The sequence below is a fragment of the Pinus tabuliformis genome, chromosome 2_1 (genome assembly GCF_031772625.1).
Source record: "Pinus tabuliformis cultivar Carrire ecotype Pingquan chromosome 2_1, CPIR1, whole genome shotgun sequence".
Taxonomy (NCBI): domain Eukaryota; kingdom Viridiplantae; phylum Streptophyta; class Pinopsida; order Pinales; family Pinaceae; genus Pinus; species Pinus tabuliformis.
Window position 1 is genome coordinate 478,835,413 of NC_142299.1, and position 144,179 is coordinate 478,979,591.

The 144,179-nt window shown below is 38.0% G+C and overlaps 2 protein-coding genes across 2 annotated transcripts; one reads left to right on the forward strand and one right to left on the reverse strand.

Moving 5' to 3' along the window:
• Positions 1-43,149: 43,149 nt before the first annotated feature.
• On the reverse strand, positions 43,150-49,376 carry LOC149200993 (uncharacterized). The gene is made up of 3 exons (XM_089399656.1): positions 49,120-49,376; positions 48,816-49,023; positions 43,150-46,603 (listed from the first exon to the last, which is right to left on the reverse strand). Exons 1-3 carry the CDS (start codon positions 49,267-49,269, stop codon positions 43,233-43,235), a joined length of 3,729 nt encoding a protein of 1,242 aa, XP_089255782.1. The 5' UTR covers positions 49,270-49,376; the 3' UTR covers positions 43,150-43,232.
• An 883-nt stretch (positions 49,377-50,259) lies between these two features.
• On the forward strand, positions 50,260-101,304 carry LOC149200994 (uncharacterized). Its single transcript, XM_089401156.1, is given in 4 exon segments — positions 50,260-50,532; positions 50,625-50,832; positions 98,239-100,830; positions 100,919-101,304. Coding segments are annotated over 4 exon segments (3,336 nt in total). The 5' UTR covers positions 50,260-50,382.
• The last annotated feature ends 42,875 nt before the right edge of the window (positions 101,305-144,179 follow it).

Sequence of the window (144,179 nt, forward strand, 5' to 3'; positions counted from 1 at the left end):
ACTAACAATATATAAATCCCCATAGCAAAGGTAACTTCATTTCCATTCATTCCAGATTCATTTTAACACAGCTCACCTGCAAAGTATTACTAGTAAATTTCCGCAACTGATTTACATATTGCTAATTCTAACTAAATATACATTTTGCAGGTCCATTACTGCTTCTTCAGGTCTTCGCTACCTCCACCATTTTTTCATACAACTTCAAATATGGAATGACAAGCACAGTGTTCTTTAGACTATTATATTCCTTCTCGAACCTCTTTTGTTACAATTCACTATTTGTATTTTCCATTTCAAACTTGAAAAAGGATGTTTCGAACCTCTTTTGTTACAATTCACTGTTTGTATTTTCCATTTCAAACTTGAAAAAGGATGTTTCAAGATCAAATACCGTTTTCATGGTTTGTTTCCTCACAACTATTTGTGTTTTCCATTTCAAACTTTAAAAAGGATGTTACAATACACTATTTGTATTTTCCATTTCAAACTTTAAAAAGGATGTTACAATACACTATTTGTATTTTCCATTTCACACTTAAAAAATGATGTTTCAACATCAAATACCATTTTCATAGTTTATGTCTTCACAACTATTTCTGTTTTCCATTTCAAACTTAAGAAGGGATGTTTCAAGATCAATACCATTTTGATAGTTTATGTCCTCACAACCAATTCATTGTCAATGGGTTTTAACATATTTTGTTGACAAAGTCAATTGATTTTAACGAATATAATACATGTTTTCAATATATCTTCATATTAATTTAATTTCCCATTTGAATAATGATTTCTTAACTAGCCCTTTCCAAATCAATATGGCTTCCCGGTTGTTGTTCGCATATTAATTTAATTTCCCATTTGAATATTGATTTCTTAAATAGCCCTTTCCAAATCAATATGGTTGCCCGGTTGTTGTTCGCATGGATTCATTCATTTATCTTCACCTTTAACTCCACAATTTTTACCAACTACAAACAAAGGTCTCTAAACAAGTTCAATGCATATTTATGGCTACTTGCATTCCATTTCAATGGTTTTTGGCATGGCTTCCTCAAATTAAAACTCGAAATCATCGACCCTTGCTTTCAAAAAAGCCCGCAAAAGCCTATTCACATTTCAATATTCTTCCACACGCTATGCCTTACGGCGTCTTCTTTGCAACATTGGGTGCAAATGCTAGTTTTATTTTATTTTTAATGAAATTCAATCTAGTGACGAATCATAAGTTTTTTTAAAGTCTTAGTGCAGTCCCATTTTAATGAGATTCAATGTGCGGATTGACACGTAAGTGTTTTTAAAAAGTCGTACCAAGTTCCACCGGCAAATGGTATTAGCCATTCCATCAATTTTAACTTAATTTATTTAGTAAGCTCTATAAGATTTGTTTGTATTAGCTTTTTTATCAATTTTAACTTAATTTACTTAGTAAGCCATGTAAGATTTGTTTGTATTAGCTTTTTTATCAATTTTAACTTAATTTATTTAGTAAGCTCTATAAAATTTGTTTGATGAGCATCTCTTATAATAGTTTTTAGTTATTTTGATTAAATTTTATTAGGACGTAGTTTTTATTTATTTTGATTAAATTTTATCAGGACGTTACGGAAAATATATAAAGTAAAAAATATATATGAGTTGTTTTTAGTGAGATTTTTTGGAAGTTTTTCTCGAGGGTTTTTTCTTCTATTTTTTTTTAAATTCGACAGGAATTTATTGAAATCACAAGTTTGATGGTGTAACATCAAAACTTTACAAAAACCGAAATATACATAGTAAAAAAATAAATTATTTATGCTTCGCACTATCCCTAATCTGTTCATTAATAATTCTGCGTACATACAATATTTCATATGTTTAATGGCTTGTAATCTCGAGGGATATGCCATTTTCCTGTTGTACTTATCATTGAATGTAATTAAAGGTTACCACCACGGCAGGTCTATGTGCACATGGATTTACACGTGGTCATGTTGTGTTGGTCATGGTCTGTGCCTCCACGTGGTTCTTGTACATGTCGAGGGCCAGGACCAAGTTGTACGCTCGCCATCTGTTGTGATCTCCACCCTCGATCTACGGTCCTTGATCCAATGGTCGAGATGGGTTTGCAAATTACCCTAACCACTTGCCCGCATCGACACTGGCTCTCCTCATTGTTTCAGGCTTACTCCGGCTTCGTGCTTGTCTGCAAGGTTTTCGGTTGTGGCTTTTGGCGAAGCTCTGCCAATGGCACTCCACCAGGATTAAGGGCAAGAGGGTTTGTCCGTCATACCCAACAAGGTAAGTCTTTCTCTACTGTCTCAAAAGTCTTGTTTGCTCAAGGTTCACTGCTTGGGAATAACTGATTATAAATAGGAAAGAAATGAGGGTTTGGTTTTTGCCGATGTACAGAGATGACTGGAACGATTCCAAGGATGGACGAAGTCGACAAACCCCCCATCTCATTTGCCTTTGGTAAGTTGTTAACATCCGGTGAATGTTTGATTGGTTGCCCTCATTTCATACCCATTCTAAGGTTTATGCTCCTACTAGATTGGCCTTCCGGTTGCTAACACAAAGCTCTCATTTCCTTTGCAGGTGGGCGACTTTACCGAAAGCGTGCTTCTATCTTAGGTAAACCTATTTCTATATCTTTTGTTATCTAGGTTATTAGAGATGATCCGTCGGTTTTAACCCTACAGACCGGCCTAATCTTACCTTCTGTTGGCTTGCAGGTATGCAATACTCCGATGGTTATTGAATTCAATCCTTCGGCTTTTAAGTACCCAGACTCTTACATTGTGACCTCGGCATTGGAGCTAGATTCTATCATAAGATTTAAAAAGGTTTGTTTTCTTTCTATTCGTGAATGAAGGAGTTGCATGTCTAGTCATGGTCTCTCGTGACAATCTGCATTTTGGGTTGAATGTACTGGTCTGGTTCCGATGGACTGTAACTGTAAATAACATTTAACAGACTTTTGTGTGGTTAATCATGTTAGGGTTTTGTATGTAAAACTGAATTTTAAACCCTAAGGGCAGTACTATTGCTCAGCGGTTTGAGGTTTATCTTAGTACTCGTTATTGTATTTCCATTCACCGAACCGAATTAATTATATTTATATGAAGTTTGTAAGCAGTTTGGTCACCTGATCTTGCACGTAATTTCTTCTAAATGTGAATAATTGGGTTATACTGTAGCAGTACTATAATGGGGTTTCGTATCTTACTGTTGGTTTTCGATCTTTTGATATGTTTAGAACATTCTTGAGGCTATGAATTTCGATTGGCTTGCGATAGCTATGCTTTGGCTTTCTGTGGGTTCAATGGCTAAAATAAAGAATCTATATATATATATATATATATATATATATATATATATATATATATATATATATATATATATATATATATATATATATAGATATATATATATATATATATATATATATATATATATATATATATATATATATATATATATATATAGATATATATATATATATATATTGCATCACGATTTTACCTTCAGGATTCTTCCGAAATTACAGTTATGATTGTTTAGCATATTCAGAGATTTTGACAAAATCCGAACTTTTCCTAACTCTGTTCCAGATGATAGTTTATGTTCCATGTTAATTTAATCTTGTGACCGCTAATAGAGGGTCTGTATTCTGGGGACTTTCCCGAAACATGCAAACTGTTTAATAAGATAGTTTATGATTGTAATCACTTTCCTGTGCATTCCATGTTAATAGCTACAGTCTAGTATAAGTAATTGATTGCATATACATTAGTAGTTACTGTGAAAGTTATAATTACAGTTTGACAGTGATACTTTTGATAGCTTCTTGTTCTGTTTTCTAATTAACCTAGTAAACAGATATTAATGACTACTGCATATAATACTATTTATGATTCGACATTAAGTCTATTATGAAACTTGCTACCTCAGTTTGACCGTTAACCTATAAAAACAATGTTTTCTGAAAGGTCTCTCCTCCCAGCCGCGAGTCTGGCAATCACGTCCAGACTCTCCCCCGAGCACCTTCAATCTTTTCAATGCTGGATCTAGTCCAGTTATAGTCTGTACTAAGGCCTCAGGACTACGGTCCAGCCTCCAATTGTACTCTTTGCTTACTGTATTGAGCAAGTTTCTCCCACTGGTTTATTCCACCCAGCTCTAGGAGCCTTTTCTGCTCCTTGCCCCTCTCTATATTACCTCTCTCAGGTAGAGGGTAACTACTTCTTGGCAACTGTTCTTTTAAATGAACAAACAATTTTATTTAAAATATTACCACCTATAATTTAGGTAATTACCACATGTGTTTCTTGGCTTTTTCCAATAATAATTCCTATTCTTTATCAAATTTAATAACATTTAAAATATATTTTTAGTAAAAACAAACATAATAATCTTCATGGAACTTTATGCAACTTGGGGGTGTTACATCTTCCCCCCATCGTGCGGAACATCGTCCCTGGTGTTCTCTTCCTCTTCAGGAAATAATGCGGGATAGGCCTTTCGCATGAATTCCTCCTCTTCCCAAGTAGCCTCTTCTGCACTAAAGTGCTTCCATTGCACTTTAACTTGGGTGATGGCTTGCTTCCGCAAGTTGGTTTCCCGCCAATCGAGTATATGAAGAGGTTCGGCCAGGAACTCTCCTTCCGATTTCACCTGCGCCAAAAAAAATTAAAAAAAATTCTTAGTTATATTAAAAAAGAATGTATACATATATATGTCCAGTCTTTATCCCTTAATTGCTTTACCTAAAAATTACCCTAATCAATAATGTTCTGAGGGTTATACACATATTTCTTTAGTAAGGATACATGAAATAAATTTTGGACCCGAATGTGACTTGGTAGCGCAAGCTTATAGGCCACCGGTCCAATTCTTTCTAAGACTTGAAAGGGTCCACAGTATTGGGGCGCTAATTTGGCACAACCCTGCCACTGCAAAGAACTTTTCTGAGGCTTCACCCTCAGGTAGACATGATCCCCTGGTTGAAATTCCCTGTAAGTTCTTTTTTTATCCGCATACATCTTCTGTCTATCTTGAGTTGCCCCTAGATTTTGTCGGACTTTCTTAACAACCTCCTCCATTTCTGCTAGCATGTCAGGACCTAGTGCTAGCTTATTTACTGGGTTATTCCAGTCTATGGGTACTCGACACTTCCTTCCATACAACACCTCGAAAGGGCTCATGCTTAGTGATTCGTGATGTCCGTTGTTATATGAAAATTCCACTAGATGGAGGTAATCCTCCCACTTGTGTGGTTGTTGCATCATGAACATCCGTAACATGTCTTCTAACAACTGATTTACTCATTCAGTCTGTCCATCCGTTTGAGGATGGTAGGCAGTACTAAACTGGACTTGAGTACCTAGTCCTGCAAAAAGAGTCTTATAGAAGGTGGATGTGAATTTTACATCTCTATCTGAAATCACTACCTTGGGTATCCCATGCAAGCGAAATATCTCCTTCATAAATATTTCTGCAATTTCTACTGTTTTAAAAGTGGATTTCACGGGTATGAAGTGGGCTGTTTTACTCAACTTGTCTACCACGACCATAATAGAATCATGTTGCTTCCTTTTGCGGGGCAAACCAGTAATGAAATCTAAGGATATAGTCTCTCATTTCCATTCCGGAATGGGTAATGGCTGTAACAATCCAGTGGGATGTTGGTGTTCTGTTTTAACTAGTTGACACTCCAAACATTTGGATAAGTATTCTGCAATATCCTTCCTCAATCTGGGCCAAAAATATCCTTCCAAGTTCCGATTTTTCCTCTTTCCATAATGCTTATTTTGTTTGTTGCCAAAGGAAAGTATATTCTGGATCCCTATTAGCTGCCTCCTTTATGATTTCAGGAGTATTTGAGATTTCTTGGCATATTCGGATCTCATATATACAATGCAATTTTCTACTTACTGCGTCAGCCACACGATTTTCTTTCCCCTTTAAATGTTTCATTTCAAAGTCGAATTCGCTTAAGAAATCCGTCCATCTAGTCTGTCTGGCATTTAGGCTAGATTGATTGAAGAAATTGGTAAGGCTACTATGATCGGTTAGCAGCAAAAATTTCTTCCCCAAAAGGTAATGCCTCCACATTTTGAGTGCATGTACAACTACTGTCAATTCAAGGTCATAAGCTGAATATCGTTGCTCGTACTCCTTCAACTTTTGAGATTCATAAGCAATCACTTTTCCCTCCTATGTCAACACCCCACCAACACCTTCCTTGCTTGCATCCGTGCAAACTACGAAGGACTTTTCCAGATCTACTACTTTTAATACTGGTGCGGTAGTAAGCAAATGTTTTAACTTTTCAAAGCTTTGCTGACAAGCTGCTGTCCATTGGAAATCACGTCCCTTTTTCTGCAAAGATGTCATTGGAAAAGCGATCTTTGAAAACCCCTCGATGAATCTATGATAATATCCGGCTAATCCCAAGAATGATCTGATATCAGCGACATTCTTAGGGGCTGTCCATTCCATGATTGTTTTGATCTTTTATGGGTCTACTGCAATGCCTTCCACAGATATGGCATGACCCAAACACTGAATTTGATCCTTGAAGAAGTCACACTTGCTAAACTTGGCGTACAACTGGTTTTCCCTTAATGTCTGTAGCACTATTCTCAAGTGTTCTTTGTGTTCCTCCTGATTCTTCGAATATATTAAGATATCATCTATGAAAATCAACACAAACTTATCCAAGTAAGGCTGGAAAATACCATGCATTAGACTCATAAAGGTAGCTGGAGTGTTTGTGAGGCCAAATGGAAATACCACAAACTCGTAATGACCATAACGAGTACGAAAAGTTGTTTTGTAAATGTATTCATCTTTTATTCTTATCTGGTGGTACTCGGATCTCAAATCGATTTTCGAGAATACCTTAGCTCCTTGTACCAAATGAAATAAATCATCAATGCATGGTAAAGGATACTTATTTTTGATAGTTAGCTTGTTCAATTGTTGATAATCGATGCACAATTTGAGGGTTCCATCCTTTTTTTGTATACAAATAATATGGGAGCTCCCCAAGGGGACATGCTGGGGCGAATATATTTTTTTATCTAGAAGCTCTTGTAACTGCATTTTGAGCTCTGTCAATTCAGGTATGCTCATGCGATAAGGAGGTCTGGATATGGGGGCTGCACCTGGAATTAACTCAATGGTGAACTCAATATATCGCTTGGGTGGTAAGCCAAGAATATTTTCCGGAAATACATCTATAAAATCCTGAATTACAGGAATATTCTCTAGCGAGGTCATTTTATTTTTATAGTTTGTAAACCCCACTTGCATGGCGTAAATTTGACACCCTTTTTTAAACATTTTCCCAATTGGTTGGTAGTAATAGGACGGAGCTTGGTGCTGGTTTTTATTCCTTGTAATCCCCTCTTTGACCTGATTCTGAAACAAAACTTACAATTTCTGTTTACAGTCTACCAGAGACCAACATTTTTCCAACCAGTCCATCTCGATTAGTATGTCATAAGAGCCCAAGGGTAATATATTAAGATCAACATAAATAGGCTGCCCAGAAATGGTTATGGGACAACGTTCTGTCTTGGCATTAACTTTCCTCTTTGTGCCAGTGGCTAGTTGTACTAGCCAAGGTTTTGAAATTTTTCTGCTTACTAACATTTTTCAACCACTTTAGGACTGACATAGCTTAAGCTACCACCTGGGTCAAATAAAAAAGAAACAGGTTGCTTAGCAATCATACCTTCACATTCGATCATTGTGGGCTGGAATTTGGCCTGATGATTGTCAAGGCAGCATTAATTCTTGGTATGCTCCTTGCCACTTCATCAACTATGGATGCTTCTTGCATGTTTGATAACTGCTCTGTTCTAGCTCTTTGTGGAAAATTTTTGTAATAATGGGGTTCTCCGCAACCCCAACATTTTAGTGGTGGTTTTGATTGCTGATCGTTGGCAGATTTTGTGACCCCTTCAGCTGGCCTATTCTCAGAATATGCAGTTCTAGGTGGATTTCTGGCTGAAAACCTGTTGAACGCCTTTTGCTGTGTATTCTTATGATTAACAAATTTTAGGTGTCTGCTTGGGATCGGATTTCTACCCTTCTTACTTGATCCCCCTTTTGGCCCTTCATTCCTTTGTTTCATTTGCTGATAGAAAATGCGAGCCTTCCTCACAGCATCATCCATTGTCTTAGGGTAGTCAAATTCTAGTTTCTCCTTCATAAAATTTGGTAAGCTACTAATAAAACGCTGAATTTTGGCCTTCTCCTCTTGCATATAAGGAACATAGCGGAGCAAGGATGTGAATCTGGTCACGTATTCATCCATAGTTAAGGTTCCCAATCTTAGCTCATGGAATTCATTCGCTTTCTCATCATAATAGTGTTAAGTTAGATATTTATCTTTGAAATATTTTTGAAATTCATTCCATGTGACCTGTTCTTCATCAATTTTCCTTACTGCCTTAATTTCTTCCCACCAGAGAGTCGCTTTCCCCCTCAGCTGGTAAACTGCCAATCGTGCCTTCAATTTTTCAGTATATTCATAAATCTGGAAGTATTTGCCCATATCGATTAACCAGGCTTCCACAGCTTCTTCAGATTCTCCCTCAAAAAGGGAAGGCTTAATTTTCTTAAACTCTCCTTGTAATTATGTCTGTGGTTCTGGCTTTTGTTTCTTATTTTATGTTGGTCAGATACATTATCTGAGTGCCCCTCATCCTCTTCTCTATTTCTTTCAGCAGATACAATGTTTTCTTCCCTATGCTGAGTGGTTGGGGTCTTTTCCCAATCCTCTACACTAGGGTCTGGATGGTGCTGATTTTGTTGGTTGGAAAAAGTCCTTAAGATTCTTTCCTGTTCTACACGCAGACATTCATTATCTATTCTCAAACTAGTCATTTCCGCATGCAACTGCTGCATTGTTTCGAGTAATACTGCATTGGCTTGTCGGGATTCCTCACCCAGCTGAATCCAAATATCTAGGTTAGCATTTACATAAGCTGCCCCGGGCGATTCAGGTGGTCCTGAGTTCCTCTGCATGTTGCACTTGTTGTACTTTTTGCTGGAGTGATTTTTTTTCCTGTTATTTGTATTCACACATAAGTAGTTTTAATTAAAAGTTTTTAATAAAAAATTCAAGCACACAGTTCCTATACATAGCTTCTCCCAAAGGGCCTCGGTGTACGAACTTGGCTCTGATACCATTTCTAACATCAAAACTTTACAAAAACTGAAATATACATAGTAAAAAAAAAATTTCTTTATGCTTCGCACTATCCCTAATATGTTCATTAATAATTATGCATACATACAATATTTCATATGTTTAATGGCTTGTAATCCTGAGGGATATGCCATCTGCCTGTTGTACTTATCATTGAATGTAATTAAAGGTTACCACCATGGCAGGTCTGCGTGCACATGGCTTTACACGCGTTCATGGTGTGTTGGCCATGGTCTGTGCCTCCATGCGGTTCTTGTACATGCCAAGGGCCAAGACCGAGTTGTGCACCTGCCATATGTTGTGATCTCCACCCTCGATCTACGGTCCTCGATCCAACAGTCGGGATGGGTTTGCAAATTACCCTAACCACTTGCCCGCACCGACGTTGGCTCTCCTCATTGTTTCAGGCTTACTCGGCCTTCGCGCTGCTCTGCAAGGTTTTCGGTTGTGGCTTTTGGTGAAGCTCTGCCAATGGCGCTCCGCCAGGATTAAGGGCAGGAGGGATTGTCCGTCATACCCAGCAAGGTAACTCTTTCTCTATTGTCTCGAAAGTCTTGTTTTCTCAAGGTTCACTGCTTGGGAATAATTGATTATAAATAGGAAAGAAATGAGGGTTCGTTTTTTGCCATTGTAGAGAGATGACTGGAACGATTCCAAGGATGGAAGAAGTCGACAGACCCCCCATCTCATCTACCTTTGGTAAGTTGTTAACATCCGGTGAATGTTTGATTGGTTGCTCTCATTTCATACCCATTCTAAGGTTTACGCTCCTCCTGGATTGGCCTTCCGGTTGCTAACACAGAGCTCTCATTTCCTTTGCAGGTGGGCGACTTTACCGGAAGCATGCTTCTATATCAGGTAAACCTATTTCTATATCTTTTGTTATTTGGTTATTAGAGATGATCTGCCGGTTTTAACCCTACAGGACGGCCTAATCTTACCTTTTGTTGGCTTGCAGGTATGCAATACTCCGACGGTTATTGAATTCGATCCTTCGACTTTTAAGTACCCAGACTCTTACATTGTGACCTTGGTGTTTCAGGTTGGAGCTAGTCTCTGTCATAAGATTTAAAAAGGTCAGTTTTCTTTTTATTCGTGAATGAAGGAGTTACATGTCTGGTCACGGTCTCTCGTGACAGTCTGCTTTTTGGTTGAATGTACTGGTCCGGTTCTGATGGACTGTAATTGTAAAGAACGCTTAACAAACTTTTGTGTGGTTAATCATGTTAGGGTTCTGTATGTAAAACTGAATTTTAAACCATAAGGGCGGTACTATTGCTCGACGGTTTGAGGTTTATCTCAGTACTCGTTATTGTATTTCCATTCACCGAACCGAATTAATTATATTTATATGCAGTTTGATCGCCTGATCTTGCACATAATTTCTTCTAAATGTGAATAACTGGGTTATACTATAGCAGTACTATAATGGGGTTTCGTATCTTACTGTTGATTTTCAATCTTTTGATATACATATGTTTAGAACATTCTTGAGGCTATGAATTTCGATTGGCTTGCAATAGCTATGCTTCGGCTTTCTGTGGGTTCAATGGCTAAAATAAAGAATATATATATATATATATATATATATATATATATATATATATATATATATATATATATATTGCATCACGATTTTACCTTCAGGCTTCTTTCGAAATTACAGTTATGATTGTTTAGCATATTCAGATATTTTGATAGAATCCGAACTTTTCCTAACTCTATTCCAAATGATAGTTTATGTTCCATGTTAATTTAATCTTGTGACCATTAATAGAGGGCTTGTGTTCCAGGGACTTTCCCGAAACATGCAAACTTTTTAATAAGATAGTTTATGATTGTAATCACTTTCCTGTGCATTTGATGTTAATAGCTACAGTCTAGTATAATTAATTGATTGCATATACATTAGTAGTTACTATGAAAGTTATAATTACAGTTTGACAGTGATACTTTTGATAGCTTCTTGTTCTGTTTTCTAATTAACCTGGTAAACAGATATTAATGACTACTGCATATAATACTATTTATGACTCGACATTAAGTCTATTATGAAACTTGCTATCTCAGTTTGAATGTTAACCTGTAAAAACAATGTTTTCCGAAAGGTCTCTCCTCCCAACCACGAATCTGGAAATCACGTCCAGACTCTCCCCCGAGCACCTTCAATATTTTCAATGTTGGATCTATTCCAGTTACCTTCAATCTTTTCAATGCTGGATCTATTCTAGTTATAGTTTGTACTAAGGCTTCAGGACTACGGTCCACCCTCCAATTGTACTCTTTTTTTATTGTATTGAGCAAGTTTCTCCCACTGGTTTATTCCACCCAGCTCTAGGAGCCTTTTCTGCTCCTTGCCCCTCTCTATATTACCTCTCGCACGCAGAGGGTAACTACTTCTTGGCAACTTTTCTTTTAAATGAACAAACATTTTTATTTAAAATATTACCACTTATAATTTAGGTTATTACCACATGTGTTTCTTGGCTTTTTCCAATAATAGTTCCTATTCTTTATCAAATTTAATAACATTTAAAATATCTTTTTAGTAAAAACAAACATAATGATCTTCATGGAACTTTATGCAACTTGGGGGTGTTACAGATGGGTAACCCTGCACAATCCAAGTGCCCTAGGGATTTTTCATGGTGCTGAATCTATATCTACAATTAAAAAACTAATTTGAAAAACACAAATCAAGATTTCACCTCAAAATTTTCGGCTCATTCCAGCACGGGAAAGTCAAAAAAGTCGCACTAAAGACAACATACATACATATATATAACTTTAATATGAGTAGAATTTCATAATGTTATTTATATAGTAGGCCACTTCAATTTTCATGGGAAAAATTTTAATGTACTTATTTTGACATAAACTACTAAGGGATAAAAATAATTTAATTAATGGAGTGCTATAACTTATGATGCTTGATATAAACAACAAAGGAACTGAAAACCTTATATGTAATTATATATTTGCAATATTTTATGTATTCTATTTAATTTTAACCATAAAGTAATTTAGCTAAAGTTAACTAATAATAACACACTACTCTTAATTAAAAACATGACAGAAAAAACAAAAACAACACACTTACAACAGTAAAAGAAAATGTTAAAATTTAACTTAAACAAAGAGAACTTAGCTAACATAATGTAATAAAACAAGTGCAACTATATCACATATCAAAAACACTAGAAATTAAAAAATATAATTAAATTCCCAATGAATAGAATATTAAATATAGCAAATATCTAAAAACTCAAATTGAATAACTAAATTACATCATTAAATTTTAGAATATACATCGAATATATCAAATATATAACTATACAAAATATTAAACAATTTTAATTGCTATATTATTATATCATATAATTTTAGGTAAAAACAATATGCAACATTTTGATATATATATATATATATAAAAGTTATAACTTTTATTTTTGTTATTATAAACTTTTATAATAATATTTTATTTTTATTCTTATAAATTTTCCTAAAATATTAAGCATTCATAAATTATATTTTTATAGACATGTCTGTCTACTCTTTAAAATATATCTATTTATACTTTACATGAAAATGTAAAAACTTCTAAATGATCTTTTCAACAAAAACATTATCACTATAATATAAGACATTATTATTTGGTTGGGTAAAATTGGATTAACAAAATACCTCAATTTACCAATCAGTGAAAGCCTAAATTGACTAAGTTCCAAACCTTAAAACTAACTTGAATTATTAATTTTTACTTTAATTTAACTATGTTTATACTAAATAGTAGGTACTAGCTACTATGTAGCACTTGTTTTTCTATTTAAAACATAATTTATTTATTATTATTATTATAACCAACATTATTTTTCTCTTTAGAGTATAATTTATTTATTTTTATTTTAAAAGTGACAAATAAACAAACTTACACATCCCCTCTTAACTCAAAAAGATAATTTTAAGATTAAAATAAAATTAAACATATTTAAATATTAAAATAATTTACCAAAATAAAATATTATAACAATATTTAATATTTAAAATATATATATATAATTTCATATAAAATTAATCTCTCTCTCTCTCTCTCTCTCTCTCTCTCTATATATATATATATATATATATATATATAATTAATTTCAAAACTGCAAAAACAATTTTTTTATTTTTATTTTGAAAATATTACTTTTATTAACATTTATAAAAAATATATATATATATATATAATTAATTGTAAACTAATACTACAAACCATTTATGACATAATGTTTATTCCTAACTATAATAAAAATGAAAATAATAATAATTAAAATTCATTTTATTGATATTTAAATAAAAATTAAAAATTCATTAATCAGAAAACTTAAGTATGATCAAAATAATTTTAATCGAAAAACTTTGATTTAAAGAAAATGATTTTTGCTTTAAATTATTATTATTATTATTAAATACAAACTCCGAACTTTTACTGGAAGTAATTAATACATTAAAAATAAATAGAAAAAGAAGATGAAGACGACTTCCCTCTTTCACGGTTATCTACAAGCAATTGCACTATATGTTGCAAAGAAAACGATGTAAGGCATAAATTCGAGGGTTGTGAAACGTGGAAATAGAAGCATTGAACAAGGTATGGCAAAATTTTGGCCTGAAATTGAAATGTTGTCTAAGCTTTGCCACTGTCCTCTAGTTTCTCTTATTGGATATTGCGAGGAGAATTATGAGATGATTTTGGTTTATGAATGCATGGTCAATGGACCTCTTAGGATCCATTTGTATGGATCAGATCTTCCTCCTACGTCATGGATGCAGAGACTTGATATATGCATAGGGGCTACCATGGGCCTGTACTACCTTCACACAGGCACAGAGCAAGGAATCATTCACCGTGATGTAAAGACAATGAACATTTTGTTGGATGAGAATTTTGTGGCAAAGGTGGCAGACTTTGAGCTTTCAAAGACTAGACCTGCTCTAGATGAAACCCATGTGAGTACTGCAGTCAAAGGTTGCTTTGGATATATTGACCCCGAGTACTTCAAAAGGCAGCAGTTGACAGAAAAATCTAATGTCTACTCCTTTGGAGTAGTGCTAATGAAGGTGCTATGTGGAAGGTCAACCATCAATCCTTCTCTTCCCAAAGAGAAAGTCAATATAGCAGAGTGGGAAATGCATTGGCAAAGGAGAGGCATGCTTGGCCAAATTATTGATCATCATCTTGTAAATACAATCAATCCTAACTCCCTGGGAAATCTTGGGGAGACAACTGAAAAGTGTTTGGTTGACTAGGGTATTGACATGCCCACTATGGGTGATGTGTTGTGGAACTTAGAATATGCCCTTCAACTTCATAAAACTTCCATGCTAGATGATCAAATGAAAGCAGTGCTAATCACCTTTCAGAGATTCCCTTAAAATTTTCCGAGGAAGAGAATTTTGGTGATAGTACTATTGAGACGGGTAATGATGTTGTAATTGAAGAAGGTTCACAATATGCGACTGCAAGTACAATATTTTCACAATTAGTTAATCCTCATGGAAGGTGATCACATAAATTTTCTTTGTGGTAATTCATCCACAAACTTATGTGAGCTGGCCATTGTGATACAAATTAATAATCACCTTTAGAAAATCTTAATGTTTCATTGGTCTTCACTCCTAAGACTAAATCTTCAGTTTCTTTTTAAAAGCACTTGCTTCCTAGCTCACTGTCATCCAAGGTAAGTCCCATATGGATTAATTTTGCTAGATTTCCATCCTTATTTTAAGGTTTGAAATTCTACCTTACAAATATGTACTATTCAATGGCATTTCTTGTGTACTAGAATACTTTGGCGTTTTCAATTATTAGAAGCTTCCATTGGCTTAAGATTAAGATTCTTTTATTAGATTATGCATTGTGCAAGGGGAGATATCACTAGGAACCATCTTGAACTTTTCCCGAAGATATCAACGCCTTTATTGTACTTATCTAGTCAAATGGGTATGAAGTCCTCCTCCCATAAGGGAAAAGCACAGGCTGAAATAAATTTGAAGCATAACCAAGCCAAAATCCATACACAAAGAAATAATGCATTAGAGAAGATAATTTGTCCATTTAAAGAAAAGAATGCCTCGATCCAAAGAAAAGAATGTGTCACCTTAAATCGGTTATCTATGAAGTTAACCTTCTAATTCTGTGTAACTTGGGTTTATTCTGGGTGATTAGGAGGAATGATTGGGACCCTCCCCACACAGTTTCAATTCACTGATTTTATGGTTGTCCTATTATAAATTGATTTTGTTGTTGTCACATTAAAATTATACCTCTGAACAACATAGAAGAAACTTGTTGATTATTTGTTACTGCCTTATACACTACAGTTCCATAGTGGCTCTAATGTTGATTTCTCATTGTGATGTATTATTTAACAGATTCCTGCAATGATGTTTGCATAGAAGATTGTTGCATCAACACCAGTAATGATTCAATTGCAATAAAGAGTGGCTGGGATGAGTATGGTATTGCTTTTGGCCATCCTAGTTTCAACATTATTATCTGCCACATAGTCAGTCAAAGTCATACAAGTGCAGGACTTGCATTGGGTGGTGAAATGTTTGGAGGGATCACAAATACTCATGTAGAAGATATTCTTGTAATCAACACAGAAACAACTATCAGTGTAAAGACGTCTGCATGCAGAGGAGGTTATGTGAAGGGCATCTTTATATCTAACGTGACCATGAACAATGTGAAGTGTGTCATTGGTTTTACTGGGTTTTATGCTGATCATTATAATCTTGATGCCTTCTTTGTTGTAGATAAGATCATCTTTAAGGACATTGTGGGTGAGAATATCACTATTGCGGGTGACTTTAATGGGATCCAGAAAGCTCCCTTCAGTAATATTTGTATGTTAAACATTTTCTTCAATGTCACCTCAGAAGCTGCATGGATTTGTTCAAATGTGAAAGGCTTTTCAGACTTAGTTTATCCTCAGGCTTGTGCAGATCTTCAACATCGTATCTCCAATGAGTCCTCAGTTTGTTCATTTTCACTTGTGAGAAATTCATTCAAAGACCTCTAGGATGAAGCCAATTGTTCAAATTACTTGTTATTGAGTTCAACCTTGGTTATTGCTACGTTAATGCAAGTTCCCATTTTTCAAGCATTTTTTGGAGATTACAATATCACTATCCTCGAGATAGTGGTTCATGTGCAATTCTTGGTAATGTCAAATGACTACCTTACTATTCATCGCTTTCCACATTTATTTGTATCCCTGCAGTATTCACCCCCTAAGGCCTGATCCAAATTTTGCGAGATGGTTGGTCCAAACTTTCCCCATTTCTTTTTATCACTGCAGTATTTCTCCCTCTATGGCATGATCCAAATTTTGCGATATGGCTGGTCCAAACTTTCTACATTTATTTTTATCCCTACAATATTCACCTTCGATGGCCTGATCCAAATTTTGCGAGATGGCTCGTCCAATGGAAAGTTGAACCATAATTACCCCTTACATGCAGTAGAAGGACTATTACTGATTGATTTCTAAACCTCAGGGTCTTTCGCTCATTCATTTGTTTATTGCCTATAAGAGAGAGTGACAGTCTACAATCCAGTTCTGGACATTATTGTTTAGGCATCCCATTTTCCAACCAAATGTACTCTTCCTTCTATCTATAGGACCAAAACATGTACAACTCTCTTCTCTATTTCAATAATTGTCATATAATTTTAGAAAAATATGACGTCTACTCCATTGGAGTAGTGCTAATGAAGTTGATATGTGGAAGGCCAACCATCAATCCTTCTCTTCCTAGAGAGAAAGTCAACATAGAAGTGGGAAATGAATTGACAAAGGAGAGGCATGCTTGGCCAAATTATTGATCATAATATTGTAAATACAATCAATCCTAACTGCCTGATAAAGTTTAGGGAGACAGCTGAAAAGTGTTTGGCTAACCAGGGTATTGACATGCCCACTATGGGTGATGTGTTGTGGTACTTAGAATATTCCCTTCAACTTCAGGAAACTACCATGCTAGATGATAAAATGAAATCAATGCTAATTGCCTTTCAAAGATTCCCTTATGATTTTTCAAGGAAGAGAATTTTGGTGATAGTACTATTGAGAGGGGTAGTGATGCTGTAAGTGAAGAAGGTTCAGAAGGTGCAACTGCAAGTACAATATTTTCACAATTAGTTAATCCTCATGGAAGGTGATCACATAAATTTTGTGTGGTGATTCATCCACCAACTTATGTGAGCTAGCCATTGTGATACAAATTAATGATCACCTTCAAAAAAATCTTAATTCTTCATTGGTCTTCACTCCTAAGACTAAATCTTTAGTTTCTTTTTACAAGCACTTGCTTCCTAGCTCACTATCATCCAAGGTAAGTCCCATATGGATTAATCTTCCTAGATTTCCATCCTTATTTTTAAGGTTTGAAATTCTACCTTACAAATATGTACTATTTAGTGGCATTTCTTGTGTACTCGAATAATTTGGCTTTTTCAATTATTAGAAGCTTCCATTGGCTTAAGATTAAGATTCTTTTATCAGATTATACATTGTGCAAGGGGAGATATCACTAGGAACCATCTTGAACTTTTCCCGGAGATATCAACGCCTTTATTGTACTTATCTAGCCAAATGGGTATGAAGTCCTCCTCCCACAAGGGCAAAGCACAGGCTGAAATAAATTTGAAGCATAACCAAGCCAAAATCCATACACAATGAAATAATGCATTAGAGAAGATAATTTGTCCATTTAAAGAAAAGAACGCCTCTATCCAAAGAAAAGAATGCATCACCTTAAATCAATTATATATGAAGTTAACCTTCTAATTTTGTGTAACTTGGGTTTATTCTGGGTGATTAGGAGGAATGATTGGGATCCTCCCCACCCAGTTTCAATTCACTGATTTTATGGTTGTCCCATTATAAACTGATTTTATGGTTGTCCCATTATAAACTGATTTTATGGTTGTCACATTAAAATTATACCTCTGAACAACATAGAAGAAACTTGTTGATTATTTGTTACTGCCTTATACACTACAGTACCATAGTGGCTCTAATGTTGATTTCTCATTGTGATGTATAATTTGATAGATCCCTGCAATGATGTCTGCATAGAAGATTGTTACATCAGCACTGGTGATGATTCAATTGCGATAAAGAGTTCCTTGGATGAGTATGGTATTGCTTTTGGTCGTCCTAGTTTCAAGATTATTATCTACCACATAGTATGTGAAAGCCATATAAGTGCAAGACTTGCATTGGGTAGTGAAATGTATGGAGGGATCACAAATATTCATGTAGAAGATATTCTTGTAATCAACACAGAAACAACTATTAGTGTAAAGACATTTGCGGGCAGAGGAGGTTAGGTGAAGGGCATCTTTATATCCAACGTGACCATGTACAATGTGAAGCATGCCATTGGTTTTACTGACTTCTATGGTGATCATCTTAATGATCGCTATAATCCTGATGCCCTCCCTTTTGTAGATAGGATCATCTTTAAGGACATTATGGGTGAGAATATCACTATTGCGGGTGATGTTAATGGGATCCAGAAAGCTCCCTTCAGTAATATTTGTATGTCAAACATTTTCTTCAATGTCACCTCAGAAGCTACATGGAGTTGTTCAAATGGTGAAAGGCTTTTCAGAGTCAGTTTATCCTCAGCCTTGTGCAGATCTTCAGCATCATATCTCCAATGAGCCCTCAGTTTTATCATTTTCATCTGTGAGAAATTCATTCAAATACCTCTAGGATGAAGCCAATTGTTGAAATTACCTGTTATTAAGTTCAACCTTAGCTATTGCCAGGTTAATGTAAGCTCCCATTTTTCATGCATTTTTTTTTAGATTACAGTATCACAATCCTCAAGATGGTTCATGTGCAATTCTTGGTAATGTCAAATGGCTACCTTACTATTCATCACTTTCCACATTTCTTTTTATCCCTGCAGTATTCGCCCTCTATGGCCTGATCCAAATTTTGTGAGATGGTTGGTCCAAACTTTCCCCATTTATTTTTGTCCCTACAATATTCCCCCTCTATGGCCTGATCCAAATTTTGCGAGATGGTTGGTCCAAACTTTCAGCATTTCTTTTTATCCCTACAATATTCACCCTCTATGGTTTGATCCAAATTATGCGAGATGGTTGGTCCAATGGAATTTGCACCATAAATACCCCTTAAAAAAATACAAGGATTATTGTTGATTGATTTCTAAACCTCGAGGTCATTTGCTCATTCATTTTTTTATTGCCTTTAAGAGAGAGTGACAGTCTACAATCCAGTTCTAGACATTATTGTTTAGGCAACCCCTTTGCCAACCAAATGGTGCTTTCCTTCTGGCTATAGGGCCAAAGCATGTACAACTCTCTTCTCTATTCCAATAATAGTCAAATATTTTTTATAATGATTTCATTTACGAGATTTTTAGAGTTCAAGTTTTGGATGGACTTACTCAATTTGAACTATGTATGCCTTCATCACCATAGGATCCTATCATTTTTCACTATTATACATTGTTACATATGTTTTTATGAGACAATATCATCTTTTCTATGGAATTTAGTCCAGATATTTTAGATGATAAGATTTTCCACTATCCTTTGGTTTCTCTTATTGGTCCACCGTCCTCTAGTTTCTCTTATTAGCTATTGCGAGGAGAATTATGAGATGATTTTGGTTTATGAATACATGGCCAATGGACCTCTTAGGAGCCATTTGTATGGATCATATCTTCCTCCTATCTCATGCAAGCAGAGGCTTGATATATGCATAGGGGATGCCAGGGGTCTGCACTACCTTCACATAGGAGCAAAGTAGGGAATCATTCACCGTGATGTAAAGACAACAAACATTTTGTTGGATGAAAATTTTGTGGCCAAGGTGGAAGACTTCGAGCTTTCAAAGCCTGGACCTGCTCTTGATGAAACCCATGTGAGTACTGCAGTCAAATGTTGCTTTGGATATATTGACCCCGGGTACTTTAAAAGGCAACAGTTGACAAAAAAATATGATGTCTACTCCTTTGCAGTAGTGCGAATAAAGGTGCTATGTGGAAGGCCAATCATCAATCCTTATCTTCGGAGAGAGAAAGTCAATATAGCTGAGTGGGAAATGCATTGGGAAAGGAGAGGCATGCTTGGCCAAATTATTGATCATCATCTTGTAAATACAACCAATCTTAATTCCCTGAGAAAGTTTAGGGAGAGAGCTGAAAAGTGTGTGGCTGACTAGGGTATTGACCCACTATGGGTGATGTGTTGTGGAACTTAGAATATGCCCTTCAACTTTAGGAAACTTCTATGCTAGATGATCCAAATGAAAGTAGTGCTAATCGCTTTTCAGAGATTCCCTTACAATTTTCTGAGGAAGAGAATTTTGGTGATAGTACTATTGAGAGGGGTAGTGATGTTGTAAGTAAAGAAGGTTTAGAAGGTGCAACTGCAAGTACAATATTTTCACAATTAGTTAATCCTCATGGAAGGTGATCACATAAATTTTGTGTGTGGTGATTCATCCACCAACTTATGTGAGTTGGCCATTGTGATACAAATTAATGATCACCTTCAGAAAATATTAATGCTTCATTGGTATTCACTCCTAAGACTAAATCTTCAGTTTCTTTTTAAAAGCACTTGCTTCATAACTCACTACCATCCAAGGTAAGTCCCATATGGATTAATTTTCCTAGATTTCCATCCTTATTTTTAAGGTTTGAAATTCTACCTTACAAAGATGTACTATTTAGTGGCATTTCTTGTCTACTAAAACACTTTGGCTTTTCAATCATTAGAAGCTTCCCTTGGCTTAAGATTAAAATTCTTTTATCAAATTATACATTGTGGTTGGGATGCTTCTTTCTTCACACAGTGTATGGTTGCTATTTTAAAGATCATCTATCTTTATTGGACAGTTAAAAAAAAAAGTTTATTACAATTCCATATTTCTTATTGCCTTCAAGATATGAAACAATGATCATGACATGATGAGATGAAATTAACAATGCTTGAAACATGTATATATGAAAACACAAGCTACAACCAATGTAACAAACTAAAATTTCAATATTTCTTGGTGCTTTACTGTGGATCCAGACTACAAATACTTCATTCGATTAAATCCCATATGGATTAATTTTCCTAGATTTTTGTCCTTATTTTTAAGGTTTGAAATTCTATCTCACAAATATGTATTATTCAGTGGCATTTCTTATGTACTGGAACACTTTGGCTTTTTCAATTATTAGAAGTTTTCCTTGGCTTAAGACTAAGATTATTTTATCGGATTATACGTTGTGGTTGGGGTGGTTCTTTCTTCACAAAGTGTATGGTTGTTATTTTAAAGATAATCTATCTTTATTGGACTATTTAAAAAAAAAGTGGTTTCGTACAATTCCATATTTCTTAATGCCTTCAAGATATGAAACAATGATCTGACATGGTGAGATGAAATTAAAAATGCTTGAAACATGTATATATGAAAACACGGGCTACAACAAATGTAACAAACCAAAATTTCAATATTTCCTGGTGCTTTACTGTGGATCCAGACTACAAATACTTCATTCGGATGCATTTATGTGATGTTGTGCGTACCACACTGAATTAGCTATACTTCAATGTATATGCCATCTTTCACTTCATTTTCTTCCCTCAATCTCAAGCAAAGGTCTTCAACAAGGACGGGAAAGGAAGCAATTTGACTTATTTAAGTCTCTAACTCTCCTCTTTCTTTCAATCTTGGCTTGAATTGGAATTTGAATCTATTTATTCCACCGAGTTCAGATTTAGTTGAGGATTTCCTTATGAGTCCACTCTTTTAGAGCACCACCAGAATACATCCTCGTGAAATCATAACTCTTTAATGTGGAAACTTGCTGAAGACGCTCCGCCTTAATTCCAATGAATTCCAACAGCTCGCTTATGCCTTTGCATGAATTCCCAATGTTTCAAATAAACATCAGTGTGTTGCAAAACAGTATCCTGTTAAGCGCATGAGCATCCATAGTACAGTGATGTTCAAGTCCAGCCATAGTACATTGGTGCAGTTGCATAGCTCTGTGGGGATTTTGTCTTTGAGACCATTGTTCACGAGTTCCAGAATGGACAGACTACTCAACCTGCCAAATTTCCTGGGAATCCTTCTAGTGATCTTGTTGCTCATCAAAGAAATCCCTTCTAAATTGTTGTAATATGCAAGTTTTTCTGGTATGTCCCCTATTAGACAATTGTTGTTGAGGATCAGATTCTTGAGTTGGCTAGACCCACCGAGCTCATGAGGGATCTTTCCCTCCAACCCATTGAACCACAACATCAAATATTTCAGATTCTTCAGACGACTGAGCTTAGGAAGAATCTGGCCTTTGAAAAAATTGAGACTTAGGTTTATGGTTTTCAACGTGGCGCATTGCGCTAATGTAACAGGGATTTTCCCTATTATGAGGTAATTTGAGAGCCTAAGCTCTTTGAGAGTAGATGCACCTGGGAAAATTATAAGCGGCAATGTCCCAGACATTCTATTTGAACTCAATTCTGCAACTCTCAAATTCTTGCAGCTTGAGATTGATGGCGCGAAGGGTCATGTATTCTAGTTAATACTGAGAAGCAATCTTTCAAGGGCCTGGAGATTTCCCAGAATCAGATTTCTCTTGAAAATAAAACTTGTGTAATTTTTAAGGATAAAAGCCCAAATCAAATTGCAGTTGTAAACAAATCTAATTGAGTAGAGTTTCACCAAGGTCGCAATCTGGTATCCATTGGAAGAAGAAACTGTATAAGAACCTGTGGATTCAAAGTCGAGCTTTCTTTTAAATAAATAAAAAAGTATTGATATAAAGTCCTTTCTCTTTATAACTGAGTGCATGAATCTCTCATACCTGCAAGGGAATGGGATAACAAGGTTAGTCGAAAGTGGTTCAGGGGTTATTGTCAATAACGAGTGGTTCAGAGGTTACTGTCAATAACGAGAAAATACAAGAGACCAAGAACTTATCAGGAAGGATTATCTCTATATACCTATAATAGTTTTTGTGGTGCGGCCATTGTTCCCACCTGTAAGTAGGCACACCAAGAGTATTGTGAGAAAGCGCCCCCTCGTAAGATGACCAGTCGTGCCATGCAATCCAGCAATCACATCATGGAGTCTGGACTATGACATGTAAAAACCTATTCCAAGTCCATTTGACCATTTGAGCGTGCTTCTCTTCTATCCAACCAAAACTCATCTGACGACGGATTGATTAACTAGGAAATGCGCAACTAACATACCCTAACCAACTCATCCTAACATACCCTAACCAACTCATCCAACGGTGCATAACATTTCAATCGTCTAACACAATATCGACGACACTAAATGGTACACAATGGTAACTAAGGGAGTTCTTCCCAGAGGGAAATGCCTTACAGATAATTAGATTTTAGGAGCCTAATGCTCTGTTAAAAGTAAAAAAAATCCTCAATATTTTATTGTTTAAAAAAGTAATATTAATTTTAGTAATTAAAAATCATTTCTTAAAATTAAAATCAAAATTTATTTTGTTTGATTTTTAAAAGAGGACTGAGGATTTCTTGTTTGGACAATGTTTACGTGACGATATTGGCTGCTCATTCACATATATAAAAAAGAGTCATTTGGTGGATGTTTTTGTTTTTGTTTTTTGTTTTTTGTTTTTTTTCATATTGTTTCTATGTTTATTTTGCAAAAATGACATGGTCTTATGTATGAAAATAAACTATGAGTTATAGTTTCTTTTTTGTAAGCTTTTGCAAATGATTTTCATTAATAAAAAGATGGATTACAGTGAGTACATATAGTTTTCCAAATTCAAAAAAGACAATCCTTGGAGATCATATCTTCAACCACCTGTAGAAACGCCATTACTAATTATTCAAACTAGGAAACTATGCATTACTGAGACAAAGGACAAAAGGAAGACCAAACCATATCAACCAGATATATCCATGGACATTGTTAGTAAACGTTTCCAAAGTAAAAGGGGATGACAAGAGCAGAAACATGATCTTCCAGACTTGCAAACCATTAAGTACATTAGAAAGTGACATCAGGTGAGGAGTCATCATAAGCCATCATTGTGTGAGAAAAAACATGATTCATGCGACGGGAAAATTTTAAAGAGTTGACCACCGAGATGCCAAAGAGAATACCGACAACCTCCAAGAGTTTCATGCGTGCACCTACCTTGGAGTGTTGAGGTGTAGAAGTGCCACTAATTCAAAGGTTGGACCCATATTTGTGTTATAAAGAAACAATATGAAAAACATTAACCCTGGCCGATACTCCCCAAACTGGTGGAAAAGGACTAAATGATTGTCGTATTGACAGTAGAACAAGAGCTAATGATAAATTGAACAAGGGGAGGAAACAAAGATCCCCCACATCCACATAATACCATAAATGAGAACTAAGAGCAACTTGATGAGGAGAGTCCCTCTTCACCACCCCAGGTAACGTTGCAATGTTTCCACCTTGGTAAAAAACCCATGCATTTATAATGGGAGGACAAAGTCTCATGACCCAATGCTTGAAGGCATTTACCATAGTATGTCAGATCCGAGAATGGACATGTGCAAGGTATGGCACGCACTTTAAAACCCACATTCCTCCATAGATCATGCACTCATCAATGAGATAACAAAATTGTTTGTTAAGGTCTCCCGAGACTAGGGCAAATCTGTCGTACGAAACCTGATACAAATCAACTGCGGAATGATAAACAAGGATGTGAAACATAGCATCACACCTCTTCACAAATTCAACTCCCGTCAATAATTTAACATGAAGGGACTAGAGTTGGTGACCCCAACCCTAGGAACGACGTTTATGCCACGTGACAAAGAGGAATAGACAGGTGTAGGGTGTGGTACGCGTTTCAAATATTGTCAACCCATGCTCCACTCGCGCCCTCAGCATGTTAATCAATTATAATATGTCATTACAGGAGTCTTTAATGTCACCCCCATCATGGATACTGTCATCCCAAGAATATTTTTCATACTCCACCTAATGTTGTATACCTAGAACTTCATCCCTCATATAATAAATTGACCATTCTTCATCCAAAGTGAGATTTTGATACTGGCACCCCAAATTAGCCAGTGCGTCTGCCACCCTATTACCTTCATGACGAGTATGTTGGACTACAATATAATCAAACTTGGGTAATAGGCCATTAATATTGGAAACCATGTCCTCTAGATGCCAATTGTGAACCGTTTTATGAACAGGTTGGCCATTGAACAACTTGTGGATGCATTGAATGATAAGTTGTGAATCGTCGTGAGCTTGTATTAACTGAAAACCTTCTCTAACTGCAATATGTAATCTGCTTTTGATTACTAGAAACTCGACTAAATTATTTCTTGTAATCCCACACGAACACACGTAGATTCGTAATGGTGAGGACATCTCATCCCGAAAAATTCCTCCACATCCAGTGACTCTGGGATTTCCTTTGGAGACCCCATAAAAACTCAATTTAAGAAAGGAGCTCGGGAGCGGAGAATATGATTTTTCTATATACTGACAAGAATCTTGCACCATAGATGAAGAAGAAGTGGACATAGAGGAATCCAAATAAGGTTCTAAAAAATAGACCTGTCGGACTCCTCCACCTACCAATTGTCGGGAATCCACGGAGATGTAAGGATAGTTTCCCAAATATTCAAAAGGATCACCTCTTTTAGGACTGATATCGATTTGATCTTTGTACCAAAAACTCTGAGATTTTGTTCTTTCCATATATTCCAAAGGAAAAAAACTAATGCCAACTGCCAAACATGTGAAATGGTAGGGTTTTTGAATTTCTAACAATACCATTAATCCAATACAACCTTTAGATCTCCTGAAAATAGTTAACTAAATCTAAAGACCTAAGGAAGAAGTTCCCAAATGCCACCTGCAAAGGGACATGAGACGAAAATATCCTATGTTGACTCTTCCGCCTGAAAACAAAGGTGACATAAAGACGATCCCTCTTATCCCTTTCTATAATATCATCCCAACTGGGAAGTCTCCTCCAAGCAATTAACCACAAAAACAATGAAAGTTTATGCCACCATGAGCCTGCCCAAATCTGGGTCCACAAAACTACCTTCTCCATGGACAAAAAAACCAAAAATTAAAGAGTAGGCTTCTTTAATAGAGAAAAAGCTAGACAATTGTTAACCCCGTGTATAGTTTTATATGTGTATATATAGTAAACATTAAATACCATGCGGTGTTTTAATGATTGACTTATTGTTTTTCTAATTAAATACAAATAATATAACACCGAAACCAATCATTCGCCATATAATCATTAATATATATTATTTTGATTTTTCAAATAAATACTTGAAAATTATGAATTTCACAAATAAATGAAAGAAATACATAAGAAGTTTCTTAATAATATATTCATAATCAATTTAAAATATTGAGACTTTATTTATTTAATACATACACACACACACACACACACACACACATATATATAGATATTACTTTATGAGAGATGAGTTTATTTTTCTTTTTTCTATAAATAAATAAATTTTATATACTAATTTGATTTTTAAAAATATTTAAATAAGATAGTTAATTTCCTAATATTATTTTAATTATAATCAGACAAAATTTATTAAATTGTTTTATTTTATTAAAATTAATTTATTAAATCCCTCGATTGGGGTGTGAGCCGGAGGGCGACCCCATCAAGTCAGATTTAATGCCAATTAAGTTGAGGTACACAACCACTGCCCCCCACACGCTCGAGGAAATGGGTGCAGTGGCTCCCTGCATGCATAAGCATATCAACGTAGTGGAAGGTGGTAGAGTTATTTTGTTAAGGTTTGAGTTTGGTGGCAAGTGTTTTGAGAGGTCTGTAGGTTGTTTCCACGCCCAAATGATTATAGTGCAATGATTCTAGAGGAGGGACTCCGTGAACAATGAAGTGAAGCGATTCTAGAAGAGACGGTGGACTCTTCAGCTCCAGGTGAGGGTAATCTAGTATGTAAAATGTTTTTACTCCCCCTCCTTCATGCATTTGAGTGTCTGGTTTTGGGATTGGGTTCTTCATGGGGACAATTTGTCTACGGGTGGGGGTAAATTGGGATGTTGGAAGTATATGGCGTTGGTAGTCTGGTAGCAGTGTGTTATCCTCACCAGAATAACCTTGGTGTCGGGTTGCTATGAAATTCTCCTCACCTGAATGGGGTTATTTTGGATCTGGGATAGGGGTGTCAACCTTGGGGAATGTTGTTTTCTAGCTTGGTTCAAAGATCAAGGGGTCTGGGATTGGGTTGTTGTCAATTTTACATTTAGGGTCTGCTTTATTGCTTTTTATGGGATTGAATAGAAGCCTGCTTCCCTGCATAACTAGTGGTATCGTCATGGTAATGACTTGGCTAGATGTCTTTTTGTGATTTGCACCTATGGCCTGTGTCGAAGCATTTGCGGGGTTGTTATTGAGGTGTTGCGTCACCCTGGGTTTGGGAATTTTTATAATGTTGCTGGAGTTGGCTATGATGGGCTCGTAATTTTTGTTTCTGGTTGTTATGCAAATGGGCCTGGGGGTCAAGAGATTGAATGCTTGGGTGGGTTGGAGGACTTTGATTGGCTGCAAGGTCTGCGAGTGGTAGAGAGACAAAGTTTAATTTTAAGTCAATTACGATTTCTTTCTCCCATCGCAGGTGTGCGAGAGGTAAGGTCTCCTGGGAGTGAAGGGCTTCTGGGCTCGCACCCTCACCTGCACAAGGATTTTCCAACACCCATTTCATTACCAAGCATCGAGATTGTGTTTTGATGGCAATGGCAGTGAAGGCTAGGGGCTGAGGTAGGAGGCCTCAGGTGGCTGAGCAAGAGGAAGAGCCCAGTTCCTTGGGCAGGAGACGTGGTAGGAAACCAGTCACCAACCTCATTAATGAAGCATCCATTGCATACCGTGAGGGGACCAGTGAAAATATTAGAAGTTTGATTGAGGAATGGGAAGCCGACCTGAACCACCAGGCGAGCGCGACAAAGATAGAGATGGAGGATTAGTGCATGATGGTGCCGGACCCTGGGCATACTCGAGGGTGGGTGACCTAGTTCAAACAGACCTTATACCTGTATTGGATTATGAAAAGCCTCCTGGGCAAGGCCCTGGAGCAAATTTCAGTGAGCATGGCGACAACAGTGCAAGACTTCCCTAATTACAAACAAGATTTCCAAAAGCTACAATTCCAAATGCAAAAATAGGATGGATGCCTTGGCCGCATCGAGAAACACTTCCCATGTCTTTTCTCACAGACAGTGTTGCCTGGTTCCAATGCCAAGGATCTGGCTCCGATCGAATCTGCCTCTGCTGAGCAAGATGATTAGTATGTTAGCTAGTTTTTAATTTTTGATTAACACATATGCAGATAGCTTTTACTTTTTAGTTTGAAATCATATATGTTTTTAGGCAAATAGAGTATGGGCAAGGACATGATATACAAACTTTTATAGCTTGGGTAGAAAGACTTATCCCTTTTTGCTACTGAATGACTTATCATGAGGTTAGGTGGCCAACAAACTTGGTTTCCTGCTGGGAAAGTTGAGGCCACCTAACCAGTTTTATATGGTTGTAACTTGCTTATATATTAATGAAAATGGAAGGATCTACCAAGCTTACAAAAAAAAAAAAAAAACAATTTAATAAAGAGAAACAATAATCTTAGTCATCAAAATTTGTATCTTGATAAATAATTTTATAACAAACTTAAAAAAAAAAAAAAAACAAACAAACAAACAAACATTTAATACATCACGTAAAAATAAATAAAAAACAAAAACAACAACAACATATTCCTAAATATTTTTTAAGTTCCTAACGCGTGTCAAGGAAAATGTCATTTTAGTATTCAGTTTTGGTCCAAATGTAATCTCCTCCATATCCTATCTTAATCTTATTCATTGTTTAATTTATTTTGGTTGCATGTTGTGTCAATGATGTCTACTAATGAACAACCCATTGTATATTCAAATCACATTTTTAGGATTATCAATACAATTTCGAACAAGTTACATAGTAGCAAGTACTTGCCGCCTAGATTAAATATAGCTAAATTAAAGTAAAATACTTTGAAAATTTGTCAACATGGTAGCCTATATAAGTGCACGCGGAAACTAGAAACCAAAACTAGAAGAAAAAGAAATGGCTATGCCTATTTAGTTGTTCATAAATATTCATCAACTAGTTATTAAATGGTTCATGAGTTATTAACCATAAAATCTAATAAATAATGGTAACACAAATTGAATAAATAGTTATGAAACTTGTAATATGAATATATATGACATAGATATTTTTCTTAATTTTATAATTTAAAGCCCAAAACAAGACTCACTTCAATTTTAGCAAAATTCTTAATTATATTAAATTTAGTATTTTGTTGTTATATGAAAATTAAGTAATATTTAAATGGTTATTAACTGTGTAAATTTAAAACCTAACATATTTTTCAAAGTTTATATTCCAAGTTGTCTATTTGGGGTACCTCAATTGGCAATGGTTGTGGAAATGAAGTCTCACTGAACCAGAAGCCTTGGGTTCAAAACTTGTGCTATCTAGACAACTCATATTTTTATAATTAATATGAGTCTGTTATTGTTTAAAAACAATTATTGATTAAGAAAATACTCTAGATATCTGAGTCATCAAAATTATTTGTATCACATTTACTGAATTTTTAGGATAATTATAGTAATTGAATTAGATCTAAAAAAATAAAAACAAAATTAAAAAAATCATGGTTTTCTACCATTAATTCCAACTCATTTAAACTATAAAAATCATTGCTATAAAAATTAGATAGTATCATAATGTTTTTCCAAAAATTATACCATACTTGTCTAAACCAATTATGATCATTCTATTGCATATTTAAAGCTCATGTCCAGATTTTCCACATTAATTCTTTAATACACAATTTTTGTTAAACTAACTATTTAAATTCTGTTTTCTGAAAATGTACTTTGTATTTGATAAAATATTTTGTGATATATTCCGAAAATATAGTGTCTATTTGATAAAGCTTCTTTGATATATTCCAATATTCTGTAGGAACTCTTCCTTTCAAAAACGTGATTAACAAATTGATTGATGAGTAGTGAATTAAATTAATCCATTTTGTTGAAATTTTTAAGTATGACACGTTAGAAATCCCTACTGCATTATTTGGTTTATTTCACCTACTTGTTTATTCCATTAACAAGTTATTTATACATATAAATACTGAAAATAAACACAAGTGCAACCTTAACTCATATACAGATCATCAATTGAAATATTGGACAAACACACAAGGGACACCGTTATTTTTGGACAACACGTCCCCGGAAAAACCCAGTGCGGGAAAATCGGTGCAGCAGTTCTGAGGGTTTTATTATTATGCATATTTCTTGGTACAACTAGGGTGCCGAACTAGCTCACCCAACAGATATTTTTACACTACAGTAATACATCTTCTCGGAGATAGATATTCAACTTCTCAGCACTAGTCTATCCCACGAAAATCCTTTCGGCGCTTCTCCAAGGCTCTGCGTCAGCCCTGCTAGCCTCTGTGTAGCTTCTGAACCCTATGTGTCAACCTTCTGCGTATTTTCATTAGCTATTTGGCCTTCTGTGTCACCCACGCATGCCTCTCAGCCTCTGTGCAGTCTCTAGTTGCCTTTGTGTGGCTCTTGTTGCCTCTGTGTATCTCTGGCTGCCTCTGTGTCAACCTTTTCAGTCACTGCGCTGACCCTCGGGCACTATCTCTGCCTCTCTATTATGTACTCACTGCTCCTTCCTGCAAAAGATCACTTGTTCGAATTTTCTCAACAAACCCCGCTCCAGAAAATTGAACTGACTGATCAATATTGGTGTATCTCCAACTGACTCTCAAGCCTCCTCTTATACTTTTCCTGTTGAGTCTTCAACAACCGAAATTAAGTCTCTAATCAACGGCTAATATTAGATTTGACTTGGTCCATGTCATTTAGAAGATTCTCACCCAGTTTTATATTAATATCCATTAATATTTTAATTTTCCTAAGTTTAGACTTAGGAACCCCATTAAAAATATTAATTATTTTAATATCTCTCCAACCAGATGGAATTTCCTCAAACCAGTTATGGGTCTTGGAGATCTCATGTGCTTTAGCCTCTCCGCCAATTTTCATGGCTAGAGAACATCCGATGCTACCACAAATCAACACTCTCTCTTAGCGAGGAATGTGCTCTAGTAATGTTCCACCACTGAACATCACATTGATTCTTTCGCACCGATACCTATGGTGATGCTTGGCCTGCTGCCCAAAATCCACTGCACTACTGCTTCCTATATTGCTGCCCATGACCCTGCCACTGCCATTGCTACCTCTGTACGACAACTCCCTCTCAACATGCTACCCATGCTGCCCATAACACTGCCACTGCTAAATGTTGCACTGCAACTCAGTTACCGAGAAGTAAGTCACTGATCTACCCAAATTCTGACATCCTTATCAGTCTGAAAGCCTCCTGATGTTGAAGCTACCTCTGCTGCTATCATGTGCTCCCTTTGATGCCTTTGCGCTACTGCAAACACCTCTGTGCCTCTCACATTGTTGAAACTTCCTTTGTGCCTTTCTCACTGCTGCAAACACCTCTGTGCCTCTCGCACTGCTGCAACCCCCACTGCGTTGCTACAGAACCCTGCACTCTAGCACTACCTTGTCGCTTCATCGCATCTTGCTTCTACCGACATCCGTCATCCTGCTACTGTCACTCGGGGCTCCCGTAGCCAGATATGATCCAAGAGTTTGGGTACCTCAAGGATCCTGCCCCTCATCTTCTGTAGTCCTCCTGACTACAGCTTGATGTCACCCCACCTCTTATCTAGAGGTGCATGAGCACTCATAGCATAGCCATTATCAGTCTTGAATTTTTTCTACGCCTTAGGCGGTGCTGCCTTGGAGTTAGAAGCCTATCCCTTGTTCTTCTTCCTATTACACTGGGTTGCATACTGACCCAGCTCCCCACAATGGAAGCACTTCACCTTGGAGATGTCCTTCTTCTTCCTCTTCCCCTATTGTCTCGTAGATGCTAGATCCGCATCCTCCTCCTCTTTCTAAATTCGACCTCATTTATTGGTACTCCCCGCCTTCATTAACCGTCTGATCTCTTCTTGGCAAAGAGCTGCCCACATCTCTTCCCCTCCTAGAAGAGTAGCTCTGCCCAAAATGCCTTGGACAAATGTCTCCCACTCCTCGGAAACTGCATTTAGGGCGGTCCTCACCATGAACTCTTGATCCAGCGTGGCCCCCATGGAAGTAAGTTGGTCCCGAATCTCCTGCAATCTGAGGAGGTATAGATCTATCTACTCCCCCTTCTGCATCTGATACGATCGCAACTGATTATCTAATAGCATCTTATGCTGCACGGAAGTGCCTTGATACAATGTCGTCAAAGTATCCCACATCTCCTTTGTCGTGTTATTTTCGGAAATATGTGGTACGACATGATCCTTGACTCCGTCATGGAGTATGCACTTTTCCCTCGCCATTGCATCCTCATACTTCTCATTATTAGTTGGGTCAACTAGGATAACCACAGTTCTGAAGGTGAAGCCCTTGATGCGATGTCTATCCAGCTCTGATAGGATCCAAGCCTTCCAGATGATAAAGTTGGAAGCCCCATCCAACCTGTCATGATCCCTCAGTCCATTCACTGCCATCTCCGCTCTTCTTCTGGACTCCCTTTGAGTTTCGACTTCCCTCCTGGAAATCTCCCTCTAAGTCTTGATTTCCCTACCGGAAATCTTCTCGCCAACTGTCAATCCGCTCCTCTCCAATCCTCTTTGCAACTACAACTCAGATCTGAATACTTGGCTAGATATTCGTCAAGGTAGCGACTCCCTCTACCTCGGTTCTGTCCCATTAAGTACTACTCTGCTCCGACAGAAACAACACCCCACCAGCTTCCCAATCACAATCTGCCCACAACTCTCTAGGCCCCGACAACTGAAGAAACTGAGCCTTCCAGATCTGCGCAATCCTGGCAAAGACTAAATCGCTCCTCTGGCCAACTGCGTCAAGCCTACCTAGCTAAGTAGGATTATGTGGCTCTTCGTGAGCCTCTTCTGCCTCTCTCTACCTCTGCGTTGGCCCTCTCTCTGGCTCGAAATGATGACACAGGCCCTCTGCATCACTCCTTCTCTATTACCTTCTACTTAGGAGCATCTCTGTCTCTCGAGACAGCGGCTACTGCTGCAAATTTCTGATATTTGTTAGTACCTTCAGTTATCCTGTGGTCTACGATCCTCTGATACCATGTTGAAATTTCTAAATCTGACACGTTAAAAATCCCTACTACATTATCTGGTTTATTTCACCTACTTGTTTGTTCCATTAACAAGTTATTTATACATATAAATACTAAAAATAAACACAAGTGTAGCCTTAACTCATATACATATCATCAACTGAAATACTGGACAAACACACAAGGAACACCGTTATTTTTGGACAACACGTCCCCGGAAAAACCCAATGTGGGAAAACCGGTGCAGCAGTTCTGAGGGTTTTATTATTATGTAGATTTCTTGAGTACAACTAGGGTGTCGAACTGGCTCACCCAATAGATATTGTTACACCACAGTAATACTTATTCTCGGAGACAGATATTCGACTTCTCAGCACTAGTCTACCCCACGAAAATCCTTCTGGCACTTCTCCAAGGCTCTGCGTCAGCCCTGCTAGCCTCTGCGTAGCTCCTGAACCCTCTGTGTCAAACTTTTGCCTCTCTGTGTTAGCCTCTTCAGTCACTGCGCTGACCCTCAGGCATTATTTTTGCCTCTATGCTATGTAATCACTACCCCTCGCTGCAACAGATCACTTGTTCGAATTTTCTCAACAAACCCCACTCTAGAAAGTCGAACTGACTAATCAATCTTGGTGTATCTCCAACTAACCCTCAACCCTCCTCTTATACTTTTCCAGTTGAGTCTTCAATGGCCAAGATTAAGTCTCTAATCAACGACTAAGATTAGGTTTGGCTAGATCCATGTCATTTAGAACATTCTCATCCAGTTTTATATTAATACCCATTAATATTTTAATTTTCGTAAGTTTAGACTTAGGAACTCCATTAAAAATATTAATTATTTTAATATCTCTCCAACTGAGTGGAATTTCACCAAACCATTTCTGGGTCTTGGATATCTCATGTGCTTTCGCCTTTCCACTAATTTTCATGGCTAGAGCACATCCAAAGCTACCACAAATCAACACTCCCTCTTAGCGAGGAATGTGCTTTAGTAATGCTCCACCATTGAACATCACACTAATCCTTCCGCACTCGTACATGCGCTGATGCTTGGCCTACTGCCCAACATCCACTACACTACTAATTCTTGTATTGCTGCCCATGACCCTGCCACTGCCACTGCTACATCTGTACTGCAGCTCCCTCTCAACATGCTGCCCATGCTACCCATAGCATTGCCACTGTTAACTGTTGCACTGAAACTCAGTTACCGAGAAGTAAGTAACTGATCTACCCAAATTCTGACATCCTTGTCAGTCTGGAAGCCTCCTGATGCTGAAGCTACCTCTGTTGCTATCATGTGCTCCCTCTGCTGCCTCTGTGCTATTGCAAACACCTTTGTGCCTCTCCCATTGTTGTAACCTCCTTTGTGCCTTTCGCACTGTTGCAAACATCTTTATGCCTCTCGCACTGCTCCAACCCCCATTGCGCTGCTACAGACCCCTACACTCTAGCACTTCCTTGTCGCTTCATCACATCTTTCTTCTACCGACATCTGTCATCCTGCGACTGTCACTCGAGGCTCCTATAGCTGGATATGATCCAAGAGTTTGGGTACCTCAAAGATCCTACCCCTCATCTTCTGTAGTCCTCCTGACTACAACTCAATGTCACCCCACCTCTTCTCTAGAGGTGCATGAGCACTCATGGCACAATTGTCATCAGTCTCAACTTCTTTCTCCACCTTAGCTGGAGTTGCCTTGGAATCAGAATCTTCTCCCTTATTCTTCTTCCTATTACACCGGGTTGCATAATGACCCAAATCCCCATAATGGAAGCACTTCACCTTGGAGATGTCATTCTTCTTCATCTTCCCCTGTTGTCCCACAGATGCCAAAGTCGCATCCTCCTCCTCCTCCTCCTCTTTCTTGATTCGAACTCCTTTGTTGTTACTCCATGCCTTGGTCAACCGTCTGATCTCTTCTTGGCGAAGAGTTGCCCACATCTCTTCCCATCTTGGAAGAGTAGCTCTGCCCAAGATGCCTTGGACAAATGTCTCCCACTCCTCGAAGACTACATTCAAGGCGCTCCTCACCATGAACTCTTGATCCGGCGTGGCCCCTATGGAAGTAAGTTGGTCTTGAATCTCCTGCAATCTGAGGAGGTATAGATCTATCTACTCCCCATTATGCATCTGATACGACCGCAATTGATTCTCTAATAGCATCTTCCACTACACAAAAGTTCCCTAATACAATGTCGTCAAAGTATCCCACATCTCCTTTGCATGTTTTTTTCGACAATATGTGGTACGACATGATCCTTGACCCTGTCAAGGATTATGCACTTTGTGCTTGCCATTTCATCCTCATACTTCTCATTATCAACTGGGTTGACTGGGATAACCATGGTTCTCAAGGCAGAGCCCTTGATGCGATGTCTATCCAGCACTTACAAGATCCTGGTCTTTCAGATGACAAAGTTGGAAACCCTATCCAACCTGTCCTGATCCCTCAATCTGGTCACTGCCAACTCAGCTCTTCTTCTAGACTCCCTTTGAGTTTCAACTTCCCTCTTGGAAATCTCCCTCTAAGTCCTGATTTCCCTACTGGAAATATCCCTGCCAACTGTCAATCCACTCCTTTCAGATATTCTTTGCAACTGCAACTCGGATCTAGATTTCTTGGCTAGAAATTCGTCAAGACAATGAATCCCTCTACCTTGGTTCTGTCCCGTTAGGTACTACTCTGCTCCGACAGAAACATCACCCCACTAGCCTCCCAATCACAATCTGCCCACAACTCTCTAGGCCCCGACAACTGAAGAAACTAAGCCTTCCAGCTCTGCGCAATCCTGACAAAGGTTGAATCACTCATTTGGCCAACTGCGTCAAGCCTACCTAGCTGAGTAGGATGACGTGGCTCTTCGTGAGTCTCTTCTGCCTCTCTATGCCTCTGCATTAGCCCTCTCTCAGGCTTGAAATGATGACGCAGGCCCTCTGCATCACTCCTTCTCTGCTGCCTTCTGCTTAGAAGCAGCTCCGTCTCTCGAGACAGTTGCTACTACTACAAATTTATGATATCTGTTGGTGCCTTCAGTTTTCCTATGACCTGCAATCCTCTGATACCATGTTGAAATTTCTAAATTTGACACGTGAGAAATCCCTACTACATTATCTGGTTTATTTCACCTACTTGTTTATTCCATTAACAAGTTATCTATACATATAAATACTGAAAATAAACACAAATGCAGCCTTAACTCATATACATATCATCAACTGAAACACTGGACAAACACACAAGGGACACCATTAATTTTGGACAACACGTCCCCAAAAAAACCCAATGCGGGAAAACCGGTGTAGCAGTTCTGAGGGTTTTATTATTACGCAGATTTCTTAAGTACAACTAGGGTGTTGAACTGGTTCACCCAACAGAGATTTTTACATGGCAGTGATACCTCTTCTCGAAGACAGATATTCAACTTCTCAGCACTATTCCGCCCCATGAAAATCCTTCTGGCGTTTCTCTAAGGCCCTTGGTCAGGCCTGCTAGCATCTGCGTAGCTCTTAAAACCTTTGTGTCAGCCTTTTGCCTCTCTGCGTCAGCTCTCTGGCCTTTTGCATCACCCACGCAGGCCCCTCAGCCTCTGCGCAGTCTCTAATTGCCTCTGCGTGGCTCCTGCTGCCTCTGCGTAGCTCTGGCTGCCTTTGCGTCAGCCTCTTCAGTCACTGCGTTGACCCTCAGACACTATCTCTGCCTTTGCTGTAGAATATTAAACACAATTAACACACATAAAAAATACTAGATACATAGAAATGGCAGAAAAGGCTTCAGCCTTACTGTGTTCCTCTCATGATGCAATCTAATGTACAAAGAATGATAATAGTACAAATAAATACATGAGGAAGTTTGTCTCAAGATAGTACGTCTATCTTGGGCACTATGGTTGAGAAAATATCTCAACAAAACACTAATCTAGGAGCCTAACTAGTTGGAGAGAATCTCTCAACCAATTAAGCCTAAATTGGCTCCTAACCATGAGGAACAAACTCAATTTAGAAAGGTAGGATTAAATCCAACTTTCTTGATTTTAATTAATTTAATTGTTTTGGACTTATAATTGTTTTCATCACATGAGAGTGAGGCTAACATTCCCCCCCTCAATGATAAGTGTAAAATAAGAACTAGGAACCATCTTCCAAGTTCTCACGCTGAAACTGTTGATCCTCAAAAAACACTGCCTGAAAAACCACCAAAGATGGATGCTGAAAAAAACTCTAATCTGAAGAGAACATGAATCAGCTGCAAGTCTAATTCATCTCTGAATTTTGCTTGACAACTCCATCACGTGACAAGCTACAAAACGATCCATCTATCCTTTGCTTGCAATCAACATCGTTTGTCCACTGACAAAATGTTGATGACGCCCACTGGCGAATTTGCTTGATGTTGAAACTGCCCACTGGCTAATTTGTTGTTGATGAACGCCCACTCGCTATTTTGACGATGCCCACTCGCTGATTTGTTGATGTTGTCGAGACTTTTAGTCTGATAACCATTGTGAATTTCATTGACATTTCCCCCCCTTTGTCAGCTGAAAGGAGAGACAATCTTTTTCAAATTATTTCTGAACTCCCCCCCTTCAGGGGTTGGAGTGTTTCACTGGTGTACTCCCCCATTCAACTGCATGAGTGTACCATCTTCATTTTTACTGTTGGCTGCAATATGTGTGAGTGAATTCGATTGTAAAACTTATACAATCTTCTGACCATGGATAACCATTCCCAGGGATCAATCCATGAATAATTTATCTTCAATCTAGTTGATTATTGTTGTTTGCTGCATTGTGCTGATGAATGATTTGACTTGCCACAATGGTGACAAGGATGGAGATAAAAACATTGATCTTCCAAATGACCGGGTCTTTGACAATGAAAGTATTTTGGTTTGACTGCAACTTCAGTTTGTGCGTATGTCTGTTTGTCTACAACTTCAGTTTGTGTGTATTTATGTTTGTCTTTAACTTTCTTAGAACTAGCCGATGTGATTTGTGCAAGAAACCCTGCACTGACAAACTTAATGGGCCTTGAATAATCTGGGATATGCAAGTTGGCATCATCGTTGACATATTCTAAGCCTCGTTGATTTCTATTACTTTGAATTTCTTCCCATGGCTTGATGATTGGTTTGGAAGAAAGTTGAACTGAATCAGGTACCACTTCGACACTTGAATTTGGGGTTACACAAGATGTAGCGTAGCCTGGTTAGTGCATTTTGGAGAGCGTCATTCAAATCTTAGGCAAGGCTTCGAGCAAAAAAAACGACGACATAAGTCTTTCAGATTCCTATTCCCACTTTGATTCACAAGGCTACACTATGCAGTCAACACTACAGAAACAGGATCCACGCAAGCTTAGTAAAGCAACGTTCACATGATTGCACAAAAATCTTGTTGAGGCAGCTTGATTTGGAAGGAGCAATAGTACGAGTGGTATCATTGTAGAACAATTGACTTATGGATTTGGAGTGATTTCTTCCAAACATGAGTCTTTATGGGCCAAGAGAATAACATTGTATGCTTGCCACATAATTTTGATTTGGAATTTGACTCGAAAGAACAGGAAATGTGAGCAGCAATTTGGAAAAAATTCTTGTGAATGCTATTTCTTATAGTGCATTGCTACCATCATCGAAGAAACCAATGCTTCTCTTGTTGAAATATGTTGCAGTGTTTAGTCCAAATACTATCCAATCAAGCTTAGAGTAGAATAGAACCGCATAATCATTTGCAACCATGATAATCCAACTCGATCTACAGAGCTTTACCTTCATGGCTTCGCCCATAGAACCATCTCGCGCACAGGATATGAAACATGCATGCACTTCTTCGTCAATTTACTCTTCTTCATGGATGATGGACAAACTCGTACTCCAAACAGACAACAACTGATGCATAACAACTCACCCAGGTAGGAATCGTCATGCTTAGAAAAAGCAGCCACACCACGATCAAATGCCACATTAATGCTTGGCTCTCTCAATCGGCTCTGTGGCTCCACACATAGGCAACCGCACTAGTTAAGACTTACTCAGCGACTCAAGCTCATGACGCTCACATCTCTAATAAAGATATATCTGTCACTTCTCTACAAACCGCAGCCCATACCGCTCTGATACCACATGTAGAATATTAAACACAATTAACACACATAAAAAATACTAGAGACATAGAAATGGCGGAAAAGGCTTCAGCCTTACTGTATTCCTCTCATGATGCAATCCAATATACAAAAAATGATAATAGTACAAATAAATACATGAGGAAATTTGTCTCAAAATAGTACGTTTATCTTGGACACTATGGTTGAGAAAATCTCTCAACAACACACTAATCTAGGAGCCTAACTAGTTGGAGAGAATCTCTCAACCAATTAATGCCTAAACTGACTCCTAACCATGAGGAACAAACTCAATCTAGAAAGGTAGGATTAAATCCAACTTTCTTGATTTTAATTAATTTAATTGTTTTGGACTTGTAATTGTTTTCATCACATGAGAGTGAGGCTAACATATGCGTAGCTCTGGCTGTCTTTGTGTTAGCCTCTTCAGTCACTGCGCTGACCCTCAAGCATTATCTTTGCCTTTCCGCTATGTACTCACTGCCCCTCATTCTTGATCTCCAACTAGTTCCCCAACTCGCTCTGTTAGTTTCCCATGTTTCCATTACCTTAGGCCAGCTTCTCAGCACTAGTCTACCCCACGAAAATCCTTTTGGCGTTTCTCCAAGGCCCTGGGTCAGCCCTGCTAGTGTCTGCGTAGCTCCTAAACCCTCCGTGTCAGCCTTTTGCCTCTCTGCGTAAACTCTCTGGCCTTCTACGTCACCCACGCATGCCCCTCAGCGTCTGCACAGTCTCTAGCTGCCTTTGCTTGGCTCCTGCTGCCTCTGCATAGCTCTCGCTGCCTTTGCGTTAGCCTCTTCAGTCACTACGTTGACCCTCAGTTACTATCTCTGCCATTGCGTAGCTCTCGCTGCCTTTGTGTCAGCTTCTTCAGTCACTGCTCTGACCTTCAAACATTATCTCTGCCTCTCTGCTATGTACTCACTGCCCCTTGTTGCAACAAATCACTTGTTCGAATTTTCTCAGCAAACCCCGCTCCAGAAAATCGAACTCACTGATCAATCTTGGTGTATCTCCAAATGACCCTCAACCCTCCTCTTATATTTTCTCTGTTGAGTCTTCAACGGCTGAGATTAAATATATAATCAACAACTAAAATTAGATTTGACTTAAGCCATGTCATTTAGTTTCATATTAATACTCATTAATATTTTATTTTTTCTAAGTTTAGACTTAAGAACCCCATTAAAAATATTAATTATTGGAATTTCCCCAAATCATTTTTGGATTTTGGAAATCTCATGTGTTTTAGCATCTCCACCAATTTTCATAACTAGAGCACATTCGATGCTACCACAAATCAACACATTTTAGTGTCAATTTTTCCTTCAATAGATGTTATCATTAATATTAAGTTTAATTATATGATAAAGAATGTTTAAAATATTAATAATAATATTAAAAAAATAAAATAAAATATTTATTATAACATCACTGGTAAGAATTAAGATGGAGAGGATAAAAAACATTCCTCTCCATCACAAATTATATTAAAAAAATAAAATAAAATATTTATTATAACATATCACTGGTAAGAATTAAGATGGAGAGGATAAAAAACATTCCTCTCCATCACAAATTAAATCCTATTAATAAAATAGGATATTATTATCTTAATTAAAGATTTTAGATTTATTTTTATATGTTAACATATTTATAATGATTTTCATGAAATTTATAACATGAACATGTGCGAGGATAAAAAAACATTTTTCTCAATCACAAGTTAAATGCAAGTGGTAAAATTCAAAAATTTAATTTCTTATTAAAAGATTTTAATTTTGATTTTATATATTAATATATTTATAATTACTAAATTCACAATTTAGTAATTAATAAATTCTAGGGAACAATATTATGTTGTTTTGTATATAGAAATTGTTCCATATTACTTGGTTATTTAAATTTTTAAATAAAATTGTTTTATAAAAATCTTTAATAAGTTGTTTTAAAAATTGTTTATAAGTAGCAAAATAATTTTATAGTTACAATATTTAGTATAACTTAAAAATAATTTTAAATTTGTAAATGAATTTATTCATTTAAATTTAAAGTATTATAAAATATGCTTGGAATATTTCAAAACATCTTTTTGAATTTATTTATTTTGCAAATTAATAAGAGAAAATAGAAGAAAACAATTTTATGAATAATGAACAAAATATCTAAATTGTTTGAAATTACAATTATTATTAAATTTAGGTTTTTGTCAAATCCTCAATAATTTGAGTCAATTTTCTATAGAAAAATGAAAAACAACAAAAATAAAATTGATGATATACTCTGTTACAATCAATATGTTTGTGTAAACGAAGAATAACACTTTAATTACTAGATTTTCCAAAAGAAAGAATTGATGATAATTCTTTAATTAATGCAGTCAACATGAATCTCCATCTCCATGTGTAAACAAATTTTAAGCCAAAAAAAAACTCATTCAAATTTAATGTATGATACAAATATGCATTGAATATCTCAAAACACCCTTTTGAATTTTTTCCTTGTACAATTTCACAAGACAAAATAGAAGTAATGGATTTTATGAATAGTAAATAAAATACTTAAATGGTTTGAGATTACCATTATTGTTAAACCTAAGCTTTTGTCACATCCTTAATAACTTGAATCAATTTTTTATAATAAAAAAATGGGAAACAACAAAGACAGAATTGATGGCATGGTTTGCTGCAATCAATATGGATGTGTAAATGAAGAATAGCACTTTAATCAACAGATTTTCAGAAAGGAAGAATTGATGATAATTCATAAAGTGCAGTCAATATGAATCTCAGCTTCCTCATTGCCAATAAGAAGTTAAACCGCTTCCTCATTGCCAATAAGAAGTTAAACCGCTTCCCCATTGTATATAAAAACACTTTCCCATTGTATATAAAAAATTCAACATTTAAAAACCGCTTCCCCATTGTATATAAAAACACTTTCCCATTGTATATAAAAAATTCAACATTTAAAAACGTGTATCTTGTTTCCAGTTAGTATAGAATGTATTAAGAATTGAGATACTAAAAAGAAATTTGATACTTAATGGATCCAAAATTAAATTATTTATACAAACACAAATTTCTCCATTTTAAATTTTGAAGTTATTGTTAATTATTTTAATTAAAATTTTAAAAATTATAATAATTTTTTAAATATTCTATACTATATTTTATATTAAAAAAATTATTTAGCTAAACTTAATTTTAAAAATAACTTACTATTAAATTACAACATATCTATTAACCAGAACTTAAAAACTTGCACCAAAAAGAACAACAAAAAAGCTAATTCCATCCCCTTATAACATGTGTGAGAAATAGAATTAAAGTAAAACTCAACATATTAACCCTTTAATTTAAAAAAGTTTAATCACTCTGTAAGAGCATATATATTGAAATACAAATATTTAAGTTCATTTAAGATCTACAAGTCTACCTTCTACCTAATCGAAGAGAAACCTAATTTGAAAGCATATCTATAGTAACCCTTCACAAATTTTAACGATATCTATAATACCAAGTAAATACAACATGAGCCTACACTCCTTCAGGAACCTGTCTTATTTTACATGTTTTAGGTAGAATAGGAAGACAGAAAGCCCTCATCCTCTACGAACAACTGAAGATTTTTGCTCTGAAGCATGAAATCCACTGCTTCTGAGTTAAAGTCAAAAGCACATCCCAATTTAATTAACTCACATAGTCCTCCAACCAAATCTGGAAATTCTGCTAACAGACCTTGTGAGATTACCTCAGCAAAATTAGTGACAAACATCATCTTTGCCTTTTGGTTGTTTCTATCAGGAATCTGCATCAAAAGCCTCTTGGGGCTTTTCTCCCATCTTACCATAGCTGTTGTGTTTACTTTAATATTCTGTCCTGATAATAGAGAATATTCTACACTGAGTGGTTCTACCACTCCATACACAGGACACTCCATGAGAGGCTTGACAAGTTGATGTCTCTTTTGAGAGTGCAAATTGAAAGAAGGCTTCGCTAGATATGCAACACATACTCTGCATAACCCCATCCCCAATATCCCCTCCCCAAACTTAAGCTTCTGCCAAGAGATCCTCTGTTGCATAGAAATCTCAGTTTTGGTTACAGCTTGAGATATATTACGAACGCCCAGATGGTTATAAATGGAGAACAAAGAGTCCAAAGGTATTTGAGGATCAGAAGGGTTCGGGTGCCAAGTAAAATTTACCATTGGTGAACGTCCTTTGAATAATTCTTTAAGCTGCAAGTCGTCTGGGATATATGCTTGGGTTGCACTACTAACACGGATATCTCCATTATTTGTGCAGACAGGGACTTTACAGCCGCTTCCAAGATATTGTTTTGTGAGAGAGGAGGAACTCGACCACTTATGCACAATACGTTTCCATACCAGACAACACACTGATTCAGTTATTCCATGGTTACCATTTTCTCCCCAATCCCGCCACAGCAAGCAGTAGTCTTCAATTTGTGGATAGTTGGGTACGCGAAGAGACTTTGAAAAGAAATTGAGCAATTCTTCATCGTACCAGTTTTCCAGGATCTTCAACCTCGATTTGAAAAGCCCATTTACGTCATGAATCACACAGGATTCTGTCGGCGTCCATTTTTGCTCATTTGGAATCCAAATTGGTAAAACGCTAAATACAGAAGGCTCCCACTCTGAAACCTGGAGATAACTATATAGCCTTTTTATGGTTTTGAAATCTGTATGCATCTGAATATGATGATCAACAATAACATCGCATCCTCCTCCTTCCTCAGTGACCACTCCTATCTTTTCAAGAGCATCTTTGAAATTATGAATAGCATACCCATAGAATGCCTCGTCAATACAAGGAAGATCATCCTCTTCCAAATGCTGAGCAAGCCTCATTTTCGAATCAAACAAAAAGGACTTAGCAGGAGATTCGAAACCCCTGCCCGTTTTCAGCCATTTGCAATCTGATACACTCTGTTTAAAAGAGGGACGTAGCTTCTGGGAACTTATCCAATCCAGCAGAACAAATGCACTCTCCTTATCCAAATGATTGAAGGGAAAATGGGCATTTGGAGGGATTAGCTGTGGAATATCTAATGCACCAAGCTGTTGCTTAACGAATGAAACTAAATCTTTACCTGCTTCTGTAAAACCCCGTGCGCAACGAGGTAATGTAAGATAATATTCTGAGAGTTCAACAAAGTTTTGCCCAGTCCATTGTTGACTTCTCATTAACTTGGCCCACTTACTTATTGATGCAGGAAGGAGGATATTTACAGAACCATGTTGTCTGACAGTACCCCACCCATCCACGATAGGAATAGTCGAGCAAAGATCGAACAAATCTCGATCTTCGATGTACCTATTTACAGATGAAAAATGGAAAAAATGTGCAACATTGATAACAAGCTTACTATCTGTTGAAGATTTTACAACGTCCTGGAGCTGCTTGGCGAAACTTGAGATTGAAAGCTCTGTAATTTTAGGATACTCTTCAAGCCACTTACGCAGTTTCTCACCTTTGTTACCAGGCAACTCTACTATGGCCTTCTGAATAGGTTCAGGCATAAAATAGTGTCGGGCAGCACTTTGAAGCTCTCCAGACCATTGTGCCAGCCACGCTATGTGCGACCGCTGTGAAGAAAAATATATTCTTGTGCCCGGTTGATTATTTGATACCTTTGCCAAAGCTGTGTTGTTGGCAGACTTTACATACTTCAGGAAGGGAGTATTTTGTAGGTGACTTGAAAATACAGACTTCCAATGTTCAGCAATGAAACAAAGAAGTTCCACATATAAGTTTTCCGACAGACCATTCACCCAACCAGATGACTTAATGCAACCAGCATACCAATGATATGAAACATTCTCCACATTCAAGAACTTCAAGATATTAGAAAACTCAGGCTTATCAAGGCAGGAATGGACTATTTTGTCTTCTCCAGCCACGAAAGCGTCCAGGCTGCTCTGCCGACCTTGTTTTCTTGCTTTCTCCAGAATGCTTCTAAATGCTGACAGTACTGTCCGAGTTTCTGTTGGCCTACCGAAATCTTTGTCAACAAAGCTGGAATCGCATAAAATTATTTCGTCCATCCTTAACTGGGCCTGAATGCCAGTTCTTACTTGTTCCAGCTGCGGGTAATGAGGGGCTTCAACAGGGATGTATTTATAAAATTGAGATTTTGATGAAGGGGGCGAATCAGAGTGGACGAGAATATGAAATGCTGAACGAAAAGCTACCGGAATACAGTCTAGTATTCCCTGGTTCCATTTGTTGTCAAAAATAATACTCTCTCTGGAAGAAACCAGTAAGAAATCTGCTTGTATTAGAAACGGAAAACAGGTGACCATTTCTGTTGGAAGAAAAGCATAAATGCTGGGAGCTGTCATGTTTTCTCTTGTAAGGCGTTTATCAAAGGGGAAAGCCAGAGTAATCGCCAATGTTTCCAGGTCTTTCCTCTGCTCAACCTTGTACTTTTCTTTTACAGGGAAACGTTGCCTCCACATGTAATAGCTGGATTCCCCCATGGAATGTTTATTCTCTTCACCTGACAAATGCAGAGTGAAAGATTCACTGTCATCACTCTTAGAACTCTGAAATTCCGTCTCCCGTGAAACGGAGATTGAATTAATTTTGTTCAGGCTGGGATCCACATGAAATTCACGAACTGAAAGCTTTTTTATCTTAGACATGAACAAAATAACTTCAGGATGAATATTGGAGAGCTCTTGCTTCACAGCTTCAACCTTCTCAGGACGCAAAGGTAGAACTATAACAGTATTAGGAAGCCGGCACCCATAAATTTCTTCAATCTCAGCAAGGCTGGGTTTTCTTTCAATCCATTCTGGGACGATATATCCAATGTTGGCATCACGAGGAGGGACATCGTTGAATCTTATCTTATAGCCATTGCTGAAAATACAGGGCTGGTTTGTGATTAAAAATACGCTCTTAAATCCAATACCTTCAACCAAAAAAATATAATTAGATAAGTTAAAAATAACATAATTCAATCAGATATTTAGTCCAGTGCCAAGAGCACTTTAATCGGCAAAGTAATGTGTAATGTTATTAAGTATTATATAGAAATTCAAATTCAGATTCAAAGTTTCCAAGTTTAAATGATGGACGAATTGAAAAGGAAAAAAATTAGTATCAAATTGATAAAAAAAATTAAATATATTTAAAAGTTATACCCATGTTATTCCATATTACTTCATATTACTCTATTATCAGCAATTTTTTCAAAAGATGGGTACTTTCTTTAGAGATGGTTATTATCAGCATTTTCCAAAAAATGGATACTTTTTTTAGAGATGGGTGTGGTGATAAAAGATGGGTACTTTTTTTAAAGATGGGTGTGGTGATATATGGTGACCAAAAGTATACAAATCAGTGCAGAAAGCAATGTGTAAGTATATTTGTCTCTCTTAAAATAAAATAAAATATTCTCTAAATAAAATAAAATATTCTCTAAATAGAAAAGTAATGCAACTGTAATAAAAAAGAAAAAAATATATTGTATGCATATTTAATTTAATTAGTTGTCCATATGAACTATTGTTTGTAATTTCATGTAAAGTCATTAGTAATTAAAAAAAATATGAGTAAAATGTTTAGACCTTATGTTTTTCAAAAATATTCTATAAAATGGCTCAATACACATGTTATGTAATCTCTATATAACATTCAAAAATACAATTTAAAGGATAAAAAATTAGGCATTTTTTTTGCATTCTAAAATATGTTTGCCCGTAAAGAAATTTGATATCTCGGCTCATGTTAGATCCATGCTTAAAGAAATTTGATATCTCGGCTCATGTTAGATCCATGCTTAACTCATGTTAGATCCATGCTTAAGATGGATCTATGCTGGTGGTTAAGAATATGTATTTCCTCCTAAGAAGTCAAAGGTTAAAATCCAAAGGGAACTAGAGTATGTACACTTTTACAGACTCTAGAGACAGAACACTAACCTATACATGTTTCTCCAATGCAACCTCCTTCCCTTACCTTCTTTAGAAATGGTTGTGGTGAAATACAGTTCAAAAGTGTATGTGGTAAGGTATATAGTTTGTGTAAGCCTAACAATTAAGAATATATATTTCTTCCTAAGAAGTTGCAGGTTAAAATCCATAGGAAACTAGAATATATACACTTTTATAGACTCTAAAAAGAGGCAGAACAGTAACCCATACTTTTTTCTCCTATGTAACCTCATTCCCTTACATTTTTTAGAGATGGGTGTGTACAGTTTTACACCCATACTTTTTTCTCCGATGTAACCTCATTCCCTTACATTTTTTAGAGATGGGTGTGTACAGTTTTACAGACTCTAGAGACAGAACACTAACCTATACATTTTTGTCCAATGCAACCTCCTTCCCTTACCTTCTTTAGAAATGGTTGTGGTGAAATACAGTTCAAAAGTGTAGAAATGGTTGTGGTGAAATACAGTTCAAAAGTGTATGTGGTAAGGTATATAGTTTGTGTAAGCGTAACAATTAAGAATATGTATTTCTTCCTAAGAAGTTGCAGGTTAAAATCCATAGGAAACTAGAATATATACACTTTTATAGACTCTAAAAAGAGGCAGAACAGTAACCCATACTTTTTTCTCCAATGTAACCTCATTCCCTTACATTTTTTAGAGATGGGTGTGGTGAAATACAGTTACTAGAAGTGTATGTAGTGAGGTATATAGTTTATGTAAGCCTAGTAGTTAAGAATATGTATTTCCTCCTAAAAAATTACAGGTTAAAATCCATAGGAGACTGGAGTATATACATGTCTAGACTCAGACATGAGGCAGAAAACTAACCCATAAGAGTATATACACTTCTATAGACTCATAGATGAGGCAGAAAACTAACCCATAACTTTTTCTCGAAAGTAACCTCCTTTCCTTGCCTTCTTTAGAGATGGGTGTGGTGAAATTTAGTTACCAGAGTGTAGAGTGTATATGGTGAAATATATGATTTTCCTTCCTTAGAGATGGGTGTAATGAAATTTAGTTACCAGAGTGTAGAGTGTATATGGTGAATTATATGATTTGTGTAAAACTAATAATTAATAATATGTTTTTCCTCCCTAAAAAATCATAGGTTAACCAAAAAAAAAACTAGAATATAGAGACTTTTATAAACTCTAACCAAAAACAGAGCACCGACCCCTACCTTTTTCTCCAATGTAACCTCCTTCCCTTTTCTTCTTGGTAGATCTTCCAACGCTACATATAGAATCAATGTTATGTTTTTGAAATCCAATCTCATTGTTAAACACCAAGAGTGTATCAGTAGCACCCACTTCACATATATCCTTACTGGTAATTACAAATTCCAAAGAAGGTTCGACCTCAGATGCATACTTGTTATCCTCTGCATTCTGCAGTAAAACACCGTTTTTAAGGTACTGAAAACAAAAATGTAAAAGTACAGTTAAACCTATTAGATAATTTGAAGTAGGTTGCCTAGGAATTACCTGGATGAGTTCCATAAGAAAATGCACATCCTTGCTGTATAATTCAGCAGAGAGATGTTTCACCGCTTGGTGCAAATCTTCTGCAAGGGGATTATCAGGAGAAAACTTGGTCTTCCGAATGTGTTGAACGTGCATTCTCTGTGTCGCCATAACTGCACATGCAGGGAACTCCAACAACACCACTGTGGTAATGCAAACCAAATCCAGTAGCAATGTGCCTATCTCACTCAAATCTCTGGGGCAAACTTAAGCCCTTCACTGCATTATATTGATCTGTGCCATCGACGGATGCAAGGGTGGTAGTCTCTGTCGCAGGCAAATCTGCTTTACGAGGTATACTCTTTACTTTAACTTTATGCGCTTGAGATGGCTCTTTCTTCGAAATTTACAAATATGGATCACTGTCGCTTCACCTTGTCTGAAACTTTTTAGAAAATCTCTTAAATACATTTATTAAAAGTGCAGAAGTCTAACTCCATTAAACTCGTGGCCACGCCGGTTTACATCCATCGTTCCCAAGGTCTGACAACGAACCTAAGCAGCCGTCACTGACTTAATTAAACCAATCCATCGTTCCCAAGGTCTGACAACGAACCTAACCAGCCGTCGCTGACTTAAAATAAATAAATAAAGTATTGTTAAATAGGAAACGTTGAGTCGATCAAGAGTTTCGGTATCTGTCAATGGTTGGTTACGTTCGTTGTCAGACCTTGGGAACGATGGATTGATGTAAACCGGCCTGGCCACGAGACCTTTCCCGGCCGGAGCGCTGTCACGTTATTACCTGGCATGTATGTATGGTGAAGCCGATATCGGGTGCATTAAATGTCCGATAGCACGCTGGTTAGCCTGGTCGCCTAAACTTAATTTTCCATTGAAAAGTATGTGATGCTTTGTATAGTAATTAAACACGTCCAAAACCCATTAAGAAATATTTATGCTTACTTTTATTATTATTAATATGCTTCATTTAATTTATCACTTTTCAGTACAGATCTGACTCGATGTTTTTTTCTTTTTATTATTGTTATAAATCTTCCGCTCGACGCTTCCGAATAAAATATGCTTTCAAATAAATACAGGGTTGGTAAGCATATATCCACTTTCAGAAGCATACTAACGCCAATTCGCCTGTGAGATTATATGGTTTCAGAAGCATAGTAACGCGAATCCGCCACTGAGATTATCCACTCTATTCATTCACCCACAGTTCAATAGCTGCCAGTTGTTAGTGGGTTGCTTTGCATCACTGCACAAGCGGGTATGGCGACGCCTAGGGATCACATTGAACACATTCGGAAGACCAAGCTTTCTGCCGATAACCCGCTCGCAGAAGATTTGCACCAAGCGGTTAGACATCTCTCTGCTGAGTTATATAGCAAGGATGTTCATTTTCTTATGGAGCTCATCCAGGTATTTCCCAGTCAATTAACCTGCTTCAAATTATCAAATAGGTTTTATCTTTTTTGGTGTGCAATACTTAAAAAATGGTGGTTTGACTGCAGAATGCAGAGGATAACAACTATGCATCTGGTGTTAAACCTTCGTTGGAATTTGTAATTACGAGCAAAGATATCTGTGAAGTGGGTGCAACTTTTACACTGTTGTTGTTCAACAATGAGATTGGATTTCAGAAACATAATATCGATTCTATATGCAGCGTTGGACGCTCCACAAAGAAGAGAAGGGAAGGAGGTTATATCGGAGAAAAAGGTATGAATTTTTACTGATACTCTAATATGACTGTAACCCTATGCATCTCTGTAACCCTAGGCATGAATTCTAGATTTTGGTTTACGTACTAATTTTATGTGTATTTACCTTGTATTTTAGAACTTAGAACTCAAGCCTGTGACTGAAACGTATATTTTTAATAATTTAATTCACTCAAAATTCAAGCTTATTATTTGGATTTTATAATGCAAGCCCGTGACGGAAAAGCGTATTTTTCATAATTAATGTCACTCAAAATTCAAACTGAATTAAATTGACTTGGCTTAAATATAAAACATAGCGGATGAAATATTCCATTACCTCTGAATTAAATTGACTTGGCTTAAATATAAAACATAGCGGATGAAATATTCCATTACCGAGCAGGCATCCGTTGTATTTCTGGTCGCAGATGGCTAGCGTATTCAGAGACTGTAGAAACTCCACTCCCCCGTCCCAGTTCCATGGAAAACCCTGTCCATCGAAGATATAGTGCTCGTCGGGTTGCTGGATTCGAACCCTCGCTGACCGCTTGTTTCGAATTTTTGTTCTGCCATGGACCGAAATCCTTTCCATATCTGTAATAATATTTCTAATGATTAAAATTAATATATGCCAAAGTTGCGTATGGAAAATAGTTTGGAGGTGCACTGAAGGAGCTTTGACGGTAACTTGGAAGGAGAGGGTAGGCGAGTGGTATGGACAGCTAAGCCCTAACATTTAATTTACTAAATTTAAATAGCCTCTTATCAATTAGAAATATCATCAAATTGCTGGGAGAGGCTCGTACAGTCACGTTATGTAAATAAAAATAATAAAAGAATACAAGTGGTTATGTTTTAAAATAGAAATAATTTATGGATTTATGTGGAAAATAATTTATTTAAAAGAGAAATATTAGTATAAATTTATTATAACAAGTTTAATTAAAATTGAGAGGAATCAAATTGTTTTTCATTTTTAACCAACAAAAAAAATCATCTACAAAATTAATTTAAAAAATTTTCACTTAAAATATTAATAGAGAGTGAACTTAAAATAAATTAAACTAACATAAAAATATTTATTAAATATAACTAAATATAAAAATATTTATTAACTATAACTAAACATAAAATATTTTATTTATCATATTATTTTTATTTTTTAATTAAAAAAATCTGTATAATCTTTATATAAGATTTAGCTGGTTGTACTTGATTTCTGATAATAAAGTGATCTTAGTCCTTGCACATCATATCTCTATATCTAGAATTGAAATTGGCTATAAACTCTCTTATACTTATAGATGTTATAAAGTTAAAAGATAAAAGATGGAATTTTTTCATTAAGAATAAATATTTTAAAATAGAAAGTAGAAATTAAATATATTTTGGTCATTAATAATAAATTTTTGTATTATTGGAATATTTTATTTAATTACAATTATATTTCATAAAAATAGCAAATTATTTTTTTAATCTATTATATAATCTAATATTTTAATTTTAAATTCTTTTATTATTATTTATATTATAATTAAATTAATTAATTAATAGTATTGAATAATTTTAAAATAATGAAATTTGTTTGATAAAAATTGCTAATCCAAGAAGAGCAACTTAATCAAACATAAATTTGATATAATAACACAAATAATTTTCTTTCCTTCTAACAAAAATTAATTACATAGAATAGATATAAACCCTATTTGCATTTTGAAGAATCAAAATATTTGTGGCAAAATCAAACTTAAGTTCTTGTCCAAGCACAATGCAAGCATGTTTATACTCATCAAAATGATATATATATATATATATATATATATATATATATATATATATATATATATATTAAAAAATACAAAATTTATTATCATATATTGTTAATTAAAATTATAAAAAAAATTTAAAAACTATATTAAAATATTCACATTAACATGAACACATATATATATATTTGTATTGTTTCAAAAAAATAATTATATAACAATAAATGATATCATTATTCATGTTATGTTCTATTACGTTTTTCTTCAAGAGGATTTAGATATAGTGATTATGGATAAGCTTATAGATAATGCAAAATGATAACAACTATAATTATGACAATCAACAAAGATAGAGATACAAAAAGTAAAAGGCAAATTCCAAGTGACTAAATATAATATCAAGAGTCACATGAAGTAATTTAGAGCAGATTTCGAGTGTTGGTTCCACCTCGGGTAGGAGGTTTCATATCACATTCTATGTTATATACCTAGGGGGATAATATGGGGTACCAAGGGAGGTACCCAAGGTAATAATGTAATAATGGGATGGGCCACAGTAATAAATAAGGTGGTTAACCCATATCATGTAAGGGACCACAAGTAGTTAATAATAATGTAATGGGCCCATGGTATTAGTTGATGGTATGAGGGAACCATGGTAATGACCCATGATATTGTATGTATGAGGCCTATATAGAGGCTAGAGACTCCATGTCAAGGAAGAGAGTGAAGGATTATTGTATGAACATGCATATGGCTTGTGGAGTGTTCTCCTTCCTTAAGGAGTGAATGTATGGTGTTGCCCTACCTTAAGGGTTTGATATCAATAAAGAATCATTTCATATTATTTCTGGGTTATTTGCATTATCTTATATTTCCGAGTTAGATCTATAACAAGTGGTATCAGAGTTATAACATTCTAGATGGCTTTCCAGGTGAGAAAATCGAGCATCCAAACTAACAAGACATGAGTGTTTGTAATGTTGCACATGCTTTATTTTATTCAAGGAAGAGATTATATCATTGTGATCTTTAAGCTTCTCCTTCAAGACATTGTGCAAGAGTGTTTTCATTTGCTAATGGAGGGTGATGGAGCTCGAGTATTAGCTATGAAGTTGGACACCTCACTCGCCAAGGGTTAAGGTGTGGGAGATGAACGGTCAAAGGAGTCCAAGAGACGTTGGAAGATGAATCCAACTGTCACAAGAATGTATTATAAATATACATCTATGTTTATAGTAAAGGAAATTAATTGGTCTATCATTCATGTCTCTTCAGATTCCATGTGCGTCTAACATTTGTCTTCCCTTGGTGTGTCTAGGATTTGGAACCCAATTGGCTACCTCAGCTTGAATTTCTAAGTCAAAGTAGTCTTGGCTATCACTAATGGTCAAGGCTTCAAGTTTATGGATTTCCTCTGGAATTTATGGAGCAGTCATGTGGAAAATGAAATTGGCATCTTGGGTTGGGCTTGGGTTGGTGGTCGACCTTGAGGACCCTTGTCCCAAGATCCATGGAGGTAGTGCATTTGTTTTAGGGGCATATTTTACCAAATAATTAAGGGCTAGGATAGAGTTCTTCCCCAAAACACCCAAAAAACTAAAGGAATTTAAGATGAGAAGACCAAATAAAAGTAAAATCTAGGGTGGCATGGATTGCTAGGGAAGTCTCTGATGACTTATAAAGAAATTTGGCTTTTGAAGGGGGGATAGATAAAGTATTCCAGACAAGGTCCAATAACCACTGAGAGGCAACAACAACAAAACCACTGCTCACCCTTGCTAAGCTCAGAGAATTACATGCTAGAACCCACAAAATAGAAACAAAACTAGTGAAGATGTTGTCAAAACCCAAGGAATTGGACAAATAGATAATTACCCAATGTTGACCGACCCATCATACCTAAACCTATGTAGTTGTGAAAGTTGGATGAGGGTTGATGTCTCCTGATCTTGAAATGTCTGTCCTCTTGGTCTTCATTTGCACCCCAGGTGATACCTCCACTACTAGTCTTAGGCTTATCCCTTTGTTGTTTATTAGCATCCAATACATGAGTTGGGAACCACGAACCCATAATCTAAGTCTCTCAGAGTATCGGTGCATGTTGAGCCATGACCATAGGAAAAAGTCATCTCCTGTACCAGAGAGGAAACCCACAAATTTTGCCACAACCTTGTGTCTTTACTAGCAAATGTGAGCCCCTCATTGCATGTCACTCAAAGGAATTGTCCCACTTGCACAAAGGTATAACCTAGGGATACTAGAAAAAAATGGAGAGCAAGGTCTCTCATCCCATAGCACTAGAGTAGAGAGAATCTTTCATGAGATTGAAATTTGGTGATAATTATTTGCATGTGTTGCATGGGGTGGGTTGGCCATGCCATCACCTTTTAAATGCAATAGGAGGCGATGGGGTGGTGGGCTCCCCCTCCTCCAACATCTAGAATTCCAAAACCTTGATCGAAGATGCATGCTTTAAAAATTATATATGTGTGTGTGTGTGGAAGTTTTTTTACTATTTAATATTTTTTAATTAATTTATTAAATATATTAAAAATATTGTTACTTCCAAAATTTAAAGAGAAGTTGTGGGGCCATAAAGAAACTAAGATATTATAAAGAGGCTCAATTTCAAAAATCAAAATTACTTGTCTATATTCACGAGTGTTAAGAATTAATTCTCATGAGCTTCATAGTAAAACTGCCTTTGGTTTCTTACTAAAATGCCATGGGAAGAAAGAGTTTCACTAATGCTATACTAAGAGGGTTGAAGATGAATAACACTCTCTTATATTGCTAAACTCATATTCAAATCCATTCATTTTTTTAAATCTTTCTCACACTACCAAGCTTCTTGACATGTTAAGGCAACAAAACTATGATGGTATGAAAAGGCTTATCTCATATCTCTCTTCTAACATAGAAATAACATGTTGAAGAATTTCTATTAATCTCTTACCTTTTTAAGGTCATATAGACCATATTTGTCACGCCCCTACACCTGCGGTGATCTTCCAACCGCTTGTAGCGAGGTGCGGCACCACCGAACGCTTTCTTTTTAACAATACTACGTTTATGGACTACGCCTTATCTCAACATGAACATAGTTAGTTCATGTTTTTGCAACCGAGTAACAACATTATCCTTTATACTTTAGTGAAGATCATTCTCAATCATTAACCATGTACAATAAACCGAGAACATCAACAATAATCAAGTACAAAGGGAGGGGTAACTCCCAGAAAGTCTGCCCAACAATATATTATAACAGCTTCTTCAATATTACAATACAAGTAATGCTTGACAGTCTTCAAGCCAAAACTTAGAATAATTTACAACAAGGCATAGAACAGCCTTTTACACACATGTGCATTCTTGCACAAAGTAGAATGCTCACCCGAGCCACCTCTCTTACTTTGCCAAGTCCTGCACATGTTATCGAACCTTCACCTTTCAACCTGGATCAAAACTGCATGCCTGCACAAAGGGAGAGCTACGCATATCCCATGTGTGCTCCAATTTACCCCTGCGTAACTTGTGTTTTACCCCTGCGCAGATTTCAAGTGCGAAGTTGTATGATCGAATGAGGAGCAACCTCCCCATATATATACGCTTCCCATCATGGCACATAACCTTGGGCCGACATGTTAAATAATACCATGAAGCCCCCACATTATATCTTTAGGATGTCGGCTTGGTATATTTTGTTGCCCATCGTTCCATGCGTATAAACTCCTTGCATGCTCTCATAATATATGCGTTCACGTGTGATAACACTTAGCCAATTTTCGTGAGTTTTACTAACGTCGCAGGTTTCGTCGCAAGTCCTACCGCAGCTCGTCGCAATCGTGTCGCGCTCCATCGCAGCTCGTCGCAATCTTGGCTGTCGCGCGCGCCCATCGTGCGCCCGTGCCCGACGCCCGTCGCACCATCACCCGAAGCCCTGACATTCTCCTCCACCTGAAATCGTTGTCGTCCTCGACAACATACCGTCATCCATGATGTTGACTTCCCCACATAAGGCAAACATCACCGCAACATATGTAGAACGACTGTTATCTGCAGTATGTTTCCCATGTGTGTGTTTCCTCCAAAGTGAAGAGATCATCTCATCAACCAACTCTTGATGTGCCCCATTCAGGTCCATGAAGTCCTCTTCATCATCTGCAATGTGCCACCATCAATCATACCTGCTCCATGTGCTTGAGGGCTCACTGCCATGAGCAGCTAACAATGAGCCCATCTTCTTATTCATCTAAGAAGATGTAGAGGGAGCAGAGCCTGAGAACTCCTCCTCGCTAATCAATTCAATCCATCTATCAGGATTCTCAATCTCCATCCTTTGTAGATAAGCAACCCGGTCTTCCTTCTGGACATCCGGCCTTACATATAACTCATCATCATCATCCTCCACCAACTCTAACCTTCTTGTTAAGTCCAAGATGTTATCTGAGAGTGATCTAATGACCAATGACTGTTCCACAAGCTTTGCCTCAACAGTGGACAACCGCTTGTTCACCTTTTCCTTATCCTCCATTTGCATTGCTCCTACTTTACAATCAGGTCTTGTTGCACCAATGGTAGGCACACCAATGGGTACATCTTCCTTTCCATCATAGATGTAGAGCTTCTTCAAATGTGGCACAATCAAGGCATTGAATTGCTTCATAAACTCCATCCCCAATACAGCTTCATAGTCATCAATCCGCACTATAGTGAAGTCCACCTTCCCGGTCCATTCACCAAGTGTAGTATCCACCTTCTCAGGTATACCAAGAATGTCCATCGGAGGAGAATTCATTGTCTTCATTTGTGCCCTTGCCGGTACAAACTTTAGCCCAATTCTCCTTGCAATATACTCGTTCACGAAGTTGTGAGAGGCTCCAATATCCACCATACTGAGCACATTAGTACCTCCAACCTTCATTTGAACATACTCTAGCTTGTTTCATTCCGGGTCTCTCACTTCTGTAGTAGCAGAAGCACCAAGTATCTGCATCATCCCCACAGAAGTGTCGTTACCCTCATCATCAGATTATGCAACCGTAGCCACCTTTAGTTTAGATGGACAATTCTTCACCGTGTGTGGTCCTTCACATAACCAACACTTCAAAGGTTTCTTCATATTTGAACCATCATCTGATTTTGGAGTATCATCATTCTTCTTCTCTTTTGGCTTTTCGGACTTCTTCTTCTTGTCATCAGAAGTCTCCTCAAAGTGATCCACCATCCTATCAACTACAACAAAATCTTCTTCAAGTGTGTTAATTTTCTGCCTCCTTACTTCATTGTGTGCCCAAGGCTTCAATCCCATGATGAAGTTGAACACCTTGTCCTTCTCTACCATGTCATGAAGTTCTAGAGCTGCACTTGAATACTCTTGCTGGTATGCTTGTAGGCTTCCTGTTTGCTTCATGTACTTGAGTTTGGTCCTTGCTTCCCATGTGTCATCTTGAGGACTGAAGTGGGTCTGCAAAGCCTTCTTCAAGTCTTTCCACGAAGTGATGTCATTAGCATTGCCATTGGCAATCTGATCCACCCTCCTTCGCCACCACATCTTAGCATCTTTTGTCAAGAACTGAGTAGCTACCTTGACTTGTGTCTCACCATCAACCAGGTTCAACCGCTCCAAGTACTGCTCTATGTCCCACAAGAAGTTGGCAAGAATTGTTGCCTTCCTTGTTCCATCATAAGACTCCGGTTCCTTGACCTTTACATGAGGCACTCCTCCACCTGAGTTATGCCCCACGGCCTTCTTCACAACCGCAAGCTCATTCTTTATATCTTCAAGAGTCTTCTTCAAGTTCTCAATTTCTGCAAGACTTTGATCCCTTGATTCCTCAACCTCTTTGACCCTTTGTTCAAATTGTGCACACCTAAATTCAGTGTACTCATTTTGTGTCTGGAGCTCTTTATTTTGTATTCGAAGTTCATCGAGTTTCTCTTCAAAAGAAATCTCCATATTTTCTACCTTTACCAACACCCTTTCAATGAACTCCATAGGAGTTTCTTTGCCATCATGACTAGACCCGGCTTGAGACCCAGCTTCCATCTCGATCCGCTTCTTCTTCCTTTGTGATCTAGTCTCGACCATTCAACAATTCCACCAAGTATCCTACAACCTGAACCAACCCTTGTTCCACTTTGTGTGAAACGGTTTCCTTCACCTGCAAGTACCCTTACCACTGCCACGAGCAACCTTTGCTCACCAGCTCTGACTGAGCTCTGATACCAACTGTCACGCCCCTACACCTGCGGTGATCTTCCAACCGCTTGTAGCGAGGTGCAGCACCACCGAACGCTTTCTTTTTAACAATACTAACGTTTATGGACTACACCTTATCTCAACATGAACATAGTTAGTTCATGTTTTTGCAACCGAGTAACAACATTATCCTTTATACTTTAGTGAAGACCATTCTCAATCATTAACCATGTACAATAAACCGAGAACATCAACAATAAGCAAGTACAAAGGGAGGGGCAACTCCCAGAAAGTCTGCCCAACAATATATTATAACAGCTTCTTCAATATTACAATACAAGTAATGCTTGACAGTCTTCAAGCCAATACTTAGAATAATTTACAACAAGGCATAGAACAGCCTTTTACACACATGTGCACTCTTGCACAAAGTAGAACGCTCACCCGAGCCACCTATCTTACTTTGCCAAGTCCTGCACACGTTATCGAACCTTCACCTTTCAACCTGGATCAAAACTGCATACCTGCACAAAGGGAGAGCTACGCATATCCCATGCGTGCTCCAATTTACCCCTGCGCAGATTGTGTTTTACCCCTGTGCAGATTTCAAGTGCGAAGTTGTATGATCGAATGAGGAGCAGGCTCCCCATATATATACGCTTCCCATCATGGCACATAACCTTGGGCCGACATGTTAAATAATGCCATGAAGCCCCCACGTTATATTTTTAGGATGTCGGCTTGGTATATTTTGTTGCCCATCATTCCATGTGTATAAACTCCTTGCACGCTCTCATAATATATGTGTTCACGTGTGATAACACTTAGCCAATTTTCGTGAGTTTTACTAACGTCGCAGGTTTCGTTGCAAGTCCTACCGCAGCTCGTCGCAATCGTGTTGCGCTCCATCACAGCTCGTCGCAATCTTGGTTGTCGCGCGCGCCCATCGTGCGCCCGTGCCCGGCGCCCGTCGCACCACCACCCGAAGCCCTGACAATATTGGTCTTAGTGGACATTAATGATAATGATCATCATCATATATAAGATATTAGAAATAAGAAATACAAAATCAATTTTATGAAGTTTTTTTATTAATATTTTTTTAATTATTATACCAAGAGGTGATTTACAATTTAGTCTGAAAAAAATATTGTAATCAAACATTAAACAGAAAGTCGATAAAAAAGTGATGAAGATAAAGCATAATATAAATTATTTAAACCAATAAAATAATAAATTATTTTTATTCTATTAATCATATTTAATAAAATTTCAAACAAAAATTTAGAAAAAAATTATATATATATAACATCAAAATAAATTTAAATAATAATAATTCATATTTTTAATTATGATATTTCTATCCAATTTCAAATTCAAAAAATAAATAATTTTTCATCCAACATTAAAATTAAAATATTAAATTCACCCATATAAATAAATCTGAAAAAAAAACACTTGTTTTCTATTAAATTAAAGGAAAAACTATATTAATCCAGTTACGTAGTTTTTATTATTAATAATTTACGCTTCGGTTCGTTGAAGTAAAAATTGTTTATCATATTGGTTTAATTTTCTATGTGATAATAATATCATTGTAAATGAACAAAACTTAAATATTTAACATAATTTATATGTGATCTAAAAAATTAAAAATAAGCTATCATTTATATAAATCACTCTTAAATTTTTAACAATCACTTATTTTTATAAATTTACAATATATAAATCTTTAAAAATATTATTTAAAAATAAATTTAAACTATATTTAATATTTTTAAAGATACATCATTTTTTTTCAAGTCTAGATTTATTTTACAATAATGGAAATTTAAAATATTTATTAAAAGTTGTCAATTGGTTGTCTAATCAAAAAAACTTTTATTTTCTATTGTATTATGGAAATTTAAAATATTTATTTTTGAACTTTTATTTTCTATTATATTATGGATTATTTTATATTATATTATGGATTGTTTTCTATTATATTATGGAAATTTAAAATATTTATTAAAAGTTGTTAATTGGTTAGCTAATCAATTTTTTTTTCTTCGTTCTCTATATCTTTGGTTTGTTTTGTTGTTTTTTAAGTTTTTATTTTTATTTATTTTATTTTTTTCTTTCTATTATGGAAATTTAAAAGATTTATTATAAGTTGTCAATTGGTTGGATAATTAAAAAAAATTTAATTAATGGTAAAAAGATTAGTTGATAATACAAGTAATGTTAGTTAAATTTTTGCCAATCCAAGTTGTGTGATCTAAGTTTTAGATATACATCTTAACAATATCTAATAAACATTTGTTCTTATGTTGATTTATCTTTGTAAAGCTTATAGACTTTAATGAATAAAAAAAAAGCAAAAAAATATTTATTGGTCCTAGAATAGTTTGAAACCTAAAAAGAAAATATCTATTGGTCTTAGATTAGTTTGAAACCTAAAAGGCCATGATTTTCTTGTGTATATCAACCATTTGCAATTAAGGGTACTGGATCTTAAGGAGAGTGAGAATGCAGTCTACTTAATTTGCTTAGCATGAATCATAATCTCGTCCAATTGTAAAAGGACTTCTTCATGGGCTTCATTCTTGTCCTAAAGAATATACCAATACAACTTTTCTTAACATGAAGCATAACCTTGTCCAATTGTAGAAGGACTTATTCATGGGCTTCATTCTTGTCCTAAATAATTTACCAATAAAGTTGAACTATGTTCTAGTGCTTAGTGTCAGCAACCTTGGGATGGCCTATATTCCATACCCATATATCTATCTCAAAATTGACCTCCCAATCATGCATGGAAGTGCGGGGAGTCCTATTTCCCCTTTGGCAATGGAAAATTTTTCTCTGATCTAAGGGGGACTTGCTTCGAATAACTATTGGTTGCCTCACTAAAATGTAGATAAGGGCTTTTTCTCCCTTTGTGCCCTCCCTCTTTGGCTTCATTGACCTATTGGCATGTTTAGTTAAAGCCTTATAGAGATAGACTTTCCTCTAGAAAGCACTAGATATAGACTTCAAAGAGTAGTGTTGACTAAACTAGTAACACTTAGCAAGAATGGAATTAAAAGGCTAGTTTAGAGGAACTAACTTACAAGAGATACCAAAGAGTCTTAAGGTGGAGAGGGCTAGGAAGAGTCACCCTGAGAGATGAGATCGAAGCTAGTAGGGACAAAATGGACTAGAATTGAAGAAAGAGGAAAGGAGGAGGAATGGACAAGGCCGAGTATAACATTGGGGTTGGAACAACAAAAAAATAAAAAAATCTAACAAGGTTACTACAATCACAAATCACTACAAAGGAGAAGCTTAAACCAAGATGAAAGGACTAAGATCCATGATATTCAACAAACCAATAGGTCATAATATACCCTCCTATCTAACCTAGAGATTGGGTTCATCAATCGTCCATGCACATTTTGAAGTGATGCTCCATCATAACAAAATTGTGCATAATCCTTGTTAGCAATGGTCTAATGAGCCATAATAGTGATCAAGTCTGCAACCACCTTGAAGGTAAGAGGTCCTAGAGGTCGGTTTTGCTCCCAGGTTGAGCATTATGGAACATAATTGACCATCTTCCACCACCTTTCCTAAGCCTTGTAGATTCAATTCCCTTGTTTGGCCACTAAATGTCTTTAAATTATGGGATGTTAGAAAAATTGAGAGAGAAAAAAGAGACTCCACACACACAAATCACTTCGTTATCTTTATTGATCACAATAGTTACACATATATAGGACATAAATCTCTGATTTCCACACTTCTAGATCATGACTACAACTCATACATAGGAAACAAAAACTTCTAGATTGACGCTTGGGAACTCTCAATGACAACTCATGACAACACATGGAAGCATTATTTCCAATACCCTCCCTTAATTCTTACATGGAAAAAATTGAAAACACATATTACAACAAGGATGATCTATGTCTGACTAGTCTTCATCAACACTCACATCCACTCTGGAATCTTGCAAACACCACCCTTTCACCACTACATCTTCGAGTTGTCGCTTGACCTCCATTTAAAATGTTATTTCCTTTGACCATCATTGATGAGCATTGCAAGATCAACAATATAGACACCTCGGCTCATCGGGGCTTCCGTGATAAGAGTCGTCAAGTAATGAACCATCTTATAGACTAACCACCATCTGTCAGATGTTTCTCTTTTGGCTATCTGTGAGTTACTAGGATGGAGGTTTGGATAGTGAATGTGTTCAAAAGTTGATCAAACAACAAGACCTTACTAACACACAAGAATTGATGTTTCGGTCATTGGGGCTTCCATTTTAAGAATCACCAACCCTTTTTATAACCAATAAAAAAACACAATCACCAACACAATCTCTCACACCTTTTTTTTTTTTTTTACACACAACTCTCTTTTAACATTAAAATTTCTAATCACAATTTTTTTTCCTCCTTTTTTAATTTATAGAACTCCTCCCACACACAAACCAATATTAAAATAACAGTATAAGGTTCAAAACTAAATAACGTTTTCAGATTTCAAACTAAGAAATATGGCCAATTCATGTGGCTATGGCTATTCAAACATGTCATATTCCAGCCGCGACTATCTAATGTTCAACGATATGATGCTCCATAGCCCTGCATTAAATGACGACGATACCCATGTTTCTAAAAATCCATGATCACAACTCCTCTCTTGAGAGAGTCGGGGATGAACCTGCTCCGATAACATGATAGAAATTTGAAGAGAGCCAAAGACAATGGTTGCACACAATAGAAATCACACACCAAAAATCTCACATATTAAACTACATTGATCTAATCAATTATTCTCACAACTCTCGCATCTTCTTGGCCTTTCCATAAGGGAATCAAGACAAAACAGGCTCTGATACCATGTTAGAAAAATTGAGAGAGTAGATAGAGATTGCACACACACAAATCACACTTCGTTATCTTTATTGATCGCAATAGTTATACATATATAGGACATAAATCTATGATTTCCACGCTTCTAGATAATGACTACAACTCATACATAGGAGACAACAACTTCTAGATTGGCACTTGGGAACTCTCAATGACAACTCATAACAACACATGGAAGCATTACTTCTAATATAAGAGTGATGGGTGAGAAGTTTACCATGACTACATTATTTTCCAATTGTTCATAAAATATTTTCTCTTCTACTTTTTAATTTTGTTGTAGAAATTTAATAATACAATTTTAAATAAAAATATAATTGTAATTTTTTGTTATTTAAAGTTGAATACATAAATAAATTTTGTGCTATAAATTACGCTACTTATGACTTTTAACAAATTTATGTAGAATTCCCAATAAAATTCACTTGGCAAAAAACCACAGCCAAAACATAGAGGAAGAAGATTACGACAATAATTCTACATGGTTAAATTACTTCCCATCATCGTTTAATAAAAATGATTTAATGCACAAATAACTCCGTCAAGCCAATGACGTCATGCGTGAGCAATCAGATACCGTTATCTAAATGCGGTATAGCAGAGTATCTAGTGTAATTAGCTTATTAATATTGACTCCGGAATAGTCGTATAGTCATGAGACGGCGGTTATGGAATAGTTTTTAGATTTTATATTTTTAACATTAATTTTATATGTTTTGAATTAAATAAAATTAATTAATATTAAGGAAATTGATTAAATTAATTAATATTATTCAATTTTAATTTTTTTTGAATTTATTTCTCAAAAAATCAGATTTCTTTTTTAAATTAATGATCCTAGTGAAGTTAATACAATAATATTTATAAGTAAAAAACCATTACAATAATAATCATTTTCTAGCGGTGAATTTAAATGAGAAAGATAATAGCTATTCCCAACCACCAGAAATAATCTTTAAATAATTACAAATTACAATATAATACTTAATAATATAATTACAAATTACAATATAATACTAAAATTATTAAGTAGTTAATTTAATATATATTTAAAACTTATATACTTTAAAATTATTAATTTAAAGTATTTAATTGAAATTCAGACTAAAGTATTTAATTGAATATTTTTGCATCTCACTATAACCACCAAGATCAACAGGGTAGTGTCGATTGAAGAGTGCTCATGGAAAGTGCTGGGAATGGCGTTTACGCATTGACTGTTTAAAATCTTCAAGTGGTGAGATTGTTGACTGCAGTCATTTGCTCAATCTGGAGTTGCGAGGAGGAAGTCCTCGTATAGTGGGTGGTAGCCTTGGTAGCCCGCGTGAGGGCAAAACAAGAGTTCTCTGTAGAGTGATGTGTGTGATTTCCATCTCCAACTATTCATCTACACATCAGATGATTAAGCTGACTTTCAAATCTGTCATTCATAGCGGTAGTGTAAACATGATAAGTATTGGTTTTGGGTCTTTACTGAACTTCCTTTAGAGGATTAGTAACATTAGTAACAGAGGAATTACAATATGGATTTATTTTTTAATATAGATTATATGTTGGCTGTGGGGATTATCATTGTTGTATTCTCAATTCTATTAAATCTCATTATGGAAATCTCCAAAGCACACAAAATGCAAGCTCGTAGGATAACTAGATAGTATTATTTACACATCAAAGTGAATGCAATGTCAAAATGTTTTGCACATGGGGGAGGAGTTGCCCAACAACCAGAAAGAAAGTTTAAAAGAAAGTATTGGTTGGCACTGTTGTCTGTGTTGACTATGTATTGGTTGGGACACGCCTTCAAAATTCAAATTATCATGCATTAATTGGATTGTTGGAGGTGAGTAGATTTGGAGAAGAATTTCAACTACCTACCTGTACTTAGGGTATAATGCAGCAGAAACCTAAAAGGATTGAATAACAACCAACGAATAATCTTGGGATTTGTTTGATATTGCCAAACATTTTCTTCTCTCACATTGTTGCCTCAACATTTATGAACCAACATCAATTATCCCAGATTCAGTTCAAAAGTGGAGTGTCTTGGGATTGGTTCCAACAGATGTGTTCAAACATTTTCCTCCACAGACTCCTCTGAAGAATGTTTTTGGATCATAGTGTTTGACAACCTGATAGATTAAATCTGGAAAATCTTCCTATCAACGCTCTGCCGACATTATATTCCCCAATCGGATCTTCTTATGGATCTTGTCATTAAGATTTGAAAACAACTATATGTCAGTCTTTCCTCCAGGGTTTCTTGACTGGATTGCCAGATTAGTTTTGATCTGTGGCCCCAACTATAGTGGCCAATGGGTCCACACCTGGCACTGAGGTGTTACACAACAGACCCCTACTCTTGAATGATATGTATTAACCCAATTCCTAGTGACAACGGGGATCTCTACAGGTCAGGTAGGTCCACCTAAGAATCCGAGCAAAGCTTAATTGGATGGAATGTCTTTGCCAACAAAGTTGTCATTCGACTTGACTCTTGCATGAACCACACTTTAAATAGAGTCAAAGTCACAACGGGGACAATTTACCACTTTTGATTGATCCAACAATTCACAAGCAAAACCTTGATTGGTTAGTTTGACAATGACCTCAGGGCCGAGGGATGACTTTCTAACTTCGCCTCCTTCCCTAGAGGTTGAGCAGATGATCGAAGTAACTATACATGAAGAGGACCAATACACCCGAGAAGAAACAAAGGATGTTGTTTTGGTGCGCAAGAAGATTTTCTTGCTTGATCCTCTCGACAATGTGGCTCACCTTGCTCAAAAGCATTGTAGGGAAAAGGAAATGGAATTGGCTCAACAGATGCATGGTTTGGTAATCAAAGTTGAGGGATCCTAGGACGAATCCATAAAACTAAAAAAACAAGCTCTAGTTGGGCGTTGGGTTTTCTGCAGATTAGATGCAGCTCAAATGAAAAAATGGACGGAAACGGGTGGCTTCCACTTCTCAAATATCAACCTTGCATCAGTGCTTCTCAAAATGGTTGGTATGCCTTCCATTTCCTTTCAATCGAGGATGCATAACTCATTGCAGTTAGTCCTTGGGTCAAAGGGCATGGATTCTTATCCCTGCAACGTCAGTTTTGGCCTTGATCCAACCATTGACTTACCACAGAGAAACATCCTTTGGGTCAAACTCCAAAGGATGGCCAAACACATCGCCTGAGTTCTGGTTGAAAGAATGCTTTCAGGGGGTCTCCTAGCAATTATTGATCTTTGTTGGGGACCTTACTTGCATAAACAAATAGTAGACTATTGGGTAGTTCCTTTTAGATGTCTCTGTTGCCATGAGGCGAGACACCTTATGAGCGGTTGTCTTGAGAGACACAACAGATCCACTCGACGCTCATATACCTCCTATGCAGCTTGAAAAATATCGTCTTTGCAGGCCCACTTAACTAAACTCCACGCCAGGCTAGGTATTCTATCCTCCCTTTCTCCATCTCATAATAAAACCTTTGTCTCACAATCCACCTCGACCCCTAACCATTCCAATTCCCCTCAGCAAAATTTCCCCCCTCTCAGGGCCTGGCCACAATCTATTTGGCACCTTGCCCACCCATATCAACTTGACGACTTAATTCGATAATTAAATCATCCACCCTTAAAATTACCAAAGCATTGTCGACCATACTAAATCAAAATACAAAGTCCCCTATTCCTCCCAAGCCTCTATAGTCTCACACAGAACAAGACTCTATGTCTTTTGCCCCCCTTGCGACCCAACCTCTTGTTGATCCATATTTCACCTTCCCTATTAAATATGGGGTTCCATCTGATCTAGCCTTTTCCCCATTTTCAGAAGATGTGGAGATGGAGGTACTCGCCAGGGAAACTCAAAACACTATGGAGCCACTGACAATCAAAAAATCATTTTCTGATGATAATGATATTTTCCCTGGACCCCAGTCATGTCTCTCGCAAGAATTTCACCACCAAAAAGAAGAAAGGGACCAAATATAAAAAAATCTCAAATTGCTCCCTGGTTGCATCAAATCTACAGGAACATTCTAAGAAACTCCAGACATCTCGATTATTGTACCTACCACCCATGGGGTTGGCCTCCTGGAGAGTAGAGCCTACCAAATTTGACCTTCCCTAATGACCATAATTCCCTTAATGTCTGGGGTCTAGGATCGACCCTCAAAAGACTATCCTTGAAAAGCATCATCGGGATCTATAATCAAGGGATAGTACTACTACAATAAACAATGACAAGCAGGGAAAAGGAGTGGGGATATATGCTTCAGATTTGTTTGAAATGGCATGTATGTGCAATCAGTGCAAATGGATTATCTAGGGGTCTGGCTATGATGTGGAACCCATAAATATACAAATTCAAAGCATATAATACATTGGTTGGAGTAATAATCTATGGTGGTCCGACAATGCAAATGGATTATCTAGGGGGCTGGCTATGATGTGGAACCCATAAATATACAAATTCAAAGCATATAATACATTGGTTGGAGTAATAATCTCTGGTGGTCCGGGGGGGGGATACCAAATCGTGCCTCTTTATCATCAATGTTTATGACCGCTACATAAATAAGAGGAATTTCTGGGAAAAAGTTGATCATAGTGGTTTTCTAGACCTTCATAACCTGATATTGGGTGGAGATTTCAACTTCTCTATTGACTCCTCAGACAATTGGGGCTCCCTCTGTTGCCTAGATCAGTTGGGTAATTTCTTTAAGGATCTTTCCAAGCAAAAAAGCTTCCAAGATATTAACCTTGATCCCATGGGTCCTACATGGAGAAATGGTCGACTGGGCTTGCAAGGCATAGAAAAACGACTAGATCGTTCGTATGTAAAAGAATCCACAACAAATAATGTAAAGGACTTGCACTCGTGGATCCTCCCAAATAAAATCTCAGATCACTTTCCTATCTTGATGAAATTGACTGGGGTACAACTTCATAAGGCTTCACCCATCAAATTCAACCACTTCTGGCTAAAGGAGCCAGATTTCATTGAGCTTGTTCACTCATTTTGGAAGATACCTTTTGGTGACTTTGCTACTCGGATGATGGATAAAATTAACTGTAAATTGAGAGCACTCAAGAAAAAGGTAAGAAGCTGGCTATGGAAAAGTAGGATTTGATTAAAGAATTAATCATGATTGAAAAAAGGGTCCAAAAATTGGAGGATCCTAGTGACCCATAATATTTCTTTGAATCATCCAAGTCTGATATCCTTAACTTGGAACTTCGCGGATTCAAAATCTTACTTCGACAGGTTGAAGAAATGCAACAAAAGAGTTGAAATATGTGGGTTGTAGTAGGGGATAAATGTTGGAAAATGTAACTAGGTTCAGTCTTCATAATTGTACTTGAAGTCAAAATGTAATATATTTGTCAAAATAATTTTATTATTATTGAAATTGACTTATTAAAGCATGGATTTCATGCTTGGGTCAAATACCTTAGGTCAAGCCTCCATTGAAGGCCTTAGGTAAATTGTCAAAGTCAAATTTTTGTTTAAAGACTCCTCCTCCATCAAGGTCTACTTGTTGTCAGCTTCAAAAGAATCCTCATCAAGTCTGTTACCCTTGAAGAAATTAATGTCGGCTCAAAACAATGACATTTCTCCTCAAATATCATGTCGGCTCATTTATGGACAAACATATATAAATAGGAGGGTGCACCACTCCTCAATTTGGTTAACAATCTCGCACTTTATATTTGAAAAAGATTCAGTTATCACAAAAGAAGAACTCACATTTCAGAGAAGTTTTGGTAATGATGTTCGGATGCCATAGGATACTCTTGGTACAAACAAAGAAGTTGGATAGATCTCGTTGTTATTACAGTGAGAAACTAGGATAGGGTTCAAGAAAATTCTTGGGGTTGTTACAGTAAGATAATGAAAATGATGTTATCACAATAAGGTGCTTGGTGCTGCTACATAACATAGTGTCAAGTGCAAACTCTGTCTCAGTGTAACCTCTGTGATAAGAATTCAATATCTCAATAGTGAGAAGGTTTGCAGTTAGAAGGTCCCACCATAGAAATGAAGTTTCAGTGTCATATTACAGTGTGACATAAATCTTGATATGCAAACTCTGGAAAAAGGAGGATGACTTGATGGAGGATGGAGGTAGTTTTGAGTCAAAATTGTAATGGTATTGGTCGTCTCATGTTGAATCTACTGAAGGAAGAATTTGTGACTGGGTTTTCCTCTCGAGGGGGGTTTTTCTCTGGCATCGTGCTTATATCTTGTGTTCTCTTCTTTTGTTGTTTGGCATTAATCTTGATGATAAGAAAATATAATTAAGAAATCTAATACTAGTAATGAAAACATCACAAGTTAATGTCATAATATGGGAAATCGTTTTAATTGCCAACTCCTTGGATTTCCCAACATGGTAACAGAGCTATGGCTATGGTCAAAGGAAGTTTGAAGATTACAGTGAGCATATTAAAGACACCTAGAATGAAGGAGAAAGAAGTTGGATCATTCCAAAGAATGAGCTTGTAAACATTTTGGTGATATAACAAGTTTGGATCTTTTTGACATTTTCGGTAATGGCATAGTCTTGATATTTTTGGTGAAGATACAACTTTGCTTTATATAACAAAAAGACATACTCTCACAGCTAGGGAATGTGGATTGGGGTTAGTCTACCACATTTTCAATGTTACCATACCACAATCACGGTGCAACCACTATCTTGGTGTAATTACAGTGATGAGGATTCAATGCCAACTCCAAAAGGAAGTTTTGATGTTATTGTTGTAACGAGGTTCGGCAAAAAAAAAAAAATCATAAAAAGATATTACAAGAGCTCAGACAGGGTATAAGAAGGTCTCGGTACCTATCACAGGTCTAGATGCAATCTCTGTTTTGGATAAACTCCAGTGATAAATTTGTGTAACCAATATAACAAAAGTTTGGATATTACAAGATGCGAAGGATTCGTTGTCACAACAGTTGTTAGAAAATTATAGATTACAGAGCAATGAAACACATAAAATATATCGCAGAAATATAAACACAGAAAACACATAAAACAAGAGAGACACAGATATACATGGTTCACCCAATTTGGGCTATGTCCACAAAGAAACAACCAGTGTTTGCTTTTATATTATCTAGCAAATTGAAGAGATACAACCTACAGCAGACCCGCTGTAATTCCCTCTTCGCTCTCACACAATATGCTCTCTCTCGCTTAGAATACAGTTCTACATAGACGCAATACAATTCCCTCATATATAGCGAGAGGTTGCTTTCTAGGGAAAAAACCCTAAATTAAACATAACTTCTATCGTCAGATTTCGCCTAATGAACGACCCAAATTGACTACGAAATTACAACATTTTACAAGGCAATTTTACATCTATTTTTAGCTTTAGGGGCGCTGCCCCTGATCCCTTGCCAGGGGGGCTCCTAAAGATTGTTTTCGCCCCCCCTGGACCCCCCTTGCAACGCAAATATTATCGGCGGCGTTGCCACCACATTACGAACTGGGGTCCAATGCGGTGATACCTTTGGATAAAGAAGATAATTAGGCTCCACACCCAAGAACAGTGAAGGCTTGTTTCTTTGGACAATTTCAATGGCACCATAATGAGGAGTTCGGTATATAGAGAAAAGGTCTCATTGTCTGTACAGGAGCTTAGAAATGATGTTTCAATGTCACTATAGTGAAATTCAAACTCGGAATTATAGTGAGGACTTTTATGAAGTATTCAATGCTACCATAGTGTGAAGGATTCACCATAGTTAAGAGATCGGTGTTATCACAGTGAAGAAAACACGAGACTAAATATGGATAGTCATTGCTTGGGTTATATCTACAACAAGGATTGGGTTACCATCTCTATGATGACGAAGATAGGGATGACACTACAATCTTGAAGATTTGATTGGATAAGTTTGAAGCGCAATGTACCAACTCAAGAAAAAATCAAGTACGTACTAAGATACACTTAAAGTCAGAGGTATGTAATTCTCAAGGTGCATATGTGGTTAAATTTCTATTATCTTAAACGGTTGAATAAGGGTAGTACTCCCTAGATATCATATGAAAAACCTCATATTAGAACCTTAATACTTGTTCTCTAGAGTTTACAAATAAACTAGGATGTCAAGTAAAAGATCCTACTAATGATTGAAAATATGAACAACTTATCATAGGATTCCATCCTCCATGATTATGTAGAAGATCTAACTTGAGAATTTGGATCATGTCCTTGGTATCACATGTTATTCTTGTAAGTATGTACTATAGGTATAAGAGATAATGGCTTAATACAAAGAGAACACTTCAAGAAATCCTTATCGGGTTTGGCAAGAATCTCTAGGTATGTCTCAAACTATACACCTCACTAGATTCTCTTAAAAGTATGATAATCTTATTTTTGAAGTTTGCATTACATTACTAACATTGTTATTTCTAGCTATCTTGAATCATAGAGATTCTTGTTTAGGGTGATTCATCTCTCGATAAATCTACCCCCGCTCATATTATTAATTGACTTTAAAGAACCCTGGATTGGTTCTTTGGAAAACCCTAACCTAAGGGTATGCTGACAATGTGTGAAACCCTAGCCTTCTTAGGGTTATTGTGAAATTCTATTTGAAGTTTTTGTTGATGGTGTCATGTTTGGGATTTCGGTATGATCATAAAATCTTAACTTGTTAGGGTTGAATGATGTTTGTTTGAGATCCCAAAATTTTGGAATAGTAGGGTTTGCTTTGTTATGAAACCCGTTATCGTTATGGTTTGCTTAGGTCTATACGAAAAACCTTTGTTATGTATTTAGAGTCCTAAGAATGAATCCATTGTTAAAACCCTAGCTTGGTCTAGGACGATATATGTCTAACATTTCCTGACATATGATGTGCTGATGAATTCCTAGATATGTGTTGACTTAAGTGCTAATGGTCATGAGTCCTATGGCTTGGAAACAAGCCCTAGTCAAGGTTTGATGTTTTAGGATGATCATATTTGGTAAATCTAGGATTTTGCAGCTAAACCCTATTAGTAGTTAAATTATCTGGTATGTATGACAATCTAGAATCTATAAATTTATATAGTGATTGCTGAGAATTTGTAAATAGAAATCTAGGGTTTACATCAGACTCCAGTCATTATGTCGATTAAGCTGTGATTAGTTTTGATTGTTGAAGCTCATGTATGAAATCTAAGATATGTATGAAGTCTTAGTGAAGAGTCTAACATATGAATTCTGAAAGTTGTTATATTCATTGATTTGATTTGCTTCTAGGGTTTTATATATGAAGGAACTTGTCATTGAAAGAGTATTGAAACCCTAGATATAATGAGCATTAATATCTTGATGAGCTATGGATGTGAGTTAGGGTTTGGGCAAGAAATTGAAGTATTGAAGTATAGTCTCTTGCTGATTATGTTTGTAAATGCTTTCGCTGTTATAAGTTTTTGATATGGCTAACTTCATCCTTCTATTTTGGTTGTACTTGCTATCTAAGTTCTGTAGGTACATCATCTTCAAGTTGGAGAAGATGATTGTAAAGTAAAGATGATAAGTATGATATATGAATGACTCTGATAAAAAGGATGTAAGCCATGAAAGATTCTCCAATGTCGTAAAGAAGTAGAACTCCCTAGGTTAAGAGGGAGCCTGGATGAAATCTCTCTAGGATAAGAGGATTATTGAGAATATTCATTGAATAGGAATTATTAGATCTTCTTTGTTTAAGAGGGAGTGACATATGATTTTCTACTTCATGTGTGATGCATTAGACCAGGACCAACAGTCGTTAAGTTTTAGTGAAGGCCATGAGTGAGAGAAGGAAATTGGAAAATGTATTTTGAGGTGCTACTGAAACAAGGAAAGGAATTAAGTGAAGAATATGTTGCTTCATATGAGGTTGGAAAGAAAAATGTATGATTGAGGAATATTCTATCAAAGATTTAGTTGATAGTCCTACCATGGAAAGTTGAGAAGGAACATCAAGTTATTTGGAAGACCTTAGAGGTTTGTACTTAATTATGTATATGAAAGTATTATTGATTGGGGTTTTGTTTGTACAAGTGGTTCTCTCGAATTTTTTTATAACATGGTGGTTACCAATCACTGTGATTGAGAGAGATTGGTTATCCTTGATTTGTTGGATCAAAGGGTGTTGAGGCTTTGTGAGTGAAGCATTGTTTGGGAGGACATATGGATGACACTTTGTGTTGATGTCTAGGTCTCGAAGTTGGAAGGGTGGCATTAGTCATTGAGATCTGACACACACATGGATTTCCGGGTTGATACTTAGCAAGTAAGCCTGATGATACCTAGAGAGGTTGGAAGCTTGAGTCCATCTTATTCCTACCAGATAGATTTCCTTGGTCAAGAATCTAGTCCGTGGCATTGCAGTGCCTAAATTGTTGAGAGACCATAAATTGCCTGGTTAGGAATCTATTCCATGGCATTGTGGTGCCTTAACTTATTCATAGATGATGTGGTTTGAGATCTTCCTTGCACCTCTTTGGTTATATGTGAATATGAATACCTACCTAGTTAAGAGGGAGTGTTGGAAAATGTAACTAGGTTCGGTCTTCATAATTGTACTTGAAGTCAAAATGTAATATATTTGTCAAAAGAATTTTTGACATTTGGCAGGCACTTTGTGTTGATGTCTAGGTCCCGAAGTTGGAAGGGCTGAAGTTGGAAGGGTGGCGTTGGTCATTGATCTCTGACATGCACCTGGTTTTCTGGGTTGATGGTTAGAAAGTAAGCTTGATGATAAATAGAGAGGCTGAAAGCTTGATTCCATGTTATTCCCACCCAGATAGATTGCCTTGGTCAGGAATCTAGCCTGTGGCATTGTGGTGCCTAAATTGTTGAGAGACCAATGGATAGATTTCCCTGGTCAAGAATCTAGTCCATGACATTGCGGTGCCTAAAATTATTCATAGATGATGTGGTTTGAGATCTTCCTTGTACCTCTTTGTTTATATGTAAATATGAATACCTCCCTAGTTAAGAGGGAGTGTTGGAAAATGTAACTAGGTCCAGTTTTCATAATTTTACTTGAAGTAAAAATGTAATATATTTTTAAAAGAATTTTATTATTATTGAAATTGACTTATTAAAGCATGGGTTTCATGCTTGTGTCAAATGTCTTAGGTCAAGCCTCCATTGAAGGCCTTAGGTAAATTGTCAAAGTCAAATTTTTGTTTAAAGACTCCTCCATCAAGGTGTCCTTGCTGTCGGCTTCAAAAGAATCGTCATCAAGTTTGCTACCCTCAAAGGAACTCATGTCGGCTCAAAACAATGACACTGCTCCTCAAATATCATGTCGGCTCATTTATGGACAAACAAGTATAAATTGGAGGATGCACCACTCCTTAGTTCAGATAACAAGCTCGCACTTTATATTTGTAAAAGGTTTGGTTATCACAGAAGAAGAACTCACATTTCAGAGAATTTTCAGTAATGATGTTTGGATGCCACAGGATACTCTTGGTACACGCATAGAATTAGGATAGATCTTGTTGTTAAAACAGTGAGAAACTCGGACAGGGTTTAGGGAAATTCTCTGGGCTATTATAGTAAGATAATGAAAAAGATGCTATCATAGTAAGGTGCTCGGTATTGCTACATAGCACAGTCTCAAGTGAAAACTCTATCTTGGTGTAACCTCTGTGATAAGAATTTGCTATCTCAACTGGTAGAAGGTTTGCAGTTTTAAGGTGCCACCATAGAAATGAAGTTTCAGTGTCGTATTACAGTTTGACGTAAATCTTGATATGCAAACTCAGTAAAAGGAGGATGACTTGATGGAGGGTGGAGGTAGTCTCGAGTCAAAATTGTAATGGTATTGGTCGTCTCATCTTGAATCAACTGAAGAAAGAATTTGTGATTGGGTTTTCCCCTCGAGGGGGGGTTTTCCCTGGCAGTGTGCCTATATCTTGTGTTCTTTTATTTTGTTGTTTGGTATTAATCTTGATGGTAAGAAAAGATAATTAAGAAATCTAATACTGATAATGAAAACATCATAAGTTAATGTCATAATAAGGGAAATTGTTTTAACTGCCAACTCCTTGGATTTCCCAACAATAAAAATAGAAGATTTTTCCACAACCAAGTTAATACGTGGCAGTAAAAAACTCTATTTGGAGTATTAAATCTGAATTTTTAGGGAAAATCTATTTTCACAAAAGGACATCGTAGGGGAGGCAATGCAATACTTCAGCAATTTTTATCGTTCCAGGGAACAGATCCTTTTCAGCAAACAAATGGACATGTGATCTCTTTCCCGCTTTATTTGGAGTGGAGGACAACCTCCAAATGGAACGCCTTGTCACCAAGGACGAAGTTCTCCTCGTATTAAAAGTATTGGCCAAAGGAAAAAGTCTTGGCCCAGATGGATGGACCATGGAAATTTTTGTTCATTTCCAGGACATAATGATTGATGAGCTCATCTAGATGGTTGAAGAGTCCACATGCCTTGGATGGGTCTCTGATGCAACAAATGCTACTTTTATCTCCCTCATTCTAAAGTTTTCTAAACCTACTTCTTTTCTAGATTTCCAACCAATATATTTGTATAATACCATTTACAAATTGATATCGAAAACCATAGAAAATCACCTCAAACCCTTCTTATCTAAACATATATTTGTTGAGAAATTTCAATTCTTAAAACATCGACAGATTCATGATGCAGTAGCTTTCGCTTAGGAATGTTTGCACTCCATCAATACTGGCCATTTGGATGCCTGTCTCATGAATATTGATCTAACTAAAGCTCTTGATTGCGTAGATTTATTATGGATGATTATGCAGAAAATTGGTCTTGGAAACCTAATGATTAAATGGATCAAATCTTGTATAAGTCTGCCTCTTTTTCCATCCTGGTCAACAACATCCCCACATATTTCTTTTCGGTCTCCTAAGGACTTCAACAGGGTTGCATCATGTCACCGCTTCTGTTTCTTATCATCATCGACGATATCAACAGAGAATTCTTAGATGCTCGATCTCATGGGATCTTATCAGGTTGTTGGATTGTAGATCAGGTTCCCCCATTAGGGGATTTTTGAGGTCTAAAATGGGCCTCCTAAGGAAATTATAAAATAATAGTGGAAATAATAAAATAAGATTAGATGACATCATCAAATTTTAGAGGGAAAAAAGAGAACTATTTTTTCAACTCGTAATTTCAACTTATCTCCCTATGGATTTACTCAAATTTTGAGCGTAAACACTCGTTGGATGCATAATTTTATTCCTCATCCAAGGAGTACCCATGTTATATACTTTCGATGGACCCTGTTACACGAAAAATGAGAAATACATGAAAAATGTGATTGCAATCACGTTTTTTCATGTTTTTCTCATTTTCCGTGTAGCACGGTCCATCGAAAGTATGAAACATGAGTACTCTTTGGATGAGGAATTAAATTTTGCATCCAACGAGTACTCCCGCCCGAAATTAGAGTAAAACCTTAGGAAGATAAGTTGAAGATACAAGTTGAAAAAGTAGTTTTATTATTTTATTATTTTTTAATATTTTACTTTTTTATTTCAAAAATGGTGAACCATCCCCCATGGTTGACATCATCATTTTGAATCCTATTGGTTCTTATAATGTTTATTTTGGTTGTACATTTTTCTTAGGAGGCCCATTTTAGACTTCAAAATTCCCCTAATGTATCCCACCTAATTTTTGTCGATGATCTGTTGGTAATCGGAACATCCAAACCCTCAGAATGGCAAGCAATATTTGATATCTTACATGACTTCGGACTTCCTTTGGGCCTCTTCATAAACGAGAATAAGACCATATTGATCTCAAAATGAGCTTGAGGTGCCACTGATTCTAGAGATAGTGAACATCTTTGATGTAGAGATCAAACATTTGGATGGGGGATTTAACTATCTAGGGTTTTTTTAAAAGTCAAATGGCTACAATAATAAGGATTGGGCATGAATACTTAATAAAATTGACAAGTGACTTAATCAATGGACTCACAAATGGATAATGATGGATGGTCTCTTAATCCTCATAAAATCAGTTCTCCACAACATTCCAATTTTTTGGATGCATATTTACAAAATTCCAATGGGTGTTTGCAAAATCAATTCCATGGTTTCCCATTTTTTGTGGGAAGGTACATAAAAGGAACACAAAATCCATCTTGCTAGTCTAGAGATGCTCAATCTGCTGGTCACTGTTGCGGTTGGGGCCTAAAATATTTGGCTTCCTTCAATATGGAATTTCTCCTAAAAAAATTTGGAGGGTTGTTTGCAGTAATGGTACCTTATTAGTTGGTTGTTGGTTGCATGATGGTGCTCTGGATCCTCCAAACATCTCACAATCTTGATGTAGTCTTCTCAAGACCAAGCATTGGTTTTTTGGGAACCTTAGAGGGGATGTTGGCTCTGGCTCTATTCCTCGTATTGGCTTGTAATCGCTCTCAGGTATGAATGGCCCTCATTTACTATCTCCTGCTCTCATTGACTTTCTACATAATCAGGGCGTTTTTGTGATCAAAGATATTGTAAATGTTTCTCTCTCTTCTCCTTTCTATAGTCATTGGAAAGACACAAATGAGCTTGAGATGCCTGATCTATTGATTTCAGAATGGAAATTTTATATATCTATCCTAAAACACTCTGGGATAATCCTCTCTCCTAAAGAAGACAAAATGACATGGTTTGGAGGCACTCAGCAAGGAAAGGTTATTGTCAAGGAGGCATATCAGCTAATCTTGCATCCCTCTAGACAGGTTCAAGTTTTCTCTTGGCTGGCTCGCACATGGAAATAGAATTTCCCTATTAAACTTAAATGCTTTTCCTGGTTGGTGGTACATAATCAGATTCTCACTTGGGAAATCCCGTGCAAAAGGGAGTCCCCAGGCTTGGGTATATGTGGTCATTATTTGTGCTTTAGAGAGGACGTCAACCATCTTTTCATCCATTGCCCTTTTGCCACATTGGTTTGGTTGTGCTTCACAGAGGACACCAACCATCTTTTTATCCATTGTCCTTTTGCCACATTGGTTTGGACTTCGGTGCTTCATCAGCTTGTCTCTTCAACAAATTTAGATGGTTCTGACATTGTCTCTTGCATTGGTAGATGTACAACGGATCATACACCCCACTGGTTTTTGGTATTCCTCATCATTTGGGGAATTTGGAGGTCAAGGAATGCCCTTATTTTTGAAAAAGTGAGACTGAACATTTGGCAGACGAGCTACAAAATAATTTCGTATTATCTGGAATTTTTCTCATCCTCATCTTCTAATCCGAAATGCCCCCTCCTTTTCATGACATTTGGTTAGTTTTCTCGTCGGTTTTTTTGATGGTGCCTTGTCTTTTGGTATCTATGGATGTGGTGTGGCCATTCACTTAGGGCCAAAGCACTCCTACAAATATCATTGGCACTGTGGCTTTGGCTCTACACCCGTGCTGAGTTACTGGCTCTCTGGGTGATCCTTCATTGTGCTACCTGGCTTGGACTCCGGGAGCTCAATGTTTTTGGAGACTCCATCATTGATTGGGAAAATGTGAGAGGCTCTCTAAAATACCTTGCTCTCGAGCCCTGGAATCTAAAAATTAGGGCCCTGATCTTTGAATTCCACAATTTTTCTATCTCCCACATGTATCGAATTCAAAACAACAAAGCATATCGTTTATCAAACATTGGCTGCTCTTTGGCGACTGACTGGATCTCCTTCCAGTGTTTTTGACAATGGCATCGAAGGACATATCCCGATTTAAGATCTGACATATATTGGTCCGAGCTCTCTCTGGTATGGATCTTGTCATTAAGATTTGAAAACAACTATTTGTCAGCGTTTCATCCAAGGGTTCTTGAATAGATTGCCACATCAATTTTGATCTGTAGCCCCAACTATAGTGGTTAATGGGTCCACACCTTGCACTGAGGTGTTACACAGCGAACCCCTACTCTTGAATGATATGTATCAACTCAATTCCTAGCGACAACGAGGATCTCTACAGGTCCGTTAGGTCCACTTAACCATTTGAGCAAAACTTGATTGGATGGAATGTCTTTGCCAACAAAGTTGTCGTTTGACTTGACTTTCGCATGAACCACACTTTGAACAGAGTTAAAATCACAACAGGGACAATTTACCACTTTTGATTGATCAAACAATTCACAAGCAAAACCCTGATTGGTTGGTTCGACAATGAACTCAGGCCCGAGGGACGAATTTCTAACTCTGCCTCCCTCCCTGGAGGTTGAGCAGATGATCGAAGTAACTGTATACACCTGAGCAAAAACAATGGATGTTGTTTTGGCACGTGAGAATATTTTCTTGCCCAATCCTCTCGACAATGTGGGTCCCTCTGCTCAAAAGCATTGTAAGCAAAAGGTAATAAAAGTGGCTCAACAGTTACATGGGTTGGTAATCGAAGTTGAGCGATACTTAAACGAATAGAAGTTTGGATCCTAGTGACCCGGAACATTTCTCACAATCATACAAATATGAAATACTTAACCTCGAACTTCGAAGATCCCAAATATTACTTCAACGGGCTGAAGAACTGCAACAAAAGAAACAAAATATGTGGGTTGTAGCGGGGGATATAAATAACAAATTTTTATCGAAGTTGAGCGATACTTAAACGAATAGAAGTTTGGATCATAGTGACCCGGAACATTTCTCACAATCATAAAAATATGAAATACTTAACCTAGAACTTCGAAGATCCCAGGTATTACTTCAACGGGCTGAAGAACTGCAACGAAAGAAACGAAATATGTGGGTTGTAGCGGGGGATAAAAATAACAAATTTTTCCACAACCACGTTAATATGTGGCGGCAAAAAAAACTCTATTTGGAGTATTGAATCCAATTCTGGGGAAAATATATCTTCACAAAAGGACATTGCAGGGGAGGCAATGCAATACTTTAGCAATTTATATCATTCCAGGGAACAGGTCCCTTTCAGCAAACAAATGGACATACGTGATCTCTTTCTTGCTTTATCTGGAGTGGGGGAAAACCTCCAAATGGAACACCCTGCCACCAAGGATGATGTTCTCCTCGTACTAAAAGAATTGCCGAGAGGAACCATGGAACGTTTTATTCATTTCCAGGACATAATGATTGATGAGCTCACCGAGATGGTTGAAGAGTCCAGATGCCTTGGATGGGTCTCTGGTGCAACAAATGCTACTTTTATTTCCCTCATTCCGAAGGTTTCTAAACCAACTTCTTTTCTAGATTTTCGACCAATATCTTTGTGTAATACCATTTACAAATTGATATCGAAAACCATAGAAAATCACCTCAAACCCTTCTTATTCAAAAATATATCTGCTGAGAAATTTTACTTCTTAGAACATCGACAAATTCATTACGCGGTAGCTATGGCTCAAAATGTATGCACTCCATCAAGACTGAACATTTCGATGCCTATCTCATGAAGATCGATCTAACTAAAGCTTTTGATTTTGTAGATTGGGAATTATTATGGATGATTCTACAAAAAAATTGGTCTTGGAAACCTAATGATTAAATGGATCAAATATTGTATTAAGTTCGCCTCTTTTTCTATCCTGGTCAACGACATCCCAACAGATTTCTTTTCGGCCTCTCAAGGACTTAGACAGGGTTGTGCCATGTCATCGCTTCTGTTTCTTATCATCATCGACGTCCTCAACAGAAAATTCTTAGATGTTAGACGCCGTGGGATCCCCTATCAGGTTGCTGGATTGCAGATCGAGTTCCCATATCCCACCTAAACTTTGCCGATGATCTGGTGGAGACTGGAAAATTCAAACCCTCAGAATGGCAGGGGATATTTGATATCTTACATGACTCGGACTTGGTTCGGGCCTCTACATAGACCACAATAAGACCATACTGATTTCAAAATGAGCCTGAGGCACCACAGATTCTGGAGATAGCTAACATCTTTGATGTAGAGATCAAACATTTGGATGGGGGCTTTAAGTATCTGGGGTTTTTTCTGAAGCCAAATGGCTACAATAATAAGGGTTGGGCTTGGATACTTATTAAAATTGACAAGTGGCTTAATCATTGGACTCACAAATGGACAACGATGGGTGGTTTCCTAATCCTCATAAAATCAGTTCTCCTCAAAATTCCAATTTTCTGGATGCATATTTACAAAATTCGAATGGGTCTAGTTTGCAAAATCAATTCCATGGTTTCCCATTTTCTCTAGGTAGGTACACAAAAAGACTGCAAAATCCATCTTGCTAGTCTAGAGATGCTCAATCTACCGGTCACTCTTGGCGGTTGGGGCCTAAAAGATTAGGCTTCCTTCAATATGGCACTTCTAAAAAAAATTGGAGGGTTGTTTGTGGTAATGGTCTTTGGCTTCATATCGTCGGGGCTAAATACTTGCAAAACATGGAACTTATTAGTTGGTTGCATGATGGTGCTCCAGATCATCCAAACATCTCACAATCTTGGTGTAGTTTTCTCAAGAGAAAGCCTTGGTTTTTTGGGAACCTCAGATGGGATGTTGGCTCGAGCTCTATTCCTCAAATTGCCTTGGATTCGCTCCTAGGTATGATTGGCCCTCATTTACTATCTCCTACTCTCATTAGCTCTCTTCATAATCAGGGCATTTTTGTGATCAAAGATATTGTAAATGTTTCTCTTTCCTCTCCTTTATATACTCATTGGAAAGACGCAAATGAGCTTGAGATGTTAGATCTAATGATTGCAGAATAGAAATCTTATATATCCATCCTAAAACTCTCTGGGATAATCCTCTCTCCTAAAGAAGACAATTTGACATGGTTTGGAGGCACTCAGCAAGGAAAGGTTATTTTCAATGAGGCATGTCAGCCAATCTTCCAGCGCTCTAGACAAGTTAAGGTTTTCTCTTGGCTGGCCCATGCATGGACACAAAATTTCCATCTTAAACTTAAATGCTTTGCCTGGTTGGTGGTACATAACCAGATCTCACTTGGGAAATCTAGTGCAAAAGGGGCGTCCAGGGCCCGGGTAGATGTGGTCATTGTCTATCATTTGGAGAGGACATCAACCATCTTTTCATCCATTGCCCATTTGCCACATCGGTTTGGAATTCAGTGCTTCATCATCTTGGTTCTCTAATAGATTGGGACCGTTCTGACATTGTGTCTTGCCTTGGTAGATGGACATCGGATCATACACCCGACCGGTCTTCGGTATTCTTCATCATTTGGGGAATTTGGAGGTCAAGGAATGCCCTTATTTTTTGAACAAGTGAGACCGGACATTTGGTGGACCAGTTGGAAAATAATTTCATATTATCTGGAATTTTCGTCATCCTCGCCTTCTAATCTGAAATGCCCCCCTCCTCATGACATTTGGTCAGTTTTCCTTGTCGTTTTTTTATGATGCTTCATCTTTTTGGTCTCTGTGGATATGACATGGCCGTTCACTTAGGGCCAATGCACTCCTACAAATTGGCACTGTGGCTTTGCCTCCAACACCCATGCTGAGTTCCTGGCTCTCTGGGGGATCCTTCATTGTGCTACCTGGCTTGGACTACGGGAGCTCATTGTTTTTGGAGACTCCAAGTACATCATTGATTGGGAAAATGTGAGAGGCTCTCTAAACTCTCTGCTCTTGAGCCCTGGAAACTAAGATTTAGGGCCCCGATCTCTGAATTCCACAAATTTTCTATCTCCCACATCTATTGAATTCAAAACAATGAATCGGATCATTTATCAAAGGTTGGCGGCTCTTCGGCGACTGACTGGATCTCCTTCCAGTCTTTTGACAATGGCATCGAAGGACATATCCTGACTGAAGATCTGACATGAAAGTATTCAGAGTAAACAATGAAAACACAACAAGAAGAGAAGAACACAGCTATCGCTGCTAAATAACACATAAGGCCAAACATTAATTTATAGAAGGTAAAGCAGCGACAACTGCATACAATTCGGACTCCATGCATCTGGACTATGCCTCGTCTACATTTATACAAAAACTATGTTGGTTATTTGCCCTTTCAACGTTGAATAGGTTGAGGCAGTGATGACTCTTCGAAAGTTGAAGAGATCATGGTAGTGGCACTTCTTCGACGTTGGACAAGTCATGGCGGTGAGGCGGTGTTTTGAGGTAGTTTTCGCTGATGAAATAATTACTCTATTAGTAGGGCGTAATTATCACCAACACTCCCCTTTAATTACGACCGACAACTTAACTATGACTTAACTAAAACATGCCTGCTGGTCTAAAGTCTCAGCCTGCTGGTCTAAAGTCTTAGCGAGGCGCACAATGACTCAAAACTTTGACATCAACTCTTTTGCTCGATTTTCTTTCCATTTCTTCCAGATCGTGTATCCTCTGAATAGTTTCATGTTTGCCTTTTTGCTAAAGGGTCCATGCTTGTTCATTTGCTGGTGCAGTTTCATCTTCACCTTTCTTGCTATAAGATAGTGATGGATCTTCTCCTTTCTTGCCATAAGATAGTGATGGATCTTCTCATTCTTTGATTGCATATTAACATTCTTTGTATTCAATATTGCTGTAGGTTTTGGGAGTATTGCTTCTTCTTGGCTGTCAATATCTGCAGCCTTAAAAGCAATGTTGGATTTATATTAAAGATCATAAAAAAAAACCATATTGATTCTTTCCATCTTGCTCTGCCAAAAGAGCTTTCTTTCTTTCATCTTTCTTTGCCAAAAGAGATTTTTTTCTTTCATCTTTCTCTGCCAAATCTTTATACTTAGTTGGCTCACCAATTTGATATTCAACCTGGACTACTGCTCCATTGAGTAGTTTATCTATGAATTTCTTTTCCTGCAACATTTGGAACCAATCTTCACTTGAAAGGTTTTCATCGTCATATATCACTTTTAGTTCTTCAATTCCTTGATCCATGAGTTCTCCACGGAACACGAAGTCCAACGCTTGGCTTTGAGTTACGGCTTCAAACTCAACGTCACTTTTTTTGCAAATTCGTACCCACTAAACTCAACTTAGCTTCAATGCTTAACACACACCAAGTCTTCCTCACCTCAGATCAATGCCCAACACAGGCACAAGAGGTCTCCATTAGGAAATTTCAACACACGCTTTTTCCCAACAATTGCAAACAACAATGAACACAGTGCTTTGACAACAGTGCAATACCAAGTTATGGCCTTTCTTCAACAACCACTTTTTCTTCACAATTCCAATCGGCAGTTTCCAACACGCCGGTCAATCTGCACAACCTCTCTGTCACACAACACTCAACACATTCTTCAATGCACCTTCTCATGCCAGTTGGATCCAGCACTGGTCCAAGCAACTCCATGTTGTTCACAATGCCTACCAGTTCTCTAGGTTGCTTCTTCTCACACGGGTCGCTTGCACCTCAGGCTTGCAACTCTACCACACCACCGATCTCTAGTTGGCAAAACTTTGATGCTGGCTACTTCACAAATGAGTTGAACACTACAAGTTCAACACTCTTTACCCAATTTTTACTTCCATTTCCAAACGGACTCGAAATTTCTTGTCCTGTTGCGTTCTTCTTCACAACGCAGTCTCTCGAAATCAATCTTGCTCTTCTCTTTTGGACTCACTTCATGCGGCCAGTGCTACATAGCACAGTTCACTAGTTGACACCTTGGGAAATGCACTCCAACTCTTAAGTCGGTAAAACTCTAACGCTGGCTTCTTCTCACACTTTTTTCGCTGCTCCAGCTCCACTGGCAAGTCACGATGCTTGGATTACACTACAACACACTCTTTCAGAAAACAAAGAAACAAAGAACAACACGCACTTTCAAATAGCAAGGACTTCTACTTGGTTGTGAAGGTGAGACTATAATACAAATTGCTACAAAGTTCACCTTGTACACTAACTTTTTAACTTTTTTCAGCTGTGAGCACACTATTATAACTTCAGTTGTCAACTTTGTCATTTGCATGATTCAACTATAATCTAGTATGCAGTGTGCTACAACATCAATAAATCATTGAACTGAAGAACTCAAAGACGTATAGTCGGTGATCTAACTGGGAAAGTTGATAATCTACATGGGAAAGTTGATAGCAAGCAAGTGACCGTCGAAGGAAAGCTAAGGTAAAATCAATCCTTTCTGATTAGACAAATGAATGTAGAGCAATTTCTTGAGCTTTCTGGCTCGGATTTGCTTTGCTCACCCTTGGCTCAATCCACCACCATGACTTTACTACAGTTACTCGCTGCAATATTGGGTTTCAGGCTACAGGGCTCTCTCCATGCACAGAGGTGTTGGAGGTACTACACACCTAGGACCTTCATCACTGGCACACGCAGACACTTAGATCATTCACTGACATGCAAGGCTTCAACATTGGAATTTTCACCAGATTGGCACCTTTGACTGTCCATGCATGCATGGGACTACATGCAAGATTCTTTTTGCATGATTTACTCCCTGATTTGTTCCTCCTTTCACTCCGCAACTGGCTAGTTCTTCTGCATGATCTACACCCTGATTTTCTTCTCTTTTTACTTCGCAACTGGCTAGTTCTCTCCGGAACTTGTTGTAGGTGTCGAGTCCTCTCATTGATCACCACTATGGCGCATTACCTTGGGATCTTCACCTAGTGATGCTATATCATGAGCATTGTAACCTATTTTTAGAAATCAATAGTTCTTTTTGTTCTTTCGACTTTCTTTTAGTGTTTTTGCTTTGCAACACTGTGTGTTCAAACTTTACTAGCTAGCTTCATCTGTGCAGGTTTTCTAACACATTTACATAGTATTAGAGCCCACAGGTTGCTAGATAAAAATAGATTTTCCCAAAGCTTCAATCCTAACACCGTATAATTATCACGAATGGAAGGACCAAATGGCTCGATACCTTCATCATAAAGGGTTGTATAGGATTACCATGGCTGCAGAAGTGGAACCCAGTTAGCCATAGAGAAAACCAAGTACCTCAATCGCATGGATGGGACCCACGGATCCATATGCATGTGTATCTCCCCAGAGTTGCAGTTTCATCTATCTGCCTATAGTTACTCCCAATGAAATTTGGAAAAAGGTTGAAGAACTCTACGGGAAACAGGATGAGATGAAAGGACATCTACTCGAAGTGGAGCTGTTTTCATTGGATCTACGTAACTATGATAGAATTCAAGACTTCTTAATCAAATATAATGATCTATTGTTGTAACTCAAGGGTTGTGGAATTGACAAATCCAAGGAGGAGAGTCACCAAGTTCTCTCTATTATGGCAAAGCTCAGACCAGAATACTCCGTCTTTGTGTTTACATTTCATTCAGCAAGGCTTGCAACAGATAAATCTTACACTATGATTTCTCTCAAAGAGTACATGGAGTCCCTCACTTTTGAGCAAGATAAACTCATTGGCATGGGGAAAATCAAACCTCCAAAAGCGCATGCACTTGCTGTGCATGATGGCAGCCACAATAAAAATCACAGATCTGATTCAAATCAGAAAAATCAGCAGCAAAAAGACAAGGGAAAAACGCATTCCCATCCAAAGAAGGAAGGGTACACCAAGCCCTTCAATGACTCCTCTGGCTCCAGAAATGAGAAAGGGAAGAAAGGAGACAAATGCACCTATTGTCACCGAGGATTCCATCCGGAATCCTCTTGCATGAAGAAACAAATTGACCAAATGGCAAAAATCTTTCAGAAGCACAACCTTGGGGACCACATCCCTTAGGGAATCAACAAGAAAATTGAGGATCTGCCACACGGGAAAAGTAACAATTTTCATGCTTTAGTTGCAATTAACTCTTCCCCTGATGCATGGATTATAGATTTTGGTGCATCACCTCATATGGTTGCCGTAAAGAAAAGTCTATTCCTCTTTGGATGCATGCAAAGAACCTCCCATCCTCATGGGATATGACTCACCTATTGAGGTCATCGGAAAAGTTAGAGTGGAACTTTTACACGAAAGCTTCGAAGATGTGCTTCATGTTCCAAAACTTCGGTAAACCTGCTTTCAGTTTATCAAATCACTCATTTCGGCACCGGAAAGAGAGTGGAATTTACTCCAGATTCAGTGAACATATGACCTACACAGTAGCTCCAAAATTGCAACCGGTGAGATAAACAATGGAGGTAGACTGTATACATTTTTTGAATTTATTGAATATGAATCCTCCTTATTGCTTACACATGTTGATGATAGTAGTAGGCTTTGGCACGAGAGGTTTGGTCACTTAAATTACAGGTATATGCAGCAGCTAAGCAAGCATGAGATGGTGGAAGGCTTGCCAAATACCAGTTTCTCCAAAGGAGTTTGTGAAGGGTGTGTCCTTGGCAAACATCCTAGAGAAAAGTTTGACACCGACAAGACTCATAGAGCATCCTTTCCTCTAGATCTAATCCATAGTGATCTCATGGAGCCTTTTCCTCATCCTTCCATCAACAAAGCAAGGTATGTGCTTTACATTTATTGATGATTTCTCACGGTATACTTGGGTGTATCTTCTCAGGGTCAAAGCTGAAGTTTTTGCGCATTTTGAAGATTTCAAAGCACTCGTTGAGACACTTTCAGAGAGAGATTTGTTATCACCCCAAGAAACTCTCCTAGGTTGTATATCAGAGATGCTCGAGAACATTACAAACTCAACAAAAAATGTTGGAAAATGGTGGATGAATGAAAGAAATGCTGCATATTCAAGCTAGATAACCACTTCTACTGTGCTTAACCCTAGACATGGGTGAACACCCCCAGACTACAAGGCTTTTAACCACCAATTACTCACAGTTTTAAGGAAAATGTGATGATGGAGAAGACTGACCACACTAGAAGATGCACAGGACCCTGTGATGGTCAGTTGAAATCAGTTAAAAGATCTGTAAATCTATTTTCTAATGCACAGATAGGATGACAGCTCCCTGGCATTAAACAACAAAAACCTGCATACATATTCAATTATACATGCTAAATCCTAACACAGAGGTGGGATGACAGCCCCCTCTAATGCTAAACATTAACAGCAAATGAAAAGATGCATAACAGGCACAGCCTGGACAAGAAGAAGTGGAAAGTGAGCAATTAGCAGCGAAAGAAGCTTGTATTAGCTAAAAATGAAGACCAGAAGCTGCAGGTTTCATAATAGCTATAGTCTCCAGAAGTTGAAGTTTTCAACAAAATAACATTCATCAATCTATTACATTCCGTCTCCTGAGTATATATGGAGGTTGATTACAAAATATCTCTCCTATGCTATGCGTGGAGGTGTCTTAATGGACCACCAACCGCATTTACAATTAGATATGGGTCTCTGATACAATCTGTGCATTTTAATGAACAAAATCGCCTTTCTGGTACTTTGATGTCCTTCTCGAACAGGTGGAAAATTGTTTATCTGCTCAAGGTTGTCCTTCTCATCCTCGGTTGTACACTGCGTTGAAAGCGGTTGTTGCAAATTAATGTGCCGGGTACAGGTAATTGATCGTTGCTGTCCATCGGGAGTTCCAGACAGCCAAAGGAGTCAAAAATCAAGGCGGAAGCATGAGCAGAAGGCGAATAAACATTAGCCGTTAGATTAAACAATCGGACGGCGGAAATCGTTGGCGGGAGGAATCGGGAGGCGGACAGGCGAAGACAATTTTCAGCCGTCGGATCGTAGTCGAGCAGATCCGACGGCGATCGGGCGTGAAAGGTGCACTAGGCTTAAACGGCGGGGCACGACGGTTTTGCATGGTGGGCGGTTTCCCCGCACCGCTTTCGGGGGCTCCGCTGTTTTTGTACCGCGGGCAGCGATCAAATAAAAAAGTGCCGCGTGGCAGATTAAAACCGCTGCCCCTGCGGGTTAACGGGCGGGCAGGTCGCGGCGGGGGGAGGTGTGACTGCCGTCGGATTTAATGACGGACGGCCGGATGACAAGGAAGCTGCACGCGATTTAATGTGCGGGAAAAGGGATGAGGACCGTTGGATCGCGGCGATCAACGGTGGGGATTTAGCAAATAACGAAAGGTTATATGGGTGCGATTATATGAGTTAGGCTCCCGGGAGTTAAAGCAAATAGGTTTATGCGGGGGTTTTAGAATAAATAAAGATAGCGTGGGGGGTAGGGAAATATGAGCGGGGTGAAAGGGAATATGGGGTTTACGCTGAATTTCGAGGTAAAACAGGGATCGCTGGGTTTAAGGGATCAAGTAGGAGCTAAGAGGGTATGAGGAAACCCGAAAGAGAAGGAGGAGAACAACTGCTGCAAGCACCCTTTAAGCATATTGCAACATGGCAAGGCTGTCTTTGACCCTCGACTGTTTACATTTGTAGCAGAGCTAACATTGGCTCCTTCTGGGGATGAGATCCTCCCTGTGAGGTCTCAAGAACTGCAGATCAATGCCTTCATACAAAATCAACTTAAAAAACATTGCCTAGCATCTATTGGGCATGGAGTCTAATTAAGTCTACAATAGAAACATGTAAAAGAACATAATTACAATCACTAAGGCTGAAAACTTAAACTTTCAAAAACTGCCCATTTGCTGGGCCATCAAAATTGTTTCTCCTGCTCTCAACCCCTTCATCATAGAGCTACAAAACAGGATTTATTTGATCATCCACCTCAAAGAGTTTAGGACATTTGAGATTTAAAGGTAGATATTGATCAAATTTCATTTCCCCTCTGTTCATTTTCCTCCTTGGATGTTCTTCATGGGAGCCTTTGTACACCTGTTGAACAACCATGTTTGCTATGTACTTGTCTTTGTCATCTGTGGCCTGCACAACTAATATGAATGGAGCATCATTGTATTCTTGTGCATGGGACGCAGAGACTTCATCTGCCCCTGAATCTTTGTTTGAACAATCCTCATCCAAGGAGGAATCCCAAAACTGTGCACCCTATTCTTCTGTTATCTGATAAGTTGCCCTTTTATTCTGTGTGGAGGCTAATTGAGCAGGGTTTAGAATATCAAGACTGAGATGATCAGTTTCAGCCTTAAGAATTGAATTTTGTTCTGCCTCAGTGTTCAAGTGGCAACTTTGAGGGATTGTCATTTGAGCAGATAGAGAAACAAAAGATGATGGGGAACTTTCTTCTCCCTTATTGATCACTAGGCGGGGAACAAAAGCAGGCTGGTGCGTTCGCAGATCTGCATAATCAATGGAAGTTGGGCTGGCTTTGGGCTCAGATTCTTCAAGGATGAAGGGACCAGCTGCTGATTGCTGCTGCTGATCAGCTTGTTGTTCTGCAGCTACAACAAGTTGTTGAGCAGTGCCTCTCGATAATTCTTTTTCATAAGCAGCTCTGGTTAGGAAAGGAGCACCTTCCAAACCATGGACTGCCTCTTCTTCTTCAAACAACGCTTCTTTCATGACTATATTTTGACAAAGGGTCCTCACCCTTTGATCTTCATTTGCATCACTGCATCTTTGCAAAACCTGCAACTGCTCCTGTGCTCTTCTATATGGATTTGATGTTGAAAGAGAAAAGTCACAAGGAGCTTCTGCTTCTTTAGAGTACTGCTCATCTTCTACTCTAGAAACTTCAGAGGCCAAAAACTCAATCATCCTGGACATTTTATTGATCTCAGAATCAGAGGATGATGAGAACTCACCCCCTTGAATTCTCCTCTTAGCATCACCTTCAAGACTCTCTACAGCCAGAATGTTCAATTCTACTTCAAACGCTGCATCTTGCATAACAGCCAGAGAAGAATATCTCCTTTCTCTTAACAGCAGGCAGAACTGAGAATCAAAGGCATTAGTATAGGTAAACATAGTAGAAGTACAGGTAGGTTGTATTTCAGGTGGCATTCTGTTGTACATCTGATTGAATCTTTTGTTGAAATCGGACAACAGCTTACCATCTTCTCTCTGCAAGTTCCCAAATTCATCATGATAAAAGAGCAAATCTTTATTATTTCCCTAGTACTTTAAAAATGCATCATCTAAGGCCTCAATGTCTGCAATATACCTAGGGGGTAAATTTTTGAACCATTTTCTAGCTTCCCCATCTAAGCTCTGGACAAAAACCCTCATCCATACATCCTCTTCATAAATATCTAGGTTATCAACATAATTATAAAGAGACTCGAGGTGCTCTTCTGCTGATGCTCCTTCTGTACCAGTAAACTTGGGTATGTATTCTTGCTAATCTCCTGCAGGCATGGCATTCAAAGGGACGGTCAAGACCAGGGGTCCATACCTAGCAGCAATAATTCGTTCTATCTTTGTGGGAGCTTGCTGGCTTGTCATGATTGAGGTAAGGTAAAAGGATACTGGTAAACTGAGTTGTATGAAGTGATGCAATGGATAATAGAAACAAAGGAAATTGACGGACAATATGGGATGCTTTATTGGACTGAGATCCGAAAGGGAAATGAATGACTAAGGAGCTTTATGCACCTCTGAAGGTACTTCTACACTAACAGAGATACATAAAAATTCTAAGGCTTACTTGATCCTGATGCTCCTTTCTACGAAATTTTCTTCTGCTTAACGATCTTATCAGGGTCAGGTACTGGTTCAGCTGGTGATTTCTGAGGATTTCTTCGAGCATACCTCACAAACTGCGCCAGAACTTCAATGTGGAGTCACCAAAGGTTGGTCTTCCTCCAGTGGAGTCGCCAAATAGATGATTACAACCAGAAATGTGTTCAAACCTTGTCTATCATCAAAGCTTGAAGCTGTGTCGTTCTCCCAGGGAAGCTGAGCTTCGATTCTCCTCTCCCCGGCAAAGGCGCCAATTAATTTTATCACCCCAAGAAACTCTCCTAGGTTGTATATCAGAGATGCTCGGGAACATTACAAACTCAACAAAAAATGTTGGAAAATGGTGGATGAATGAAAGAAATGTTGCGTATTCAAGCCAGATAACCACTTCTACTGTGCTTAACCCCAGACATGGGTGAACACCCCCAGACTACAAGGCTTTTAACCACTAATTACTCACAGTTTTAAGGAAAATGTGATGATGGAGAAGACTAACCACACCAGCAGATGCACAGGACCCTGTGATGGCCGGCTGCAATCAGTTAAAAGGTCTGTAAATCTATTTTCTAATGCACAGACAGGATGACAACTCTTTGGCATTAAAACAACAGAAATCTGCATACATATTCAATTATACATGCTAAATCCTAGCACAGAGGTGGGATGACAGCCCCTCTAATGCTAAACATTAACAGCAAATGAAAAGATGCATAACAGGCACAACCTGGACAAGAAGAAGAAGTGGAAAGTGAGCAATTAACAACAAAATAAGCTTGTATTAGCTGAAAATGAAGACCAGATGCTGCAGGTCTCACAGTAGTTACAATCTCCAGAAGTTGAGTTTTCAACAAAATAACATTCATCAATCTATTACACTCTGTCTTCTGAGTATATATGGAGGTTGATTACAAAATATCTCTGCTATGTTATGCGTGGAGGTGTTTTAATGAACCACCAACCACATTTACAATTAGATATGGGTCTCTGATACAATCTGTGCATTTTAATGAACAAAATTGGCCTTTCTGGTACTTTGATGTCCTTCTCGAACAGGTGGAAAATTGTTTATCTGCTCAAGGTTGTCCTTCTCATCCTCGGCCGTACACTGTGTTGAATGCAGTTGTTGCAGATTAATGTGCCAGGTACAGGTAATTGATCGTTGCTGTCCATCGGGAGTTCCAGACAGCTAAAGGAGCCAAAAATCAAGGTGGAAGCATGCGCAGAAGGCGAATAAACATTAGCCGTTAGATTGAACAATCGGACGGCGGAAATCGTTGGCGAGAGGAATTGGGAGGCGGACAGGCGAAGACAATTTTCAGTCGTCGGATTGCAGTCGGGCAGATCCGACGGCGATCGGGCGCGAAAGGTGCACGAGGCTTAAACGCGGGGCACGACAGTTTTGCGTGGCGGGTGGTTTCCCCGCACCACCTTCAGGGGCTCGACTGTTTTCGTACCGTGGGCAGCGATCAAATAAAAAAGTGCCGCGTGGCAGATTAAAACCGCTGCCCCCCCGGGTTAATGGGCGGGCAGGTCGCGACGAGGGGAGGTGCGACTGCCATCAGATCTAACGACGAACGACCAGATGACAAGGAAGCTACACGTGATTTAATGTGCGGGAAAAGGGATGAGGACCGTTGGATCGCGACAATCAACGGTGGCGATTTAGCAAACAACGAAAGGTTATATGGGCACGATTATATGAGTTAGGCTCCCAGGAGTTAAAGCAAACGGGTTTATGCAGGGGTTTTAGAATAAATAAAGATAGCGTGGGGGGTAAGGAAATATGAGCGGGGTGAAAGGGAATACGAGGTTTAAGCTGAATTTCGAGGTAAAACAGGGATCGCTGGGTTTAAGGGATCAAGCAGGAGCTAAGAGGGTATGAGGAAACCCGAAAGAGAAGGAGGAGAACAACTGCTGCAAGCACCCTTTAAGCATACTGCAACATGGCAACGCTGTCTTTGACTCTCGATTGTTCACATTTGTAGCAGAGCTAACAAGATCAAAGCCCTTCGTACAGACAATGGGGGGGAATATGTTAACACAACACTTCAGAGCCTTTTCCTCGAGTCCGGCATACAGTTGCAGCACACAGTTCCACACACTCTGCAACAAAACGTAGTTGTTGAGAGAGAATTGATCTCTTAAAGAGATGGCTTCCTGCATGCTGCATGCTAAGTCACTACCTCATAAGCTATGGGTTGAAGCACTTAATTTTGTTAATTACATCCATAACAGATCTCCTCATAGATCTGTCAAGGATCAGACCCCCTTTGAGGCTTGGAGCGGCACTAAACCGAGGGTCACCTAGTTTTGTGTTTTCGGCTATTGAGCATGGGCCAAGATCCCCTCTGAAAAGAGGAAAGCTCTTGATCCACAGAGCATTGAGTGCATCTTTGTTGGATACCCTGATGGTGTGAAGGGATACTGACTCCTGATTTCCTCTATGGACAAGCTCATCATTGAGCGAAATGTCCAATTTGAGGAAAGTCTCTCACATGCACCTCAATTGCCGCATGCATACACCTTTTATCTACCTCATGACTGAGCTGATGACTCAGTGCACTCAAATGCAGATACGGAGCATGCAGATGCCGAGGTAGAGCATGCAGATGCAGAGACAGAGTCTTCAGATACAAATCCAGTGCATGCATATGATGATCCACATCCAAGCCCAGATCGGGCTTCTAGCAGTGAATCAACTTCCCCTATCATAAATCAGAGAACAAGGAGCTTAAGTGAGATATATGCACAAGACCACTCAGCTGCTAGAAATGGTCTTGTGGGGGATAATTCTGATCCGCGGAGGACTAGCTTAGAGTTTATTGAGCTTCCTCTTGCCCTCACTGCGATTGAAACAACGCCATCTTGACATTGTCATTTGGTTCAGTGTTCTGATCCGTAGTCTTATGCTGAGGCTGTTGGGAATCCCTCTTGGGCGTCCGCCATGGAGGAGGAGTACAACTCCCTCCTCGAGAACCAGACTGGGGATCTAGTCCCCCTTCCTTCAGGAAGGAAACCTGTCCGATGCAAATGGGTCTACAGGACCAAGAGTGCTGTAGATGGGAAAATCACCAGACAGAAAGCCAGGCTCGTAGCCAAAGGCTTCCAGAAAGTGCATGGCATTGATTATGACGAGACCTTTGCTCCAGTAGCAAAGATGGATTCCATACGCCTTGCACTTGCCATTGCGGCTGCCTAGGGGTGGGAAGTACATTAGATGGATGTGAAGAATGCCTTTCTTCACGGAGACCTATCTGAGGAGATATACATGGAGCAGCCACATGGTTTCATTCAAGATATTTCTTTGTTCTGCAGACTGAAGAAGTCTCTCTACGGCCTTAAGCAGGCACCAAGAGCTTGGTATGCGAAGATGGATTTTTTTCTCTTATCACAGAACTTCGAAAGATGCAACTCTGATCCGAATTTTTACATGCTCAAGACACATGACTCTCTTTTTATCTTAGTTTTGTATGTGGATGATCTCCTAATCACCGGCAGCTCGGCTTCAGCCATTGCTACAGTCAAGATGACCTTGCATGATAGGTTCTTGATGACAGACATAGGTCCATTACACTTATTTCTTGGTCTTGAGATCAGCCAGGATGCCATAGACATCAAACTCTCTTAGGCTAAGTATGCACGGGATCTCCTTGAGAGATTTCACATGACTGACTGCAAGCTAGCACCGACTCCTTTTTTGTCTGGGGTCCGCCTTGAGGATGGAGGTGAAACTCCATTAGTTGATAGTACTCTCTACCGACAACTAGTGGGGAGCTCACTGTACCTCACCCACTCCACACCAGATTTCTCATATGCAGTAGGGGAAATTTCCAAATATATGCAGGAGTCGCATGAGCTACATTGGAAAGCTACCAAGCGCATTCTTCGATATGTGCAGGGTACCATCACCTTCGAGATTCACTATGCAGTAGGCACTGCATTGAATCTCCTTGGCTTCACAGATTCTGATCGGGCGGGTGACAACATTGATCGCAAGTCCGCCTCTAGATATTCACTTAGTCTAGGGTCTGGCCCTATCTGTTGGTCGAGCAAGAAGCAGGCTGCTATTGCTCTCTCTTTAGCTAAGGTCGAGTACAGAGGAGTAGTCAACATCACCATTCAGGCTTTGTGGCTACAACACTTCCTCACTGAGTTAGGCGTCCAGTTCCACTAGCCCACTGTTATATGGTTGACAACCAAAGCACTCTCAAATTTTACAGGGATCCAGTACAGCGGCAGTGGACGAAGCACATAGAGATCCATATGCACTACATTAGAGACTTAGTACATGATCGGGTCATTGATTTGCAATTCTGTCCTTCAGCAGAACAAACTGCAGACATCTTCACCAAGACATTCACTGAGTAGAAGTTTCACTCTCTGCGCGATCGTCTTGGAGTGAAGGACACAGTTGCTTAGCAACTGTGTTTTCTTCCTCTTTTCTTTTGATTACATTGTATTTTGAGGGGGGATTTTTCCCACGAGGTTTTCCCTCTTTCCTCAATTTTAGTACAAGTTGCATTGTAGTTTGGGTGACCTTTGGCCTTAGTTGCCAACGCTCATTTTTTATTTTTCCCCATGGTGGTGTTTAGGGGGGGTGTTGGAGGTACTACACACCTATGACTTTCATTAGTGACACATGCGGACACTTAGTTAGAGCATTCACTGACATGCAAGGCTTCAACATTGGAATTTTCACCAGATTGGCGCTTTTGACTGTCCATGCATGCATGGGACTACATGCAAGATTCTTTTTGCATGATTTACTCCCTGATTTGCTTCTCTTTTCACTCCGCAATTGGCTAGTTTTTTTGCATGATCTACTCCCTGATTTGCTACTCCTTTCACCCCACGGCTAGTTCTCTCTAGAACTTCTTGTAGGTGTCGAGTCCTCTCATTGATCACCACTATGACGCATTACCTTGGGATCTTCACCCAGTGATGCTATATCATGAGCATTGTAACCTATTTTCAGAAATCGATAATTCTTTTTGCTCTTTCGATTTTCCTTTAGTGTTTTTGCTCTGCAAAGCTGTATGTTCAACCTTTACTAGCTAGATTCATCTGTACAGGTTTTCTAACACATTTACAAAAAGGATGATTAAATTAGTCCACGGAAGCAGATAACAACCACAGCCACGGTTCATTGCACAACAGAGCTCTTCAAACTCCTTATAGAGAAATTTACAAATTCTCTTAATCCTGCTGGGTCCAAAAATAGACCAAGCTCTGATACCAATTGAAAGTCTGATCAGAGTACAACACACCTGAGCATAACAATAACGCAAAAGCAACACACTCAAAACACAGCACAGCTACGGCTGTTCAATTAAAACATAAGACCACACATGAATTTACAGCAAGTCAAGCAGCTACAGCTGCATTACAACTGCTCGGACTGTGCGTCCGGACTCTGCATGACTACCACAAACTATTACTGCTACAAGAGCATGCAGCTACAGCTGCGTACAAATTCGACTATATGCATTTCTGCTACGTCTCATCTCAATTTATACAGAAAAACTAAGTCGGTTGATTGGCCTTTCAAGTTAATAAGGTTATGGCGGTCATAGTTTTTTGAAACTCAACAAGTATGGCGGTGCGCCCCTTCAAATCTGAGCAGGTCATGGCAGTGACGGTGATGTGGTGTACAGTGTGGCAGTGCGTTGTCAGCAGTAATTATTTCCAACATGACATATATTGGTCTGCGCTCTCTGTTTTCATAGCCTTTGGACTGTTTGGATTGCTGGATGTCTTCTTCATATCAGTATGCAGGGCTCACTGCGTCAACATAGCCCTCAAACTTCTGGATTGCTAGACGATTTTCTTTCCACTTTTTAGTATGGCTGGATGTCTTTTTCATCTGTCTACACGGCTTTCATTTCTACTTTTTGTATGGCTTATTGAAGTGTTTTTATAAGCAGTGACGTTCTTTTCCTATTTTGAACTTGCACCAAGTTTCAGCCTAGGGATCCTTTGGTCTGAATGTTGTCTTTACTTTCTTTAGAAAGTCTTTTTCTGATTGAAAAAAAAACTAACTAATCTCCAATATAATGGCGAAATACTGTATGAAAATAACCTGTGACACCCCATTTCCAATAAACTACGAAAATATTATTTATAATTAGTTTTTGCAAAATTATACACCTATTTACTTTATTTTGTTTTCATGGCAGGTATTGGGTTTAAAAGCGTGTTTGTAATCACAAGTCAGCCCTGCATTTTTAGCAATGGCTATAATATGAGATTCAGCGACGTTCCTCTTTCTAACGCAAACATAGGGTATATCGTCCCACAGTGGATTGAAAGCAGACCGAGTATTGGTCAGCTTGAAGAAATTTATGGGTCTCAGCTTCCCACTACTGTTATAGTTCTGCCTTTGCGCCCAGAGAAGGTAGAAGCTGTGAAGAAAGAGCTCTCCAGTATTCATCCTGAAGTTCTGTTGTTTATGTGTAAGATCAAAAAGCTTTCTGTTCGTGAGGTCCATGAACATGCTCGTCTTAACAAAACAAATGCAAACTCAGTTTCACAGGAGACCAACTTTCGAAGTTTCGAGAGCGAAGACAGTGAATTTTTCACCCTGCAATTGTCATGTGAAGAGAATAAACGTTCCATGGGGAAATCCAGCTTTTACATGTGGAGGCAACGTTTTCCTGTGAAAAAAGAGTACAAGGTTGAGCAGAGGAAAGACTTGGAAAAATGAGCGATTACACTGACTTTCCCCTTTGATAAACGCATTACAAGAGGAAAAATGGGAGCGCCTGGCATTTATGCTTTTCTTCCAACAGAAATGGTAACTGGTTTTCCATTTGTGATACAAGCAGATTTCTTACTGGTTTCTTCGAGACAAAGCATCATTTTTTACAACAAATGGAACCAGGGAATACTCCATTGTATTCCCTTGGCTTTCAGTTCAGCATTTCGTTTTTTTGTCCACTCTGATTTTCCGCCTTCATCAAAATCTCATTTTTATAAATATACTCCCCTTGGTGTTCCTTATTACCAGCATCTGGCACAGGTTAGAAAAGGCATTCAGGCCCAGTTAAGAACGGAGGAAATAATTTTATGCGACTCCAGCTTTGTAAATGAAGATTTCGGTAGGCCAACAGAAACTCGGAAAATACTATGTTTTAGGAGCATTTTGGGCAGAGCGAGACAAGCTCGGGAAAGCGGCATAAATTCTTTCTTGCCTGGTGAAGTCAAAGTAGTCCATGCTTGCCTTGATGAGCCAGAGTTCCTTAAGATCTTGGAGTTCTTGAATGTGGTAAATGTGTCATTTGATTGGTATGGTGGTTGCATTCAGTCATCTGGTTGGCTTGAAGGGCTGCCTGAAAATTTATATGTGGAACTTCTTTGTTTTATATCTGAAAACTGGAATCATGGACTTTCAAGGCACCTGCAAAATACTCCGTTCTTGAAGCTTGTAAATATTTCTGCTGATACAGCCGTTTTAAATAATTCTGCCAGCAACACAGCTTTTGCATGTGTACCAAAGGAGGAAGCCAGCATTAGAATATATTTTTCTTCACAGCAGTCACACATAGCGTGGCTGACAGCATGGTCTGGAGAGCTTCAAAATGCTGCCCAACACCATTTCATGCCCGAATCTACTCACAAAGCCATTATGGATTTGGATAGTAACAAAGGTGAGAAACTGCGTCAGTGGCTGGAACAGTGTGCTAAAATTACACAACTTTCTATCCGAAGCTTCGCGAAGCAACTCCAGGAGGTTGTAAAAGCTTCAACAAATAGTAAGCTTGTTATCAATGCTGCACATTTTTTCCATTTTTCATCTGTAAGTGGGTACATCGATGAGCGAGATTTGTTCGATCTTTGCTCGACCATTCCTGTCGTGGATGAGCTTGGTATTATCAGACAAAGTAGATTTGTAAATAATCTCCTCCCTGCATCAATAAGTAATTGGGCCAAGTTAATGGAAAATAATCAGTGTACTTATTCGTGGTCCTTGCAAAAATTTTTTGCACTTAATGAAGATTATCTTGTAGTACCTCCTTGTGCACGGGGTCTGCCAGGCGCAGGTGAAGATTTGGTTTCATTCATTGAAAAGCAGTTTGGTCCATTAGGTATTCCGCAGCTAATGCCTCCAAATGTCAATATTACTTTTGGTCCTTTGGCTAAGGAGACTGCATTTCTTCTGCTGGAGTGGTACCAGTATCAGCATAAGCTGTCCACGAACTGGTCGCAGCTTCATTCATTTAAGCAAAGTGTATCACTAGGAAAATGGCTAAAAACAAGCAGGGGTTTTGAATCTCCCGCTAAATCTTTTTGGTTTGATTTTAATCGGAGCTGTGCAAGCCAATTAGAAGAGGACGACGTTCCATGTATTGACGGGGCGTTCTATGGAAATGCCATTTATGGATACAAAGATGCTCTTAAACTGGTAGGGGTTGTCACAGAGGTTGGACAAGGATGCGATGTTATTGTTGATCACCATATTCAAATGCACAAAGATTTTAAAACCATAGACAGGTTGTATAAGTATCTTCACGCCTCAAAATGGAAGCCTCATGCAACTATGGTGTTACCAATTTGGATTCCAGATGAGCTAAAATGGATGTTGGCAAAATCCTGTATAATTCATGACGTAGATGGGCTTTTCAAATCGAGGTTAAAGGTCCTGGAAGGCTGCTACGATGAAGAATTGCTCAACTTCTTTTCAAATTCTCTTGGTGTGCCGAGCCATCCACGAACTGAAGACTACTGCATGCTCTGGCGGGATCAAACAGGAAATTATCATCATGGAATAAGTGAATCAGAATGTTGTTTGGTTTGGAAACATATTGTAGAAAACTGGTCGAGTTCCAGGTTTCTCATAAAACAATGTCTTGGAAGCAGTTGTAAAAGTCCCAGTTACCACAAATAATCGAGACATCCGTGTTAGTAGCCCAGACCAAGCATATGTCCCGGATGACTTGCAGCTGAAGGATTTATTCCAAGGAGGCTCATCAATGGTAAATTTTTCCTGGCACCCGGACCCTTCTGAAACTCAAATACCTTTGGACTCTTTGTTCTCAATTTATAACGATCTGGGGGTTGGGAATATATCCCGTGCTGTGAAGAAAACTGAAATCTCCTTGCCACAGATGATGTCTTTGCAGAAGCTTCAGCCAGGGGAGGGGATATTGGGAATGGGATTGTACAAAATGCTTATTGCATATCTTGCAAAGCTTTCCTTCAAATTCCAGCTGAGAAGAGACATCAAGTTGTCAAGACTCTCATAAATTGCCCAAGCGGCTCTTGCTCCTAACACCTGATCGAGACGATCAGAAGGCAAAGATGTTTGTCAGTGATTTTGCTGAGGTAATCTCACAGGGTTTGTTAGCAGAATTTCCAGATCTGGTTGGAGGTCTATGTGAGATGATTAAATTAGGATGTGCTTTTGACTTCGATTTGCAACCAGTGGATTGCATGCTGCGGAGCAGAAACCTTCAGTTGTTTACTGAGGACAACCGCTTCCTTTCTTTCTATTCTAGCCATTGGGTTAGTGTTGCCAAGGTCTAGTGTGATCCTAGTTAGGTTGTGCCATTACAGATATAAAATTGCAAATCACAAGAGATGCCGGAGTGCAAGATATCTTGAGAAATGTTTTGTAAGGAGGGTATTCCCATAATTCTCATTTTCTATTTTGATATATTGCTGTACTATTTAGCATTATAAGTTTAAGGCGTGGCAGCGCCAGCAAGAATATTAGTATGCTCCCTGAAAGCAGGTTGGTCATTCGAATTAGGTATCTTGACTCTGCTATCGTTGAAGGAACCAGAATAGTTGTAATGTTTGCTTTCGATATAATCGAAAACTCTTTTGATATATAACGGTGTAGCATATTATTTACCTCTGCAAAATATTGTACAAAATGGTTTTTTTTTTTTTTCATGTCGATGACATATGGTAGCATTCCCAGCATCTTCATTGAGCTTCGAGTGAAAATTGTGTCATCATATGTAGTCATCGTTTTTTGAATTGATTGTGAAACAGAGTATGATCCAGTTTTCTTTTTCCATGGAAAAAAGAAAAGGGAAACCATGGATCTTTTAGATATATGTTACATTCATGGAAGCGATACTTCAAATTTTTATAACAGTGTGCAATGTTAAAAAGAGCCATATATGTATGTGTGGGTGGGTAATTTCCGTGTCAATTTCATGTTATTGAATTTGAGCTATCATTAGAACAAGGTGGATAGCTGCGAAGCTGCTATTTCTGCCTCTTTAGATAATTACTAAAAATCTTGCATAATGTGACAAGATTTTGTTATTTAGATAGTGACAAAATATTTTTTTTTAAATTAAAAATAAGTTCATACTTTTAGGTTGATATGTTCTCCTTTTTGGTTGATCGAGGCACAGATGTTCTAAACCTATATCAGTATTGTTCTTGTTCCTTTGTGACAGAATAAGAGGGACATTGACTCAATCAAGGCAAGCCGGTGCAATGTAAGCAGAGAACAATCCTGAGAGTAGAGCCAAAACGAATTAGAGCAGTCAAATACTGCAAAGGCTAGTACATGCACGAAAATGTTCAATTTTTTTTGCAGTCAACAACAAACTAATAAGCTGTCCAGCAAAGAGAGGCATAACAAACTGGAAATACTTTACACCCTTTGTGAATGTTGTGGCCTAATTCACAGAGGGCACTAGGAAACAGCAAAAGCATTTAGGAGAAGTATAGTAAAAAAGAGTACACTGTGGAAAATTGAATTCTTTAAGATTGTAGAAGTTATTGCTCTCTGTTACCGGGTATATTTAACAATAAGATTAGGGCTTTGGTAATGTGGTGTGTGAAGGACTTGTGACTCCAGAGGAATAGAACTTGCGAGAGTGCCACTTGAGATTTAGAATAAAGGAGCTTGTATAGGAATTTCACTAAGCTACGGAAATAAAAACAAATTAAAATTAGATGAAAATGAATATACTTTTTTCAGAAGAAAAAGCCTAATATATTCATATAAGAAGATTACATAGAGCAAATGCAAGAAGCATATGCAAAAACAGTCATATAAGAAGATTACATAGAAGATTACATAGAGCAAATGCAGAAACGTGGATCGAGCCACTTGCAAATCTGCACAAATCTGTTAAAACAGATCCCAAATAAAGCCCCGAAGGGCTAATATTGCCCCAGACAAGGCAACCCATCTATAAGGTGCAGAAGAGGCACCAGAAAACCAAGCAGACAAGCATCTGAAGAAAGAGCAACAAGATCTGTCCGCCCAATATGGAAGGAGAGGCACGAAATGAGGAAGAGAGCAGCAAGAGAAGCCACTCCTTCCCCGCCCCCTCAAACTCTCCACCCGAATCAGACGAGAAACAGAGGAAGAACGCTGCCACAAACATCCGCATCTGCCTGCAGAAAAGACCAACGGAGACCTCCATAGAAGCGGCACGAAACAGGGCAGAAGCACCGCTATTCCCTCAACGCTCCAAAGGATATGTCGTGGCCAGAAAAAACCTAACTGCCGCCGAGAAGGAGAAGACCCACCGGAGCAGAGGCGTCACCGGGGCAGAGGCGGCAAGGGGAGCCACCTCGCCCCACTAAGAACAAAACTAACTACGCTCCTCCCCTGCTCGCCGCTCCTGCTCTCGCTCCTCCCCTGCTCACCGCTGTTGTTCGCCCTCCTGCGCTCAAACCCCTGCTCGCCCTCCTGCTCGTGCTCCTGCTCCGCCCCTTCCGCTTCTACACTCCTCCCCTTTTAGCCGCTGCTCGCCGCGAGGGTTCTCTCCACGCTGCTCGCCGCTGCTTGCCGCGAGGGTTCACTCCACGCTGCTCGCCGCTGCTTGCCGCTCCCTTCCCGGGTCTCAAATGCTATGGGCCGCTGCTAATAAGATTCACCAGCCCCGCACGGCAGTAGAACTTTGCTCAAAAAATGGTGGCGCTCGCCTGCTGTGCTTATCCACTGGAGGCAGGGCCTGAGAACGCGGTATACGCTACAGCCCTTTCGCAGGAACTCCAGATCACTCAGAGCCCCCCGTTTCCTCGCACCTGACTATTCTCAGACCGTTTTCTCTGCCGTTACCTGCTCAGGAACAGCCCGCCCCGTTTCCTCGCACCTGATTATTCTCAGACCGTTTTCTCTGCCGTTACCTGCTCGCCACTGCTTGCCGCGAGCGTTCACTCCACGCTGCTCGCCGCTCATGAAAATGAATATACATGAACCTAAAATCCTTTATTCGGAGCCTACATACCTCACTTTGGGATTTGTGAATAAAATTCGACTCAATTGGAAGCAACACATGGTAACAGCTACACCAGTGGCTCCAAATATGGGATAGGCCTGGAATTGCAAATATCCATCAAATCATAAATTAATTTTATTTGAAAATTGAGAGCTTAGCACTAAGCATAAACATATCCAACATAAAAGAATGCTTCATGCCACACTGATATGAAGCGTCAGCTTCAAGACTTCAACAACAAATAAGTTACAGCGGAACATCATAACCAGGGAACATACTCTTAAAAGATAGCATGGCACAACTGCATATAAACTTTACAAATTTAGTACAAATTCCACAGCAATACCCAAAAAAACAAAATGCTACTATCATACACAGATTGCTCAGATACAATAACCAGAATCCATAGCCATGAATAAGAGTCTTCTCCTAGAATCGATTTGTTTATGAATTCTTTCCCCCACGTGTGAGCTGCTGACACAAAAATGATGCAGCTCTAATGGGTGGTTCCACAACTCAAACGAATAACGCTGAGTTAGCTATACAAACTTAATTCTTAATGTAATAAAAATTTCGTCCCCTGACTGAAACCTTGGAATTTTAATGCTATGCACAGGAAAGTTTGTATAGGAGTGGGTCCGAATGCCCTCTTTCCTTGTGCAAATCACCAAGCAGGAATCATTGATATTGTTTTTCTCATATAACATATAAATTTAAGAAATACCTTTTAAAACTAAAGATAAGTACATACCTCTTTGTTGATATGTTCTTTTTTTGGTTGTTGTTGATATGTTCTCTTTTTGGTTGATTCAGACATATGTTCTAAACTTATTATTTGATCAATATTAGTATAGATGTATTTTAATTATAGATGTATTTTAATTATAGATGTATCAACTCTTATTATATACAATAATTTTTTAGAATGTAAAATTTGAAAAAATATTTACTGGTCAAAAGTTTTATTCTAATTTAGTTTGATACATGAGATTTTTGTTTTTCTATATAGACCATGTGTAATTTTTCATTATTTAAATTGTATTTTTTTTAATAATTTACTATTTTTTTTTTTTTGTAAACTGAGGCATGATTCTATTACTGAAAAGAAATATTACATACACAGGCAAGTCTCCACCCGCCCAGAAGGGAAACCCGTGACCATCGAAAGTTTTTAATAGCCATCCAAAAAAAGTATATATCCAGTCTATCTAACCAAGCTAAAAACCCCTCTATTCTTACTACAAACATACTTGTCTTAACGGGAAGCAGCACCATCTAATATTACAAAAAAACAAAAAGAAGTATAGAAAAACCTCCTATCAGCATCTGCATGTTCTACTGTTTCATTGCTTCGGGCTTGGCCTCGCTTTCTACCTTGGCCTCTATTCCACTTGCAATAATTTACTATTATTATTATGATTATTATTTTATATTAAAAATAGAACAAGTTATATATATTTTTTAGAAGTAAATTATTTTACCTTTAATTACTTTTTTCTTTTGAGCATTGAAATATTTTACTAGGGTAAACATTAAGACAAACATAGATATATGTTAATATGGATATTCAAACACTTTATTTAAGTTGTATAGTAAAATATGTAAACAGAAATAAAAGTGCTATGTAAATTTTAATTACTTTATCTTTATAGACTAATATAAAATTTTATTATTTAACATAGACATAGAAATAATTTATTTATAATTGGAAGAGGGAAAGTGTAATATCAAGTAATCAAGTGACCATAATGAGAATGTGATTATCAATGTTTTATAATGCTTTTAATTAAAACTAACCAAATATGTATAATCAGTTATGTTTTTATTATAGCCTACAATTTCTTCATTTGAAATATTTTTTGAAGGACACATGTAAACTCCAAATTGAGCAAGGAGGGAATTACACATCGCTCTCATATTGGATTGTAGAATGAGTCTCTCGGCTCAACAATGATGGATGTGCCTCTCCCTATAAAAAAATGTCCATACATACAACAATCACATATCCATTGTAGTATGTAATGACCATTGTTGGAAAACTTCACTTTTATCTGTTAGTATGACTTGTGAAACATGCTTTAAATCAAAATAATTATTGCATTGCAATCCAAAATAGAGATGAGAGAATATATGTTATAGTGAACGTGTGAGGGTAATGTTTAGGTTGTATAGTAGCTTGTATTTACTATACATGGGCACTTTAACATTGATAAAATCACAAGAAATAGAATACAAGAGAAATACTTGCTTGTTTTCCCATATGCAAAGCATGTTGCTTTAGTCCATTGAAATATTGCCGAAACAATGGGCTCAATAGTCACTCTGTACACCTCAAAAACCAGCATAGAAGTATGGGAAGTTATTACATATGTCAATGTCAATGCGAACATATTGTAGTCCCCAACTAGCAGTGTATGCAAAATGTATAGAATATAATAAAAGTAGATAACTTGGGGGTGTGAGCTCACCTCACTGTTAGACACTTGGTGTTACAGGTCTATTTGGGCACATCACTTCCAACATTCAGATCAGTACAATTAGGGCTCATCAAACCCTAATTCGGTCACTACATGCCCTAGACAAGTCATCACATTGAATGCCTTCATTTCTGAAATTTTCCCGTCTTGAAGCCTTCTTGAAATGCCACTTTGGGAGACCAACGCAACCTTGGTCAAGGGTAACTGCGCTGCAGAGCACTTAGGCCCACTTTGACCTACGCTGGGCGAGATTGAGCGAAATTTGCATAGGGTTCTGGGAATATTCCTCCATTCTAGAAGATTCCCACCTTTTATCCTCTCCTATGAGCTCGAAATTGGATAGGGAATGAATCAATTAACCTCCTATCCTCTCATCCCTTCCTCCATGGAAACTAACTCTAAGTTTGGAAAGCCATTCAATGCCCAATTTATGACAAAACCACCTCCATTTCCCTATAAATTGAGCATTCATCATAGTGATCAAGGGGCTGGACTTTGAAGATTGTAAGGAAACACTGTTGGTTTGAGGTTTGAGATCATAATCAGGTATTGTTATGCTGTTGGATTGGTGTGCTTTTGGTGTGATGAAGGATGGAACTCAAGCTGGATGAGTGACATGGGATTGGACTTCCTTGGTTGTAACTCTTCCTTCTACTTTTAATGAAGTTGTTTGCACCTTTTCCGATATTCTTGTCTTTATGTATGATGATTATATGTGTAAATGCATTTGATTCCATTTGCTTATAGTAGATATATCATTTTATTTGATTGGTTTTTGTCCTCTATTTATGATTGCAGGCACTGATCGAGCAAATTCAGTATGAGAAGGAGCGACGAGAGCAATTCAAAGGAGACAAAGGGAAGCAAAAGATAACAAGTAGGTCCCTTGTCTTATCTATCTATCATAGGAAAAGGTTAAACTCTTTAATTCTGTTGTTCTAAGTGTAGCTACCCACTTAGGGAAAATGTGTTTATCCGTAGATACAAATTCCATATAACAAATTGGCGACTCTGCTGGGGAATGACCATCATTCCTGGTAGTTTATTTTCATCATAGTACACCTTAGTAGACTTTACTTGCTTTCATTGATCTTATTTCAGTTTTTTTGAAGTGTTTTTTGTCAAAAATTATGCTTGAATGTCTCTTGATTGGCCTCTCTGGCACCAGCACAGGCTTGGTCTTGACACAATACATTGCAGAACACCCTTGGCTTAGGGACAGTGCATTGAAGCGCATTGTCTCCCATTCAGGGTTGCGTTGATGCTCCTTAAGCCAAAGATCCTACCTTTGGCTTGGTTTTTTCCAAACTTCCTTCTGATTTTGTTCTTTGAAAGATCAATGATTGTTGAAGTTCTAAAATCATTTTGTATCTCCTTTTGAATGTGAATCCCATGAGTCTATCCCTAACCCATCACGGGTCGAGGAAATAGTTGACCCAATTTCACCTTCAGTTAATCGTACCTTTCCTGTAGAGAGTGAGTATGATACCACTCAGGTTCTTTTCGTTTCTTCAGATTCCAATGAGCTTGGGGGCAATCCTCATGTTCTATCAAGACAGGAAGAAAATTCTCCGCTCTCATAACTCAAGAGGGTAATAGCCCTGTTTCTACGATACCCTCGTCAAGTACTTTGGTCACTCTCTTTGGTTGGAATCGACTGGCAGGATGCCATCTTCCTTCTGATGTGCCTTTCCAAATCATGGTACAGGTTTGTAATATGATGGCACCTGACACTATTATAGATGAAGGTGCATCTATGAGTATCCTTTCCTCCACTGCTTGGCAAGCACTTGGTTCACCGCTATTTGTGCCTGTTACTCAGAATCTGTTGTCTTTTAATAGAGAACCAGTCAACCATTAGGGATCCTTCCTTAGTTCCCTATTACTTTGGGAGGAAAATTTGTTTATCTCAATGTGATGGTAATCCCAGGCCCTTTAGATTACAATTTAATTCTTGGGCGCGACTATGTTTATGACATGGGAGCTATTGTTTCAACACTCTTTTGAGTGATGTGTTTCCCATAGGAAAGCAGAATTGTCACCGTTGACCAGCTTTCATTTCCCGGTCCAAATATGGCTTCCAGTCAACCATCTTCCTTAAATGGTCCTTTTGTCCCAATGGTATCTTCCCCGCCACGGGTCAATTATGTGGCAACCCGTTCCATGCCTACATCAACTGACAAACAATTCTGTGATGTTGTGCATTATGTATTGGGGGCATTGGAACCACATCTCTCTAACAGGTTCCTTTCTACGGATCCTTTCCAGTGCATTTTTCTCCCATCTGACGAGAACCTCTTGGAGGTCATGATCTCTTATGGGTCGTGATCAAGGACTCTGAGGATAGTTCCTTGTCTTGTGTCAACCTTGTTAAAAAATGAAACAAGGAATATGAGGATAGTTCTTTTACTGTGTCAACCTCATTAAAAAATGAAACAGGTCATAGAGCATAGTTCCTTGTCTTGTGTCAATCTCGTTAAAAAATGAAACAAGGAATCTAAGCAGAGTTCCTTGTATTGTGTCAAGCTCATTAAAAAATGAAACAAGGTCCCCTGGAGCAAAGTTCCAATTCGAGTCTTTGAGTAGATCTCGTAAAATCCCAGTCGAGTCTTTCATTTGATCTCGTAAATGAACCTTCATTCCATCCACCTCATAGCCATGAGTAGTCTACTTAGGTGGATGTAATGAAGCTTGGGGGGCATGCACCTAGAATCGAGTCATCATGCTGGGGGCATGTAAACTTAATCCAAGCATAGTTTTTCATTTCAAGCTTGTGTAAACATGAAATTGAATCCAAGCATATTTCCATATGGTTCAATCTCGTGTAAAAATGAACCCATTTCCATTTTAACCCTCATGATTGCCATTCTATTAGCCTCTTCCATCAGATGAGCCTTGGTTTTTCTCCTTCCATTGTCACTATCTACTTGGCCGATCATATGTTTTCACTTGGTTGTTTTACCTTTTTAGAGGAACAGTTGCAATGAGTGGTCTTATTAGCCAGCCTCTTCACATAAATCAACATGTTTTGAGAAGTTCCAACATCACCAGAACCAGTTGCTATCCTAGACACCACTCATTCCTCTAAGTGGAGTCCTCTTTAAGCTCTTTTCAGACTCTCGAAATATGAAAAGATTGTCGAGCACTTGTCCTTTTCAGCTCGTTAACGGATTGGAAATGACATCTACTTAGTATAAGTTTAACCTTTTTCCGGACTGAGATAGATTACTTAAGAAAAATGAATATTATGATCGAACATGGTCAATAGGTTATCTCTTGTATTATTTTACGCTTTTTCGGACTCGAGAGACAAATTTACGAAAAATAATTCGTGGAGTTTTCTTTGTCCCTTTTCAAACTCTCTAAACATGAAAATGACCGAGTTCTCATTGTTGTTAAACTCGTTAAAACATCAAATAACGACAAACTTTTCCATCATGAAAAGGCCGAGTTTCACCTTTGCTAGACTCATTAAAACATCACATACTGATGGATTCACCTGAAGGGTGGAATTATACAACAAGAATATGTTATCCTCCTCCAACTTAATAAAAAATAAAGAGGTACTAGTCAACAATGACTGGGGAAAATGGGAAAAAGGGTAAACCACTTTATGGTAGTAGGTCTCTCTTGAACATGACACTTACATTTCATTTCTGTGACTACTTGGGTTGGGTTATCTGCTTGATGGTTATCATACCTATGGTCTATCACACCATCCGTCACTTTGGTTTTGGGTCAATGCTGCCAATTCATTAAGTGTCGCCAACATGTTCAAGAGAAGTCACTCAGTAAAATTCATTCTTTGCAATACTCATAAACCTTCATTTTCATGATTTCCATTCCTGAACTTTGTGTCGTCAGTTACATTCTGTCTCCAAAAATCATTACACTCGTTTTCTGTCGTTGATGTGGGATACATCAAGGCTCTCCTGCGACAAGTCGCTTCTTGTCAACATCAGCACATTATCCAAGAAGTTGACTTAGGAACACCTTTCCAGTGCCTTGAGGCTTGCATGCATCAATGGAAAGTTTCTCGCTTTTGACGACAGGTTGACATCACTGGCCTTCGACCGAAAGACTTTGTATGGTGTTCGCCATCAAAACATCTATTCACACCATGCTGAATGTATTGCAGTACCTTGAGGATCATTATCATTATCGATGATTTCTCTCGTGTATGTTATCTATTTACATCATTGGCTGGTAATCAGATGGTGTCTTCCCATGTTCAACTTCAGATCACATATTCACATGGTTAGACTCGTACTTGAGCGAATGATTGAACGAGATAGAAGGCTCCAGATCTAGTTTCATCCATCCGGGCTGCGATTTCAGGAGAGTACTAAATCATCGGTACGATGGCTTTACACATATGGTCATCCTATCATGGGGCTATATCTATAGACGACTATCTGATTTATGTACATGTAATAAAAAGTTTACATGCTGAGCATGGGTATGCCTTCCCTCAACGATTCATGAAAAATTCAAAATATCATGATATTATATTGTAATTGATGCAGGTCACCATTCGCTTCAGTTCTTCCTCATCACATCGTAAAGCATATCACTCGAAATTATCATTTTCGACTTCATGCTTTAGGGGGTAGCTGTTATAGGTCTATTTGGGCACATCACTCCCGACATTCAAATCAGTTCAATTAGGGCTCATCAAACCCTAATTCAGTTGCTACATGCCCTAGACAAGTCATCACATTGAATGCCTTCATTCTTGAAAGTTCCCTGGCTTGAAGCCCCCCTGAAATGCCTCCTTGGGAGACCAGCGTAGCCTTGGTCAGGGGTAACTACACTGTAGAGCACTTATGCCCATTCAATCCTGCTTTGCAGAGCACTTAGACCCACTTTAACTTGCGCTGGGCGAGATTGAGCGAAATTTGCATAGGGTTCTAGGAATATTCCTCCATTCTAGATCATTCTAGAATATTCCCACCTCTTATCCCCTCCTATGAGCTTGAAATTGGATAGGGAATGAATCAATTAACCTCCTATCCTCTCATCCCTTCCTCCATGGAAACTAACTCTAAGTTTGGAAAGCCATTCAATGCCCAATTTATGACAAAACCACCTCCATTTCCCTATAAATTGAGCACTAATCATAGTGATCAAGGGGTTGGAGTTTGAAGATTGTAAGGAAATACTGTTGGTTTGAGGTTTTGAGATCATAATCAAGTATTGTTATGTTGTTGGATTGGTGTGCTTTTGGTGTGATGAAGGATGGAACTCAAGTTGGATGAGTGACATGGGATCAGACTTCTTTGGTTGTAACTCTTCCTTCTACTTTTAATAAAGTTGTTTACACCTTTTCCCATACTCTTGTCTTTATGTATGATGATTATATGTGTAAATGCTTTCAATTCCATTTGCTTATAGTATATAGATCGTTTTCTTTGATTGGTTTTTTTTCCTCTATTTATGATTGCAGGCATTGATCGAGCGGATTTAGTTCGAGGAGTGATAAGAGCAATTCAAAGGAGACAAAGGGAAGCGAAAGATAACAAGTAGGTCCCTTTTCTTATCTATCTATCATAGGAAAATGTTAAACTCTTTAATTCTGTTGTTCTAAGTGTAGCTACCCACTTAGGGAAAATGTGTTTATCCATAGATACAAATTCCATATAACACTTGGTCATCTAACACTGCATCAAAAACAAATTCATGTTTCTTAACATATACAGTCAGGGCCACCTACAACATACTTTTTTGTAGTTATTAGAAATAAAAGCACAATTCAAGCCAAATAAATCTTGACCTTCCACATAGGAGTAGAGTATGCCTTCGGAGCTTACTTTAAACCATAGGAAATATCAAATTCAAGAAACAAAGAGTTAGTATATTATTCATATGAAGGATCAGTCAAATAGAAACTTGCAAAAGGTTCCTTCTTCAAGCAACTAAAGTCATCTAGATTATCATAGGAGTGAATAATTTAGAGTAATACAATAGCATTCCTAGAGTAAAAATGCACGTCTCGCTTTTAATAGAAATTATTTATCTTTGATTTTTGAGCATTCAAATAGCCAACACTTCTTTCAGAATTTGAGAAGCTTCGCATTTGAGAGAGATAGGCGAGTTTTTAACATACTGCAAAATTGTTACCACCTACTGCAAAATTGTTCAAATAGTGCCAAATGACATCAAAAGAATGCAAAAGAGTAGAGAATTTTGAAGGCATCTTCCAAGACTCTAAAGGACTCAAAGTCTAAATCATACCCTCTCCATTGGAAAGTGTTCTGAACAAACTATCCAACGATATATATAACTCCAAAACCGGACTCCGGGATCAAAAGATATGGCCTTATGAAGTTTCAAGGATTCAAGCCTTAGGAAAGAGGGAATATCGGAGGTTTGATATTGGAGATCGTATATCGGAGGTCCAACAACATGCCATATCAACGCATCACATGTCAGAGGTCTGATATATTAGAGATCCAACAGTATCGGGGAGCAGCGATTGCTCACCATAGCACCCAACACATCAGAGATCGTATATCGGTGATCACACATCAGAGACGCCAAGTGGATCGATGATTGCATATCGGTAATCACACATCAAGGATCCAATGCATCAGAGAAACCAACAATATATCAAGATATCGCATTGCAATCAACAATGAAAACCTTTGAACAGGTGACAACCTTTTAAAGTTTCGATAATGCATAAAGTTCCGATATAGAGTAAAATAGTCAGGGGACTCAAAAATAAGTTTACAAAGGATTTCCCAACAAATCCAAGGGCGGATGAGCTCTTTTCTCTCTCCTCCAGTGGTACGCGTGGCAGCATCTGGTTGGTCCCGATAAGCTACACATGGCAGCACAACATTAGCTTCGATAAGGACGCGTGGCAGCATAAGATTGGCTTTGATAAGGACACGTGGTGGCTGACGTTGGCATGATGTAGCGGTACAACATGACACGTGGCAGTCAATTATGGCGTTTTGAGGGGGCATAAGGGGAAAATTAGGGTGACATGTGTCACCACTCATGAGGTGCCACGTGGCAGATGACGACATCATAATCAGAGATCAATGATTGGAAGGTGAGCATGTCACAACTCCCCTGTTGTGTCCTTGATTAGAAACCGCCGATGAGAGGGGCTCCAATATCAGGCTGGCGCATGGTCTATAAGCCGTTAGAGAACCTTGGGCGCTAAGTAGTTTACTAAGGAAAATATCCCCCGGGCAAGAACAAAAAGACCCTAATGCCTTAAGGCTAAGCACCTGGTCATAGCGCCTGTTCATATGATGAGAAATCCAGAAAGGGGCTAAAACAAAGGGGGGCCAAAGGAATATCAGAACTCGTTGTTTTGTAACGTTTTTAAAACAAAATTTCCAATGAGACAAAAATTCGATAATGCATTATGGTGATGTTACTAGGCATATCAGGCTCTGATAGTGTAATACAGAGAATTTATGTGATGGATGAGTCGACAACTATGATTCCACGACACCACCACGACCACCACAGTGAATCGTCCCGGCTCTAGAAAGTAGAAAGTTTGAACGGTTAAGGCGGAAAGTGACAGGGGAACCAACAGAGTAATGGAAGAGGCACCTTGTGGCAGAGACGTGGTCTGACCAGAGGCCATCACAGGAAGTGGCAGGGAGATATTTTCCTCACCATCATTCAATTTTCCTGGTCTTTATTTCTGTAATTTTTGTATTTTAAGGAACTGAATCAAATCTGATTGCAATGATTTGGGCAACAGGGCTTCACACGCCGAGACAACTAGTCGATCAGAGAAATGGAGCTTAGGCTAAGATATTTTTGTAATTGTTTTACAAAGTTTTCCCTCTCCTTATAAAAAGAGGGAAGAAACACTTAATAGAGGTTTCAGAATTATGCACCCGAGAGGTCCAAATTATGTGGTTCCATTTTGGTTCTATTTGCCTATTCATGAGGGACTTGAGTGATACATTACTGAATGTAAATGGACTGGTGAAAGGGACTCATTTGAAAGATTAATGAAACTCTTTGGTGATTCCAATCAGAGCAATGCACAATATGTTTCCCCCTCTGTATATCTCACTTCATGTATGTTTTCCCTCTTTTGAAATTGTGTAATGAAGCTACCGGTTTCACTCTTATTCATGGTTGTATATTTGCTGCTAAGTAGTAACAGTACCTCTGTTAACTACAAATTTACTTATGTACCTATAATGTGCACATATTTACTTAATGTTATTTGGTGAAACATGTATTCATGATGTATAGAGCTTGGGATCTTAATTAGTGCTCCACTATTTATGCGTTCTCACCTCTTTAGTCTTTCATACTTTTTCCAGAACATTGTTGCTTATGATTTTATATTGTATCCAACCCTATGCATCAAATCATCTCATTTATTTCCTCCTCTTATTTTTTACTACAACGCCAATCTAAGGTTGCCTATTGTTGTGTGTCGGCGACCAGAACCAAACATTTCTCTTTGATATTACCCTGATTTACGTCTAGTGTATTTAGATCCATGTATTTTCTTGAGTTTACCTTGATGAAGGACTATTGAACCAAGCCCCTTGAATTGTATTTTTCCAATTACGTGACAATATGGAGTGCAACAATAATCCCTCAAATAATCTTCAAAATCACTCCTCTCCTTAAGATGTCCTAGGGACCGGTCTCCAATCAATCCAGAGGGTGTCTCTAGGAGGACTTTATATCTTTTGAAGAACTTGTGTGGAAGGTGATAGAAAAATATACAAAATATTTTTGACGCCATTTCCAGGGAATGGATTAGAGAAATTTTCTCCAGGGCACGACAAATATTTACATTCCCTATGTCAGGTGAGCAAGGGAAGTGTGGGTTGAAGATATCTCACCTTGGCAACTCCACTGTCTGAATCTTATAATAAACAAATTGAAAAATCATTGTCCATATCTTTATCTGATCATCTTTTCTTTCAAGAAGCCTCATACTTGCTCTGATGCTAAACAACAAAAAACTTCCCCTACATTTGAACTTGAGATCACTCACCTAGAGGGGTTTTCAAAATGGCCCTTCCTGCATTCTTGGCCAACAAATTTGCCCCACTGTATTTTTCTTCTATTGTCGTTTATCCCAATCATATCCCTTCATTTCATGAATGGAATACCTATTTGCCTAGATTTAGTGGAAACACATATAGAAGGTCAAACCAAGACCTCAAGGATTTTCATGAATGCATGGAACACCAGGGTATTGTTTTTGAAGATGCGAAAATGAAATTGTTCATGTATTCTTTAGAGGAATATTTTAGAGTTTGGTACATAACAATACCTCGTGGCAGTATATATTCTTTAAAGAGATTTAAAATAGCATTTAATCATTATTGCAAAATATTATATCCACTAAATGATCTGTTTGAATATTGTTGTGCATATTTTAATGTTGAAAATATTTCTGAGGTTAATGATCCTGTTGAAGATGTTTGTGGGACTCCATTCCAAGAAGGTATCTACTCGCATCAAGAAGCATCACCCAGTGATCAAGAAAGAGAAGAAGGAGACATCATAGAGCTGCAAATAAACCCTTGGAGAGTTTATTTTGCTGAATTGTATGATTTTCCTTCTTATGATTCATATGACTCTGATGAGATGTTGAGCAATGCATGAATACAACAGTCCCAATCATGGGAAGATGCAAAAAGAGAGGAGGCCCACCAGGAGGTTAGCAAAGAGGCTCCAGTGCAAGATTCATATCCTTTAAATGTAGAACAAGCCCAAGAAAATAGTATTCAAGTTAATGAAGATTCTCCAATCTATGATTCATATGATTCAGAGGAGGATGAGATTGTTGCAGATGTTCAAAGGGTACTTACAAACAAGTGGGGAGAAGACACTCCTTCAGGAGGAGCCCAAAGTTGAAGAGCCAAGCAATCTCTGTGGCTACCTGTTGTAGAAAGATCCCTCCATGGAAGTTGTTCAAGGAAGGGAGACAACTATAAATTTTTCTCATAAGTTCCATGATCCAATAGTTGACTAGATGGCATCTTTCTTTGGCTTGCAACAATATACATCAATTCCAAGGTATGTGTCAAACATTTGGTCTGAATTTCTTATGGGGTGCATGCCTACTTTAGTCACTGATTTTCAAGAACACAACCCCATTAGAAGGTTCATGGAGGAGAGTAAAAGGGCTGAGCATCAACAATCAAGTTGGGGGCACATCAATTTTTTTGTCCAAAGATATTATGTGGTACATGACTGTTTTAATTGTTGAATTTCAGCAACATGGAGGCATTAGGTCCAACACCCAAACGCTGCCCTAGTACCATTGGAAGGTTGACCAAACTTGGGTGAATTGAGCCCTATGCATAAATAGGAGTTGTATATAAATAAGCTCACTAGCTGAGCATTTCATTTTGAGTTAAAGTTTATATTTCTGCGTTTCAATGTCGTGAGGAAAGGACTCGTAACAAATAAAGTTCCATGGAGGTTTTCTGGTTTTATAGATTCATTATATTTTTTACTCCATGCTCAATGGTGAAGGCTACTGTTCTACAGGTTCTCAACACCTTGCTAGCAAGGCATTGTCCCCAATTGGAGCCAAAGTTATCACCTACTGCAAAATTGTTCAAATAGTGCCAAATGATGTCAAAAGAATGTAAAAGAGTAGAGAATTTTTCAGGCATATTCCAAGCCTCTAAAGGACTCAAAGTCTAAATCATACCCTCTCCATTGGAAAATTATTTGAACAAGCTTTCCAACGATGTATAGAAGTCCAAAAACGAACTTCGAGATCAAAAGATATGGCCTTCTAAAGTTTCAAGGATTCAAGCCTTGGGAAAAAGAGAATATTGGAGGTCCGATATCAGAGATTGCATATCAGAGGTCCAACAACATTCCATATCAACGCATCACATGTCATAGGTCTGATATATTGGAGGTCCAACAGTATCGGGGATCGATGATTGCTCACAATAGAACCTAGCACATCGACGATCACACATCAGGGACGCCAAGCAGATCAACGATCGCACATCAATGATCCAATGCATCAGAGCATGCGTCGACATATCAAGATATCACATCATAATCAGAAATCGGAACTTATGAACAAGTGACAACCTTTTAAAGTTGCGATAATGCATAAAGTTTCGATATAGAGTAAAATAGTTGGGGGACTCAAAAATAAGTTTATAAAGGATTTCCCTGCAAAACCAAGGGTGGATGGGCTCTTTTCTCTCTCTCCTCCAGCAGGACGTGTGAAAACATCTGGTTGGTCCTGATAAGCTACACCTGGTAGCATAGGATTGGCTCCGATAAGGATGTGTGTCGACACAAGATTGGCCCTGATAAGGACACGTGGCGGTTGACGTTAGCATGACGTGGCGTTATGTCAGGACATGTGTTAGTCAGTTATGGCGTTTTGAGGGGGCCTAAGGGGAAAATCAAGGTGACATGTGTCACCACCATGAGGTTCCATGTGGCAGATGATGATGTCATAATCAGATATCGGCGATTGGAGGATAATCATGTCGCAACTCCCCTGTTGTGTCCCCGATTGAACATTGTCGATGAGAGGGGCTCTGATATCGGGCTGGCGGATGGTCTATAAGATGTTAGAGAACCTTGGGCGCTAAGCAGTGTACCAAGTAAAATAGCCCCCGAGCAAGGACAAAAGGACCCTAGCGCCTTAAGGCTAAGCACCTAGTCATAGCCCCTGGTCATATGACGAGAAATGCAGAAAGGGGCTAAAACAAAGAGGGCCAGAGGAACACCGGAACTCACTGTTTTGTAACGTTTTTAAGAACAAAAGTTCTAATGAGGCAAAACTCCGATAATGCATTATGGAAATGTTACTAGGCATATCAGGCTCCTATAGTGTAATATAGAGAAATTATGTGATGGATGAGTCAACAGCGGTGATTCCATGACACCACCATGACCACCACAGTTAAGCATCGCGACTCTAGAAAGTAGGAAGTTTGAGCGGTTAAGGCAGAAAGTGACAGGGGAACCGACCGAGTAACGAAAGAGGCACCATTTGGCAGAGATGTGACCTGACTAGAGGCCATCACAGGAAGTGGCAGGGAGATATTTTTCTCACCATCATTCAATTTTCCTTTTGTCTTTATTTATGTAATTTTTGTATTTAAAAGAATGAAATCAAATCCGATTGCAATTATTTGAGAAGAAGACCTTCGAACACCGAGACAACTAGTCGATCAAACAACTGGAGCTCAGGCTAAGATATTTTTGTAATTTTTTTACAAATACCTCTCCTTATAAAAAGAGGGAAGAAACACTTAATAAAGGTTCCATAATTTTGCACCCGAGAGGTCCAAATTCTGTGGTTCCACTTTGGCTCTATTTTCTTGTTCATGAGGGACTTGTTTGATACATTGTTGAACATAAATGGACTGGTGAAAGAGACTCATTTTGAAGTATTAATGAAACTCTTTGGTGATTCCAATCAGACAAATGCACATTATGTTCCCCCTATGTATATCTCAATTCATGTATGTTTTCCGAGTCTTCTGAAATTGTGTAATGAAGTTGTCAGTTTCACTCTTATTCATGGTTGTATATTTGCTGCTAAGTAGTAATAGTACCAGTGTTAACTACATATTTACTTATGTACCTATAATGTGCACATATTTACTTAGCGTTATTTGGTGACACATGTATTCATGATGTATAAATCTTGGGATCTTAATTAGCGCTCCAATATTTTTGCGTTCTCACCTCTTCAATATTCCATACTTCTGTTGTAACATTGTTGCTTAGGATTTTGTATTGTATCCAACCCTATGCATCGAATTCCCTCCTTTCTTTCCTCTTATTCATTTTTACTACAACACCAATCTAAAGCTACCTATTGTTGTGTGTCGGTCACCAAAACCAGACATTTCTCTTTGAGATTAACCCAATTTACTCCCTGTGTATTTAGATGCATGTATTTTCTTGAGTTTACCTTATCTTTTTTCAATTACTTGACAATATGGAGTGCAAAAATAATCCCTCAGATAATCTTCAAAATCACTCCTCTCTTTAAGATGTCCTAGGCATTTGTCTCCAATCAACCCAGAGGTTGTCTCTAGGAGGCTTCTATATCTTCTGAAGCACTTGTGCGGAAGGTGATAAAAAAAACTACAACAGAGCATTCAAATAGTCAACACTTCCTTCAAAATTTGAGAAGCTTCACATTTGAGAGAGATAGGCGAACTTTTAACTTTTAATATGCTCACAAGAGACCTAAAGAGATCAATAGAAACATTGTAAGATCAAGATAGGACTTAAGCACATCATCCAGGTACAATGCATACAATATAGTCATTCTAAAACAAACCAAATTCAAGATAATTAAAATAAGAAGAGAACAAATAAAAAATAAAATACAAGTGTTTAGCATGAGCAAAATATTGTCAATGAAAAATCCACTTGTAGGGTGATCTTCCATAAAAACAACCAATGTTAAGCTTAGTCTTATGAACTGTAAGAGAAGTGTGTCTTGGTTCAATGGTTACAATATCCTATTTTTTCTTAGAAATATCTTTTTTGTTGAGAAGCCTTTCAAGAACATGTATAAGAACCAACATCACATATGTTGCAAAAATCAATGCATGACAACAAAAAATCATGTTGCAAAACAATAATAGCAAGCTCATCTCAAATAAAATGATTGCATAGGATCAGTGGAAATCATTATATTCACTAGCTTATTTCATAGTTTATGAATTCACCATTAATGCTCCAAACAAATACACTTAACATCCTTGTAAATAAAATTATTTCTGCAGGTAAAAAGATTAAAAAAGGAAATAAGAAGTTCCATGTTGAATCTATTCATATATGAAGCTGCTAAAACTAAAGAAAAAATGAATCCAACTTCTAACAACATTGATTTTGTCCCTTGCACCAACTTTCTCTATATCACTAGGGACATCTCTTAGCTACCATTGTCCAAATCAACCCACATTCTATTAGCTTGTTACTTTTGCTAGTCAGAATCAATTCCAACTTCCTTCTCGGCTATTGAAATGAAAGGAGATATGGTATCATACAACCTCGGTATAGATGCTTGCATGATAACGGGGTGTACATGGGATGAAAATACAGACCACTCACAACAGAGTTGGCTGGTCCTTCAACTATATTTCTATACTCCATTATAGTAAAATAATAGTTCCAACAATGATATAATAATCAAATTCTCTAAGTGTCAAAATGACATATAAATAGAATGTACAACGTTTATGAACTTTGTGTTAGAGTCGATCTTGTCAGTCCTCCGTCAGAGATAAAAAATCTTTCTACATTTCAGTTTTAGGTGTCTCGCTCCATTCACTCTGCTGCACTCCGCTAGGGGTATGCCATAATCTGACGGAAGGGTCTTGTTAGTCATTGCCCCTCATGTCTTGTACCTGCTGGCTTAGGTCTTTTCATCAATGTTTATTAAAGTCCATGACAGTCAATGTTTGATCTTTTAATGGACAAGAGTCATTTCAGTCATTAGGTCTAGGGATTAGTCAATTTGGTCTTCAACAATGTCCAATAAAGCCAGCAGGCCAGAGGGAGGCTCTTACAAAGTTGTGATTCAAAGATTTTCATCGTCATGTTGATAGATTATGACTGTTCTTCAAAACTCTGTTTTGAAGAAAAGTCAACAGTTTGTCATTTGTGATAATTTTCAAAAGTTTTCAGTTGATCTCTCCAGGCACAGCCCTGGTCTCCTTTGCCAAATTCCATGTCAGCTACCCCTGCAAAAAATTGCCAAAAATTTCACCATTTTAGTCAAAAAATCAAAAAGGAAGTGTGAAAAACAGAGTTTTATTAATTGTGAAAAAGTGCCAATTTCAAAACATTACAAAAATGGGTTTTGAAGAATCAAAAATCAAAACCATGTCTCCATGTCTTTATAAAGACTTCTCCATGAAGATCAATGTCATTCTGCATGCCAAGGTCAAAGAGAAGCATTTCAAAGTGAATTGGGTGAGAAAGTGCGTGTTTTGGGGTGAAATTGCTTGCAACTAGCTGGCGTGGCGCACAGAACAGGTGGTGCGGCGCACTGGGAGTTTTCGTCCAGTGTTATTCTGAACGGGCGCAGCGCACTAGGTTCTTGGCACGGCGCATACAGTCCACAGCCCGAATTTGCTTGAAATTTCACCAATTTGCTCATAACTTGTGTGGATTTGACAGGTAGTGTTGCTATTTCGATATTTCATCCAATTTTGTGATTAGTGATGGTGGTTTAAGGATGACAATGGGTGAACACATATATCAAACCTTCCTTCTATAAACATAAGCAAACTTGCTGTCAGGGTTTCAGAACTCACTGTTTTGCCACCAAAATTATTTCTCCTTCCCATTGTTCCCTTGTCTTCACCAATCCCTAATTCCCTATCACCTAAATTCATTATTCCCTTCTCCTACATGCTCTGTCCCAAATCCTCCCACCTCACACCTCAAACCCTATACAACAATCCCAAACCCTAAACCCTATTCTCATACATAAATCCCTCAAACCCTCTCCCATATTTCCCTGTCAAATTTCTCCCAATAATTCCCATTCCTCACTATTATTTCCCCTTCCTAACAGTCCCTTGTTGCATTTTTCCCCTTGGTGGCAGAATTTGAATACAACACAGCAGTTTCATACATCATTAAAGAGCAGTCCAAGCACAGTTCATATACAGCAGCGTCTTTTCTTCAAGGTATTTTGTACAACAGTCATGGCATTTGAGCATTCATCTGATTATGAAAGGGAAACCCAAAGTGACTCATCCTCGGAAGAATAGGCACCCCGGAGGCCTCATAAAAGTGGTAGAAATGTTAGAGAAGAACCGACCACCCTTACAGAATTGCAGACTTGACCTCTTGCTATGTCGTGTTTCGAGCATCAGTCATGCTTTGAGTTTTGTCAAAAGGTGGCTAGTGTTCTATTTAATCATGAGTTGGCTCGTCTTTTTGTGCTGAATTTACATGGAGATCAAGCTATCTTAGCCGGTGTCACTTTCACACTTACACCAGAATCTGTCTCATTAGCAACCGGCATACCGAACATTGGAGAACCATGGAACAAGAAGCAGAAGATTGATCGGCAGCATTATGAGCCATACATTAAAACCAGTTTCTTGAGGCAGCTCAAACGAGTGTTTCCATTCCGATATCTGAAAGATGAATATGCTCCACTAATGAAGTTAATCATGAAATATTTCAGCTGTGAGGGACGGTTCTCTCGTTTATATGCTTATCACATCAGGTTGCTCATGCATTTCACCAGGGTATGGATGATGAACATTCCGTACTTCATTTTCCGGAACATAGAGAGGATGACCACCTTTATGTAGCACAAAACCCCTCAGTAGCAACTTAACAATGTTTATCATTTTGCTCTTATTAAGATTTCGGTCGTTCATCAGCTTGGATTACAGGGCATCACTTCGGATGATTTCATCTCTCATGACTTCTTCAGAGCTTCACAGGGATTATCAGAGGTCAAGCATGAGACAAGCGGTCCTTTTCATCAGTATGAGCGCCATGAGACTGCTAGCGTGCCGGTATTCATCACATATCAGAGGGGCGCTAGACCTTTGTTTGTAGCAGCAAAGCGAGTGTTAACTCCACCCGGGGTTGAAGGGGCCTCACTTCCGACATCAGCACTATAGGTACAGGATAGAGGTAAGGAGCCAATGCATGATGAGGGGCCATCAGGTGAACGAGAGACCGACTTCGTTCTCCTTCATGATGATGATACAAATACGGGTTCGCAAAGTGCACAGCTTAGAGAGATCATCCAAGAGCAACAAACAGAGATCAAAGCCTTATCCCTTGACTTGGAGAGGGCTAAGTAGACCATGAAATACTTGGAGTAGAGGAACAAAAAGCTTGAAGATCAGCAAGCAATCATGGAGCTACAAAACATCCGCGAGAATCGTCAAGCTGCATAAAGGAGAAGAATTGAGCTCACGTCATTGGAGCAAGAGATTAATGAGGATCGGGAGGCTAATCTTGAGAGAGTTAACATGCACTTAGAGAGGCTGTTGGACAAGGCTGACAAGGACCATGCTTTGCTGAGACACATGGCTTCCCACTACAGGGCGCGGAACAAGGTCTGCAAGGCACGAATCAGGAATTTAAAGGCAAAATTGAGGAAGGCAATAAAGAAGCAAAAGAGGCAAAGGGAGCTTTATCATCTCTAGATATTGGCCGAAGCCTCTTTAGCCCAGCATAACACTTAATGAAGAAGCTCCAGCCCAAATTTCAAGAAATTTGGGGCATTTTTGGTATTTTTGCAAATTTTTGTACAAAAACAGGGTTTTTCTCCCTGTGCGCCGCACCACGTGGTGCGCGCTTATGCTAGGGAGCTCCAAATCACAAAAAGTTTATATTTTTGGATTTTTCATGAAAAATCATGACTTCTGGTGCATGGCCAAGAAGTTTGGGCAAGTTTTGAGTCTTCAGGAGGTCTAAAACACCCAAAAAATGACCTCTCTGCCCCTATTTTGACACACAGGAAGCAGTCTTGGGAGATTGCAGTTTTGGAGGGTCAAATGGGCACCAAATTTAGAAATTCCACTTGGGTTGGAAAGTAGACAGGTAGGGCTTTCCAAAAAGAACACTTGGGCTCAATTTGGACTTCAGGAAGTTCTTAAAAACTAGCTCCAAAGTAGCACAATGCATACATCTTTTGGCGCAGCGCACAAAGACCCAAAGGTCAAATCACTTCCACTCCGTGAGAATTCGATTTTTGTTTTCAGTGTAATTTTCTCCAAGTGGGCCCATTCATTAACAATACATTTTTCCCCGTCATCATAGCCAAAGTTCAAAACCATTTCATTAAAGGTTAGCTTCTATTTCGAGTGGCAAAAGGAAGGCGAGCAGTCACCCAGAACGGTCCACGCTATAGAACAAACGACTGGCTCTTCATCTTCAGTTTGCTAATGATGAGAAAACGACTCCCTATCTTCATTGACTTGCTTTTCTTTCCCACTTCTGGGCTTATTTATTATATTGAAAGTCATTTTGTAAAACGTTGGAATTTCTGGGAAACGGTGGGAGAGAAACTCAGGTACTCACTGTACATTTTGACAGAGAATTAATGAAAGGTTGCAGCTCTGGTTCATGAGATTCCTGTGGCATGAGTTTAGAAAATGTATTTTCTTTCTGTTTCATATGTATTTCGTTATGTTTCACAGTTCATTAAAAATCATTTCCAGTTGAAAGCTTTTAAGTAAGAAAAGGTAGAATTCAGTTTACTGCTCTGCCTTGGGAAAGTTTTCATGTTCTGTGTTTTGTTCTGTTGAAAAGGATTCATGTATTTATGCCCTTTTCACCCTCTTAAACAATCTTTCCACTTCATATTATTTCAAATCTAATTGCTACACTTTCTGCCTGTCTTGCCTCACGAAATAACCTGTGTCTTTGAGTTAAATTCTCTACTCATGTTGTTCCTTGGTCCCATACAGCCCAAAAAACTCAGTCATTCATCAAAATACCTCTTTCATATTTATTTACCTAGCCTAAAATCAGTATCCATTTTAATTCATTCTTAGACCCTATTCGTTTATTTTTCACTGAGCGTGACCCAGAGAGAGCCCTCTCCTGTCCTCGTAGGGCTAGCTACGAGGCTAAGCGTGGTTTGGTGTGGACTTAGAACCTTGTCTTTTCAGCCTGAGACAAATCTAGACACTAACATAGTGGTGACTCCACTAGGGAAGAAAATGGTTTGCTTGAAGATTGTTTTGCCCTAGTACATATCTCAAGTTCAGAGCTGATTGTTGATGGTGAAACAACGATCAGACATAAGAAGGCTGAAATCATTCACCTGGCGACTCCATTCACGGAACAATCCAGCAATCAATCCTTCATGGTGACTCCACTGTAGGAAGATCAGTAGCTTTCAGATTTTCAAGATGGACCGGGTTGTAAGAAGATACGCTCCCATGAGCCGAGATCACATCCTAGGTTTTCCGAATAAAATGCCCAAGGTGGATTGGCTTCAGAATTTGCCTATGCTTAGAGATGTGGAAGGTAATGACGCTGCTCTTCATCTGGTGAAATTTCACATTCACGTGCATAAACTAAAGATCAATTTTCCTGAAGACTCTTTGACAAAAATGTTTATGGCTACTCTGGAAGACGAAGCCCGATCTTGGTGTGAAAGTTTGCCACCTGCTTCTATTCATTGTTTAAAAGATTTTCATACAATATTTTTTGAAAGGTATAAAGAATCATATCCATCCTTGGCTTTAGTTCAGGATTGTTGTAGCCATGTTCATAGTTTTATTGAAGATCTTGAGAATTTTTATGGGCGTGATGACTTGGTGGACGGAGAAATCATGGAAGCATTGTATGAAAAACCACTTCAGCAGCATAAAGACGATCATGAAAATTTGCAGCAGAATCAAGATTTTAGTACGGTGGAAGATGAAGGGATTTTGCATCTTGACAGTCAACAGGAATTACATGAAATGGATCAGTAGTATGAGGAAAATTTGTATACTCCTTCACTTGCAATTAATCATTGTTTGAGCAAAAGAAAACAAAAAGTATTATCTCCTCTGTCTGAACACGAGATAGATCAACTCCAGTCATGTTCCAGCTCAAGTTAACGCAGATTTGTAGTGTGCACATGGTCAAGAAGGTGATGGTGGAACTTCTTCCTTTTCTGAAAAGGATGACAGTCTTGTAAGCAGCCTTATAGATCAACATGATGAAGATTTCCATATCGCTGGAAATGATGAAAGAAGAAGTTTTATTTCAGATTTGGTGGAAAAAAAAGATGATATGCAAGAAAATGATGTTCCAATCTCAGATAATGGGGATGATAAATCAGATCGAGAGACAAATTGTGATGAGGAAAAAGAGAGTTGCATGGTTGAGGCTGCCTCAAATGGAGAAAATAGAGTTATAGACCTAACTGAGCTTATCTCGCCAGAACTAGATCTTCATGAGGAGGTAGCTCATTCAGTTCATGAACAACAAGATGAGATCTTTGTTCAAGTAAGTGAAAAAGATCCGGGTGAATTTATGGTAGATGATATAAATGATTGTGTCATTTGAAGTTTCTTTTCTCATGATTGATGGATGCAAAGACAATCTGGCTATCATATCATATGAAGATGACCTACAATATATTAAGAATTCAGCAGACCAGACCATTCAGGATTCCCTTTCTTCTTCCTATGTTTCATGTTTTGAAAGGTTCTTTGAAGAGGAAATCTGCTCATCCACTTGTTCAGAATTTTTTGAGGACCAGGAACATGCTTTTACTGAAGTACATTGTGAAGGAAGATCAAAATCAAAGGAGAAAGACATCTTGCTCATTCAGTAGGAGGAAAATCTTCATGTTTTTCAGGATCCAATGGCAGAGTTGTTGCAGTCAGCAGTGAAGGTGATTATTGCAGAATTCAGTGATGAAGGAGATCATGGTCAATTATGTTTTTGGATGCCCAGTTACAAGTATCTACTGTTGACCAAGAGATCTAATCAGGAGAATCAATCAAGAAGGCATCTGCTTGATTGGTTACATTGGCATTTTGATATAGTTTGATCGTCTATTGCCTTGTAAGAAACACAGGTGGCCATGTACTGCCACCAAGCTTTAAGTTTTAAGTTCAGGTCTTAGTATTTTGAGTTAGTCTGTTAGAGTCAAATTTTTTCAGTCATTTCAGTTTGCAGTGAGTTAGTTTGAGTCAAAGTTCCAGTCAATAAATTGAGTCATGTTGGTTTGTCGAAATAATGGACTCCATAGCCCAGTGGACGAAGGCACTGTCTGCTCTCCCAAAGATCTACCGTTCTTGGCACCTCCAAGGAGCTACCATCCCCCATTGGAGCCAATGTTAGAGTCGGTATTGTCAGTCCTCCGTCAGAGATCAAAACTCTTTCTGCATTTCATTTTTAGGTGTCTAGCTCCATTCACTCAGCTGCATTCTGCTAGGGGCATGCCATAATCTGACGGAAGGGTCTTGTCAGTCATTACCCCTCATGTCTTGTACCTGCTGGCTTAGGTCTTTTCATCAATGTTTATTAAAGTCCATGACAGTCAATGTTTGATCTTTTAATGGACAAGAGTCATTTCAGTCATTAGGTTTAGGGATTAGTCAATTTGGTCTTCAAAGTACCCAATAAAGCCAGTAGGCCAGAGGGAGGCTCTTACAAAGTTGTGATTCAAAGATTTTCATCGTCATGTTGATAGATTATGATTGTTCTTCAAAACTCTGTTTTGAAGAAAAGTCAACAGTTTGTCATTTGTGATAATTTTCAAAAGTTTTTAGTTGATCTCTCCAGGCGCAGCCCTGGTCTACTTTGCCAAATTCCATGTCAGCTACCCCTGCAAAAAATTGCCAAAAAATTCACCATTTCAGTCAAAAAATAAAAAAGAAAGCGTGAAAAACAGAGTTTTATTTATTGTGAAAAAGTGCCAATTTCAAAACATTACAAAAATGGGTTTTGAAGAATCAAAAATCAAAACCATGTCTCCATGTCTTTATAAAGACTTCTCCATGAAGATCAATGTCATTTTGCATGCCAATGTCAAAGAGAAGCATTTCAAAGTGAATTGGGTGAGCAAGTGCGTGTTTTGGGGTGGAATTGCTTGCAACTAGCCAGCGCGACGCACAGAACAGGTGGCGCAGCGCACTGGGAGTTTTTGTCCAGTGTTATTCTGAATGGGCGTGGCGCACTGGGAGGACGCGGCGCACTGGTTTCTTGGCGCGGCGCATACAGTCCACAGCCCGAATTTGCTTGAAATTTCACCAATTTGCTCATAACTTGCGTGGATTTGACAGGTAGTGTTGCTATTTCGATATTTCATCCAATTTTGTGATTAGTGATGGTGGTTTATGGATGAAAATGGGTGAACACATATATCAAACCCTCCTTCTATAAACATAAGCAAACTTGCTGTCAGGGTTTTAGAACTCATTGTTTCGCCACCAAAATTATTTCTCCTTCCCATTTTTCCCTTGTCTTCACCAATCCCTAATTCCCTATCACCTAAATTCATTATTCCCTTCTCCTACATGCTCTGTCCCAAATCCTCCCACCTCACACCTCAAATCCTATACAACAATCCCAAACCCTAAAACCTATTCTCATACATAAATCCCTCAAACCCTCTCCCATATTTCCCTGTCAAATTTCTCCCAATAATTCCCATTCCTCACTATTATTTCCCCTTCCTAACAGTCCCTTGTTTCATTTTCCCCCTTGGTGGCAGAATTTGAATACAACACAACAATTTCATACATCATTAAAGAGCAGTCCAAGCACAGTTCATATGCAGCAGCATCGTTTCTTCAAGGTATTTTGTACAACAGTCATGGCATCTGAGCATTCATCGGACTATGAAAGGGAAACCCAAAGTGACTCATCCTCGGAAGAACAGGGACCCCGGAGGCCTCATAAAAGTGGTAGACATGTTAGAGAAGAACCGACCACCCTTACAGAATTGCAGGCCTGCCCTCTTGCTATGTCGTGTTTCTAGCATCAGTCATGCTTTGAGTTTTGTCAAAAGGTGGCTAGTGTTCGATTTCATCATGAGTTGGCTCATCTTTTTGTGCTGCACTTACATGGAGATCAAGCTATCTTAGCCGTGTCACTTTCACACTTACACCAGAATCTGTCTCATTAGCAACCGGCATACCGAACATTGGAGAACCATGGAACAAGAAGTAGAAGATTGATCGGCAGCATTATGAGCCATATATTAAAACCCGTTTCTTGAGGTAGCTCAAACGAGTGTTTCCATTCCGATATCTGAAAGATGAATATGCTCCACTAATGAAGTTAATCATGAAATATTTCAGCTGTGAGGGATGGTTATCTCGTTTATATGCTTATCACATCAGGTTGCTCATGCATTTCACCAGGGTACGGATGATGAACATTCTGTACTCCATTTTCCAGAACATAGAGAGGATGACCACCTTTATGCAGCACAAAACCCCTCAGCAACAACTTAACAGTGTTTATCATTTTTCTCTTATTAAGATTTTGGTGGTTCATCAGCTTGGATTACAGGGCATCACTTGGGATGATTTCATCTCTCGTGACTTCTTCAGAGCTTCACAGGGATTATCAGAGGTCAAGCATGAGACAGGCGGTCCTTATCATTAGTATGAGCGCCATGAGACCACTAGTGTGCCGGTAGTCATCACATATCAGAGGGGCGCTAGACCTTTTTTGCAGCAGCAAAGCGAGTGTTATCTCCACCCGGGGTGGAAGGGGCCTCGCTTTTGACATCAACACTATAGGTACAGGACAGAGGTAAGGAGCCAATGCATGATGAGGGGCCATCAGGTGAATGAGAGACCGACTTCGTTCTCCTTCATGATGATGATACAGATACGGGTTCGCAAAGTGCATAGCTTAGAGAGATCATCCAGGAGAAAAAAACAGATATCGAAGCCTTATCCCTTGACTTGGAGAGGGATAAGTGGACCATGAAATACTTGGAGTAGAGGAAAAAACAACTTGAAGATCAGCAAGCAATCATGGAGCTACAAAACATCCGCGAGAATCGTCAAGCTGCACAAAGGAGAAGAATTGAGCTCACGTCATTGGAGCAAGAGATTAATGAGGATTGGGAGGCTAATCTTGAGAGAGTTAACATGCACTTAGAGAGGCTATTGGACAAAGCTAACAAGGACCATGCTTTGCTGAGACACATGGCTTCCCACTACAGGGCGCAGAACAAGGTCTGCAAGGCACAAATCAGTGATTTAAAGGCAAAATTGAGGAAGGCAATAAAGAAGCAAAAGAGGCAAAGGGAGCTTGATCATCTCCAGATATTGGCCGAAGCTTCTTTAGCCTAGCATAACACTTAATGAAGAAGATCCAGCCCAAATTTCAATAAATTTGGGGCATTTTTGGTATTTTTGCAAATTTTTGTACAAAAACAGGGTTTTTCTCCCTGTGCGCCGCGCCACGTGGCGTGCGCTTATGCTAGGGAGCTCCAAATCACAAAAATTTTATATTTTTGGATTTTTCATGAAAAATCATGACTTCTGGTGCATGCCCAAGAAGTTTGGGCAAGTTTTGAGTCTTCAGGAGGTCAAAAACACCCAACAAATGACCTCTCTGCCCCTATTTTGACACACAGGAAGCAATCTTGGGAGATTTCAGTTTTGGAGGGGTAAATGGGCACAAAATTCAGAAATTCCACTTGGGTTGGAAAGTATACAGGCAGAGATTTCCAAAAAGCACACTTGGGCTCAATTTGGACTTCAGGAAGTGCTTCAAAACCAGCTCCAAAGTGGCGCGACACATATATCTTTTAGCGCGGCGCACAGAGACCCAAAGGTCAAATCACTTCCGCTCCGCGAGAATTCGATTTTTGTTTTCAGTGTAATTTTCTCCAAGTGGGCCCGTTCATTAACAATACATTTTTCCCCGTCATCAAAGGCAAAGTTCAAAACCATTTTCATTAAAGGTTAGCTTCTATTTCGAGTGGCAAAAGGAAGGCGAGCAGTCACCCAGAACGGTCCACGCTACAGAACAAACGACTGGCTCTTCATCTTCAGTTTGCTAATGATGAGCAAACAACTCCCTATATTCATCAACTTGCTTTACTTTCCCACTTCTGGGCTTATTTATTTTATTGAAAGTCATTTTGTAAAACGTCGGAATTTCTGGGAAATTGTGGGAGAGAAACTTAGGTACTCACTGTACATTTTGACAGAGAATTAATGAAAGGTTGCAGCTCTGGTTCATGAGATTCCTGTGGCGTGAGTTTAGCAAATGTATTTTCTTTCTGTTTCATATGTATTTCATTATGTTGGGGCAGAATTCATTAAAAAATCATTTCTAGTTGAAAGCTTTTAAGTAAGAAAAGGTAGAATTCAGTTTACTGCTCTGCCTTGGGAAAGTTTTCACGTTCTTTGTTTTCTTCTGTTGAAAAGGATTCATGTATTTATGCCCTTTTCACCCTCTTAAACAATCTTTCCACTTCATATTATTTCAAATTTAATTGCTAGACTTTTTTCCTATCTTGCCTCATGAAATAATCTGTGTCTTTGAGTTAAATTCTCTGCTCATGCTGTTCCTTGGTCCCATATAGCCCAGAAAACTCAGTCATTCATCAAAATACCTCTTTCATATTTATTTACCTAGCCTAAAATCAGTATCCATTTTAAGTCATTCTCAGACCCTATTCATTTATTTTTCACTGAGCGTGACCCGGAGAGAGCCCTATCCTGTCTTCGTAAGGCTAGCTACGAGGTTGAGCGTGGTTTGTGGTTATCCTGAATTTTGCCTTCTTCAGCCTAAGGCAGATTTAGGCTCTAACAGTTTGGACCCATTTACAAAGTATTGAAGTTTGGAAACTTTCGATACTTTGAGTTATTTTAGTGAGCTTGAAATAAGTTTCCTAAATCTTTGAATGTTGTAGGTTCATATCACACCTAGGTTTAGATGGGTCTTTATTGATATCCATGGTAAGTACCATCGATGCACAATGTAATGACCCATTTGTGATGTGAAATTTGGGTGGAAAATTTTAAGGTTGCATACCTGGCTTTTGATATGAACTCTAGATTGAAAAGATCAAGGTTGAATCACTGAACTTTGAAATATTTAGATATTTTACTAGGTTAAGGCTGAGTATCTCAAGTATTTTAATATTTAATATGTTCTAACGTAATATCCAAATACGCTCTATATAACTGTTTAAGATGGAGGAGATTCATCTTATACCTGGGTTTTTCTAATGCCCATTATGTATAATGCACCATACAGATTCAACATACAATTTTGCACAAATAGACATGTAAACACTAAAAATTGATGGACCATCCTAATACCTACCCTTTCTAAGGTGCATTTATTCTTTCTTTTTTGAGATCATTAGTTGAGCTATTATGAACAATTTTGCAGCGATTGAGAGTGATGATGATATCATAAGGAATCTTGAAATGGGAGGAAAGAAAGAAGGTCCATATACTTGTGTGCATATGACATTAAACAATCCCCAATCCACCACAAGCGTTTTTGCTCACAGGAAGTGTTAGAGCCTAGATTTTCCTCAGGCTCAAAAGGCAAGGTTCTAGGTGCACATCAAACCACGCTCAGCCTCGTAGGTAGCCCTACGAGGACAGGAGAGGGCTCCCTCCGGGTCAATCTCAGCGAAAGATAATCAGATGGGGCTTGATATGACTGATTTTGCAACTAATTTTAGGCTAGGTATTAAGTGCAAGGATTTAATTTGAGTTTTTGGGGGTTTTTGTTGGAAAAAGGGAAAGGCAAATTTTGGGTCCGGGGATGAGGCCAGATTTTGTAGAGTTCTGATTGGGGCAAGGAAGGAAATCGTTTTGATGCTTTAGATTGAATGAATGGATGGAAAAGACCGCCGAGGAGCTGAAGAGGGCGTGAGGGTATCAAGAATCCTCCTCAAACTGAAGAAAACATTGAGAATTAAACAAAACTACAGGCAGAGCACAACAAACTCATGGATTCTACCTTTATCACTTAACTTGTTTAATTCAGAAGCAAAGAGAAGGGAAATGGCATACATAAAATATCAATGAACTTACAATTACATGAAGAAACACACCATCAAAACACAGAGCCACAAGGATCCCAACAAGTGTTGCAAAACCTTGGTCTTTCCTTTGCCAAAAATGCAGAAATGAAATGTACAATAGAGTGCCAAGAAATCCCAAGTATCCAACCCTGAAAATGACTGAGAAATTACATGATATAGACAAGCCTAACTCATTCCCTTGCCTCTAGGGGTCGAGCTCATCATTCTAGGAGCTGTTTGAACCAATTCTAAACAAGGAACTGAAATCTAGGTAGTCAAACAACTTACCCCTATATGCTAGGAAACTGATTCATTCATTTAATTTTCACTTTTTAGTGAATGAATCCTCTAGAACAAGTAAAAATGTGCCAATATTACATCATGGTTATCAAATTACATCATGAAAGGTCAAGAGTAACATCAAAAAGCAAAACTGGTCAAAACTGGGCGAATTTCTGAGCTGAACAGTGAAAAATAGGCAAAAATCCTCTATGCGCCGCGCCTAATTCTCTATGCATCGCGCCACTTTGGAGCTGAATTTGAGGCACTTCTTGAAGTCCAAATTGAGCCCAAGATAGCTTGTTGGAAATCCCTGCCTATCTACTTTCCAACCCAAGTGGAATTTCTGAATTTGGATGTCATTTGCCCCTCCAAAACTTCAATCTCCCAAGACTGCTTCCTGTGTGTCAAAATCCAAAACTTCAATCTCCCAAGACTGCTTCCTATGTGTCAAAATAGGGGCAGTGAGGTCATTTTTTGAGTGTTTTTGACCTCTTGAGGGCTCAAAACCTACCCAAATTTCTTGGCCATGCACAAGCAACCATAATTTATCATGAAAAATCCAGAAATGCAAAGTTTTTTGGATTTAGAGCCCTCTAGCAAAAGCGAGCGCCATGTGGCGCGGCGCATAGGGAGGCAAAACCTGTTTTTTAGTGCAAAATTTCAAAATGCCAAAAATTTCTCCAAATTTCTTGAAATTTGGGCTAGACCTTCTTTATCAAGTGTCATGCTGGGCTAAAGAGGCTTCGGCCAATATTTGAAGACGATCAAGCTCCTTTTTCCTCTTTTGATTCCTTATTGCCTTCTTTAATTTTTCCTTTAGATTCCTTATTCGTGCCTCGCAAACCTTGTTCTGCACCATGTAGTGGAAAGCCATGTGTCTCAGAAATGCATTGTCCCTATTGGCCTTGTCCAGCAATCTCTCTAAGTGGATGTTAACTCTCTCAAGATTAGATTCCCGATCATCATTAATCTCTTGCTCCAATGAAGTGGACTCAATCCTCCTCCTTTGGGCAGCTTGGCAGTTCTCCCTAATGTTTTGTAACTCCATGATCTCCTGCCGGTCTTCCAGCTACTTGTTCCTCTGCTCCAAGTATTTTATGACCCACTCAGCTTTCTCCAAGTTGTGAGTCAAGTCCTCAATGTCCACCTGCTGCTCCTTTATGGTTTCTCTAAGTTGTGCATTTTGCGGGCCCATATCTGTATCATCATCCTGAACGAGAATGAAGTCAGTCTCTCGCTCACTTGAAAGCCCCTCATCATACATTAGCTCCTTGCCTCTGTCCTGTACCTGTGGTGATGATGTCGGAAGCGAGGCCCCTTCCACCCCGGGTGGAGAATATAACACTCGCTTCGCTGCTGCAAACAACCGTCTAGTGCCTTTCTGATATGTGATGAATACCGACACACTAGCGGTCTCATGGCCCTCATGCTGATGAGAAGGTTCACCTGTCTCATGCTTAACCTCTGATAATCCCTGTGAAGCTCTGAAAAACTCATGTGAGATGAAGTCATCCCAAGTGATGCCCTGCAATCCAAGCTGATGAACAACCACAATCTTGATGAGAGCAAAATGATAAACATTGTTAAGCTGCTTCTGAGGGGATTTGTGTTGCACAAGGGTGGTCATCCTCTCTATGTTTTGGCATATGAAATAAGGAATGTTCATCATCCGTACCCGGGTGAAATGCATGAGCAACCTGATGTGATAAGCATATAAACGAGAGAACCATCCCTCACAGCTGAAATACTTCATGATTAATTTCATTAGTGGAGCATATTCATCTTTAAGATATCGGAATGGAAACACTCTCTTAAGCTGCCTCAAGAAACCAGGTTTAATATATGGCTCATAATTCTGTCGGTCAATCTTCTTCCTCTTGTTCCATGGTTCTCCAATGTTTGGTATGCCGGTTGCTAGTGAGATAGATTCTGGTGTAAGTGTGAAAGTGACACCAGCTAAGGTAGCCTGATCACCATGTAAATGCAGTACAAACAAGCGAGCCAACTCATGATGAAATTGAACATTAGCAACCTTTTGACAAAACTCATAACATGACTGATGCTGAAAATAAGAGATGGCAAGAGGGCAGGCTTGTAATTCAGTGGGGGTGATTGGTTCTTCTCTGATATGCCTGCCACCTCTATGAGGCCTCCGGGGTGCTTGTCCCTCCATGGGTGAGTCACTTTGGGTCCCCACTCTATAATCAGATGAATGACCGGATGACATAACTGCTGCTATACAAATTGCCTTAGAGAAAACTGATTGCTGATGTATGAAACTGTGTTGGACAGCTCTGATGTGTTTAACCTCTGCCACCAAGGGGAAAACAATAAAACAAGGGACTGTTAGGAGAGGGGAAAACTAGTGGAAAATTTGGAACTGTTTGGGATAGGAGTAATTAGGGAAATATGGGATAGTTTGGGATTTTATGTATGGGATTAGGGTTTAGGGCTTTACATTTGGAAATTATGGAAAGGGAATTTGGCATAGGGATTTAGTGCTTTTAGGGGGTAGGGAACAATGAAATCAGGGAAAAATTGGGATAAGGGAAATAATGGAAAGAGGATTGGTGGCAAATAGTTATTTAAAACGTTAGGCAACCATTCTTATGTGAAGGTTTTGACATGGTAGATTTTGATTATGTGTTTAGACCATCACCATGCATCAATCACCATATCATAGCACAAATTTGAATGAAATGCGACGATGGAAGCTCTACCTGGTAATTCCATGCGATTTCTTGGCGATTTGGAGCAAAGTTTAACAGTTTCGGGCTTTTGAACTGTATGCGTCACGCAACATACCCAATCCGCCGTGCCTTCCTAGTGCGCCGCGCCCGTGTAAAATAAAACTGCGCGTTGGCTCCCAATGCACTGCGCCACCTGCTCTATGCACCGCGCCGACAAGTTGCGGCGATTTTTTTCCCAATTTCTCACTCGAATTTCTCATTCGTTCACAAAAATTACTTTGAGATGCCTCCTCTTTGTTCTTGGCATGCAAATGAACTTTCAAAACTTGGTGAGATGCTTTATACGTTGGCTTTTCAAATTAATTTTGCCAAAACCCCATTTTGTAATGTTTTGCAAATAACTTTTATTTCAACCTCTGTTTTTGGACTTTTTCGCTGCTTTTTCACTTTGCAATGAGCGAAATGACCTGAGCTTGGCTTGTCTTTGCAGGTGTTGGAGCTTCTTAGGCTAAGGAAAAGAACCAGGGTGCAGGTGAATGAATTTACAATGAAGAGAAAAAAATTTACATGATTTTGTACAAATAAAGCTAAATACTCTATTTTCTCCTCAAAACAGAGTTTTGAGGAAAAACACATTTTCAGATACTTATTAACAAAATTTATTGGTGATAAAACATCCTCATGGCCTGCTGGTGATTATCGGACACTCTGAAGCATTTATTGAGAAAACCCTAATAAAACCCTAGACCTACTTGACACTAAAACCCTAAAGACAACTTTTGCAACTTTGATGAAAAGAAGACTGTATATGTTCTTTTTTTGAACAGACATCAGCCAGCAGGTGAATGGCATGAGTGAAGTATGGGGACAAGACAATTCCGTCAGAGGATCGATGCTCCTAATGGAATGCAGGCGATCGAGCTGAATGAGACAGCTAAAATGAAATGCAACAAAAGTGGTTTTGATCTATGACGGAGGGCTGAACAAACCAACTCTAATAGGAAGAGAGGGAGAGCCCCCGTAAACAAGGAACACAAAACACAAGCGTCTCAAAAGGTACTACATCAAGACCTCAATCTGGTTCAATGACTAAGGATATACCTAGGTAAAAAAGGTCTCAAGTTCCATAACCCCTAGGGTGTTCTTACGCTACTAAATAAGGTATCAAATGACAAAATTAGTACTTCAAATGATGGTAAACTTCTGAACCCATATGCATGGCCTCTCTTTCAAGTGAAGAAGCTCCAACAAGTAGAATCATAAACTCATGCATTACCATGAAAGGTGTTGGCCATTTTTCAAATTATTATCTAGATATACCTTGAAAGCTTGTGATGTAGACGCGTGCCCCTCATGCAATGCTCACTACTGTGTTTGTTTCAGAATATCGCCGGTTAAACAAAAAGTAAATAATTGAAATAAAAATGAACTAAATGAACATTTGGGTGGGAACTTGGGCTTGGATGTAATCCACGTGCTCCCACTCTATGGAATCCATTGCTTTACATTTTATAAACATAATAATATGTTAAGGTCCTGGTCGACCACTTACCTTAATTTGGCCCTAATCCTACATAGAGGAGTACGAATCCCTCAGTGAATTTATCATGCATATAAAATTTTTCATTTTAGCTTGATGTTGAGATGGTTTAAGAATTTTGACAATCTTGCATTGAGGGGTGCAGATGCCTCAATGAACTTGTCATGCATATAAAATAATTGTTTTTAGCTAGATGTTGAAATGTTTTAAGAAGTTTGACAATCATGTTTAGATTTTTTCTTATGGGCCTACAACTGTACATTGCTCTTTGTATAATTGTGTTGATTTTCTTGCTCAAATGGTTTAAGTGGAAGCTAGTGAAGGTCCAAGGATTCTGTTGTGGTTATGTGCTAGGAATATGGCTATTGTTGGCCAAATGACTCCTTAGTTTAACCGTCGTTGACTTATTGGTTTGTTTTTCATACTTCATAATAGATATATGCAACGTAAAATGAGTTAGCTTTTCAGAATTTTCAAGCAATTCATTATAGCAAGAGGCATGAATATTGTTTGTGTTGTTATTTTTAAGTGATATTTGTATTATCTTTGGTGCAATGTTTTTTGGAATTTAGTTCTTCTCTTAATAATTTTCTCATCTATCATGAACGAGCAATGTTGATGTAGGTGTTGCATCAGTAACGAGCAATGTTGATGTAGGTGTTGCATTAGTAGGTGGTGCTCTCACAAGTTATATTCCTTTGGAGTCACAAGTCCTCCACACACCACATTACAAATACATAATCTTATTCTTAAACATACACGGTGATAGAGATAAATAACTTTTACAATCTTAAAGAATTCAATTTTCCATAATGTACTCTTTTTTACTATGCTTTTTGAAAATGATTTTGGTGTTTCTTGAATCTTAGTGCCCTTTGTGGGTTACGCCACACCAATGTAGCTATTCGAATATTTTTTACAACATTCACAATGGGTGTAAAGTATTTAAAAGTGACCATAAAAATAAAATCAAACACTTTAAAGAAGAAATTGGTCTTAGGTTGAATTGTCCCTAGAGTCAGTAGAAATATAGCTTGTAGGTCACTCTACACATGGTTTGGGACTTATAATAGAATACAATCATAAAAGCTCAAAAATTGTGTCATGAAACGGACAACTAAAACAAAATCAAACGAGCTGTTTTTAGTGTGTTTTTTGGAATTTTTTTGGTGGGTTTTTTATGGTTTAATTTCTCTAAAATCACAAATTTGATAGGTAATATCTACACAATCCAAGTGCTCTGGGGGTTTCTCAGGGTGCTAAATCCATATATACAGCCAAAAAACCAATTTAAATAACACAAACCAAGATTTCACCTCAAAATTTTCCACGAGATACCAGCACCGAAAAATCTAAAAAATCTCACTAAAAACAACTCCAAAATCAAATACATATTTAAAAAAACATGACTCAAATTCATTTTTTCTACACCATATAGTTCCTCGAAGACTGCACTTTTCCTGACCATTAAATAGAATAAAATTACAAAATCTTGCCACACATATTTGTATAAAATTTGACCATAAAATAAAAAATCAAATGTGTCGAAGAAACAAATATTAGGCTCAAGTTTCCATGGAGTGACTTCAAATTAAAGAACTCTACACAATTTTTTGGACATAGAACGAAAATATAAAATCTTGCAAATTGTGTTGTAATGTAGGTAAAATCTAACCAAATAAAATCAAATGCTTCTTTAAAAAATTTAGCATGCCTCGTTCAATTATAGCCGAAGTCGATTAAAATCATACCTCCTAGAGCGTTCAACGCACTACTTCCAAGCTTGAAATACAAGACGTTTTTGAAAGCTTGCATATTTTGCAGCATTTTAGGAAAAAAATATTGAAACAAAATTAAATGTGTCTTATGAAGAAGAAACATATCATAGGTACACTTTTCCCCGTAGTCTCCTCCGCGCCTTGGTAAATCTAACCACTTTCTGGATCGCTAACTGAACAAAACTACAAATGCTTCCATATTGTACCATAATTCAATACGAGGCATGTGCTTTCATAGTGATCATGGATATATAAGCCTAACACAAAGTTATTCTTTGAAGGATGAGAGGAACAAGATCCGGCTGCAGGTCATCAAATGTTTACTCACATGATGGGACAGTCGGCAATAGATAAGTCGACATATTAGGTTGATTAGTAAATTAAATAATATAATACACTTGATTAATTAATTATTTTTTTAAAGTTATGATTAACATTGGCCAACATCCAATCTGCATGTATTACACTTGTAGCTTGATATTAGTAAATATGGTTCTATAAGCCAAACTATTAAAACCAAATATTTTATCTTGTTTCTCCACCGTCAACATTTTAGTGAGTGCCTCAGCGACACTCACCACCATCAGTTACAAGCACAACATATGCACAACACCCCCCACTGTCATTTGACATTTTCTTTGTTTTAAGGGTAGGTTGTACTTACTTACAGGTGGGTTGAAGAAATTTGTTATGGGTTTAAGTAAGGTGTTGAGTTCTTGTTCTGTTCGAGCTAGGTTGGATGGGTGCCTTTATCTAGGTATTGTCTCTGTCCGTTGCTCTACATTCTTCCTCGTGTAGGAGTCACTTATCATTACCCCTTAAATCTAGCTAGCTCAGATAAGGAGTCACTTATGCATAACTCAGTACCCAAACTTATACCATAGCAAGTAATAAAGCAAGTCCCCGAACTAACTCCAGGAAAGCATGAAACACATCCTGGACTCATTGGTTAGATAGGAAGCACATAAGAACCTCAACAAGTAACGTGAATGACTCCTCTTCCTTAAGGCAGGAAAGATGATGGGAGATCTTGGAATGAAATGGTTTGGCTACGGGCGAGATGAACAAGGTTTTGTGACAGAGAAAGAGCTCACTCTTTTGCATTATTGTTTGATTACACACGACATGTGCATAGTTGGCGAGGTGGATTTGATTTTATAGTCAATGGGATGCATTTGATGAAGTGTTTTAGGGATAAACTACACTAAAGAACTTCTGCTTCTATTGCTAGTTTCTAAGTATGCTAGAACTTTGCCTGCTTCCCAACACACCTAATGACTCGGAGTAATGAGTCTAAATCTCAATCTTCTGAGCATGCCCTTGAGAAACATAAGTTTCCCCACGCCACTAAAGGCCCTTGATCCTTTCCATAAAAAATATCTCTGAATTCCTTGAAATTTCCAGAGGATATATGTTGGTGCCATCATTTCTGAGCACAGATATACGAGAAGAGCTTGAAGGACTGCCTTGAGAAAATACTAATTGTCCAACAATATGCAAAGAATGAAAGGTCCAAGTCACCAATTTATGAAAGGTCCAGCTCGCCAATTTCTTATGAAATTTTTGTAAGAAGTTTCTCCCACAAGCTCCATTTGAGAGAGATTTTCACCAAGCGGGATCCTAGATATTTTGAAGGAATATTACTGGTTTGGATCCCCAATACTTGTGCCACCTTTTGGTAGAAAATCATAGGCATATAAAAAAAGAAAACCCGAGACTTGTTTATATTTATCTTCATATCTGAGTTTGCAATAAATCAATATAAAATATGGTTAAACACCCAAGATTCCTACACTATAGCTATTCCCACACCCATAGAATCATTACGAACTATTGGTGGATTAAAGATAAATATTCCCCCATAGAGTCGAAGTCTAATTAACCTATTTAGGTATTCCCATACCCATAGTATCATCTACGAACTATTGGTGGATTAAAGAGAAATCTTCCTCATAGAGTCGAAGTCTAATTAACTTGTTTTCCAATGTTGCTACCTTAAAGGAATGCTTAAAACCCTCAACTACCAAAATCAATAGGAATGGTGATAACATATATCAAAAAAGAAGTTGTGGAGATAAGATTGAAAATCCATTTGATCCATTCCTCTCTAAAACCATAGGCATGAAGGATGTTACAAAGATATTTCGAGTTTAACTTATCATAAGCTTTAGATAGATCCAACTTGATCATCATTTTGGGCTTCGTTGTGAGTTTTAGAGAATGAATAGTTCATGTGCCACTATGATTCCATCCATAACTTGTCTCCCCTTTACAATACATGTATGCTCTGGAGAGATGACTTTGGGAAGGAATGGCTTGAGTCTATTGGCCATAATATTTATGATTACTTTATAGATTGCATTGCACAAGGAAATGGGTATATATCAATTGGGGTCCTCCAAACAATGTAAACTTTGAAACAAGAACTGATACTGTTACCCGTTTCGTAGAGATAACAAAAAAGTGACCCGATTTTGAAAAGGGGTGATGTGGAACACACATGTTTGTTTTAGAGCATAGTTTTTGGCACATTAATTTTTTTTATGTACATTACGTTTTAAAATGATAGTAATTTTCATGTTAATTTAAAAAAGTGGTAATTCTGCATCAGACCCTTTTTTTAAAAGACTTATTTTTTGACTTTAAATTTTCTAATGTATGAAATGTAAATAATTATTTTCTAAATTTAATAATTTTTGAAGTGGTATTCTTTTTCATATTTTCTTGTTTTTCTTTGAAATTTTTTTGGTTTGTAGTGAGGTTTTTATTGTTTTGCATATTTAAAGAAGAAGGTAGATATTTTGAATTTTCGATATTCTACATATTTATACATCATTAATTAATTTTTCAATCCACATGAAATAATTGTCTTTAAAAAACAATAATTTTTAACAATTGACATAAAAATAACTATTTTTAACATAAATAGAACTAAAAAGCTACACGTTTTGATAATTTTTTGCTAGAGATGATATGTCAAAATCACAATTTTTGTAGGAAAATTTTAACTAAAAATGGTTAAATAATAATCTTTTTTATGAATTTCATGTCAAAAATATAATAATAATCACCGTTTTTTCAAAAAATAATGATTAACATAAAAATTAATGCGAAAATCACATAATACAAATATTGAACGCATAACAACCTTAATTGAGTGCTTATTCTTCTCATAAAATGTCAAAGTCAAAACATTACAAGTATAATTAATTAATAGTTACAAGTATAACTAATTAATAGTTACAAAAAATGAGTTTGATTCCAAAGTATAACTTAAATTTAATCAATAACGTCACGTAATCCAAACTCTTCGTTTTCTAGAGTTTCATCATTGTCTTCTTCCACAATATTTTTTGCTTCATTTTGCTCATTTTCCTCTTTTAATGAATCTTTGATGTCTGCGAATCTCCCAATGTATGCCTTTCCAATCATTTCGTGTAATGGTGGTTGGAGTTCCTTTGCCTTTTTTGCCACATATGATTCACTAAAGTCCTCTTTCTTCAACCCAATTTCTTGCATTGCATCTGGAAGAAATTGAAGAGCATTAGTTCTTTGTTGAATAAAATTGCACTGTATTAGATATTTTTCAATGGCAATGCAATTTCTTCCTTTTTGAAGGCAACATGTTGGTGTTGTACCTAATTATCAAGCACAAAAGAAATAATGAAATAAATTAGTACAATGACATATAAATTAAGAGATAACATATTGAAATTCAATTCCATATAATAAAACTTAGCTGAGCCAGAAAATAAATCCAGAACCCATTCCCCTTCATTTGAACATATGTCTATAAGATAGTTAATCAATAATTGTGGTTTTTTGATAAATGTTAACCATCTCTCCTTTTGCATCTTTGTCTTCATATGTTAGTTTTCTCACAATAACATCATAAGTCAGTGTTTGGCTATGACTCTTTCCATCTACCCAATTAAAAATAATAGACATATAGCTATCATCTTTTGCCCAACTATCAATATGGATGAAATCACAATCATTTATAAATGGTTGATCTTCATGGTTAAGAAGATTTGACTTTTCTCTGTAACATGAAATAGTAAAAGTTCAATTAACTTGTACATAAATGAATTTTTTAACATTAATCAAATATACATTTTCAACGTCTTACCATGTAAGCTACATCATTGAATTTGTTTTACCCTTGAAGCTTGACAATAACATTGCCAATTGTGTGTCTGAATGAAATGTCACAAATCTCCATAATGGTGATGACGTGACTTCTAGAAATCCTGCAACCACTTTACTAAGAGCTTGATAAGTATAAGGGTCAATATCATAGTCAATGTTTGGAATATTGAAACCATGGGGAATATCTGCAATAACTAGGGCATAATCCCTTTTAGGTATGAGTTTAACAATGTCTTCACAGTCGCCTTGTATTACTTAATATTGAATAGTGTCAAGCCCATTTCAAATGAAATGAGTAAGAGTTGGATCAAGTTCAAAATTCTTAAGATGTTGCTTCTTCAGTCTTTTGATCTTTATTTTTTCAATGAAGGTTTTGAAACTATTTGGTGCTCTATTTTCATCCTTCTTCATCTTTTATAAAATAAACAAATATATGTGTAAGTTATAAATTAAAAATAATATACAGATTAATAAAAATGAATGTATAAATCAACATATCTTTTTAAACACAGGATATTTTTTTTAATGTTGATGTAGAAT

Coding starts and splice junctions, on each gene's coding strand:
- LOC149200993 (XM_089399656.1), bottom strand. CDS start 49,269: ATGGCGACACAGAGAATGCACGTTCAACACATTCGGAAGACCAAGTTT. Junction 49,024..49,119: donor TTCTTATGGAACTCATCCAG/GTAATTCCTAGG, acceptor GTTTTACTGCAG/AATGCAGAGGATAACAAGTA. Junction 46,604..48,815: donor AGGTTACATTGGAGAAAAAG/GTAGGGGTCGGT, acceptor TTTTGGTTGAAG/GTATTGGATTTAAGAGCGTA.